Raw genomic sequence first — 121,896 nt, forward strand, 5'->3', positions numbered from 1 at the left:
TTGGAAACTCCGAGCATGCAAGGAGCACGTGAATGTAGCGTAAAATTACGTACTACCATTTGCGGAAGATGCGTTCCAAATTAGATCAACAAAGCACTTGAATTTCCCCGTAGCAACAGCATAAGCGTGCAGAGTTAAAATATTTTTTGTTCTTGTGCTGTGGAAAATTCTATATTGAGTTTCGGTATGTTTAGACCTCAGTGAGTGAAACTTCTGGATCTCTCTGGTTCGCTCTAGGTGCCGCAGGCAGTCAGCGGGCGTCATCGTTTTTCTGTTGTTGTGGCGGCGCAAACTGGGGAAGCGACCAATGAGTCAGCAGCTGATAGGGGTTAATTTTACCTAACGAACCTATATATATATCGATAACAGCTCTGGTGAAAAGAACTGCAAGGGACATTTGCTCGATTTTGACGACGGTTTTCAGAGGTAACAATGGCAGTTCCGGTAGCTGCATTACAACTGAGTACATCATCTAACGTCGGTCTGCTGGAGCACAACATTCACATCAGCGATAGAGATTTGGAAAGGATTTCAAACGACAATGAAGTCGACACTCTGCCTTTACATTCTCCGTGGACTTTCTGGCTTGATAGGTAGGACCCTGTTTAGTTAATTTTCCCTCCATGGTTATGTCATCAATCCTTCCTAGCACCAAGTGAGTGAACTCTTTGTTGCTGACCTTTTTAATGAGAACAAAGAAAGGAGATGACGAACATATGAGGCCTGCTGCAATTTAACCTAGATAACATTATATGTGTTTGTCAGCCTCAAAGGGCATGTATGTCTGAATAAATCACAGCAAAGTAGCACTAAAACAAACACTGCCCGAAGCTTTTCAACCGACTTGTTTTCTCTCTGACCTACATACGCAAGTGCTCTACTTTGTGGGATCTTAAAATAAACAAAAGGGCGCAATTATGACTAGCTGGCTAAACATAATAATACAACGTGATCTCATACAAGGTCACTTTGAGTTCGGTCATATCCTTTTATTTGTGTCTTTTATAAGCACAGGTGTTTTTGTTAAAAACTTGTTGAGTCACTGCTTATGTGTCTGTTGCCATATTGTTCTGTACAGATCTTTGTTTTCTTTTGGATTAATATGCATGTAGCTCATACTTGCCATTTCTATATAAAAAAAGTTCCTCATTTTAAAATTCAGAAATTTTATAAGACTAACATCAGGAATAATGCAAAGCAGGCACGACAGGGTTGAACACAACTGACCATGAGTTATACAAGCCTCATCATCCAGTGTGTACAAATCAGATGGTGCTGTGTTCAAATGGGGTCAGTGCTGTTTACTGTTTACTGGCTTATTTGTCATCTGATCCCCCCTGCCTCCCTTAACCTGTCTGCACAGAGGGCAACTCAGTGGAACATGTCTGAATATTCTAACCCTGACAGATATGCACTTAGGAAATGTCAAGTTAGAAGATCAATACAGAGGTGTATTGTTTTAAAAGGGCAAATAAATTATTTTTTTATTTACATATCTGTGTATTTTCTTGTTAGATCTCTACCTGGAACAACAGCAGCTGAGTGTGAGTCAAACCTGAAGAAAATCTACACTGTGGAGACTGTCCAGGTAAGATGCTTTACAGTCTTGATACGAGGGCACAGCTCCAGGACGCACAGTGTTGATACATGAAGTGAAAACATATTTCAACAGCAAGTTTCCTTGTTTGCAATTAGATAAAGACTATATTCCTAGGTGTTTTCTTACTGGTGTTTTTGTACTTAGCGTGTGCTAAATCATGTTAGTTGATATAAAAACACAATTATATAACATATTAATATTATAGTCATTGTGGCTTGATGATTAAGCGCTCCTGTATGCATCCCTAACAACTGTGCTGTGTTACGAAGTTGTTTTTTAGGTTAAGAGCAATGAGGAAAAGACCTTTAGCAGTGCTGTTCTGTGATGTGACATGTGACATATTAACAAGGTCATCTGTCTGTCTGCACTCGCTGTGCCAGTAAGTGGTTCAATAAAAACACCTATTTCCTCTTCTCACCTTGGCTCTGGAGTAGAACTTCTGGAGGGTTTACAACAACATACCCGGCGTCTCCAGCCTGCCGCTGAGATGTAGCTATCATCTGATGAGGGGAGAAAGAAAACCGTTGTGGTAAGGTAGAATTTAAGATGCATCCATGCATGTGTTCATAGCATTTGAAGCTGTTTATAATGTCATTTTTTTGGCTGGTTTGCACACAGGGAAGAAGAAAGCAATGCTAAAGGTGGTGTTTGGAAAATGAAAGTTCCTAAAGAATGCACTGTAAGTATCAGAATGTTTACACGTATTTACTGTGAACTATTTCTGCCTTATATTACTTTACAATGTAAATGTGTGTTCATATTTCCAGTCTGCTGTTTGGAAGGAGCTGCTGTTGGCTACCATTGGAGAACAGTTCAGCGATTATTGTGCCTCAGGTACATTTCCAGGTTGAGTTATGTGACAAATAGAGTGGATATAGGTCAAGGAAATTAGTATTTGCATTTTATTTTAATAAAGTTAATTTTACCCTTTGTTGCTGTTCTTGCAGATGATGAAGTCGTCGGAGTCAGCGTCAGTGTAAGAGACAGAGAAGATGTCTTTCAGGTGTGGAACGGAAATGCTTCTTGTGCTAATGAGTCAAACATCTTGGGGCGGATCAATGAGCTCCTTCCACAAATACCCTTTAAAGCCGTGTTTTACAAACGTGAGTATTTCCTTGGATTATTAACACTAATATCATAAATTGACAATAAAACTATAAAGAGGTTCTGATTGTTCTTTTTGCTTTATATTTCAGCACATGAGGAGCATCATGCATTTGAAGGCGGCCGAGCAAGACATTAGCAAATCTCGCACTTCTGAACCCTTTAGATAGACGCGTTAATTGCTTATTTTGGATAATGTTTCGGCAAATTTTGATGCAGTTGAGTTCATAGTTGCTTTATGTGTCATCTTAATTACCTCAAAATGTAGCCAATGTATTATGACTCTTAGTCGATGGGATTTCCCGTCTTCTGAGCACTGCTGTCATTCACCATAATATCCAAAATACTTTTATTTTAGTCAAAAACTAAAACCATTTTAGTTTGATTTTATCTATGGCAGTGTTTGTATGTTTTTATACTGAAAGATTTTGCAAAACCAAAAACAGCAGATCGTGTACAGTCAGATTTTTTTAGATGTATTATAGCATATTTTGGGCAGTTTCCTGAGTACACACATAGCTTGGTCCTCAGATCTAAGAGGAGGCTAAGTTCCACAAAGCAAACCTGTATATTGGCGATGCATTACAAGGCTTTTCTAGTTTCTCTGTTTCTATGTTACAGCCAAAACACTGCTGCCTATACTGGAGAACGTAAATGTTTAGTATGCTGTAATGCTATTATTTGAGCAGAAAATTGCACATTAGTTTTTTATTTCTTCTTAGGATCTAAGTGCATTGTGAAAAAAGTTATGTTCAGTTTCAATAGAAAGACCTCAGTGCATAAAAAGAAATCATAGATAGATGCTGAGAAATATATGCAATCGTTTCTATTCTGTAGAATTTGTAGTGTCACTGTTGTCATTTTGTTGAAGCTCTGCCCTAAATCAAGCACTTTGTTTCTTACTGTGTGTGTGCGTGTGTTAGCCAGCAGATAGTCCTGCCAGGATTATATGGAGTTGTCATGATTCCAGTTTGGTGTTGTATCACCTTTTCTGATAAAGTGTTAAGCTGTTTTGTTTCACTTTGGGTTTTCTCTTTCCCCTGCCTTGACAAGTGTAGATGACAAAGTTGGAATTCTATGTTTTTATGTATTCATATGACCTGTGTTAGAATTACATTTGTGTAACCCAACATTTGTTTTAATATTTGCCCCATGAAAACTAATGAGTAATCAAACCCTAACAAAAAGGCTTGTTTTGTATGATTAAAAAAAACATTTTTTGTGAAATTATGGAAGTTGGATAATTATACATCTCACCAGCGGCACTTTTATGGTGTGCATGAGTATGTGCAAAACAGAGCAGATTATTACTAGTACAGTAATACTTTAACATTTGAAGTAACTTTAAACAGCTATGGAGTATGTTTTGACACCCACAGAAAGACTGTTCCTGAAATCGCATATTAACAGGAGAACTTGCCAAACATGCAGATAATTCCCTTTATTCTTCTGTTCTTCATGTAATAATGTTATAAGCACATACTGTACCATTGCACATACACAGTTCACATCACTCACTTCAAAACTCAGACTTTGTAACTGATTGTTGATCTTGGATGGTGCCTTGTGTTCACCAGCAGTTTAGAATGTCATCTGTGTCCAGCATGTTGGACTTGTAAATACTCATGTTTCTCTATTAGTTTTACACATGTTTGAGAAATAAAGACGCCTAAACTTTTACCCTTTGGCATTTTGAATACTTCCTATATGTTTAATGAGAATATCAATGAGAAAAGAAGGCTTGTCAGACTATTCATTGGCAGAGCATCTCTGTAGGTGTGATGTTAGATTGCCATGTGTATAAGAATTTGGAATTTTTCATTTCTACCAGTATCGCTATATGTGTATCTCTATATGTGCCAGTAATTGAAATTTGCAGAAATACTTTTTCACAAAAATACATTTTACCATTTTTAAATGGCTGCAAGTTATTTGATTGCCTTTAGGACAACATTGACTCAAAACTAGGGCACTAAAAGGCCTAATTTCAGAAAGACTTATGATGCACAGACAGTAGGCTCACCTCACCTGAGGAGTGGAGCCACCATTTCATGACTGCCAGACGGAAAAGGTGTCCCTCTTGTGGTTGCATCAAAGCATTGACATAAAAAAACAGTTCGGATGAAGGTAAATTTGGTACGACACAAAGATTAAATTCAGTTTTATTCCTTTTCTCCATTGTAGTGATGGGGCCATTATTTCCATGGTATTTTCAGCGGTGTGAGCAGTTGGCAGAGGATTGGTAGTTGGCAGTGATTTTTATTATTGTTTTGTATCTCAGTAATGAATGTCCTGTCTGTAACTCTGTGTTGTTGCTGCTGTCAAAGGAGGTCTCTCTTGAGAATGAGACCATGTGTCATAATGAGATTACCTGTCTAAATAAAGGCTAAATAAAATCAATAATTAATTAAAAATCAGGTATATGAGAAGATTAAATGTTTTCAAACTCAACATAGCTAAAGCCTGATTAAATTATGACGAATGTTGTTGTTGTTGTTGTTGTTTTTTAATTTATTTAAGGGTCTTTTTCTATTTTTAAATGTCAAACATTTTTTCTTGTTCTAATAAGGGGCCCTACCAAGATCCATGTAAAAATTGTCAATTTCCTCTGGGCCATTATTTGTTATCTGCCCCACAGTGGATATTAGTTAGATATTTTATTTAACAGATGCTCAATTTAATTTCTGTCTCAGTTATATATCTTTAAATCCAAACTTGCTATGTTTGAAGAATATAAAGAATCACTATGTAAGCTATTAATTTAACATTTTCTTCAAATGTGATAACGCTAGCTGCACTTTTGGGGGGCTTTCTTTGGCCCTTCGTCAAAAATTCAAGTTGGTCTGTAACAGTCTCGTGTGTGGACGTGACGTCACCATTGTTTACTTTTACATTAGCCACGCCCCCTGTTAGCAACTTGTGGCTAGCTCGCTACCAAGGAAGGCAGTAGTGCTGCTCCGAGGTTCATTCTCTAGACACCACCCCGAGTCAAAAGACTGTCCGCCCCCGCATATTTCGGTGAGTACACGTTACGTCAACATTTCTCTTACTATCATTGAGTGAATACTGAATTAAACGATACATTCGTTATGATATTATCGGGTGTCAAAACGAAGAGAAGAGAGAAACGTTTCTTACATGCTAGCCGCGTTAGGGCAGCAGGCTAGCTTTTGTTGAAACGTTACAGTTAGAATGCCACCAACAGCGGCTGGTCGAAAACGTAGCGTAGCTAACGTGTTATATACAACATTACGTTGTGTACTTGTCTAAAATACTAACTTTAAACCCTCACATTTGCTCCCGTATTGATACCTACCGTTAGTAAGAGCTGAACTCCTCCACGCGCACCTCAGATCGTCATGGTGCTGTTAACGGATATTGATCACATTCATATTACGTTAACCTAAATTATATTCCTCTAAAAACAGACTACTGCTATCTTATAACGTTCATTCAGTATTTTAAGTATAACGTTTTAGGGGTTGATCGCTGGGGGAAATGGTCGTATGTGCACTGTGTCCTCGAGGTAACTGTAACTAAGGACAATATGAAAGCAGCTTCCTAAATCTGCCACATGTTCATTTCTGAAAAAGATAATAACTTTATACTAATATTATTATGCACATGGGACAAGTCATCCCCAAATGTTGTATGATCGCACTGACGATGATCAGTAGACAGAAAGCACTGCAGACTACATCAAACAACTGAGGGCATCACAAACTAAAATATCGATTAACTATGAAAGCGGTTTGATCCAGACAAGTTGTAGTTGTAGGTAATTGGATAATGGGGAACTGATATAACAGTGGTGATGTTTTGTTGTTTGTGTCTCTGCCTTTTATAAAATACTGATTTGATGTTATTAATTTAATAATGCATAGTCTGCATTACACAAATTCATAAATTAGGGATTATTTAGCATAATCCCTTACAAGTTGTTTAGACATATTTAAGCATCTCTGATTTAAATGTAAATCCCTAAGCTGTTTTTTGAGGAGATTTCTTGATTTAAATTTCTCTGTTTTGTCATTAGTAACCTTAGGCGCGGGTGTATATTGTTTACTCTTTCTTAAGGAAAGGCCTCTTTGCAGTGTTTCCTTTACATTCTTTGAAGAGGGGAGGCCCCCACTGCTGGAGAGTTGCCCCTGTGGTGAGAGTACTTTAAATAAAGTAAAAAAAATCACCATGGGTGTTTTACACAGCCCATCCCAAAAAGGTCGCAATGCAGCACAACTATTGAATTATAATAATTCTGCAGTATCCAGAGTAAATGTGTTTTTAAGATAATGCATAAGAGAGCTAATGGAAACCAGTAGCCGGTCATCCTGGTTCTTTTGACCAAATCACCTCTGACATCTTCAAAAATGTCTACAGGAAACACTGCCCTTTGTCTTCGGAACGAATCCTGATCCTGAAAGCAAAAGTAAACAGAGTGGAAACCTGTTATGATAAGATAGGGTTTAGTTTGGGGTTGCAAGAATTACATCAGTTTTAAACAATCAAGATCTGACTTTGATATGAATGTGTTGCTGCACCTACACACAACTTTCCATCTGTAATCATCTATTAGTCATGTTCCGTAGAAGGAAAAAAAAAGTGTTTTTTTTCTTCTTTTATTAGTTTTTGCCTGAGTGCTGGAACTGTTTTGGTAAAGAGTTTATGTAGATGGATAAAGTCTAATCAGATCATCTTGCAGTTGTTAAATGTTAACTTTGCTTCTCAGCGGTGTCTGATTGATTACAGCGTGTGAATTTCATCTTTGAGTAACCCTAAACATAATTATATTATCCTGGAGGCTATGTGGTCTGTTTCATTTAAAGCTCTCTGTGTAGGTTTCCATCTGCTCACATTATTTGTTTGCCTACTTTTATTTACCTTTGTTTATGCTGCTCAGCTTTTGACTCAAACACTCCCAAGCTGTATACATAAAAGCCTACTTGTGCATTGTACTACCTGCCACAGCCGTTTATCGCACCACCTGGTTAATGGTAAATTGTTCCAGAAGGAAGATATGTTTGCACATAAACACGGACCCAGGGCCCCTGTGTTTACAGTAGTCATGGCAGCACTCGCTTATTCAACAAATAGACCTAGCATGTTCCTCTCTCACTTGTGGAAGAGAATGTTTGTCTTGGAGGGCAGAGCTATTACAGGGTAGTTCTGAACTTTTAGTGCTCTCTCTTTTTACATTAAACACAAGCTTCTTCGACATTATTGAGTCGTTTCAGATACATTTGTATTGTTCCCTTTTTTCTGACAGACTGAAACACTTATAACCTTGTAATTAAAATGCCAAATCATCAAGAAAGTTTCTGTTAGTCTGCTCCTTGTACTTCTTAATGTTGTTGTGCTTTATCAAGTTGTTTTCATTAATACTCATTTCCTTTCTCAGGCCAGTGAAGTCCAGATGCATGAATCTGGGTCAGAACCAACAAGCCACACCATTCCAACAAGTCACACAGAGAACGGGAATAATACTGAAAATGAGAGTCGACTGAGGAGCAGCCAGACTCCTCCTCCAGAGGCACCCAGGGTCAGTCATCCACAGCTGCATCTGTGCAACACATCACCATTAGTTTTTTAAAAAATATTTTACTTTTTACAAATGTTGTAACAATATAAGATTCTTTATTCCAATATATACCACTAATATATTCCAAGTGGTATATATAACAAGACCTGTAGAGCTCAAATGATTTGCTGATTAATTGAAGAAGTTCAACAGAAATCAAGCTACAGCTACATTCATAGCTGAATAGTGGTTTTAGTCCTTTCTAAGCTCAAGCTTTTCAAAAGTTTTGCTGATTTCCTTCTATCTATATGATTGTCTAATAGTGTAGCAAATATTTGGAGAAATGGAAACAAAGGACAACATAGCTTTACACGTTCACAGACAGCTAAATCGGAATTTTTCTGACTATCTTTGATTTTAAATCTTTGACACAAGTTCCATCTCGTCTCATAAAGTGAGCCATTTGAAACGACCAGCTTGCCGTGAGTGAGGATTAGCTGCCTTTCTTGGCTTCATGTGATAGTAAACTGATTATCTTTGGGGTTTGGACTGTTTTTTGAACAAATCAAAAAGGCATGAAGCAAATTATGTTGTTCTCAGAAAAGTTTCGTTTTTTCAGTTGTGTTTTTTTCCAATGCTATAAATATGTGTTGCCACTGATACAGCCACTTCTACTTACTGCAGGTGTGAATCACTATTAGTTATGCTGCATTTGAAGTTTTGTCCAGCTGGTGTGGTAAGCAAACATCATGTCTTCTCTTGTTAGGATTCATACACACAGCAGGGACATGATTATGAGGGACACAGGGCAGACTGCATACTGCTACATGAAAACGTAGGCTGCTTGTGTAACTTCTTTTTAATATGTAAAAGTATCCATGAAGAGCTCACTTTGACTATCTCAGTGCCTCCAAACTGCAGTGTTTTATATTTATGCTGAGGGGGAGCACAGGGATGGGGGAGGTTTGCACTGAGGTTTAGCAGGGAGGGGAGAGCACAGCTCCTGCTGGGCGGAGGGATCAGTGTTATATTGTTAGTTTTGTTTATGCTCACATCATGTAGGTTAGTGAAGCTCAGTTTGACTGTCAGGCAGAAGCTCACTGCTGAGCAGCATTTCCTTTTTTTCAGCAGCCACACAGACTTTCAATGGAGGCTATCAGGTTTGTTTAACTCTATCTGTATTTATTTTGTGAGGTTATAATAGGAGGCTATTTTAAACAAGATTTGAATACTTTGCTGTGCTAAAGTGTGTGTCTGACAATGAAGTGAAGTACATCTCTGCGGTAGTGTAATGTTATATTTTTGGATCTCTTCATATTAAATCTTCACTTGAGTTTATAACCAATTATTTTTGTTTTTCTAAATGTCAGTCTGTCTCGTACCACACCCATCAGGGCACTTTAGAACTAAATCTCATAAAAGAAAACACATTGTGTTTGTTTTTCTGCGAGTTTTCAGCGTTCCTACTCGCTGTCAGTCATCTCAAAGTTCACAAGACCAGTCTTGCGGGAACAGATCTGTGTTTACACTCAGTTTCTCACTGGTATGACTTTCAACAATAACAACAACAGAAGATGTTTGGACTTGCTGGCTGCCATGGCAACGGGGATTAGTCAAAGGCTGTTGTTGTGTTGATGGTGTCCACAGAAAAATAGAGGGGCCAACTGGCTCTGTTTGTGGGATAGACCTGTTTTCATTGCTTTGGTGGCCACCTCTGCAGCATTGAATTTCATAAGAAAGGACAAACTAGGAGGCAGGCGTCTGTTATTGTTAGCCCAAAGCCTGTGTGAAATTCACTGTCAGTTTGTTTACCCGATTCAAAACAGACTCTGCCTCGGAGAGAAATGTTTGTTTGTGGTTCAGACCTTAATTAAAATACGAATCTCAAGTTCTGTTTTCGTAAACAGGCTCTGTATGCTTTTTTTATTCATTATTTATTTCACTCTGAAATTTTGATTACTCTGTTTATGTTTACTGTAAACATCCCTTGAGCTGTGAGGCTTGACAGTGAGGGGGATGGTGCGGTAATTGCTGCATGCCTAGCAGAGGGTGTTGTTGTTGTTGTTGTTGTTTTCGTGGTACTGGTTGTTGTTGTTTTCATGGCGTTCTAATTCCCCTGAGACATCCAACGGTGTTGTTTTTGTTTGGTTCATTTTTAGCTGCAGTGGCAGGAGCACCAAGTTCATCTTGCAGGATTGACCAGTGAGCTGAGAATGATAAATAAGTAGAACTGCAACAAGCTCTGATATATTTGTATTTATTTTTGAGCAAGAGGCTTTGGGTAGTGCTGCAATGATTTGGTGATAGATTTAAAAATAATAACTCTAACTTTATAGCATCTTTTAAAACGATAGATTACAAAGTGCTTTGACTGACAAAGCAAAGCAGCACACTCAGAAGGCATTATAACAACAGAAACTCAAACAGTACGGCCAAACAAAAGCAGAACAAAATTAAGGTACTGCCAGGATTACGTTAAAGCCAGAGGACAAAAGGCACAAATAAACACAGTGGAGGAAAGACAAATGATGAAAGATTTGGACAGTCAAAGAGAAAGAACGTAAAAGCAAATAAGCAAATATTAAAAAAAAGACATAAAAGAAATGAAACGCCGACACAGTGTCGTACATTTGCTTGTTCTGGCTTCTAAAGCGTTCTCATGTCATACATGATGCTTTAAATACTTTTCTGACATTTTTAGACAAAGACATAAGGAGTGACAGATGAATCAATACTGATAATAAATGTTATTTACAGCTGTACATTGGAGAAGGCTAAACATCAGGGTCCACAACAAGTCAATGACCGTGTACAGGGGTCTAAAGTACACTAACTGTATCTACATGAAGGCCATTACAGCACAACATGAAGGGAAGTTGTAAAGTGTAGTGATACTGTTAAGCTCAGTCTCCTTCTTCCTTCTACCAGATTAAACAAGGCTGGAATATTTGACACCAATCCTGAAAGTTTTTTTCTTGAACTTTAGACGTCGCAGTTTAGTGAGACTCTGCGCAGGATTTTTCTGTGTATGTTTGTGTGTTTAATGTCAGAAATAACCTACTGTGCAGCTGTAGGAACATATTTAGACCTGTGTATTTCAGTTTGTAGTTAAACTTTTAGTGGAATTATTTTGGATACAAGGATGCACTTTTATGGGTTCTACAATATGGGTTCTTTTTTATGCTACCTCACTGCTGCTGCTGTCAAAGTGTTCTTGTAAATGTGCTCTTCTTAAAATCACAGGTAGAAAGTCTGTGTAATGTATACATATCAGAGCAAAAAATCAGGTAAATCCAGCAGACTATCTTTTAATCCTTCACACAGATTAAAGAGATACGGATTCTTGTTTACATGAAAACAGTAAAGGGACAAATTGTCTGCACTAGAATGAAATCCAATTTGGTTGAATTTAAGAAGCTTTCACCCAGAGCAGCCTAATGCGGTTTCTTTTTATTCGCTGGATTTTCAACTCTTTAAGTGACAACTTTGGTTTCCTCTTTTTTTGTTGTGGGAATTTTAAATGAAACCTGTTAATTTACAATCAATTTTTTATTTATATAGTGCCAAATCATAGCCAAGGCTATCTCAAGACACGTTACTAAAAGAGCACTGTTCTCTTTGTTATATAATTTAGAGAGAGACCCAACATGAATCCACCATGAGCTCTACTTAGCAACATTTGGCAACAGTGGGAAGGAAAAACCTTTGAACAGGCAGAAACCTCGAGCAGAACCAGGCTCATGTTGAACAGCCGTCTGCTGCGCCCGCGACTGGATGGGATAGAGGGAGATGCAGGATAGAGACAAACAAACAAAGCGACAACAACAACATATGTTTTCCTTGCAGCGACAACAACATATGTTGTCCTTTCAAAAACAACAGCATATGTTCTTGTTGCAACGATAACAACTGATAATACAGACTTATGGTTACAATGCCAATAATGATGTTAAAAATGTGTAACATTAGCAAGAAGATCATTAGAGTAATGATAATAGACTGATGATAATTGTAATAGTTGTAGGCAACAGGTCTATTATTACCTATTGGCAACTTTAATAGTGATAATATGGGGAAGCTGATCATGTTAATTATAGCAGCTAGAGTTGAGCAGCTTAACATTACAATTATTATAATGATAGTAAAAGCAAACTGTCTGTTTTGTTGTTGATGCAGGTTCCAGTGTCGTTGTCCATGATGACCCCACCAGCAGAGGCTCCACAGCAACTACAACAGTCCCCACAGCAGCAGATCCTCAGTCCACAGCAGCTCCAAGCCCTGCTCCAGCAACAGAAAGCACTCATGTTACACCAGGTATTAATCTATCGTTTTTACTTAAAAAGGTAGTTTGATTTTCATTCACCCCATTATTTTGTTTATCTTGATTAAAATTTCATCAACGTTTCTGCAGCAGCAAATCCAAGAGGTCTTCAAGAACCAGCAGGAGCAGCTAAACATGCAGCTGCTGCAGCAGAAGAATGCTGGGATTGTTAGTCAAGAGGTAACTTTTATTCATGTAATCATTACTTTTATCATATCATGAAGATGTCATGAGTTAATATTTGATAATCAATGCAATATTTATTATGCAAAATGGTTAACCAGTTCCCTGATCAGGACAAGTCAGATACAGAAGAGTAAAAACTTATTTGGTTATTTCCAAATGCCAGTTTTTCTGTTGTTCTCTGATGACATCGAGTAACAAGTAACTGGCTCCACATAGTGTCTAAGTAACACAAAAAATAGCACTTGAGGGTGAAGATGTAACATTAACAGCCTTGGATTACACATGAGGTGTTTTTAGCCGTTGAAGGTGCTAATTTGCAATTATTTCCAATTAGTTTGAAGGCTGTTGCGTGCAAATTTTTCCACTTCGAGTTTCTCAAGTTTATCTATTTAAGGTGCATCACATGTTTAGAAGCATGCTGCTCCGTCCCAGGACCCACACTTGTCTCCTGGACTTAGGTGCATGAGTTAAAAAAAAAGGCCTAAACACAGTGCAGTTAAGTCACATATGAGTTGTTTACAAGTATTTATGCTTAACAGCATGACATCATTAATCCTGGCTATCCCAGTGTGTTCAAAACACAAGAAGCAGTTGGCTTAGTTCTCGACGCAATAGGAGTTGGTGTTTGAAATCATTTGCATGATGTTTTTGTCAACTTAGATAATAGCAAAAGTGGGCATCAGACTGGATCACTGCTCAAATGGATGTTTTTCTTCTTCAGATGAATCTTTTAGGAAATATTTTATCTTTTGTAAAGCTCTATTCAGTATAAAAGATAGGAAAGCTATTTACTGACGGATAATATGTTATCTCCTTGTCACAGCTGACAGCCCAGCAGATTGCTATCCAGCAGCAGCTCCTTCAGGTGCAGCAGCAACACCTCCTCAACCTGCAGAGACAAGGCCTGCTGTCTGTGCTCCCTACCAGCCCTGCTACAGCCCCAGGTATGCCGTGTAACAGTCCTTACTGCATTGACGTTTGACGACTTAAAGGTCATATATTTTTAGGTGCAGACGTTTTTTTTCTTTTGCGCTTGACAGTATTTCCCATTTTCAGTAAACACTGGGACACCTCTTTTAAACCTAAACTGAACATCATAACGTTTCTGAATGGAGGTGCTAGGTGTACCGTACATCCTCGCAACAGATTGCATACTCTGGTTTGATCTAATGCTAATTTTGGCTAACATAACATAGAGTGTCATGCAAATACCATGTAACCTCCGTGTACTAAAACAACAATTTACTCATGTTGTCCAGGCTGTGAGAATGGCAGCATCCTGTCTGTGGGTGGAGACACCAGAGAGTCTTCCGGTCAACTATCCAGCACCAACGGTCATCACGCTCTTCTCAAGAGGAAAGAAAGGTGCATTAGCCATTTTTTACTGTTATATCAGAACTTCAGGTCCTAGGCACCCTGTTTTTGCTTTGCATGAGCAGTGCATGAACGTGTTGACTCTAAGATATTTCATTAATGGTTGACTTTTGTACTTGTTGCAGTGGGACACTGGATGAAAGCACACAGAACAGCCATCCTCTGTATGGAAATGGAATGTGCAAATGGCCGGGCTGCGAGACGGTCTTTGGAGACTTTCAGGCATTTCTCAAGTGAGTGGCGAATCTTTGCGTACCTCCAAACCTGTTGTAATGTTTATTCACATGTATCATGATGCACAGATATAGTCCAGACATGTACATCAGGTGTTACATGTTCATCTGAATAATGATTTACTTTTAATAAGCCATCGTGTGCCTATTTTTCCTTTATACAGCCATGTGGTTAAAACTACAAATATTAAATGATCTTAATGTTTTTCAGGTCTAATTATTTTGTATTCTTTGGTCTCCACCACAACTCTCAGCCTGTACAGCACATCGTGTCCCTGAAGCATGTTGTGATTGTGCATTTGTTTGTCTGCAGACATTTGAACAGTGAACACATACTGGATGACAAGAGTACAGCTCAGTGTCGTGTGCAGATGCAGGTGGTTCAGCAGTTGGAACTGCAGGTACACATCTAATTTATTTTCCTATTACTCAGCCTTCATACTTCACTTAAGGAAAAAAACAAAAAGGACAGCGGATTAAATATTACTAAACATAGAATGGTGCAATACTTTAAGAAAAATGTAAAACTCTAAATGTAAGAGATTGTTAAATCTTAGCAGTCGTTGTGTGTTTTAACACCAGACCCAAAAACAGAAGTGATGTCTTTAGAAAATTACACTTTTCAGGATGCCAGAAAAGAAGCGGTTCCAACACCAAATGTCATTTCATCATGTAACACAAGCTGTGAATTCACCCAACTCTCAACTTCTATTTCTGTCCTCTCGTCTAACGCAGCTGAAAAAGGACAAAGAACGACTGCAAGCTATGATGGCTCATCTTAAGTCCTCTGAACCCAAACCCGCAGCTCAGCCTGTAAGTACCTGCTTCGGCTGTTTCCTTCAATTAAAGTAAATATTGTTTTTGCTGGTAGCTGCACTGATATTTTCCTGACTTAAGTGCTTTGTTTTTTTTTTCAGGTGAATCTGGTGTCTAATGTATCCTTCTCCCAGGCAACATTGCCCAAAGGCCCCCCTCCTATGAGCCTCTCTCAGAGTGCCACGGCGCCATCCACACCCCTGACGCCGCTCTCTGAATCCCCTTCAGTCCTCACTCCCAGCAGCATGTTCACTGGCACCCCTGTACGGAGGCGATACAGCCGCTCGGTGAGCCAAGGTAACGGTGAGATGAAGAACCAATTATTAATGAACTTTTTTGCTGATTTCAAGTTGAACATACATATTTACACACATTTCAAAATGACACAGAAAATGGGTTTATTTTCTTATTTATAATTAATTTAGTTTATAATTCATTGTAAAAATGTTCTATCTTTTTGATATTTTCATTCTCTATATGTTTTATTTATGAATATTTTTTTTAACATCTTTCTACAGACATAGTTGATAACAAGGACTTCTACTTGAGCACAGAAGTTAGACCTCCATTTACATACGCTTCTCTCATAAGACAGGTAACGTGACCTTCACCTGTTATACACTGATACTGAAAATATTACAATACTGTTGGAAAAAGAGATTAAATGTGACAATATTGGGCTTCAAAATGAAATCAAGTGCATCAGCGTTGTGTATTTTTTCAATTCCGTCACCTCATACAAGCTCTTGTTATGTTTCAGGCAATATATGAATCACCTCGCAACCAGCTGACGTTAAATGAAATCTACAACTGGTTCACAAGAAACTTTGCATATTTCAGGCGCAATGCAGCTACTTGGAAGGTAAGAAACTCTTTTACATATACATTTTTTGGGGTTATTTTTTTGTTACTAAAGTTTCTATTTATTAAAAGGTATAATCTCAAAGACTTTCATTTAAATAAATGTCTGTTGAATCACCATCTATCGCCGAATGAGGTAACACAATGGTGATTGAGCCTATGGCCCACTGATGAAAGCCTTTGTATTTGCAGTATTACAGACTGGGTGTCTGTGGCGACTTTCGCGGAAAAAAATCACAAGCAGTACCCAGTTAGTGACGTGTTTTCCATCACCCAGCAGTGGTTGGTCTGCCAAAGAGCGTAGGCAGCTGATATCCGGTCTCTGCAAGTGTTGCGAGTAAACAAAGGGACGAAAGGGAAGTGTCCTCCCGCAATAACCGTTTATCGCCCAAGGTGCCTCCAAAAAGAACAAAACTGAAATCTTCAAGATTAGACCTTTAAAGTGGGGATGCACGATATTATCTTCACGTTATTGGTATCTGCAGATCATGGCTTGAAAATAACATATCAGCATCGGCAGATCTGTCACTTTTCTGCTGATATTTTCTGCCGATATTTGCCACCGATAAAATAATGCTTTCATTATGCCTAAATGCTCGATGATTCCCTAAAAAAATAAAAGTAAATGTTACATGCAAATAAATATGGCGTCTTATATTGCCCAGTGAATGTGTGCATTTGGAATTAGGTGGGAAAAAAAACGTTTCAAATATATCCGTACTGAAATCGGCAAAAGGGTTGGAAAATATCGGCATATCAGATATCCAGTATCGTGCATCCCTACTTTAAAGATAAACAAACTGATAGTGTCATAACTTTGCGTCACAAAATGTTCAAAGGCCTGTAATAAATTTGCATGTACAAAACAGCCAAAATAAACAAACATTAAGCAAATACAGCCGTTCAACCACAGCGACCCAGGGATGCTGTGAGTGAGAAAACGGTCCCATGACTTCTTAAAGATCTCCCTTTCATCACTGATTCTAACATCTGTTCATATGATGTTATTTCTAACATAAATTTCATCCATTTTCTACGATCCAGAGAGGAAGTTCTTTTCCGTAATCTGAGGATCACCTGTGTGTGTTATGCGTTTCTGGTTATTTAAATATATGAAACAGGAAAAGTCTCTGGTGACATTTGGTAGCTTCCACTTTTCGTTTTACAGGGTGTGTAATTCCTCTAACTTTACTCTATTCATGTTTCAGAATGCCGTCAGACATAATCTGAGCCTCCACAAATGCTTCGTACGTTTGGAGAACGTGAAGGGGGCCGTGTGGACCGTAGATGAGATTGAGTTTCACAGAAGAAGGCCCCAGAAGACTGCTGGTAATGGGTAAGTGCACCGCCACCTTACATTGAAGAAGCTAGAACCCTGTGTGTTTTCAGATACCACTGGACGACATAATAAGTCTGGCACTTTTGACCTTTCAGCTCCACCTGATAAGTAAACACAATATTTACTGTAAGCAAGTAAAGAGTCTGCGAGGCTGAGTCTACCTGTGTTTATGTGGCCTGTTGACTCAAGCGAATGGAGCGTTTGTGAAAAATTAAAGCACCACATTTTGCGAGTTAAAGCTAGAAATATCACACAACCCTGAAACGCTGCTGTAAACCTGTGGTCAGACGGGCCATGTCATTGTTTCTGTATGTCTTTGTCATGCCCTACCACGATGACTCAAACTTTTAAATTGTGTGTGTTTTATTAAACAAACAGAACAGGAGGTTCTGTTTGTTTAATCTTGGCAGCTCCTTGTGCTAGCATCCGGCTGTTGACTAAGCCCAACCCCCTTTCGTAACTGTTGCTGTGCCAGGCAAATTTCCCATTGTATCTGGGCGCATGCAGTTTATAATGATAATTGTGGCAGATTACTCTCTGGAAATTGTTAGTCATTTTAGAAATAATAGGTCCCAGATTTCAGGCTGAAGTAACAAAAGAAGACTTGTTATTTTAACCTGATGATTTTTCAGCTTAAATTACACTGACAGTTAAGCTAATGTAACCTCCATGAGTTTGTTAAAATACACCACATCGCCCACAATATTTGAATATTAGTTAAATCTGTTTTTTTCCTGATAGATCTCTTCTGAAGAACTCACAGAACCGTCAGAGCCTAGCTGGGTCTGCTCCTCAGGTAAGACTCACCTGATATTTAAGCCCTTTTTTAAAGCTCCTGCAAGGAACTATTGGTTTGTGTGGATTTTGGCGCCCCCTGTCGACAAAGCTTTACCTTTTATCTCTTGGCTGATTTTTGTCCTGTACATGCTTGAGTGGTGGTTTTTAACAAAAAATCTCACTCTGCTTTCTTTAACAGTCACATGTATCACTAGCTTTAAATTTGTGACCTGGAAAATGTAAACAAAGGCAGCGTGCAGTTAATCGCTTCTTCTGACACCTACCCCCCCGCCAGCAGATTCAGGCATTAAAAATGACCACATAGAAATAATCAATCTTGTCACTGATGGTCTGGTTTGCTTTTGTAGCTCATATAAAGTCATCAGAATTAATTTCAGTCTGTTTCATAACCAGATAAAAAAATCCTCTCAGGAGCTTTAAATAAGTTATTTTTTTCATTAAAATGATGAATTTCATGAAGCTGTTGTTGCATCTGTGTTGCTGCATAAAATAACTAAGAATACTAACTTTTGCAGGGTGTTGGATTAGACGGAAACAGCTCTCTGTACAGCCCCGCTTCTATGGGCAGCATCCCGCTGCACTCCCTGCCCCATGTCCTCCAGGAGCAGATGAACGGCGCTCTTGCGAATGGATCTGGATACCAAAGTGACAGCAGTGCAACACAGTCCCCTCCACAAGCTTTGTAAGTGTCCCTGATCTTTTAAAGTCCAGCTCCAGTCATGTTTTAAGACGTATAACATGCTCTGCTTGAAATAATTAATTGTGTCTAATATGTTTTTTTCTGCTTAATGCGTTTAATTACCTTGTTAAAATCCTCCCAAGTCGTCTCCTCCTTCTCCCTCATTAAAAATTCCTGAATTTGCATAGGCCCCGCCCACTGTGCACATTTCCCATCGCCCCCTCCATCGCGACAACAAAACGCATATCTGCCATCGTTTAGTGGCAATTTGTTGCTAGCTTGAAGTTTAGTACTTGGTAGCGGTAACGTTAGTAGTCAGTATTGAGTTTGCAAAAATTATGATGACGGTTACAGTTGGCTCGCACATCGCCAAAGTGGTTGCCATAGGTTACACATAATGATATGCATAGCGTCATTCGTGTCCATTAACAGGATTGGCTCCTTAGGTTTGTGACATCTCAAACCTGCCAATCTGAAAACGTGTTGTTCAGCCTGTCCATTTTAATATATCTGACTCAGCTGTGAGTAAATGTAATTATGTGATCACAAGTCCTTATTGTTTTTTTTTTGTTTTGTTTTATCTAACCAGCATCAAAGAGGAGCAGGAGGACGAGGAGATATGTGAGAATTATCCCTACGAGTCTCCAGAGAGCACGGACGAGCACGGCCACAGCCCAGACATGAACCGGGATGAAGACCACGGCAGCCCGCAGAGGCCCAACCTTCATTTCGACCGCGTGCCTTCTCTCTGACCGTGAGGTCCGAGCTCTCCAATAAAAGGCCGCTTCACTCACAGCCTGTGTGACTTTGTATTCCAAAAAAAAAACAAAAAAACAACTGCTTCATCTACGTAACCAAACACTCTCTTCTTGGGGATTTTTTTTCATTGTATTTATCAGCATTTCTTTTTTTTTTTGTTCTTAATCTAGCTCTAAATTCTTTCTGTACAGTCGAGTGAAATCACAGAAACGTTTGTGAAACTGTATGTTGATGATTTTTTTTTTCTTATTTTATATATCTGTACACAAAAAGGACCACGATGAGCAGAGAAGCCAAAGGAAAGGGAACACTGATAGTTAGCACTTCACAAAGAACAGGCTCCTCCCACTGTGTAGCTACTTTACGCTATGTGGGGGCCACATTAGCTGTTTTTATTTTAGTAGTGAAATTTTAAAAAGAAATGTAGAGGAAGTGAAAAAAAAAATCTTGCTTTAAAATGAAAATGTTCACTGCCAACATGATCTGATATATTTGTATTTAAGCTATAATCATTTGATCAAAAGAATACGTAGTTTCTTTATACATGTTGGTCTTTTTCACCACTTCCACAGACATTGCTGAATTTGCTCCAACTGAGCTTGTAAGAGTAGCTAATATAGATTTACCATTATTGTAAACCAATGCATCTCTACGAATAATAAATTCCTCATGATAAATGTGCGTTCTGTCCGCGTCCTTTCTTATTGTTTCATGAGAGGGCTTTACGACCGGGCGCCGTTTGGACTCTATTTAAAATGGAAGAAAGCAAATGGACTGCGTGGCAAACATCCCACTGTGGTGTTGCGGTATGTCCATTTTATTTCCTCTAAATTCACCTGTGTACCGGCAGAAATTTGTGGTGTAACAAGTAAACCGTTGTGGTGTTCTGATCACTATCTGAGGTGTTGTCTGTCACGCTCTCTCCAGGTGTGTGATAAGTGGCCTGGCTTGACTTTTTTTATCGATAAATCGCCATAATTGAATGAATCTTCCGTGCATTATGCCATCCCAGATTTGTAGTCGTGCTTCCTGAGTGGCGAGTATTGATCCATGTGGAGTGTGCTCACAGTGTGGGTGTGTGCATGATGACGAGAGGTGCTGGAGCTCGAGCTCAGAGGGGTTCACGGCTGCGGATGCAACGGATTAGACTGTTGGATATTTAAAGTACACACAGGTAATCTTTAGAGTAAACTACTTTATAAAGGAGTAACAGTTTTGTTTAGGAACTTGCATGACTCTAACTTAATTATTCTTTAATTAAGTTGTCAATTATTGCTTAACTATGTCTGTTTTATCCACCCTCCTCTGCATAAGATGACCACTCCAGGAAAACCCCCTGTGAATGATGAGGATCCCATCAAGCTGGAAAACATAGAGGACCATGTGTCAGACGGTAGGTTGTTGTTGTTTACCTCACATCAGACGTGGCTAAATGCTGCTTAGACAAAGTTATTGTTAGACACCACAAGAATAGAAGTGAGGAAGATAAAACTGTGGGCTCATTTATAGAAGTGCTGCATGCCAAATGTAAGTGGAGAGTATATTTTCACACAGTATATATTTTCCTCCAGCCAGATTCAATTCAGGAAACTAGATCCAAATAAAAGCTTCCAAATCAATAAACTCTCCTCCATTATACACTCGCCTCGAGTCTCACCTCCCTGACATTCTGCATGTTAATGGTGCTCTGAATAATTAACACTGCCTCACACAGGAGTTACTTGTCTAACACACTGTGCGAATAATCTTCATATCCTTACTAGTGTTTGTGCATCTGAAATCATCTGTTTGCATCATCCCTTTAAAGGAAGCACCCCAACGCCAGTGACAGGCGGTCCGTCCAGAAAGATGAGGAGCAAGTCGGTGAGTGTGCCCCGCCGACTGAGCACCATCTCAGAGCGGGAACCAGACAAGCTGGACACGGATCCCAGCTCCCACGATCCTCTGGGGGGCAGTGAACTGGGTGGATCCAGCTTCTCCACATGCTCTGACAAGTTTAGGAACAGCAGCAGTCATTTTTCCTCTGATGACTCGTACCAGCCCGACACTGCAGGTATTGTTTTACACACCCTAAGTTGAGTTTAGTGATGTAACGAAACTGAGAGGCCCTGAAACTGTGATGTTATTCATTAACAAGTTTATGCAAGTTTTATTGATTTCTGGTCAGATACGACTGGATGGGTGTAATTTGTTTTGGGGTTTTTTTTGTCTCATTGGTGCCATTTTATATTGCCTCTTTGGCTGATGGGTCTCGCTGGTTATTTTGTGGGTTTTTTTGAATGTTTTGTTGCTCTTTCTGGTCATTTTTATTTCTTTGAGGCCATATTGTGTCACCTTGTGGTTGTTTTGTGTCTGTGTTTTTTCAGTCTCCTGATTGTTTTGTCTCTCTGTGGTCATTTTTGTCTTGTTTTGTGTCTTTGTGGTCGTTTTGTATCTGTCTTTCGTTGTTGTGTCTTGTTTTTTGTTGGTTTTTTTGTCTCTTTGTGGTCGTTTGTTTCTTTTTTGATAGTTTGGTTTCTTTGTGGTTATTTTGTGTCTCTTTGTGGTTGTTTTTGTTGTTGTCTGTGTCTGCTTTTGATCATTTTGTCTCTTTGTGGTCGTTTTTTGTCTTCTTGATTGTTTTAAGTCTATTTGTTGTCATTTGGTGTCCCTGTGTGGTTGTTTTGTGTCTTGTTTTTGACCATTTTGTCTCTTTGAATCTTATCGTGGTTGTTTGTGTCTCCTTTTGGTGGTTTCGAGTGACTTTGTGCTCATGTTGTGTCTCTATTGGGTCTTTTGTGTTTATCTAAGCTATTTTTTTGTGTCTCTATCACACCTTTTAGTTTCTCTTTGTGGTTGTTTTTGGTGTCTTTGTAGTCAGATAGAGTTCCTTTGATTGCTCTATTGATTTCCCAACAAGAAATGTTTAGAGTCACTTAACTTGTCCTCAGTGAACTGCTCAGTAATCTGTCTTCACTCTGGATAAGTTGGAAAAGCGTTTTTATCTTCTCTTCTTGTCCCTGCCATCAGATGACTGTGCAGCACTTCTTCTCGCCTGTCTGCATTGTCGTTTCCACGAGTTAATAACAGTCCTGTTACCGGATACATGCGAGAGGGCGGTGAGCCGCTGTTTCCCCTCATACAAATACATCAAGGCGTCCAGCGAGCGAGACCAGCAGGAGAGTGATTGCTGCACTTGCAAGCTGGAAGTGGACTGTAACTTCTGTGGCTGCTGTCAGGACGCAGGAGAACTCATAGAGCTTGCCATGGAGATATCAGAGGTGTGCTATCGCTGACACACACCTGCTCTGTCTCACAATGAGTTCACTTGAAAACAACACTATAAATGTTTAAGACTTGAATGCTCAACAAACAGCATTACTTTTTCATCTTATTCACATGTGTGTAATACATTTCCTGCATTACAAAGGTTTTTTATGAAGGCCTGTTGAAATTCACATGATCTTTAGCGTGTGCTATTAAAGCAGATTAACTTCTGCCACCCTTTGAAACAGTGTAGAGCCGGTTATTATTATGTGTCAGGGTACTAAATTGTTGTTACAGACACATTTTCAGCAGCCCCAACAGGAAAATGGGTTTAGATAAGGCAGGAGTGCAGAGTGGGGATGCTTATGTATGTCGACTGATGACCACTTTTTCTTTGTTTGCATCCGTTATTCTGGAGGTCACGTTATGCTACTTGATAGACAACATTAAAGAGAGTCTGCAAGCATGTTTTCAAATAACAAACTGAGTTCAGACTGAAAGGAAACAGAGCTGTGCTTGCTGACAGAGAGAACATTATCCATACTAAAATACAAAAAAAGACTGGATAAGGAGGGACACCTTGTATTCAAGATTCTTAGTAATTAGAAGTTATCCTGTTGTATTAAATATCTATGGGTCAGTGTGTTCAATTCCATTATAAGAGATGTTATTGGGCTGTTACACAAATTATAATACCATGTCCAGCTGCATAATGTCATGCTCAGAGTGTTGCAAGCCTTGCCTCATGGGGAGTTGTCCATCATAGCTGTATGTTGTCCACCAGAGGGGGCTGTTGAGACGTTTCCCCACTGGAATTGGGAGAGCAGCTGTAAAAGACCAGTCAATAAAACTTGTCTGTCAACAATCTTTTTGCCCATTCCAGCTATGTTAATACAATTAAAGCACATTTTTTCTGATAAATCAGATGTGTTCATTAACATTTTTCTGATTTTTTTCCCTGGCCAGACTATTAAGCAAAATCACACTTGAGGTCGTGATGTTGTACTGAATATCATCAAGGCTGTGATTCGGTTGTAGGTACAAGGTCGCAGGACAAGTGCCGCAGATCATCACAGCCATTGCTTTTATACAGCAGTTATACAAGCGGCAAATAGTAGTAGTAGATCAACTATCAACTCAACTAACCCAAAAATTCTCCTGCATTCTGTGTCTACAGGTTAGCACAGATCAGCTGTTTTTTTATCATGTTTGATTTAATTTATCATCAATCAGTGAAATAAGCGTCTGCTGTGTGATTCAGAGGTTAATGTAGACATACACGGTCTGCTGTAATGTTGATTAACAGTATTCAGAACACCTGGCTGAGGCGGAGTGATACACAGAGTAAAGAGCCCCATTGATGTTGTTCTCTATATCAGCACTCATGGAATGCGTCTTGTCCAATCAGATTACTTGGTCGGAACAAACTGTTGTATAATAGCTTATATCCTTTGCACGACAGAAATTGACAAAGAGCTCTTCCGAGAACAAATAAAAACATCAACTTAAAATACTTTTGATTTTAAGTCCCCTTTAAAGCATTTACAAGTGATAAATGATCCATAACACAATTTAATGTTGTAATAATCAAGTATAAGGGTTTGGTAATGTGTTTGTTAACAGATAAATCTCCTTAAGTGGGCATCCATTAGTGGAAGCTTGGACATGGACAGATAATCAATGATAATGTAGTAAAAAACTAATGTAAAATATAGTTTACACTTGTCTTCATAGGAGAAATTTCATTCCATCCACGTCTGATTTACAATGTGTTGTAAACCATTCATTAACTATTTGTATAGTGATTGTAAATGCTTAATAGGTTGACTTAAAGCAAAGCGTTTCCTCACTTCTAAATAATGGGATCATTAAAAACAAACAGCAGTTTTAGATTTTATATTAAATCCTTCGAATTAAGAATTTGAGTTAGAAAAAAAAAACCACAATCTCTGCAAACATTCAAATAAAACTTTTAATATTTCTCACATGACAGTTCCACATCGAGTACCATTGAGAGTTTGAGCTCACTAATCTGAAACCAGTGCGTACAGTAACTATTGCTACATTCATGTCACACAAACTGTAACAATAAAAAGTGTAGCAACATCAGCAGAGGACGATGTCTGTATGAACCACAGGAGAGAGAGTGAGCAGAAGAGTCCGTTCTTCATTAGTGGTTTACCCATAATGTGATGCTGATGTTTGTATTAATCTGTCACATTTTAAGGTTTAGATGATGTATGATCTGGGTTCAGTCAAAGGGCAGTGTTAGAGGCTGGTGTGTATTGCTCTATTAAGGCTCAGTATGTGGGATTGGTGTCACTATAAGGGCCATTCTGCAGGCAACTGAAGCTGTAGTTCACGTCAGAAATGACTCAACTTAAGGCCAATTTACAAGCTTGTTTCGAGCTTTTAACCACATCTAATGGTCTTCATGCCACACAATTTATCTCAACCTGTTAAATGTAGTTAAAAGCACTGGATAAGGGCCCGATCAGACAGGACGCGTTTCAGCAGCTGGGGGCGGATTATTTGTCATTGTTTTCAATGAGAGGGACGCTTTTTGCGCGCTGCTTTTGCTTTGCAGAGCGCCTCGCTTTTTTTCCGCTCTGTGCGCCTCGCGTTTTTGAGGAAACGCTCCGAGCGCCTCGAGTTGAAAAAAGTTCAACTCAAAGCAGAACTGCGCCCGACGTCCAATCGGATGAAAGGAGAGGCGAGCCTTCTGTCAGTTTACAATGTAACGGTTAGGTTAATGACAGAGGATTCGGTGGTTGCCTTAACAACAGTAGGGGAAAAAAAGCCGCCCCCAGCTGCTAAAACGCGCTCTGTCTGATCGGGTGTTTACTTTCACAAAAAGGCAGTGCGGTGCGCCTCGCGTTTTACGCCTGCAAAACGCGTCCTGTCTGATCGGGCCCTTAAGCTGTTATTAAGCAGATCTTTAGTATATTCATTTCATACAGGTTCAACTTTCACATTAAACATCACCTGTTTGTAGTTTTTCTGGCCTGATTGCGTCACGTTTTTAGGTATCGCTTGTAACTATAGAGGAGTAGCACCGCTACAAAGGTGCATTAGCTAAGTTAAAAAACGACTATTCAAGTTGTAACATAAACTAAGTGTGTCTGATTTTGGCAACAGCACGTTTTGGCAGTCGTCACTTTGAGCTACATTCACGCTAGTCTAAAGAGAATGCGAAATATTCAGTACAACTTTGGAAACACTGCCTTTATAACAACAACAATAAAAACACACAAAATACACAGCCATCCCAAAGTGTTCAATATCAAATGAATAAAAAAAAGACAGTGTAAAATAAATAATCATGATTACACGGGTATAACAAGAGTGTTACTATGAATTATTAAATAACATTTAATCAAGCTTTTTTGTCAAAATTCATTGGTTTCTTAATATAGTTTACTCTATTTACTTCTAAGATTAGTTATTAAATAGCTTCTTATTTAATACTGAACACTTTGGGGTTTAATAATAACAGATCCTTTGTTGTGGCGCGAGTCAGAGAGGCGTAATGTGTTATCTTGTTCATACAAAAGGCCCTTTCCTTCTATCTTCTAATGTACCTCGGCACTCTTTAGTGTAACCATGAAGCACCAAACACCGGTATAAACATCAACAAAATGTTGCATCATTGTCTAAAACTCCTCCTTCACCAACATGTTAGCAGAACAAACGACTGTAAGGCACTTAAATCAATCAAAAAGAGAATTACTCTGACACCGTTTGAGACTCGTTCAGAAGGAGATCACATTGTCTTTAACTGTTGCATAGTTTAAAAAAAATGGAGGCTGTGCTTCAACAGGGCTCTCGATGTATGGCAGGTAGGTTTTAACAAAGGCATACATATGCAATGTGCTACAACAGCTGAAAACAAACCGCACACTGAAAGAAACTACAATCTCATACAATACTCTGTATGCACTCAAAGAGCCAAGTACAATAGTTAGTTAATGCTTAGATAAAAAAGGCGTACAAACCACGTTTACAGAGGTCATTCCAGTGTTTGACAATGTCATGCATTTCATACAAAAGCAGTCTCCTTATACTCCTTGGCAATACAAATGTTCACATAATGAAAAAAAAAGCATACTGAGTGTGAAATGTCACCACAGTGTTGTAAAAAAAAACCCAATAATTTAGGAAATGGATGGACGAGTATAAAAACCGAGCACTTGCGCGGACACAAGTGTTACACTGTGTGTGGCAGTTCCGTTCAGTCCGATCACTGCAGACGACAATACAATAAAAACCAAAGTGATTCATCTTTCTCGCATTAATCCGATTATTATAAGATTTATAAGGATTACGTAACAATCAGATCCAAGTGGAATCAGCTTTGTGTGCATGTGTCAGGGCTACAACCGGCTTTCTCGTGTTGATCGAGCCAAGATTGTAATAGTTTGGAGGCTTAATTATATACACAAGAATCTTTTATTTAATCTTTGTTAAATTAAAGTACTTTGCAGAGAGGAATGTATAATGATTATATGTTTGCACTGGATGGTTAAAAGATGCATCCATGTGCTGAAACGTCCTCTCTTGTTGTGCTTCACTCTGACGCTGAATAAAAGACTCAAGTCGGTGTCGACTTCGCTCAATCAAACTTTGAAGAGAAAGTTTAGCTTCATATTTTTAATGTGCTTTCATTCAATATGTCAAGGCTCTTTGAAACACCTTGTTATAAATTAATCTTTTATAAGGGGAATGTGTACATAAAGTCCTGTTTACATAGATACATAAATAAGATCAAATCTACAAATGATTAATATTTTTCAAGGAGGAAAATTTCAACTGGAAGACTGACAGAGACGCAGCTAACAGCCAAAACGTGTGCATAGCAGAACGACATGGATGTACACACATCTTAATAAGGCATCGACACATTCAAGTTCAATCTAAGACACAGGGAGTGTAAAGCACTATAGTAATAAATAGATTTTTTTTTCTTCTTCTATTATTGCTAGTGATTTAAAAAGCAGTGTTCATCTCACCATTAAATATCTACATTTCTGACCATGATTTATAACTTCCCTAGATTCTTTGGAATCAATAGAAATAAACATAATCTAGCCTCTATCCAAAGATAAATGCGTATTTTTTTAAATATAAAAACTTCTATTTTTGTAACTCATTGTCATCAAAGTATTGATTAAAGCAGAATTACTTCATAATCAGTCCTTGAAATCAAGGTTGAGGGCTTGAAAAGACAAAGATATTATAAAAAACTAACAAAAAAAACACACAAGTGGAAAAAGATTCAATACATGTAAACACGGGTGGGGGGAGAAAACAAAAAATAAACAACAACAAAAAGGACACGAAGCCTCTCCAGCAGCTAGGAGTGTTAGCTACCGACAGGAACAGCAGGATGGAGGGGTTGCAGGTGCAGGTAAGGTGTCTTCCAGTAGGGGGTGCTAACAGCCCTGGTCGTTCTCATCCATGCTTACGCTGCTCTTGCGACTGCTGTCCTTTGAGGCGTCCGGGGAGACGGACGAGAGCAAAGGGTCCCCCCCTCTCACCGGGGATAAGGTGTCTTCCATGAGGATGTCGTTGAGTTTGGAGCCCGGCTTGCCGTGGACGCTGTAGTGGCCCTCGGGGTAGTTAGAGTGGCCCTCGTTTAGCTCCAGGGTGGTGGGCGGCTCTGGAGTGCAGGCGGGGTGGTGTTGGTGATGGGGGTGGAGTGTGTACAGGTCTTGGTGGCAGTCCTCCAGAGCGGTCTCCTGCTTGATGGTCCGGGCCCCGAGTTCAGCTGAGCAGAGTGCGGAGGACGCGATGGCCAGACCGTGAGCCCGCGCCTGCATCTCTAACTCCTGCAACCAAAGAGACACACGTGGGTCAGTCTCTGATCCCTGCTCTGATTCACTTGCACTTCGAGGGGGGTCAAAGGTTAACTCAACCAGAGTCTCAAATAAATTAGTCATTGACTTTTTCATTTTAAATCCTTATCTAACAGCCACTGACTGAACTGTTTACCTTAAATTATCCCACAACTAAAAGCTCAGGAGGTTTTTCCCCCTGATAGTTCTGCTTTACATAACAACCGTTAAGCTAACACACAATGTGATCGATCAATCAATGTCAGCTGAGCAGAATCACACAGATCCTGACGCTTCTTGTCTTGTGATCAATTACCCACAAGATAATGGTGTTCACAGCTGCTTCCCGTGTCGCACATGTGGTCTTTAAACATGTAGTAATTTCTTCTGAGGTCAGTGGAGGCATGCTAACCCTGCATGCATGCGGTGTCGGAACAATTTGTTTCTTAGTGGAAAAAATATCCGGCCAACGCCTCCCCAGTAGCAGCAACAACTCAGTACAGGACCCTCTAAGTTGACTGACTTGATGACATGTTATGCAGAAACACAGCAGGCTAAAGTAAACGTTGGCTTGATGGTCAAACACTGTATTTAAAATAATCATTTTAAATTTGTAATTTGATGTAGGGTTTCACTGCTGTTGCTTTCTAAAGTGAGCCGGACTTATTCTGATCATTAAAACACAGCACGTGTTCTTTGAAGCGCCCGTTTTCTAGCACCATCCGAGGAGCACAGAAATGCACGGAGCGTTCAGGCAGCGCAGGGTAAAACACTTCACACACTCTGTAGTTTTTCTTTAGTTATTCGTAGTCAATGATAATAAAGCAAACAACTTTGTGACTCCAACTTCAAATCACTAGACTTCATCAAAGTGTGTTTACCTGTATCCTCAACATCAGGTGTCGATTGGCGTGCTCCAGCTTCTTCTGGCGGGTCTCCAGCTCCTTGGTCCTCAGCTGCTCCCGCTGCAGCTTCCTGATGTAGTCCACTGATGCCTTCAGGATGGTGCCTTTGTTCCAGCGCATGTCCCTGAAAATCAATTATAAAAATCATTATTCAAACATCCCACTATCTCTTTGATACTATTTTTATGTGAGACACACACAGGCTCTTCTAAGAAGAATCAGAATGTAGTTGTTCATATGAATCCAGCAGCTGTAACAGACGGCTCATGTGCCTCTTTCCAGTTAAAAAAACAACAAGAGACAGAGGAGAGATAAGGAGGTCACTGAGGTGAGCAGCACTTTGAAGTCTGAGCTATTTGCCAAACTGAATGCTGACATGACATCTATGAAAGGGCAGATTACAAGCAGTCATAAGGATGACCTCGAACTTCCTGAAGATTTAAAGGTCGCAGTGGAAGTTTGCAGGGATATAATCGATCGTAAATAGTCTAAATGTTACAGAACCAAAGTCTTTATTGTCTCTTGCTTACAAGGGTTATAGTTTAATAGTCTGAAGAGGTCAAAAGCCTCAGGGACAGTGCTGTTTAAGGACTGTATGAATGCTTTTAATTCAAATGAATAAATTCTACTTTTTAAAGGGCCAGTTCACCAATTTTCAACCTCAGTCCCATCATGCTATTATGGGGAGCTAACGCCATTATGGTAGGGAGAAAAAAAGGACGCTATCTGCTTCTCCAATGGGTCCTGGAAAACCTCGATGTCAACCTCAACATCATCTGGCGGAGGCCAGGGAGCTTACTAAACTACACTGCCTCAATCTAGGACGCCCGCCTCCGATGTCATGTCTCGTTCAAAATGGTCAGGTTTGAAATGTAGACTGCAGACCTGAAGATTTTTTAGACGATCCACCGGTATATTCTCGTCGTATTTCGGATTCTGTACCGCTCTGAGCCGTTGCCTGCAGCGATCAATGTCCTTGACTGGAAAACGGTCGTATTTCTCTCCAGCGTCTCTCGCTGGGCCGTTCCTTTCAGAGGGAGGGGCGCAATGCGCGCTAGGTGTTGTAAGGATGTAGAATGGGCGAAACCCCGAGCTGTTTGTACGACTTTCTCCACAGCTATGGCGCCAATTTCAAATATTGTTGCTTCTATCGATTAAAGAGAACATCAGCTTTGACTGACAGGGGCTTTTTCCAGGGGAGGATTGCTCCTTTAAGGCTAACAAGCACATGTGAAGCCAAGCCAGGTGTGTTTGAAATAGCAGGCCTCTCTGAGCTTGTGTGCATGTAGGCGTAGGGGTGGGTGGAGCACCCAGCTGGGGTTTATCAAAACAACCACAGGTGGGTCGACACAACAAAAAGGGGGCTGCAGGGAGCTTCTCAGAACCACAGACAGAGTCAAAGGTCGGGGATTGATTTTAAATAGAGCTTTTAATCTTAATGTTTTAGAACACGGAAAATATGATGAATCAAAATCTGACCTGATTAGATTATCGTCATTTTGTTGGTGATCTATCGTCATATTTTTAATGTGAATCAGAGTATAAACTTTTAACATTCGTGTGATTGATTTCCCTTAAATTATAATTAAATAAAAATCCCTTAAAATCAATTAAAGAAAAAGTTCAAAGCTCACATGTCAGAGGCGGGCGGCCAAAGTGTATTCTAAGATCATCTGGAGCTAATGCGAGGATTTAACATGAGTCGACATTCCCTCTGTGTTTCGCGCACAGTGATTCCTTCATCAGCGGCAGCACACAGATAGTAACACAAAGAAGGGTTCTGTACTAAAAAAGACTTGAGCTTTGAAAGATGTTGACTTGATTTGACTTTATCAGACTGCTGAAACCTCATATTAGCTTCAGCTGAACTTTAGAACATATCTTACACAGAGCTGGTTCTGTGTATTAGATATAAATCTCATTAGAGAGGGAACTCCTTGCAGCCATGCATTTAGACTTTATTATTCTGCAATTTCTGCAAAAAGTTACTTACGGGTCGTTGGATTTTGGGATTAAAGTTCCCAACTCCTTGATTCGATCATTGATGTTAAACCGTCGTCTTCTCTCAACTGCAGGACAAAATCAGAAGAGAGAAATCTTTATATTTAATTCCTTCAATCTTAGAAGTGTAACAAAGTATGGCAGCCATTACCACATCTTTTTTTTAAATTAACGTCTACAGAGTTAAATTAAACTCACTCAGGTTGTGGTTATCCTTCTTCTGCCGCTCCTTTGCCATTGCTCTTACCTCTGCTTCTAGAACACACCATTGAGATCAGTACACCAAGAAAATAAAACAATGCAAGTATTAAAAAATGTGCGCCACATTAACCACACGCACCCACGGGGAATCCTTCAGGCCTCTGATAGTTGTCAAATTTGCCACAGGATCCAGACTTGTCCAGCATATGCATGATGGCCGGGGACTGTGACACTGTGTGACCAAAAGAAAATTGTTAAAAAAGGGAGAATGGATAGAAATACACTGGAAAATACATGTAAGTCATGCACAGTCAACATCCCTAAACAGAGGAGGATTACAAGAGGTGCACTATTAATATAATGATACAGTATGGGCTGCATGGAGGTCTTTGAAGGTGAAAGAATCTGAATGGATGTTATCTTTACGACAGAAGTTGAAGTGTTCATGTGTGTCTTGCTCACCGGAGTATTCCCTTTTGATGTTGGGCAGGTTGGCGGGGCAGGAGTTGCTGATGGGCAGACCTTGCTGGGACATACCCTGGTTACCATACATGTCCATGAGGTTAGCAGGAACGGCGATCTGAGGACACACAGCACTGACATTTAGCGAGGAAAACACCATAACAGTAAAACTGTGACTGTAAAATCATATACTAATAGATTAGATTTCACTGTTTAAGGAAAAGGTCAACATATTGGGGAAATTAGATTCGTTGCTAGGAGTACAATACAAAGATTGATCTCTGCTGGTTGGCTGGCAAACTAGCAATGATGAGAACACTCCAGGAAGTGTTTCCTTTAAATATCAAAATAATTCTTCAACCTTGGCAACAAGCTGGAGACTGTTTCACCGCATGAAAGCGCAGCAGAGCAAGCTTTCACAGCAGCCCTCTTAGCTTGCAGCTAAATTAGTTTTTTTTCAATAGCATCATTCAGAATTTTTCTCTCTTAACACATCTAAGAACACACCCTTGTGTGGTGACCTTTAAACAGTGAAGTGCTTTGTCTGTTTACAGGCTCAGTGTTGAGGATGAATTCACATTAACACACACACATACCGTGTTAGCCATCTGAAGTCCTGGGTCCATCAGGCCGAGGATGTCATCACTGTAACTGGACTCCAGACTAATAATGTCATCAATGACATCATCCATCTAAAGGAAGAGGGCGTAGAATTGAACAACAGGTTAGAATGATTACATGAGTGAAAGATAACATAAATTAAACCCTGTGTGTTTAGTCAGAATGACACCTCACCTCTTTCTCGCAGTTAGAGTTCAGGGTCAGTAAGGCCATAGGGCTGTTGGGGGCGCTGTTGCCCGGCCCTGGCGGCATGCCCCCGTGGTCAGAGGACTGGTTGGGGCAGGGCAAGCTCAATGCCTGAGAGCCAAGCTTCCCCAGGTACCTCTTCACCTGCTGCTGCTGGGAGCGCTGGATGTGGTACTTGGTCGGGTTCTCCAGGTGAGTCTGGACCTTCGGGTGCAGAATAAGGGAAAGAGGGAAGGGAAAAAGAAGATGTGTATTAGAGAAATGTTGCTTGATTGGAGAAAAAGCCACTGAAAAGTCTGTTTGTTAGTTTGAATAAACCACTTTAAAGTGCAGCTGCAATATTCTTGTAGTCACATTTTAGGAGTTTTTGGGCTTTGTAGTCTTTTATTAGATTAAAAGACTCTAAATATACCTCAAAGTCTTGCCTGTCTCCAGTATTGCAAAGTTGTGACTTTAATATTAAAATAAACTCGGCACGGATTTCAAAGCCTTCGATGCATTATGCATTTTGTTTTTGAGACGCTGTCAAGTGCTGTTATGTCAAAGAGGCTCAGTGGAAATACATTTCAACTTTCTGTTTCCAACATAAAACGTCCACATATTTTGGAAGTAAAGAAATTACATTCACACCCCTATCTTTGCTCTGTCCCCGGGTATGGATACATTTGATTGCGTTGGATCATTAATCCCTCACACAACACTAATGATCCAGAAAAGCTTCTGCAGGCAGATAAACTTCAGAGACACTGTTTGTCAGGCTGAAACACATCGAAAATGGAGCAGTGCTGCTGCGTTCAGGAGTCTATATTTAAACCTTACAGACTATTGACTGCATTTCTGGTGCCATGACTCACAGATAACAGCGGTGCATCGCAAAATGTACACAGATAATGCCGCATTAATCTCACATTTGGCTTAAAAAAAGTCAATTATGTCCATTTAGTCGCATGCTGTTACATACTTTTCCATGTATAATTCAAAATAATTCCCCATCTCCAGAAACTTTGATTAAAACATACCTCATAATGGTGGTATCCGAGCATCTCAAGCATCTTTACAGTGAAACTAATCCTTCCAGTTTAAAAGAAATGAAAGGAAACTTCTGTGTCTAACTCCTGTCTGAACTAAGAAGCGCTGTGGCTGCTTCCCTCTTGGTTGCACCAGGAGACTGAGCCTGCTAGTATGAGGACAGACACATCCAGGCTCATCTTTTAAAAGGCAAGAAAAGTAATTAGTTCTGCATGTCAGGGAATCTCAGCAAAGCACAATGAGCTTCTTCAAATTTGTGTTGTTTTATGTAAAATCTGAATTTATTCCTTTATGGTGCATCACTTGATGTCAGGATGTGGGGCTAACACTAAGTGCCTTTGTTTAGCAAGGCCACCCCTTTTACTGAAACTTGCCCGAGGCTATCACTTAGCCGCATCCACTTTTTTAACCCTGTGGATGCTCAGCGTGTGTTCCCAGTTCAACAGAGCACATTGAGGAGCGATAACACTTTGGAAAAATAACTTCATGCCAATAGAGCCCTTTAAAACGGACAGAATGAAGTCTGTTACATCCTATTTCCCCCCCTACAGGTTGTGTCTCTAAATGTTATTTCTAATCGTCAACAACAAGCACTCTGCGTCTCAAAGTCAATGAATAACTTCATTTTTTAACTTGATGTATTTGTTCTGCTTAAGCCCAGAGGATTTAGCTTCATTAGCAGAGCTGAGGAGGTCACAGGCTGCAGACCAACTCTAAGCTACCTCGAAATTTCCTCTGCTTCTGTGAAAAGTGCTTTAGTCTGCGCACTGCGCTAGACAGTGGAAAGGACACGGTTATTAGACGGACACATAAGACATTTCCTGACTCCCGAGAGCAGCTCATTTCACAGCATGTAGAACTAAAGAATAAAATGCTTGTATCATTGCCAAGCATGGTTATTCAATATTTATGCTAACTGATTGCTAATAAAACATAGATATTATCAAACTGTGTGCATGTTTCTAATCATGCTATAGCTTTTGAACTATTTCTATGGAGTTTTTACTCGTCTCTGTGTTTATATTTTACATGAATATTAAAGCTGCCATGAGGAACATTCGGTTTGTGTTGTTTTTGGCGCCCCCTGTGGACAAAGCTGTACCTCTTATCTCTTTGCTGGTGTTAAAAAAATCTCCCTCTGCTTTCTTTAACAGTCATATGTATCATTCACTTTAAATTCTTGCCCTGTAAAATGTAAAGTTAATCGCTTCGTCTGACACCTGCCCCCTTGCAGCAGTTTCAGCCATTAAAAATGACTATATAGAAATAATCAATCTTGTCACTGATGGTCTGGTTTGCTTTTCCAGGTCATGACCAGTGAAAAACTCCTCACAGGAGCTTCAAACTAACCCAGACGTCATTCTGTGACGTCTTCAAATGTTCCCTCTTCTCAGCAGAACAGAAACTCTTTCTCCTCCGTTCTCAGAGACAGAATCATTGTTCTGCAGGAGATACTCATGTGAGCGCAGCATTAACATACATCCCTCAGGTATGACTGAGATCACCTGGGGCCATAAATCGCTGTTAAAGGGTCATAAAGCTGACCCCACTGAGGGGGGCATACACACATACACAGCACGTCAGTGACGCTGTGGGCTACAGTGCAGAACAATGATTCATTAGTGTCGGTCACTAACTGAAACATTTAGTCTTCACTTTGTGCTCATACTGGTGCTGAACTGGTGTAGTGCATTATAATAACCAATGATATCTTCAGGATCATTTTCCGTTATAAAATCATCAAACCCCACAAGCACACAGGCAGAACTTTATGAAGAAAAAGCTTTACACGTAAGAAACCGCAGTGACGCTGGTCCTGAAAATAGACTGAATGCGTGTAAAGGGCAGCAGAGTATTTAGGAACCTAATCCACAAGGATATACTTGAGCCACAAATAAGCGATCCAATTATTATGTTGTGATTGTGTTGAAATGGGTAAACAACCGTGAATGCTTCTTAACTGTTTCATTCATCAACTCCACTGTTGATGAATCGAGTCGAAGGCGGCACAAAACTCGACAGTCTGTAGTCAGAGTCGAATAAATCTCCTTTAAGAGCTTCATTAATCATCTCAACGTGGTCCATTAAATGTTTGTTTGTTTTATAACCTAAACCAAAAGAGATCACAGAGCACATTTTTAGCATTTAAGATTGAAAAAAAATGACCTTCAAAATAAAAGCTGATAATCTTATGATGATTCATTAATTGTTTCTTTAATAAATGACCAGTGTCAACAACATTCAGGTAGTCAATTAAGTCCATTTTACTTGTTGTTTATTACCTGTTGTGTTTATGCTCATTATAAAGAAAATATATTAAATTATCTAATAATAATAATAAGTAACTAATAAATAAGAGACATATCATTAAGTGCAATCAAAAAATGTATATGTTGCTGCACTTCAAGCGTAAATGTAATGTAAATGTGCATGTTAAAGTGTTTGAATTTAGAGTTTGACTGCTGCTTTTTCCTTCAATTGAATTCATGCACGCTCGTTTGAAACTGTACATAAAACATTTAATCGTGTCATCGACGTGTTTCCTGCCGTCGTCCCCGCTGACCTCGGGGGGTTACGGAGTGTGTTGTCCTCCTCTGAGTGGGAACTATCTTCGTTTTTTAACGCTGGTTTTGAGAAAAGTGTGAGCAGAGCTGATTTATCAACTGTAACTTGTGTTAATGAGCCTGAAGGTCAGGGTCACAAAACATGCAGAAACACTGTGTTAGTCTAATACAGTATCTATATTAAAGGATGCTTTGGTGTCAGTTTGTCAGTCTGGTTTCCTGCCTATTTTTATGGAGGCTTTTTATTCATCACAGAGCAAGTGTGTTTGTTTTTGGTTCAATCTACTACTTAGAGGTTCTCCTACTGCTTCCTGTTTGTGTGCTGGGATAATTGGTGCAAGTTAAATGATGAATTCATAACAATCAAAACAAGTGATAACACAGGTTATGGTTTGCCGTTAAGTCGATTACTGGTAGATTTTCTGCGGAGGCCACTGACTGAAATATGAGCTATTCATGAATTCAGAGACATAGATGAAGACCCGGGGAGTAATAAACTATTATATAGTAGCATCACTCCTAAATAGCGGATCGCTGGCGCCAATTATCGATATTTTAATTTTTTTTTAAATTCAGCGCTTTAAACAGATGTCAATTTGAGTCACCGCATCATGTATTTATCTCAATTTGTGACACCCAATTGCAGTGAATAAATACATTAATCCTGCACTTCACCTTGTTAGGAGCATTTTGTATTCTTCAGTTAATCAGATATCGTGATGTATCGTTATATGATTGTCTTGCAATATATCAATTATCGCAGAATCGCTGTATCGTGATATTATCGTTATCGTGGGTCACGTTTCGTATCGTGAGTTACCCTGCGATTCCCACCCCTACTCCTAAAAATGTTCATTATATTAATTTGTGATGTATTTCTGGGCTCTGGACTGCACATGCATGTGTGCCAGTGGTTCCTGAAATCATGTCTTCTTGTGCACTTGTAAACAGGTAAGAAAAAAAAAGAGAATTCACCATTTTTAATCTCAGAAAATTTGCAAAATGTTCCTGCGAGGAACTTTTGGTTTGTGTTGATTTTGGCGCCCCCTGTGGACAAAGCCGTACCTCTTATCTCTTTGCTGATTTTGTCCTGTACATGCTAAAGTGGTGGTTCTTAAAAAATCTCATCCAGGTTTCTTTAACAGTCACATGTATCACTTTAAATTTCTATTAACGATTTACTAATTTTTTTAAATTTCAAAATAATCAATCTTGTCGCTGATGGTCTGGTTTGCTTTTGTAGGTCATATAGAGTAATCAGAATTCATTCATGACCATCAAAAACTCACAGGAGCTTTAAAAATCGACATCAAGGTGAAATTTGAATTGTAGAAATATGTCTTTCTCCTACTTTGTCCCATCCTAACGATCATCTCACGACCCTTCAGATGTATTTTGTGACCCCTTGTTGGTTCCAGACCACCAGGCCGGAAGCCATTGCTGTATGCACACACGTACAGCAATAAACCCACTGACTCAGCCTCTCTTTGTGTGGGTTGTTTTCTCTTGTACATTCACACATCAGGAGAACTGACGGCTGTCACTGTCTAAAAATAGAAAGAAAGGATTACTGCAGGAGCCCCATACCACTGTCTCTCTCCCCCCCCTCTCTCTCTCGCACTTAGAATAGAAACAAAGAGGTCGTTAAGGACGTTTTGTGCATAAGACAAAAAAGTCCCCATTAAAAAAAGTATTACAGAAGGTGCAACAGTTGGATTTTAGTCTCTAAAAGTCTTGAGTCTTTGCAGAGAAAATCTCGTCTACAGCTCAAAGGATTATTTGATCAACAGACGAGTCTATTTACAGAAAAATTAAATAGTCAACTGAATATCTTTGTATGTTGGTCAGAAAAAAACTGGCCTTTAGCAGAGGTCGGGCTGTGCTCCAGGAAATCATTCATCACAATTTTACAGAATTTTTCAGACTGGGCGATTAATTGATTAATCAAGGAAACATTCAGCAGAATAATTCGATGATGGAAATTTCTGGTTACGGACATGAATTGATGAATCATTAAAAGATGTCGTCTTGTTTGCTGGTTTCTGCTGGTGAAAAGTGACTCATGTGTTATTTAAGTAAAATACTTTTGGACTGATTGGCCCTGAATGCATCACCTTTGTGTTCTTGAACATTCTTTACTGTTTGTGGCTTTTTACGGACAAATCAATTAATTAAATAGTTTAGAAAATAAAAGTCAGATTGATTAATTATGTATTTATAAATAATAATTAGTTTAAAATTAGTCGTTACGTTTTTTAGACGTAAAAGATCTTTTATTTATCTAACCAGCTGATTCCGTTTTATCTTAACATTAAAACGAGCATCAGCGATTTGTCGAGCTCGTTTTCGTCCTCAGGGATTTCCTAAATTATCACTTATAATGAGATGATCTTACCGCTCTGAGTTCATTAAAGGCCCCCGGGGGCCACAGACATCGAGCAGGAATGTCTCGGCCTTGTCAGTATAGACTGCAGCTTTTGTTAAGATGAACTGGTCTGAGGGTAAAAAAAAAAACGATGTGTTTTTAAAGAGCCGGGACCGTGAAACAGATTCCTTTTCATGGTGTGTACACAGAGTGGACACACTGACAGAGACTGCACGCAGACAGGATCTTTGTCTCTGTCTAAAACGCATGTTTCAGAAGCATAAGGTGCATTGAGTCCTCTGTAGTACATCTCTTACAGAAAAGACACAACAGTGGATTATAGAAAGGTCTCTGACTTGACCTTTACTTTACCCGACTGCACTTAATGTACTCTTTCTTAAATACGCTGTTTGCAAATGTGACATCAACTGCGAGCTCACAGCATCTGCACCCACAGCGAACAAGACAGCTTGTTGTTTATCAGCTGTTTTTTTTAGCCATCGACAGCCCCGCGGGCATGAGCAACATAACCCCCAAACAGTCTGAAACCACACAAAGCGTCCCGCTGTACTCTCAGAGGACACTCGTTGGTATTTTTGTTGTTTTACTTGCGTGCTTTGGGCATTCCATGATGATCCTACCAGGATACATTAACAAGAATGCCCTCATTTGCAACCGGGCTAGAAGAATAGGCCACTTTGTCTCACAGTTAAGCTGCTAACGTGCTTCTGTGGAGCCTGCAGACGACAACTGTGATGCTAATGTCAGCAGCTACTTCAGAGCAACCTGCGGGTCTTCTCCACCTCCAGGTCTTTGTCATGCCATTATGCAAAAAGGTCGGCAAATTACCTACGAAATACAAACCATGTGTCCTTAAATGATCAGTGTTGAGCTGTAAATGTGCAGCTGTATAAATCAGAAAGCTAATAAAGCTACTGTAGCTAAATGCTGTAATATTACGCAGCAATACAATAAACAATAGGGAGCAATGCACTTAAGGTTATGTAAATGGAAACACTGCATTACGTACATGAAATAAAATATGAACAAATATTTAGTTAAGACTGTAGAAATGTGAGTTTTTATCTTGTTATATTAATCGACATATCTTTGCATACTTCCTGATGCATACACGTCACGAGCTGCACTCATTGTATAATCCAAAAGAACTGTACAATTCGTACTTTGGGGTTGACGAGTACTTTGTTCTTTTCACGGCAGCATAAATCCTTTGAAAAAAAACTTTCTACAAATCATTTTTTAACCCTTTTAGGAAGTTATCCTACACAAATTTCAAAGCCGTGTTTTTTTTGCTCTTAAATATGCCGTGGAATGAAAGCAGTGGGAGCTAATTACGAGCATTCTTCACTGAATTAGCGTTCGGTGTGTGGTAAGGCTGTGCTCGCCTTTGTCTTGATCCCTAAACTGATCCCTTACTTATTCCCCAGAAGGTCAGAGGTCACTTGGTTAATTAAGGGTCCAATCAGTCTTTAGATAAACTCATCTGAGCTTAATGTTTGCACTTTTTGAGGTCCAGCAGCTCTGCCTGGTACCCCTGAGCTGTGTGCGGACTGTGCTAATCTACCCACAGACAGGGGAGCAGGTTAACCCAGCTCAACAGCGCCAAGCTGGAACGGCCTTTTCATTTTGAGGGCTTCAGTCAATGAAGAATGTCTGTAAGCTCCGGCCAAAGCAGAGAAATTACTCTAACTTGATGTATTGTACGCAAAAGGGCGAGGGTTTGGGGGGCGGGGGGCGGGGGGCGTCCTAAACCTCTCAAAGAGCTGCAGATTATGGGGAGTAAGTAATGTTTATGCTGCATGAGGAGGGAAGTGTATTCAATGGATATACTGTATTTGTGCTGCGCTGCTGGGCCATGCCACACACATCCAGGGTGATGAAAGTGAGGCTGAGCAAGCAGGCATGAAATCTCTGAATGTATTGTTGATGGATTCGGTCAAACAAATATTATCCAACAGCTCAAAGACATCATTACTTTATAGTGTTGTAACATTAGACGATTAAAACTGTGATGTATCCTTATGGGAAGCTTTACATTCTATACAATGATCTACAGTACACATAAAGCCTGAATAGCAGCATTATTATCACTCTGAATACAATATTTTTTAACAACAGTGTTTCTCATTTACCCACATAAAAGCCACTATTATGTGATTCATAAATATTTTAGTATAAAAGTCTGATTTTTGTGGCACCAAAGTATTTTAAACTTTAACATATTATCATCTGGGAAACTCAAATGCACAAACATGATTGTATATTCGAACAAAGCTGCCCTAAAGAGTCACACATTCAACAAAAAAACTACCAAGAAACGCAACGCCAAAAGCACCTCCGAGAAAATCTCAATACTTATTCACAGCAAACACGAGTGCACATGTGCCCCCTTCACAAACTCCACAAGCATTTCCCTCGTCTCAGCAATAATGTGAAAATCAAGAACTTAAAAAAAAAAGTTTTTTTTATCCATAAACAAGACAGTAAAAAACTATTAAATTGTGCAAACCTCTATATCACACAAGTCACAATTACAAACCGACTCTTTGATGCCATTAAAGACTAAAATAGACGAACGTGTACTCGAAGAAACAGAACATGTGACAACAAAAGTTCTGAATAACAGCTGCACATGTTCACCACTGCACAAAACATTTCTTATCTGTGTATCATGGAAATTGATTAAATGAAAACTCTCAAAAATAAACCGCATGCAGAAGACAAACAGGAAAACTCACCAAAGCGCCTGGTCAAAAACGTGCCCTCACGCACACACGGTCTCTCTACTCGTACAGAAAAATCTCAACAGTCTCCTGTCCCTCGGACTGCCAGCGAATCAAAGCTATGAAAAGATGTGAATCTAGCTGAGCAAATAGGATTAAAGATGGCTAAATCCAAATGGCTGGAAGCACAGCATGCATTAAAGAGGAATTCTCTCAGGAAAGATAATCCCCATATACGCATTTTAACACACTTCACTCACCCCCCTGTTTTTTTTTTCTTTTTTTACACACAGTTGTAGTAAAACCACAATTGCTCGACAGTCCGCACACACACACATGGGTCAATAACTCTATAAATACAGCTCTGCATGGGCCGTTCAGACTGCAGCAGTGACACATGCAGCTTCTAATTCAAGAGGTGGAAACTTTTTACTGTAAAAACTTTGACTAATCAGACGTTGCACACACACGCTCCCCCGTCACACACGAGCTAGAACCGCAGGGTTTTACCTTCAGCACCTCCATTGGCACCTGTGCAGCAGGGGATGGCACGCTGACGTTGATGGCAGGGGTCTGGGCTGCAGTGGTTTGTGGGTACCGGGAGGCCTGCAGTCTCTGCTGCTCCCGCCGCTCCTGCTCCTGAAGCTGCTCCCGCATCAGCTGTTGGCGCAGGAGGATGCGTGATGTCATGGCCGAGGAGCTCAGCGGGGGCTTGGAGGAGCCGTGCTGGTCCGACGGGCTGCTGCTGCTGGAGGGGAGAGAGGAGGGGGGCAGATAAAAGATATCAGAAAAGTGAGCGGGGACGTGAGGATAGCGAGGGAAAGCAAAGTGGAGGGTGATAGCGGAGAGAGGGTAGGGGAAGGTCAGGGGAGGAAGGAGAGGTCAAGCAAGAGAGACGAGAGAGGAGGGAGATTAGGAGGAGAGGCGGATGGAAGAAAAGGTTAACATGAAAGTGAGTGAAGGGCGAAGATCAAACGGAAAACCTGAACTTTGGAGATGCAATGATTAGCCGATTAATTGATTGAATTGAATTAATCCACAACTATTTAGATTATCTGAAGTTTTTAATGCTAAAATGTCAAACATTTGCAGGCCACAGCGTCCCGAATAGAAAGACAGATAGATAGAGATGTTCCATTACTGTTTCCTCCATTCAGGATACCTTGACCTGAGTATTGGCCAACACTGAGTACCCCTCCTTTTCCAGCGCCAATATAAAAATATACAGCTCCGGAAAAAATGAAGAGACCCCTGGAAAAAATATATTTTTCTCTGGTTCTACTATTTATATGTTTTCGTAAAATACACTTTTGTTTTATTGTAAACAACAATTCCACATAAGATATTCTCATTGAGGTCTTTTATTTGCAGAAAATGACGACTGGTTTATAAAGCAAACAAGATGTTTTTCAGAGCTCGAATAATGCAAAGAATAGTTAATGTGCTGGCAGCACACTGATGGTGTCTGTTATCATCACATAATAATTTGCATGAAACGAGTAGATTTATTTGGGGAGGTCAATAAATTATGTTATCGCTTCAATAGATTGAGTGGCGACACTGCATTTTAGGCCGTATCAGAGGCCAATACCAATACCGATATTGGAAAATCTTTAACAGATGGATGCACTTCATTGATCCCAAACTGGGAAATGATGGCGTTACAGCAGCAGAAGTTTATCCATAAAAAAAGCAGGGATTTGTTGTTTTTTTCATCAGTAATGAAAGGAAATCAAATGTCTTTTGCTTGTGAACAAATAAAGCACTTTAAAGACTTCCCTCTGGGAAAGCTTCAAACATTTCTTGGAAATTGTGAAGAGAAGAAAGTTTCTACCTGATCAGTAGAAAAACTATGAATGAAAGTCATTGTTAGTGGCAGCCTTGCTTCTCTGGAAGTTATTTATTTCTTAGTAAGATAAAGTCTACAAATCAAACCCCCTTCAGTGTATCAATAAAACAGCAATTTCACAAAGCCGAAGTGGTTTGGATGATTTCGGAGGGCTGCACTCACAGAGCTGTTTTGTGACATTAGAGAGAATTGAACAGAAAGAGGAACAGTTTGCACAAAAGGTTGCTTCAGTTTTCCCACTCTCTTAAATTTAGACAGCTGCTCCCCAGACAGAGTCCTGCCGTCCTAAAATAGAGCCTCTGCTGAAGCAGAAGTGGTGGGTAAGAAGCCCTCATCGAGTGAGTGATCCCTTTGACAAAACTCAGGAAAACGTCTGGCCAATCCAGCTGTGCAGTAATCGCACTAATTAGCCGGCCGAGTCAAACACAGCTTCAGTCTACAGCGTATTGGGTGGGTGTTGAGCCCCCAACATACCATAATTCTCCCCCCAGCGCTGCATATAATCTCATTGTCTGATACCACACCCGCTGAACCCTGCACAAATATGCTACAATATGAAATAAAACCACATTTTCGGACCATTATATAAAGTGAAATGAGATAACAAGCAGCACTTTCATTTTTTAAGATGAATATAAACGGTCCCATTCATTCCCCAGGACAATGCTGATCCCATTAAACTGATTATTGATCCTGGTTAAATCAATAGTAGATTAAACCAGTGAATTGTAGTCAAACAAAGAGCGCAGCTTGTTCTCTGAAAGTACTACAGCGGTTTGGGACCCTCAATCCGACAGCTCCTTTTTTTTTTGTTCCTTTGTACTTACTCCAATACATAGAATCAGATTTAGTGTTCGTATGCATAATGCCTTTGTCTCTGTGACTTTAGGCGATTGTGTGTTTCCTTTCATCCTGTAAGTTTCAAACAAAAGTCACTGGAGCTAATGTTGAAACTTTTTTCTGTTCAATTCCACAGAGCTGAATCCTTTGATTTCTTTCTCTTTCTTTAATCTGCTTCGGTTCAATTTTGAATTTCCAGACAATAAATAGTCGTTTCATTTTATTACCCCTCTGGTTTCCAGTTGGAATAAATTGAAAAATTGAATTTACAATAAAAATACAGCCGACACTACCAGCTTTTTGATCTTGACCACTTGACCAAATGCAACAATGTTGTAAAAATGTTTTTTAAACTGAATATACTGTGAAAAAAATACTGGAAACTTTACTACCACTGTGACACACACACCCCCACACTTACACATTCACACACTGTACACTAAGCAGTCACAGTGGTAGAAAGCAGGGGTGGGAATTGCAGGGTAACTCACGATATGATACGATACGATACGATACGATACAGTATGATATGATACAATAGGATACAGTATGATACGATACGATATGATGCGACACGACACGATACGACACAATACAATACATTATTATACGATACGATACAGTATGATACGATATGATACGATACGATACAATACGATACGATACGATACAGTATGATACGATATGATACGATACAGTATGATACGATACGATACAATACGATACGATACGATACAGTATGATACGATATGATACGATACAGTATGATACGATACGATACAATACGATACGATACGATACAGTATGATACGATATGATACGATACAGTATGATACGATATGATACGATACGATACAATACGATATGATACGATACAGTATGATACGATATGATACGATACGATACAATACGATACGATACAGTATGATATGATACGATACAGTTTTATACGATACAGTATGATATGATACGATACGATACAGTACGATACGATACAATACAATACGATACGATACGATACGATACAGTATGATATGATACGATACAGTATGATACGATACAGTATGATACGATACAGTATGATACGATACAATACGATACGATACGATACGATACAGTATGATATGATACGATACAGTATGATACGATACAGTATGATACGATACAATACGATACGATACGATACGATACAGTATGATATGATACGATACAGTATGATACGATACAGTTTTATACGATACAATACGATACGATACAATACTATACGATACAATATGATACGATACAATACTATACGATACAGTATGATACAATACAATACGATACGATACAGTATGATACGATACGATACGATACGATACAGTATGATACGATACGATACAGTATGATACGATACGATACGATACAGTATGATATGATACGATACGATATGATACAATACGATACAGTATGATACGATACGATACGATACAGTATGATACGATACGATACGATATGATACGATACGATACATTATGATACGATACGATACGATACAGTATGATACGATACGATACGATACGATACAGTATGATACGATACGATACAGTATGATACCATACAATACGATACGATACGATACAGTATGATACGATACGATACGATACAATACAGTATGATACGATACGATACGATACAATACAGTATGATACGATACAATACGATACGATACGATACAGTATGATACGATACGATACGATACGATACGATACGATACAGTATGATACGATACGATACGATACAATACAGTATGATACGATACAATACGATACGATACGATACAGTATGATACGATACGATACGATACAATACAGTATGATACGATACAATACGATACGATACGATACAGTATGATACGATACGATACGATACGATACAGTATGATACGATACGATACGATACAATACAGTATGATACGATACAATACGATACGATACGATACAGTATGATACGATACAATACAGTATGATACGATACGATACGATACAGTATGATACGATACAATACGATACAATACGATACGATATGATACAGTATGATACGCTACAGTATGATACGATACGATACGATACAATACAGTATGATACGATACAATACGATACGATATGATACAGTATGATACGCTACAGTATGATACGATACAATACGATACAATACGATACGATACAGTATGATACGATTCACAATTTATCGTATCATATCGTGATTTACCCTGCAATTCCCACCCCTGCTTTCTACCACTGTGACTCACATTTATTTCTTACTAAAAAAGTAAAGCTGAACTTAGCTATTTAATTTGAACACTAAGAGACAGCAGACTGTAAATTATTTCTGTACAGGAAGCTTCCTTAAGTACTGGATTTTGGTATCACAAGTATTATGGTGTCAGTTTGTAGGGCGAGTAGTATTGGCCAATCACGTATCAGCAGGCTTTGGTTGCATGCAGGAAAAACAGTCCTTGTAGCGAGCAAAAGCAGCAGGAAGCAAACCGCCGTAATACCATCCTGGATCCAATCGCCGTTCATCTGACGACGATTAATCTCTATCTAAGACATCTGCGTAGCTAACAATCCGTTATTAGATGTCGTATCTCAACTACTACATTCTGGCTTCTCACGTTGCTAGTTAAACTGTAATCAATGCAACGCACGGGAAAGGAAGTCCTGGCTGCAAGTCCTTTATTGCTTACTGCTGGCTACACCGGACGGTGGAAAAGTTGGCCATCGCTCCAAGAGACTACGCGTCTTTAGACGGTAGCCAGTGGGCTCCAAGATTGACTTTTCATTAACCAAAATGATTGTGAATAAAAAGTGTAACAATCTATGTGATAGTTGTTCTGATAGCTCTGACATTTTTTTTAACACAATCAGCGACCATAAATTTTATTATTTTGCTAAAAACAGTGAGCGCGGTGTGCCGACTTAGCTCAGTTGGTAGAGCAGGCACCTCATATACAGAGGCTACAGTCCTTGACGCACTGATTGCAGGCTCGACTCCCAGTCTGCTGATCATTTGGCGCACGTCATCCCCCACTCTCTCCTCCCCACATGTCCTGTCTCCCTTCAGCTATTCTATCCAATAAAGGCAGAAGCCGTAAAAAAAATCTGTGACAGTTAGAATACAAACTGTCTCCAGCGCTCTCTGGTGGACAAAAGTTACTTTACAGCAAAGTTAATTGTAATACAGGCGTAGCATATCCACATTACTATGTACATTTCAAGAGTAAACTTTTAATGTGTTTTCCTCCCCAAACTTTGACCCTTTCACAGAGTGATTAATTAATTAAAATCACAGTTAACGTTAATTAGGTGCACCTTGCTAACTGAGCTAGCCAGCTAGCATCAGCGTTGGCTGATAACTAGTTTTTTCTTCTGACTCCACCGTGGCTACTCCTACTTATTTAATAGTCTGCGGGGCTACACAAGAAATCTATGGGGAGTTGTAGCATCTCGTGATTTCTTTCATACATTTTTGATAATCAGATTGGCTCGTGTGTGTGTGTGTGTGTGTGTGTGTGCGTGCGTTCATAAAATACCACATCTCTCCCTCCCTCCCTCTCTGTCTGTTTCTTCCTCTCCACTGTATGGTGGCTTCTTGCCAAACACACCACTGAAACACATAAAAAGCTCTTTTGTCCTGTTTAACTTTTTTCACTCGTGTGTGTGTGCGTGTGTGCATGTGTGTGTGCGCACCTCCTCGTGTGTTTGTGTGTATCTCAAAGTAGGAAAAAAAAAAAGCACACAAAAAACAATGGATGTTCAGTGTTGAGGAGCCCCACCCACCCAACTCATGATTCCTCTGATTCTGCTCCCTGTGCTACTCCATCAAAGTCATTATTGGTGCAACAATCAGAGCTGGATGCTGGTTTTAATGTCAGACACGAGGACAGCAATCAGACAGAGAGATGAAGACATCCAGAGACGTCTGATCAGAGTGAAAACACTGAGCTGGTAATGGAAACAGACACATCTGCAACACCAACACTGCTGCTGTTAATTAACTGAAGGTAAGAGCTCTGCCTAATGGACAATAATGGTATAACAACAACCTCACTTTAAAACAAATGCCATTAAATTAACATTATTTTCCTCTTACAAACGTCTACAAACTATCTCTGTGTTTATCTATTACAAAAGGTGAGTGTAGTTTATCAAAGTGGCACAAAATCTTTGAATTTTATTACTTTTCCGCTAAAAAATCAATAACCAATTCCAGCCAAGTCAAAGCGTATTTAACAAACAATTAATAATGATTCCTTTGCTCAACTAGAAGCAGAACTATTCAACACAAAACTCTCCACACGAGGAGAAATCTGCTGTATTTACTTCCTGTGCACGCTGTCCTTCACGCTAAAAAGTAGTGTTAACCTTCAACAATCTGCTTTAACACCAGCCAACAATGTCGCCGCTGCTGACGCTCAATACTCACAGAGTGTCAAATGAGCAGGGTCTGTACACTTGCACTCCTACGGCCTCCATATTTGTTTGTTTTCTCCTGAAGGTGCACTACCCGCCCTTGGAGAGCAGTGAAAGTCATGCCGCTGGTGCAGCGCTGAAAGTGTGTCAGAGGGGGGAGGCTCCGGGGCCCGGCCTGGAATCTCCAATCGCCGCTCAGAGTCCCAGGCGGAGGACCGGCCCCGTCCAGTGAAACGGCAGAGCAGAGGAGAGGAGAGGAGAGGGCGTGCGGGCCCACTGGAAACACACTGTCCATCAACACGCTGTTTTAAAACCACACAGATACTGTTTCACTTACATGTGTTGCTGCTGTTCTGTGGGCGGCCTGAAACAAATATTGTCGGCTCTTCATGAGCTCAGAAGCAGCTCTGTTTTTCTGACAATGCATGTTTCAGATCATCTGTGTTTTAGTTTTACGTCCATATTCTTTCTCTTGGATGTTTGAACTTGAATGTGCAGGAACAAACTCATACACACCTATAAAATCCTTCACCATTCACCCACCAGGGGCTGCTCTTTCTCTGAGCTCTCAGATAAGTCTGCTTTATTATTGGGGGGGGAAGTGTTAATATAGATTGACCTATAATACTCACATTACTATAATAGTAGACCAATGTAAGAGTAGTCAAAAGGGACAAACTACAGAGATCGTATGTGGAGCAGAAGCAAAGAAACAGCACCAGGAAAATCTCTCTCCACCAGACTGCAGGTGTCTTCTTCACAGAGCACATCAAGCCCCCCTGAAAGACTACACAACCTCTCAGCTGGAACACAGCTCAATAACTGTGACCCGACATGACACTCTGACTCCCCTGTTGATCACAACACCCCGGCGCGCTGCAGCTGGCATCTCCGCACGAGACGGATACTAGAAAGCAAATCAGCGAGCTTTATGCAAGCGGTGAATCTAGAACGTGATCTATGTAGGTTTTGCACCAATTGGGTCGCAGATTCAAACGTGATTAAAATAGATTTTTGTTATTAAGACGTGAGAAAGAAAGAGGCAGAGAGGGGAAAACAACTACTAAACTAAGTAAATAGTTCAACCATGTAAACAAGTCAGGGAAGACACGGTGTATTTACATTGGTGTGACTGCTTAAATAAACAGCTGATGCACATTACATACTATAGGTGCTTTTGAAAAGCAGTCAACATCTGAGCCTCACTAAACAACATAGGAGGAAGTCAACTTCTATTATTAAGCTGTATGCCTCAATGTGTGGAAGAGTCTGGGGAATCTCTCATACGTGAAGCAACACAAACGCTGCTATTCATAAGCTGAGACTTTTTGCAGTAACAGGCGTGTTATACCTCCAAACAGCTGACGCTTCAGCTCCCTGGGTAGGACAGCTGCCTCCTTCTTCCTTGTACACGCATGTAGACGTTCAACTACAATTAAAATCTTAGCCCAGTATTGGCCAGTCACTATCGGATACCTCGCAATCCAATAAAATATCGATACATAAAAGGGACAATTCAAATCGATGAGATGAAGAGATTAATGGCACTGCTCCTCTTTAAACTGCTTCTGGCTTCTCTTGTTTAACGTCTCTTGCGTCTGTAGCTGAGTAGAGGTGTAAAAAAATGGCGGCAGCAGGTGAAGACTTTGAGGTTGAATAATTGAGATGACGATTATTGGAAACGATTACTCATCGACTTTGGAACAACAAACATTCATTTAACTTTTTTCTTTAACAAAAAAAAAGGGGTTTTCACAGTGTATTTTCTTGAACTAAAAACATCATTCAACTGATAAACTTGTAAAATAATAAATAAATAAATAATAAAATAAATTATATAATATATAAATGAACATTAAAATAAAGTCATGGGCAACTCGGTGATTGAATTTTAGGTGATTAAACGAATCGGGCTTGTTCCTTTGTGGTGCAGACACCACTGTGTAACAAATCTTGCACAGAATTTGTTGCTGCTCCTCGTCAGAGTCTTTGAAACCAATGTGTTTCCAGTCAACGGACTTGCTTTTACCTTTCTTGTTGACCATGGCTCTCTCTCTGTCATCTTGGCTTGGACTGAACTACAAGCTACAGCCTGGCGAGTGAGTGTGGGCGGGGGCAAGGTCATTTCCCCGCTTTGTTGTGCGTTTAAAACATCCTTACAGGGATGAACTTGAAAGCCTTATGGACTGCACTGAAGGGAAGTGTGTGAAATCCTCTTCCTGACTGTCCTTGGTGTCTCGAGCACTCGATGCAGCTCGAGACACCAAATAATTTGACTTCAATCTTATGTCTTTATAAAAATGTGAAAAATCGTGAGTAAACCGCATCAGGAACCGAGTATCGTGATTCATATCGAATCGTGAGTTTAGTGTAGCGCTACATCCCTACTACCGGGCAGATATCTGACATGCGTATCGGTGCATCCCTTGCAAAGACAATTAGTCGACCTACCTTCACTTAATGACAGAAAATACATTGGCGGATATTTGTATAATTCTTTAAATATAAGTATAATTTTGGGGAAAAACACCAACCGCTTGAGGCAGTTACAAATTGAGTTCAATATAAATAGACAGATAAGTGAGAATTTACAAAACCCTTTTACCACATTTAAATGTCCATATCTGTCTTATATAATTTGTACTGTAATGACACCACACTGCATAAAAGCAGTTGCAGAAATAGGGCAGACGCTTACAATCATCTAATTAGTAATGAACGCTGATTATTTTCTTGGGTACTAAATGTGACAAAAGTTTCATAAATGTTCATCACAGTGCTCTAAAACTCCAGATGGCATCTTCAAGTGTCTTCTTTTCCTCCACAAAGGGCCCAAACATCTCCATGTCTAAATATAGACATGTCCAACTCGGCATGAAATCAGTTGGATGAATTTGAAATTTCATCCTCTAAAGGAAGTAACTGTAAAGCCTGCCCCTGGTGATGGAGCCCGTTCAGTCTGCAAAGCCTGAGGAGCCTCCGAAACAATCACAGTTTTCATATAACCTGTCAAATAAATGTCAAACATGTTTTAAATGCTGCAAACCCTCTAGTAAAAACTGTAAAAGTATCCACTGAGATGCATGTTTTTTCAAGGAAACTGGGACCGGTCGGGATAACATGAACTTGCCAGGTCTTATTTGTTTAATCAGGTTCTCTTCCCTCCAGAATTCCCCTCCCTTATTTTAATGGGGATGGCCTCCTCCTACTCCCTCTCCCTCTCCCGATCCCTCTAGACCATCCAAGGACAGTCAGGAAGAGGATTTCACACACTTGCCTTCAGCGGAGTCCATGAGGCTTTCAAGTTCATCCCTGTAAGGATCTTTTAAACGCACAACAAAGCGGCTCTTACTTCGACTCTTCAGGGCTGATTTGTTCTTGATTTTCTGCGAAGGTGATAAAAAAAAATGTTCTCATGTTGTAAAGTAAACTGTAGAAATGATTCAAAGCTGGTAAAAGATGACTCAGTCCTCGTTTTGCAGATATTAAGCATGATTAAAACTCCACTGACTGAGCTGTTTTGTCTTGACTTTATGTGAAAACTACCAAAGGGTTTTATGGAGCTGCTGACCCTCTTTCACAAGCTTCTGCTGGCCCTTGTTCACACAGAAAGCTGCCAATGAAGTCCCATAAATACATAATATAAGAGATGAGAGAATCAGTTTTATTCATGATTAAAAGATAATCACCGAGCATAATAACAAAACTGAGATACTTTGGGATTCTCTTGGTCAAAACAAGACATTTATTAAGACACATTCGACTTTAAGGGTCATTTTTCACTATTTTTTGACATTTAATAGACAACACAGGCATTATGCAGTCAGTTTATCCACCTACCATATTTAGCATCAGACGTCATTATGAAGCTACCGTTTCTGTTTTTATAGTGTAACATAATCACTGTGTCACTAACAGGTCGCACTGAAGGATCCAAGGCCTGTACTACAAAACGATATCTTTTTGTTATCTTGCTTCACCAGACCAAACAAAAGCAACTGCACTGAGAGTTCACACTAAACCGGTTATAAACTTGTTAAAGACCCCCTCCAGTGAGAATCAAGTGTTTAACCTTGTAAACATCTCATGTGCTACAAGACATATCAGGGACAACATAAGAAGTCATCTCCACGGCTGGGCCTGTCTGCTTTTAAACTGCAGTGTACCAAGGACAGGCTGAACAACGCGTTTTCAGATTGGCAGGTTTGAGACGTCACAAACCTCAGGAGCCGATCCCGTTAATGGACATAATGCATATCATTATGTGCAACCTATGGCAGCCACTTCAGCAATGCGCGAGCCAGCTGTAACCGTCATCAGAATTTTTGCTAACTCACTACTGACCAGTGTTGTGACCAAGTCATCTTTGCTCAAGTCCCAAGTAAGTGTCAAGTCATTTGGTCCAAGTCTCAAGCAAGTCTCGAGTCATTCTTTCTTGGGCAAGTCAAGTCAAGACACAGGTTATGTCGAGTCAAGTCAAGTCGAGTCACTTTTTTTCCACCCAAGATCCAGCACTCTTACCTGTAGTATCCGGTCTTAATAAAGAGCAAAGACAAGGTGTTAGTAGCTCGTCTAATAATGATATTATTGGCCAATTTATATAACCTGTTCAAAAAAGTATGGCAATGAATTGTATCTGTGTTATCTTGGCACAGACGCAGCCATGATGTACGAGTGATGAGGCTTCTCTTTGGGGAAAAAACATCAGGTAGCGTGGGGGCATTGATGTTGCGTGTTGCCATAGCGAGGAGTTGGACTGACAGCTAGCCATCCAATCACGACAATCACATGCCGAGCTTTTTGAGTCGACCATTTATGATTCCCAGTTTGCGCTGCGTACATACTTGATAGTTAGACAGAAACTTGACAACATTGAATTTTGTCATTTTATATTTAACAGCTAACATTCAAACTTATGAACACACGCAAGTCATCAGTCATCATGCCTCGAGTCAAGTTTCAAGTCATTTATTTTTTGTCAAGTCACAAGTCATCAAAACAGCGACTTGAGTCGACTTGAGTCCAAGTCACCAAATCTCAAGTCCACATCTCCGCTATTGACTACTAATGCCTTGGGAGGATTTTGACAAGGTAATTAAATGTATTTTGCAGAAAAAACATATCAGACACTATTATTTCAAGCAGAGAATTTTATGTCTTGAAACATGACTGACGGTGTTGGCAGCATATGACCAATCACAAACAAGGACAAATCTACAGGCACCAGAGCAGTTTATCTTACAAATGTAGAGCAAAGCTTGACATATAATCCAGGGTAAAAGCAACACAGGGCGACTTCCAAATGCAAAGAGAAGCTTGCAAAAAAAGACTGAAGTCTGAATGTGCAAACACACTATAATGTCCCTGCTTCATTAAAAAGGCACCATTAGATCTGACCATAATTACATCTGTGTACTCCATTAAATGACTGTGTTGCTTTGATGTGTTCTTGTGGCGTGTATGACAGTTTCAGCCCTATTTTTTCACCCTTAATAAAAAGTATGGGCTTACTATCATATTTTCTGAGTAGAACAACTCCCCGAGTGCTTCGGTCAGTCTCTGTTGTAGGATGAGAACATAAAAAGCATGATGAATATGTCTCGTGTAAAAATTCCTCCAACAAAGCCAAACTGTTATACCCCGAATTACTGGATAAAGAGAATAGGTTGGTGGCTCTTTTATACGGTTTGTGACCTTAAACATAACCTTCTGCAGAGAAGGTTATGTTACCTCCCTAATCCCAAGTCCTGCCTCATAGTTCAGGCCTCAGAGGATCAGAGGATGTTTCCTGCTGTGTAGGAAGTGCTTTGTTTGAAGTGTTGCTGCAGTCCCTTCTGGCCACCAACAGAGGCTGACAAAGGTCATATATTACGCAAACTGACACACATAAAGTAAAGAAAGTGTTATAAAAAGTCCAAAGTTGGTGAGGATTTTCCAGGGTGGAAGTGTAAAGCACACATGAGCTTCAAAAAAGCCAAAGAGGAAGTGATCGTGAATCCAGAGCGAGTCGTTCTGTCCTTCTTTAACTCGGGCCACAACACCTGTGCGTGTCATTTATCTCCGTCTTAAATCAGAGATGAAACTGTTTGGCCTCTCAGGCATCTCTGTCCGGGATTCCACACAGGAACAGGCCGTTCCAAACACCAACTCTCATAACCTCCAACCCCTGACTCAGCTCACACCCTGACTGCGGTTACCTTTTTTATTTAGAAATATTATTGAATTATTTGAATATGATTCCTAAATGTAATAATATTCTCAATTTCATAAACACAAATCTTGATACAACTTTAAAACATAACTGCACTATAAATACACAAAGCATGTCTTTGATATTGTAGTAAATTGAATGTGTTTTAGAAGTCTGACACCAGGCCATTCTTATTAACATACGACTGAGTATTTAACCTCACCACTCGGTGAATAGTGACAGATGAGTGGCTGTAGCAAACTGTCTGACTGGCATTTTAAGTTGTAACAATGTCTGACCACATTCGTAGACTGGATCTCTACTTAAAGGACCAGTGTGTTGGTTTTAGTAGCATCTAGATTTGAGGTTGCCAGTGGCACCTATCTCCCCTTCAAGCGTGTAGGGCAACATACATGGCCCTCTCTGGAGCTAGAGTTTGGTTTGTCTATTCTGGGCTACCATAGCAACGTGACGGTGCAACATGGTAGACTCCATTGAAGACGAACCAATCGCCTTTTTTAAGGTCAATAAACGCTGATGAAACAACTTTATGAAGATTACATTCAGCCCAAAGCGGACATGTGTACATATGTTTGATTTACCTTACTATTTACAAATGTTTTCACAGAATCTCCACTTATTTCTCATTATCTCAAGATAACAATGAGGCACCACCGTATCTTTGTTTGATAAATTCATCCGTTATCATGGTAAAACCAGCTTTGTTGTCTCAAGATAACATGAAAAATAAGTCGAGATCTTGAGAAAACAACTTTAATTTACTCGTAATCACGTAAAAATTGAGTAAACAAAATGTATGGATGTTTGTCCGCTTAGGGCTTCCGTACATACTGGCCCTTTAAAGTCGAGATGAAACGGCATTTCGAGAGTATCTAGCTTCCGTATCGTGACGTATTTCCGAGTGAAACTGGACATGTAGGCGGGACATATCATTAGAGGGATTTGATTTGATCGTTGAGAAGTGGGCGTAGACATACGTTCTCCACAGCGCAGTAGCTAGCAAACTGACCGAGCGTTCTTGGTGCTCTGCGGCTAAATGTTGCAGATTGATTGACAGGTGGATGTCATGATATTATTGGTTGAAATTGGTTGGTCCTAGCTTACGTGAGCACACGTGATATTTTGTTTTACAGGAAGAAAAAATTATCGAATTTTGATATAAGAATACGAACAAATGGATTTTATGTAATTTTTTTTAGCCTATATTGTCAAATAGATGCACAATATTACCGGGGATGTGATCTAAAAGGATTAAAATTACATTTTTTATTTCACTTTAAACATTTTTTGTTGTTAAACTTTGCATTTTTAATGTCAGAGCTCTTGCATTAGTACTTAATTACACTTGAAAGGTTAACTTGTGTGAAATTAAAGCATTTACGATAGAAGATATTTGTGGTCAACAGATATTTAGTCTGAAAAGTCTCATTTTCCTATACAACAAATGTGTCACCAGTTTAATTTACAAGGAATAAATTTACTCTATTGATTTACATTTCTAAGACATCATCTTAAATTGATTTCTTGCCTGAATATTTGTCAATTATTCGCATGCCAAGCTTGGTGCAAAAACCTCCCCCGATCCTCTAACTCTCAGTTTGGGATTTAACACATCCACTGCTAAATTTGTACATCTTATTTACACTGCATAGACGACTAGCTTCAGCGCCTGTCTCACATCTATATTAGGCACAAGGAGTCTGCCACATCGTCTGCAGCAGTCTGAGCGAGCTGTCGAACTTTTACAAGGACAGCAAAACTAAAGTGACATTTCGTTTGGTCACACTTCTGGTTTCACATTTAGAAATAGAGTAAGGGTTAACATGGCAAGACATCACACAAGTCATCAATCAATCACGGTAATTATAGCCATTTTGCGCAACTATGTCTCATAACGCAGTCCTCGTGACTATTATTATGCTGGGTCATCCTCATGTGATGGGAAGAGGAAGTGGGATACCTTCAAGTGACACAACTGCTCAGACAACTTCACATATTCCAAAGGAAATGCTGTGAAATTAAATAATCTGGGATCATCCAGAACCAGCACCGGGACCGCTGCTCGGCCTGCAACAACCCAACACAGCTCGGATTCAGCCAGTGTGTGTGTAGCAGTGTAATGACATTTACCTAATGGAGAAATTAGCTTAAAAAATGCACCACGGGGTTAAAGGTTCAGGGCTGCACAAGATGTACCGACTGTCTTTCCCCCTTTTCTGAACTTGTGTTTTAGGTGGATTGAGAGAAAAAGAGAGAAACTTAAAATCTGATACAAAATGTCAAGAGCCAGAGGGGGAAGAAATAACAGGAATCCACCGACCGCCTGCAATAAGAGCTCTGTCTGCACACAGTGGTGTACTGTCCTCTGTATGTCTCACCCTGACAATGAAGCTACTGCTAAACAACATTACAGACGTTTAGACACAAAATACAGATAATCAGACACCATCCTGTTAATAGATGTATTGTCGTCATCACCGTCGTCATCCTCACACAGGCAAAGTGGTGAGTTTCACAACTTCACTGTTATATCACAGCTTTAAAGTGTTTTATAATGCATCAAAATCACCCAGAAAAGAGATCTGCGTTGTTGCTGCATAACCTCAAATAAACTTGGTGATTGTAAGAGATCAAAATATTCTGTTACTTGTCTACGTTCTGCGTGCATTGGGTAACTCAAAAAAGCAACAATTATCTCTAAAGATTATTACAGGTCACTAAATTAACACTCTCTTTCTTTTCATCATTTTGGTAAAACTTTAATTTGCTTTCCTTCTGTAAGTTAGCTGAGTAGATTGACACCACTCTCATGGCGGTCCACTGAATATGAAGCTACAGCAAGCAGCTAGTTAGCTTAGCTCAGGGGAACAGCTTGTCTGGCAGCTTAAAGCTCACTCCCTGTATAGTCTTTGTTTTAATTTACAAACAATTAAGTGTAAAAAAGACATGTAGTTTTTATAGAAGTGTTGTCGCATGGTTCATTTTGTAACCTTTGTACAGAGCTAAGCTAGCTGTTTCCCCATTTCCAGTCTCTATGTACAGCTAAGCTAACTGTCTCCTGGCTCTAGCTTCATTTTTAACAGACAGACATGTAATGGGCCATCTTTTCCTCAACCCTGAGCAAGAAAGGGTTTTTCCAAAAATATTAAACTTGCTTCAATCAATTCTGTAGTTCCCTGAACAGATTAATAGCAATGTTACTGCCATGACAGCATCTGAATAAGAAACCATACACAAACACACATAGACAGTACACTGACTGGGCAGTTCCCAGAAAAATTATTAAAGTTCACATCTGACCCATAGACATGACTCAACTAGTTTTTTTATTAAGGCCTCAACCTCCCAAAGCTGAAATTAGCTTTGTTATTAGTCACTGCATTTCTGTTTATGTCCTTAAACATATTACTGTAGAAAGATTGCCACTGATTGCTGCAACATTTAAATCCACTTGTTCCTCTGTTACAGATAAAATTGCACTACCGGGTATCAGGAGGTATGTTAGTCAAAGCATTGATCCAATACCCCCCGAAAAAATGGTTTCAGGTCAATCATCATATTATGATAATAAAACCAATACAAACAACGTTAGCCAAAGCTAGCAAAATGTCAGCAATGCTTTTCCACCAAAATTATGTAAATATATTTATTCGCAAAGGTATCAGAGGGCTACTTGGATGTTGGAGCGACTCAAGTCAAGATATCGGATTCAGTATCAGGAAGGAGAAAATAGTATTGGGACATCTCTAATTTTATTATATGAACAAGTTTTGATTTGTCAGAGTTTGGTGCAATTTCTCTAGAAGGTATCTCAAAAGATGTCTATAACTTGATTTAACAGAATGAGTTTTGTTTCCACTAATAGATCTCTAAATAGCTTTTAATTATGTTAACTGTTTCTTTACAGTATTTTTTACAGTGTATTTCAAAAGCCCTCCACTTCAAGATCCATCTGTATTATTTCCACTATAGATGGTTTTAACCAGAACTTCCTAAACTAAACAGCAACATAATATTATGTGACAAGTCAAACTAACAATTGCATAAGGCAGTGTAACATTTTTCCATGCTCACTGCCACGCAGAGATATTTACAGAGAGCTTTTCAGGAGAATCCATATAAAAACAAACCCGCCCATGAGCTCCATGAGTTACATCAACCATCAAGACAAGTGAGGCAGAGCAGCAGCATCTCAAACTGACCTGTCTGCTCCTCTCAGAGCTAATATTTGAAGTTGATGTTGACAAGACAACACCCAAGTGTTGCATAACTTCATGCCAGCAGGATAACCATAAGGAATGGGTGGCAAGTTGAATCCCACTGCAGAGCTCCAGCTTTAGCAACATGAGTAGAGAAACAACACACATGCACGGACACTGGACACACTGGACACGCTGGACACTCAGAAAGTCTGCAGCTTAATTATCACCTTAACACCAAAACCGCTTCAGCGTGGGAAATAACTGTCCTCAGCTGAACAACTGACCTGTTTTTCAAGGGTTGACTCTTCAGTTCGTAGTACGTTTTAGGCTCCTCTTGAAACTCCTCTCCAACCTCGAAGTCGGGAACTATTCCCGATTCGGACTGCATGCTTGCAGGTGTCAACTTTTAGAAACGTTAAAGCACTTTAAAAAACACGCAGGCAGACGATATTTGTGCCGCCGTACTTCGCTCAGTCAGTACCGACAACCGCTGTCAACGCAAGCCGCCTCTGTCCAGGACCCGGAGCTCTGTAGTTCTCCACAGCCGCGAGCACGGTGCTGCTAACGGGCTACAGGCGGCGCCCGAACTGCAGCTCCCAGAATGCACCTCGGCTGTCAGTGTCAGCGTGGTTTTCATTGGCTGCAACATCCCAGAGTATTTTTACACAGCCTTATTTGCTCCTAAGTGAAACTCATGTGTGATAAAGTTTATTCTCCTTTCATAATGATTATTGATTAAAGCGTACAGCTGTCTATCGTTGTCTTGAGTTATAGAATGGCAGCTGAAAAACGGTGGAATAATTAACTTTATGACCTTTTTTATTTTTATTTATTTATTGTATTTTATCATTGTTTTATTTTAAACCTAGATTGTTTTTTATTTTCCCCTTATTATTATTATTTTTTATTTCATTTATTGAATTTTATATATTTTTTAAATTATTTATTTACACCTGACTGTAGCACAATAATAAATATATATTATCAGGTTAAAAAATATTAGAATTAAAGCTCAACCACATCCCTGTGTTAAACAATAATGCAGGCAACATGACTCTGATATAAGCTAGTTCAGTGTGGAAAAGCACAGTTAGTGTTGCATGAGAGGACAAAATCAATAAATGGTCAATTTTTATAATGATCATGCTCAAGGGGTCAAACTGGATAGCGTGGCTTTCAGAGCTACATGCCCAAGTATGAATCACCTACTGATGATGTCGAGATCAATCATAAAAAAGGATTTCCATCAGGATATGATGCATCACTGTTGCATTCACCTTGCATCTGTACTGTCAATTAAAAAAACAATCATAAAATCACACCTGCGCAGCAGCATTAATCATAATTTATTGCTTAAATCTTGCATTTCTTTCAACGTTTTATTCCGTAAATTTTAAAACTCATGCAGGTGTTCCTGTACACTCTGTAGGCCCTCATGTTTCCCTCTGCTACCTGCACAGAAGAGCCTGACTTTACTCTGCAGCTGCTCTTCTCTTCAGCACCCTCACTCTGCTGCTCTCTGCTCACCAAGTTTGGTCTCCTCATTGAACTCCCTCTATGCACCACTTGGGGGCAGTATAAAGCCAGGAAAGTTAATGTTGTTGGCCCAAGGGGGGCACTTTCTATTACAAAATGGAAATTCAAGTTCAATATTTGCATTCGCCTCATCCTGCTGGACTGGTTTAAGTCTGCTTTTTACAAATGCAAATATCATGCAAGTGTACTTCTGCAGAAAAGTACAGAGTGTAAAGAAATCCATAAAAATAGGGTCTATAATGACATCATGATAACTAAGGACATACACATACAGAGTAGGAAACATAACCAGAATTGTTCCAGTGTTTGTGCACTCAGCTACAGTCAGAGCAGGAGATATTATTCAGGACCTGCAGGGTTTTCACATTCAGTCAAAGAGAAACAGATCCAGACAAACAATAGACCAGACAACACACATTATTCTGGGTGGTGTTGTGGCGTGAATGGTGGCACTGATTACCCAAGGCCTCCAGCTGAGTGAGGCCCCCAGAGTTTGCAGACTACAATGCCCTTTGTAATTCCTTAAGTGGGTGAAATGTAAACATAATTCATACTTTGGTTTAAATTGTTCTGCATGATTTGGTTGCAACCTACGAATATATCACGGTTATTTTCAAACTATAAGAGCATTCAAGAGCTGTATGTGTTATTTCCCGAGTGACAGGAGCAACAAAAATCTATTGTGTGAACTTTCACCTCATGAAGTTTCCAACAACCCCCATGTTTACACATCCAGCTCACTCCTATCACAACATTTGCATGAAGGCTGCAGCTCACAGAAGCAGTGCTGGAGACTGACAGCGAATGTCCAAGGACACACTGGCCGTGTGCCACGAGATAAGACATGGACATAATTACAAAGGCCAATACAGCAACGTTTACACAGTGTTGTGCAGATTTAATAAGCCATGACAGCCAGTGCAAACATTACTGGCAAATAACACAGAGCATGAACTGTAGGTAATGTAGGCCAACAATAGCAGAGGAACGCCTCAGCTCAGGTGTGAACAGACAGCCGCTTTATTGTTTTTACTTTGTTGTCTTTTATTTAAAGACGCCTGTCAGCTGATCAGCAGTGACCTGCAGCCGTTTGAAACACAGCACTTCCTGTTTCAGGAGTCAAAACAAGATCCTGAAATGTGAGACAGAGGTGTCCGGGTGTTGATCACATTAGTGAACTTTTACATTGGCTGTTATCTATCGAGGGCTTTGTCTTGATAAGAAAGAAGAAGACCCAGTTTGCCACTTCCCATAACAAATAGTTACTAGTTACAATTCAAACTGTGGTGTTTCTTTTTCTTTGGAAAGTTAGGCACAATATGCATCTTTTCCCTTGACTTATAATACATATTTTAGCTATATATGTAAGCTACAATAAGGATGCATTAATGTGTTTTCGAGGAATTATTAAGCAATAAGCTGCTTGTAAATCTCAGTGAAAAACTCCAATTTATAAAAGTATTTTTGCATGACAGTTCAGATAAAGACATTTCTGATTAATGTTCGGCTCTTTCAATGTCAGTTGCTGTTATGGGTGTGGGTTCATTTGCATAAAGCATCTGCCATGCTGCATTTGACTATGCTTAAATGGAGACTGTCAAGCAATTGCACACACATTAAATAGGCCTATGCATAAAATACACACGTCTTGCAGAGAACTTTCTGTGTATTCATTTTCTTCTATGTTTGCAATAATATTCTGCAGATTCCAAAGAAATAAAAGCAACACACAGCATGACATTTAAATGCATTCTTTCTAACTTTAAGCTAGTACTGTTGAATGTTTGTTGAACATTTATAAATGTGGTAACAGTTTCTTATGTTATTTATAGCAAAAAAAACCTCTTTCTTTTGTATCCCAGTTCCCTGAATGTATAAAAACTAAAGCCTGCCATTGATGGAGGAATTAAATTCCTAATGAGGGTAACGAGGGTAATGAGGGAATCCCACTCTTTTGTTTATGAGCGCATCTCCCTGTAAGGAGGAGACTCACTGGGCAGATGGTTTTGGGGGATCTTAATGAGATACTTATTCATGTCTGATGTCAGAAATCCAAGAGGCAGAGGAGGGGGGTGGGGAAGCCTCGCTCTGCTGACAGGCTGAAGCATTTACTGTAGACTGTGAGGACATACAGCAGAGCTAATAGAGCTCGTTAATGAATCATTTAATGGTATACTGCAGTTTGTAAGTTTATCCTTTGATTGGGCATCTCATTATTAATGTGTGTAACAGGATTTAATGTATTTTTGGGGGACTTTAAAGAGGCTGGTGTGAGTGTGTCTTTGGAAATGTACCAGCCGAGCAAATGTAAAGATAGTAATGAATATTTCAGGGGCACCGCCACTCGTGAGCAGAAATGAATATCACATGTGAAACACACACCAGTGATCTGGTTCAGGTCCAGCAGTATTGTGTCTTTAAAACTGCACAAGTCAAAGGTGTTCATGTGTAAAGAGACATAAACTTGGACTGGTGGCATAATAATATAACCAGAGCCAACAGGGACAAACATTTTATAGAATAAGTTTTTGCAACTAATGAAAATTTTAACTGTCTTCTGTAAGCTCTTTTAAATGTGGCTTTGGATACAGCTGTTATTATGGTGAAAAAAACCCTCAGACTCAGTTATTGAGTCATTTCTTGCAGCTGTTGATGGTAGTCATATATTGTTTGAACTGGTTTTGTCAGTTGTCTCACATGCTAAATACGTCCTCCTTCTTAGCAGCTTGTGTTTTTTCATCACTTAGATCCTGTCTGTAAAAAATCCTTTGTGTAAATACTGTGCATCCAAGCAGGCCTTAAAATACACCCACAAAAAAAAACTGTTAACTGGCTTGTCGGGAATCCACTACCAACTGAAAAGTCGGTCATGATAAATATTTGCACAAAAGGTGCTAAAATACTACATTAAATCCACAGTAATCAAACAAAGCATTTTAAGATACATTACCTCAACCGAACACAGGTGCACTAAAAAACACAGCCATGCATGTTGTCATATAGTCTGTGTTACTTTGTAGATGGTCCCTGGAAATAGATTACACTGTAAAAACTTTTTAAATCACAGCTTTTTTATAGAGAAAATGAGGTAATAACTTTATTCTAAAGTTGAGTTTAAAATCATTGTTTAAAAAAACAACAACATAATCTATACATCTTTTTTGTAAATATACTGCAGCGAAGGCCCATCGAGCCTTGTTTCCCATCATGCTTTGGACTTGACTGAAAGTGTTTGTTAAGTTTGTTGTTCATGTTTTAAACATGCTAGTGTCATTTATTATTTGTGTTGCTGATGTCAGAATTCGTAGGACGTTGTTTTTACACACTTGGATGTTGTTTTCTGTTAGACTGTAATTTTTTGTTAGTTGTGACCATAACTGAGGAGGCTGTTGCATTTCATGACTGCATCTGCATTTTGCAGACATAAATTTGAGTGAATACGTATAGGAGTGTGTTGTAATACTGGACTAATAATGTGCAGAGTAACTTCCTGTCTCTCTTTCTAAGTAATTTGTTACGATACTGTTGAGAAGAATACAGAAACGTAATCATATATATGCTGTTACTTAAGATATCACCAGTATCTTCTTGCCTTGTACTTACCGTAGGCCACATATGGGTACCAATAAGTATTTTTGTGTACACTATAAAACTACACAGTAACACCTGGGTTGTAATAAAAAAACATTTTAATTTGATTAAAAAAAAAAAAAATCCATCTTCTGTTTGTTTGTTTCAGTTGCTTGTTTTTTGTCATGTAGGCTATTTTTATTTGATCGGGATATTGGTGACTTGTTGATTATACAGTATATTTTTTAATATGGACCACAGGAAGAGTAGTTGCTGTCATGGTAACAACTAATGGGATTCAAAATAGACTAACCAAATAGAATGAACTGGTGTTATATGATACAATAAGGCTTTTATTAATTAAGTATTGAGTACTATGGGCATAATGTGCTGCTTTATTGAGGTTGTAAGAACTTTAGAGATAACACACACATATTGTGAAAATGTCACTATTGATCAGAACAGGGAAGAAATACATTTCCCATCATGCATAAAGCTTTATGTTATATAAAAGTATCTATAGGCTATAATATGATATAAAATCAAATGAAGTCTCATTTTTAGTATAAATGAAAGTGAGGGATGCAGAAATCAGCCTCCAGGCTATCACACCTCATTATAGTTGGGGTTCAGTGTGAAGGAGGCCGGCCGGCAGCTGCTGGATGAGAGAGGGAAGGAGAGGAGGGAGGGAACGAGGGAACGAGGGAGGAAGGGAGGGGATGCGGGGCTTGTTCACATAATAGCCGGCGGGTGAAGGCGTGGTGAGTGTGGCTCGATACGAGGCGGGTGTGTGCGCTACAGTAGGACCGGAGGATGAACACGGACAGCGGCTGCACGGCGGCTCCCCTCCCTGCTGAAAGCAGCCGGAGAGACATGTAGCTGAACGGGGAGGATCGATATGCAGGGGAAGATTTCGCCTTATCGATAACTAAAGCGGGATATCAGGAGCGTAAAGGTAGGAATATGTACGACGTGATGGAGCTGATTCAAGCCGGCTTATGTGAGCTGTGTGGAGACAAAGTAGACCCAGTCATGGTCGCGTGTGATCCGGCGAGAGACAGGGAGCATCAATGAAATTACAGCATGGGTTTGTCTCTGTGTGTGTTTCCTCACTGAAATAAGGAGCTTTTATTTGACACATCAGTGCAGTCGCGGGGCTCAGGTGGAAACCACCCATGTTCAGTACAGTATAGCCCACAGTGGCTCATTCATTGTTCTCCCTGCACTGTGGAAACTGGCCCTGAGGTGGGCTAGTCTCATTATAGGAGACAGTGTGAATAAGAGATGCTATTATAAGCGGTGTGATTAAGTTATAAAAGTAGTTTAGAAGGTTTATGATGGCAGTGATTGGGTGTATTATGAAGAAGCAGGCTGATTTAGGCAGTGTGGCTAGGTAGGGTGAATATTAAAAATGCTGGATGAATCATCATCTTAACCCTTTTGCAGCTCTGTGCATCTGTCCGTCCAAAATATTACTCTACTTTTTGCCATTTTTAAGTTTTTTTGCACATATTTTCCATTTCTTTTAGTGTTTGTAACTGTGTTCGACAATTGTCATGTTTTATAAGGACATTAGTCATCATAGTTTTTGTGCATGTAGGCCCATATCCTCCTTGATTTCCTTCTGTTAAATGTGTTCATCTTGGCAGGTCTCTATTTTTACGCCCAAAAAACAAGGACGAACCCTGCAAAGCTTGGCTTTGACCTGCTGATCAGTTGAAGGAAGTGGCACATGTCTTGGTGTATTTAAAGCATCAGTCATTGTAAACAGGAATTGTTGTGCGTCTGTATGACACACGTGTGCAGTCTGAAACTTTGTCGCTCTTCCTCTAGCGTTTGAAAGGAGGATGTCCTGTGTCATTCATCACACACGTCGACTTTAAGACGGCAACTGTTTTAAAGCGCACTTCTGGTTAAATCCTCCAATTCAATAAAGTCAGAACTCAGCACATGATTTGATATATTTCCGGTGAACATTCACAGTTGTCAGTTTGAGAGTCTAACAAGGCAGAGAGGCAGAGATGCTGCTCTCTGTGTGTTTGATGCTGCTGAGAAATGTCTCAGATGGAAACCTTCCATTTAGAAATCAAAGCCTCTGAGACTTTCTGAGAAATGTGCTAAACACAGACGGAGAGGGAAGGATCTATTTTTGGAAGAGTAATCTTATATTCATACTCTTACCACAGTGGGATTACATCTGATATAATAAGGTGAAAGCTGAGCAGCATCACTGAAGTGGAACAGGTTTGCACGAGAGGATTTGGGGTTAGAATTCATTACTTTGTCATGTGCAGCTGTCCTGAAAAAAAAACCTGACAGAATGCAGCCCCGACATATCAGCTGATGCATGCTTTAATATTAAGGTAAAGACAATGATTGCATCCCTGCAGACACTCTGGTCCTTGATCCACATCACGCAATTTGGTCATGTTCCATTTTCTCCACCCCTTCTCGTCCGTGCCTCGCTGCTTCGTCCCTGAGCTCTGCAGAAAGTCACTGCAGCTCTCTCTAATAAAACTCTGCAGTTTGATATCAGGAGTGCCAGCAGGGACAGCTGAGAAACACGGAGAATGAGGGCAACTGGTGGCAAAGCTGTGAAAATTGAAGGGCTGACTGCTGCGTGTGTTTTGAACCAGCTGTATGCTTGTAAGGTATTCGATTTCTGCAGAGATGCTGCATGTGGTGGTTTTAAGAGAGGGAGTTTCTGTCGACCTGGTCTGATCCAAAAAATTGCCCTAGATCCAGGAACAAATATATAAACATGGACTCCCAATTTTCTACTCTGTATTTCTTTCTGTTGGTTTAGGCTTTGGCCATCCAACCTTCCTCCCACTAAAGAGGCTTCATTCAGTTTCAAGTTCAAGGTGCCTCAATAGATCTCAACAAAGAACAGATCAGATTGTCATGAACCACAGTACATATCTGATTCATGACCTCTGACCTGTTCTCTAGCACTACTATAAGGTCAAATATCCACGTTATACTTCACTACTTTCTGCATGTGTGCTTACAAACCATAAAGGGTGTGTTTTTATTGAGTTATCACATGCCCAGATGATGAACCAACAATGCAAATGTCTCAACTACTATTGGATGGATTGGCTCAAAGATGGCAAATGGACTGTACTTATATAGCATCTTCAGACCGCTCAAGGAGTTTTACACTACATGTCACATTCACACACTTATGGCAAAGGCCTAATCAGGATCTATGGACATTCCTAGGAGCAATTTGGGGTTCAGTGTCTTGCTCAAGGACTCTTCGACGTGTGACCGTAGCAGTACGGGATCGAACTCCCAACCTTCCGATTTAGAGACAACCGACTCTACCACTGAGCCACAGCTGCTAACTGACAAGCTAGCATGCTAACATACTAAACTGAGATGGTGATTATGGTAAACATGATCCCTGCTAAAATAGAGTCTGTTAGCATTGTTGCTGCAAGCATGTTAGCATTATGGTGTTGGCATTTAGCTCAAAGCACTACTGTGTCTATAAGTACAATGTCATGGACTCTAGTTAACATAGCGGCAGACTGTTTGTTGTGTGTCATTAAGAACTTATAAAACACTTTCTTTTAGTGTTTGATGTCTTGAATTAACATGTTGAACTCTTTGTGCTTTTAGAGGTTTGTTTGGATCTCACAGACATTAAGCCGTGTCCCTTTCTTTGATAATGTACTTCTCCTCATTTTAAAAGTCACAATGACTCAAGGTCAGCTCTTGCGACAGCAGCTGAAACGTGAGTTTTTAAGCACTATGCAATTCAGGAGGAATCACATGCTGAGGGGAAACTTTAACTTTAATTAATAAGAAAATATCACCTTAATTACATGTGTTTATTTTGCTTCTCTACCACTAGCATTACAATCCCACAGAGACTGATAGCAGGAGATATGGCCGCTACTTTCACCGTGACCGCTAATGAAGTAGCCCATGATTCTATTTGCAGTTGTAGGACAGCGGTTAGAAAATATATCACAATGTCCTGCTGTCTCTGTCTCTAGACGTCCTTTTCGTGGTGGGAATAGGAACTTGTACTGCATGATGACATCATTCACATGAATCACTCCTCTGTGATGCAGCCTGCTCTTGTTGTATCAAAGAGGTACTGTGTCATAAGGACAAAATTAATATTTCTTCCATATTCTAATTTTTCTGTAATATCCTGAGCTTCATTGTGGTCACGGATTTCCCGGATATCACAAAGAGGCAGTCCGGTTTCTCTTTGGGAGATGATGTGGACAGATACCTTTTGACTGCTGACGGAATGAGTCATGATGAGATGTCGGATGGAGGTCTGAGATAATCCTGTGCTGCAGCCCGCAGACTGTGTAACCACTGCTTCTTTCTCTGTGCTCATAGTGTTAGGATTATTTTTTGCCTTTAGTATTTTATTTATTACTTTTACACTGCCAACACATTAAGTTTGGTTAATTAAGCATCGGTTTAGTGGGCCCTTTTTTAAAATCTAAATCCGGATTAATCTGTCTACATGGACTAATCCAAAAATAAATGAACTGCAATGTTTTCTGATCATTTTACTCAAAATCAAGTCTGTCCATCAAACTTTTTTATAAATTGCATCCTTCTTTTGGTGGATTCAGATGTCGGCCATTAAGCCCACCTCCCATTAAACAGGTGAGTGTGTTTGAAGTGAATGCCGTCTCAACAAAATAATGTCCAGTCTGTCATCATCCATCCATCTATTATCCATAGCGCTTATCCTGTTCAGGGTTGCAGGGGAGGCTGGAGCCTATCCCAGCTGTCATTGGGCGAGAGATGGGGTACACCCTGGATACTGAAGCCCCTTTCCCACTGGTCAAAAAACCTGCTAACACCCGGCCTTTTTGCTTAGTGGGAAAGGTTACAATCAGCATTCAGACGCAGGTCAAATGAGATTCGTAGATTCGGGTAATTATTGCCTCGCCTGTGATCGGCAATGATGGGAACGCAAAACCCGGGTCGAGACGCTAATCTCTGCCCCCTTTCCGGCGTGATGCTACGCAAAGCTACAAATTCCTCCCAAATTTGTTGACGCCGAGTTGACAAATAGACGAGTAATAGAACAAATAAAGACCTAACCACCGTAACATCTTCACTGGCCTCCATGCTGCTTACCAAAGAGTATAATATAAGGTCTATGTGCATACTATTATTTGCTAACCCTGTCTCCCGCGCATTTGTGACGTCAGACGGTGACGCAGCAGAAAAGAGCCCGAAAGGAGGATACTCCACTGGCAGTGGGAAAAGAGACAATCGGAAGGGGTAATAAAGACAGACAACCTTTCACGCTCACACCGACACCTATGGGCGATTTAGAGTCATCGATTAACCTACTGTGGGAATGTGGGAGGAAGCCGATGTGCCCGGATGGAACCCATGCATGCACAGGGAGAAATGCAAACTCCACATCCTCCCCAATGTCCAAACCTGGATTCGAACCAGGAACCTTTTAGCTGTGAGGGGATAGCGCTAACCACTGCACAGCACCTCCCCAGTTTGTCATCAAATGCAGTATAAATATTAATTGACCTTTGACCCTTACTCTCATTAGGACATTTTCAGGAGTGCTAAGACGTTCACAATGTAAGACCAACAAACCTCAAATATTTAACAATCAAATTGAAGTCAAAATTAATTAATATGGCAGGCCTTTGCGTCATCACCAGTCGGGGTCAGGTGTCAAAGGTCAGTTACATCAGCTACCCCTATAGAAAAGCGTTTACTCATTGTACGTTATCTTGACATCACACAGGAGCTGTAAAATCTCATGCCACCTGACTTCAAAGGAAGATCTATTTTGGATATCTTTGAGCTTTTTGTCTTTGTGTTTGTAGTTTATCCTTTTGTCTTCATTCATTTGTACAAGTTTTGTCACTAATGCAATCTAAAAATAGAGTGGTAATGTACAAACTATGATTGTTTCCAGTGTTGTCTAGTGGTAGCAGGTGTCTTCAGGAGAACATGTAAGCACAGGGAGCAGACTCCGACTCGTGTGTGATAGCAGCCTTCATCAATAATGCATGAAAACGGGAAACTGAGATAAGACGAGCGGCCGTCTGGACATGACATTTAACCAGCGTGACGTATTTACACTGACAGCCACTTTACTCAGGAGACACAGACGTCCTCAGCTGATGGTACAAATTTAATATTTTTCACTGTAACGACTACAAAAAAACATCTGCTCATCATAAGAGATTTACATCCCCACATCATTACCAGAGTGGTTGTTCTTTGTTTCTTTGTAAAGGAGGCCACATCTGCACCCTCACCGAGTCTCCACTGGGATGTTTCACTGTAGCTCGCTATAACAAGCTGTCTATATGCTAACCTCAGGCTCCAGACTATAGAGACAAACCTGCACCCTGCGGCGCATTACTCAACCAGCGCCTGTCCAGTCTCTGGAGAGACAAACACAAAGACTGATGGTTCTTTTATCTCTTACCTCTGTGTCTTTTTACATAAAGGTTCAACAGTCGTTTGAACCCCACAGGGTCTGAGGTCGGCCTCTTATTGAGATCATGTTTGTCCGACTAAGCAGCTCTGTCTGCGGCACTGTGAAGAATACAAGTATAATATTAGATGGCAAACACAGATTTTAATTATTGGTAGTTGAGATTCACTGTAAAGTTTTTTTTTCTTGTTTACTTTAGGGTAGCTCCCTCTGTCTCCCTTCAAGCCACAACAGTATCGGCCACATTGTCAATAAACCAAAACCAGATATTTGAGTCATTATCAGAGCGATATCTGATATCAGTATTGACATTATTATCAGTACAGCTCTACCCGGAAGATCTACAATTATACGTTGATGAATCACTCAACAGAAAATGAATCTTGGTTTAGGTCACATTTCATGCAAAAATATCAGATGTTTTGATGTTTTCAGCTCCACAAATGTGAGGATTGGCTGCTTTTCATTGTCTTATGTCTGTCCATCCATTATATATACCTGCTTGTCCTGTTCAGGGTCACGTTGGGGCTGGAGCCTATCCCAGCTGTCATTGGGCGAGAGGCGGAGTTACACCCTGGATTGAGTGACGGTCAATCACAGGGCTGACACACAGGCCCCTTATACACAGGACGGGATTATAACGCCTCTGTTACGTTCCGTCTTCTGCGTAGAGGCGTAATGGTGGGGCGAGTGGTTTCGCCTCTGAGCCGGTATTGGAGGTAGTAACAGAGGCGAAACATTGTCTGTGTAAACAGCAGAGCCAGCAGGGCTGAACAACGCCGTGTGTGTATTTGAAGCACGCGCCCACGCCTGAACGCTATTTAGAAACACACATTGGGGCGGCTTTACGCCGGTGTTGCGTGGTCCAATGTAGAACGACAAAGGTGGCATGAGGACTGAGCTTCGCTACGGCGCTGAGGCGGAACCGCAGTGTAAAAAAGGCTCTTGAGACTGATAACCTTTACCACTCACATTCACACCTACGGGCAATTTAGAGTCACTAATGAACCTAACGTGTCTCTGGACTGTGGAAGGAAGCTGGAGTACGGAGAGACCATGCAAACTCCACACAGAAAGGCCCCCTTCATCCAAACCGGGATTCGAACCAGGAGCCTTCTAGCTGCGCAGCCCCGTCTTATGTCTGTACATAAATTGTCTTTGAGTTTTGGACTGTTGGATTGACAAAGCAAGTTCCCAGCATGTAATAAGCTTTCCTCACTATAAACTAACATTTGATTTGTGCTGAAAATAATCATTATTACTCAACATTGGAAATAACTGACTACCCACTTGTTTTAAATCCTCTCCCGTTCTTGTTTGTGATGTAAACCGTTAGGCTTGTTTGCCTGTTGTGTTTGAGGAGCCTCCTCTGTGTGTTGTGACACAGAAACTGCCGGGTTCATCAGGGTTGCCGGGTTGCTCCGTGAGATATAAATAGCAGCTCATGTAGTGATTACAGCTCTCTGATGATTAATGGTGAAGATTCCTAAAAACCTGGCCTCCTCCTCCTCCCACTCACTTCATCTATATTGCATTAGAGCGAGACATCCCGGCTGAATTGGGACTCTCGTCTGCTGAGCTAATAACTGCTTATGAAAAATTCCTCAAGAGGCCATTTTCTCCGTGTGATCTACTTCTCTCTTTGCACAGAGGAAAAACGCTCCATCTAGTGGCCTTTCGTAAGCACGCCATCTTGTAGTGTTGTCAGGCTTATTACAGTGACATATTGTGTGACCTCACCACGATGCAGTCATAACTAACTCAGGCTCAAATCAATGTAATAATACTCCTGCTGATTGTCACAAGCAGCCACAATCAGGATTAATTGGATTTATTGAATGTGCACTTTTAATTTAGATCATGTAAGAGGATTTACGACAGCAGCGACTAGAAAGACACATTATTCAGAGGCTGTAATTGACAAAGTGCTCGTCTGAACGGTACAGATGGTGTAATTTACAGCAGGAGCCGGGTGCGTCATCCCATTCAGGAAGCAGGGCAATTTGTTTAATCATTTATCAGTGCAACGCGAGAAAGGAATGACTGAGAGGTGTAAGGTAGAGCCTGCGCGAGTTGTTTGAGTCACTTTAATGGGAATCTCTCCTTCTCGAATAACATGACTAAATCTAAATGTACAGCGAAGGAAGTGAGAGAAACCTGATATCCAGAGTCAAACCAAGTCAGCCACAGAGCAGAGCACAAGTGAACTAAGAAAGCAGACAATAAAGAGCGGCTTAACCACCTTATACCGACCACTTCCTGTCTGACCCCAATAGTCTGTATTAAGGCGCAGTAGTGTGGTCAAGAGTCTGACCCAGCCTGATCTCATTCAGCTGTTAATTTTGTCACAAACTGGCTGCACAGTTTAAGCCGCCTCTGCACACACAGCCGAGGCCCGCCTGCTTGCCTGATCGGTCAATAACACGGATGGAGCAAGCAGCCGGTTTAATTTGATCGTCTGTTGCCTATTTCGTGGTCTGGATTCAAGAGGAGGCTCTTATTGTGAAAAGATGGGGTCTGGTCAGGGATGCATCAACACCTGCACTCTCCGCGGAGAGGTCTACCAGGTACTACAGCAGCTGCTCGGTTCAGTCTTGAGCATTAGAAGTGGTGATCAGCCTCATTCTGTCAGATGATGACGCTCGTCTCGGTGTTTTGTTTCAGTTCCTGTGCAGGTATTGATGTGAAACCGTTCAACCTCAATCTGTCATTTCCACTGGCTATACAGAGGATACACTGTCTCTTAGCAGGTCAGCATTGTTGTGAGGGGCAAAGAGATCTCGATCATGACTTCATTCTTATCATGTGGTTATGAGTGCCAGAGAATTGGATTTAATGGATACAGCGTTTAGTCAGAATCTGATACGAGGTTGTGGTTTGCTGCTGTAAACGGTCGCATGCTGGTAGGAACGTGTTGTATAAATGTTTTTTGAACAGGAGAAGATTGGTATGGAGATATCAGCAGGAGTGTAAGACATATTCAGACCTTTTTCTTAAGTAAAAGTAGCATTGCAAATGTATAAGTAATGTTTTTAAACCCCTAAGTATTAGGTAATTTCCAGTCATTTAAAGTGTCTAAAGTAAATGCTTACATCATGCAGGAAATTGAAAGTTGCATGCTATATTTCTATGAGTATGTTCTTATGTGTTACTATCACAGTTGCAGTTGTGTCTGAGCTGCATAATTATACTGAGGCTGGTGGATACTGTGGTACCTTTAACTACTTCATAATATGCCTGGTAGGTAAATTGGTAAAGATGCATAATGTTTAACAAACTGCTCATTTGTTTTGTGTGTAAATTCTGCTGATTGTGATAAATGTAGCTGAAACAGCAGCCTAATTATTTATTAGTTTCATTTGCTCAAAATTAGCCTAAGTCATTGAGTAAATGTGCTTAGTTACATTTCACTGTTGGATATTTCTTAACCCACGTGTTGTAAAGGCTGAGAGACTGAAAGATCAGTGAAAGGTTCAAAATGGAACTTCAAATCCTTTCCTGGGTTGCCACGGCAACAAATCCTTGAGACAATGGTTTTATTGTCATTAACAACGTGAGTGTTTTTTTCTCTCCCTGTGTTTACCCCCAAGGCTTTTGATCAGTTTGGCTCCTGAAAGCAAACACGGTTTTAAGGCTTTGTCTCAAAACCTCTTTATTTGGCAATTTGAAGACAATTTAGTGTTCATGACTTATCGGGCCGTCTGTACAATAAGCTGTCAGTTGTGAAAACATAACACACAGTGTCATTGTGCTGTGTGATGATGAATAGCGCACTATTTTGACACAGGCCTTAAACTTCCTCTTTTGTTCTCCTTTCAGATGACTGAGGGCAGGCTGTGCCAAGTGCAGCTGCTGGATGACAGGAAGCTGGAGCTGCTGGTTCAGGTATGAAGGCTCCCGACTTAAAGAAGCTAGAATCAATATTGTTCATAATTGCAATGTGTGAAATAATTATGTGTTGTGAGAAAGGAGTTGCTGGCCTATAATGAACCGACTAAGAACTATCACCGGTTCCCTTCAGCTTGAATGAGCATCTTCAGCTCGTAGGCAAACCGTTTCACAATGAGTAAAAGACGCTACTTGAAGGGAAATATAAAACGAGGAAGTTAAATACGTGACATTTTACATGAACCTTGTTGAAAGTCCAGGGTTTGTTTGACCCATCGTCAGCACTGACCGCCCACCTGATGCAGACGTTATAGCTTTCAAGTCATCTGACTGACCAAAGGCTTCAGTGTAACCGGCAAAGTCATGCTGACTGACACGAAAATCGTGGGAAACTCACAACCACAGATATATTCTTTGTTGGTTACATTTTGTAACCATTTCAAAAACTGCTGTGAGAGTGGTTCAAGGTTGTTTATGGTTGTTTTCCTCAAGAGTTGGTGGAGACCAAACCTGAGCAACAAGGAGAGAGACTATTGAACCTTAATAATCTAATACTATTGTTGCTCTATACTCGCTGGACACTTATAGCAACTGTTTGGATAAAAGATTATGTCTGTTATTTCACGTGTAAAGACATACAGCAGGACTATTCAACTATATTATTCAGGGGCCGCACTTTCAGAGAGCTAAGGGCCCGGGGGCCAGACATTTCCCTGAGCTATTATTCTCTTTATGCATATACACTTGCACAATGCACTGCCACATTTTCAAAACATATTTTGCTACAGTACATTGTAACAGTAGTATAAACTATAAAAGACAATAAAAGTTTAAGTAATCAGGCCACATGCTTAATTTCATTTTCTTTGCAACAAAAGCTGTGATATAGCCACAGAAGTAAACACATATTTGAAACAAATGTAGGCATTTGGCATCTAATGTGGTCAACTCTCACATTGCTTACCTAGCTACATCACAGCATTTCCTGTATACATCGATAACCATCTATCTTGTTTTCTGTCCACTTCATCTTCAGCTAACTTATTTTAAACAAATAAACATCAGTTAACCTGCACCACATCCTTTCAAACTCTCACAAATCAGAAAACACAGAGAGGCCTAGCCGAGACGACTACTGAGAGAGATTACACATCTTCGATTGGTCGGTCTGCAAACAGTGATGCAAACGCTGGTTTGTCAAGGAGGCACAAGCATTCATTTGTATAGCGTTCATGTGAGAGAAGCTGGATTCTCAGGTGTATGTTGATCCGAACACTGTTAACACGAAAGGCTGGTTGTTTCTGACTGCGCAGGTGCACTGGTTTGCGGCCATTGTGGCTCCGATCGGCAATGATGAGAATACAGAACCTGTGTCCACAGGCCAATCTCCTACCCCTTTCCGCCGCGACTCCTCGTCACCTCAGCTACAAATTCCGTCTCTGTCCAAGCAGTGCTCAAACATCGTCCCAAATTTGTTTGATAAATAGACTGAATGAGTAAATGATAAATAGACTGAATGAGTAATAGATACCAGACCTAACCACCGTAACATCTTCACTGTTTACTAACCCTGTCTCTGGCGCATGTGATGTCAGACAGTGACGCAGCAGAAAACAAACGTGGGTCTGAAAAACCCACGTCAACGCGCTACTTTTGATGGGAAAGTGGTATTACAGTTTGTGGTATGTTCTCAGTGGCAGCAAATTATAGCATTTATTTAGGGCGGTATGTACCCTTAATCAAATCCCCCCAAAATCTATGACTGGACAGCAGCTTGATTTAGTATAATATAACCCCTCAGTATCATCTAGGCTAAGTTTCTATGTATCTGCACTGTTGAAGTATCTTCGAGAACAACACTAAATCCTCGCTCTTGTACTCCACTCTTGTTGACCATTGAACATTTAGAAGAGCAATTGTTTTAATTATTCTACTCCCTAATTGATTCTTCTTGTTATGCAACTGAATCTGACTCCTCTCCCACAGCCTAAGCTCCTGTCGTACGAACTCCTCGACTTGGTTTCCTCCCACTTCAACCTCAAAGAAAAGGAATTCTTTGGACTCGCATTTTTTGATGACAAGTATGTAAATTGTTACGTTTATCGCTTTTTTAGTGCTCTAAATATTCACAGATGTCCGTACATGTGTGTGTCTGTGGATGTGTGCAAAACAGCGTTCTGAGGCCTCAGTCTGGTTGCTTTTGCAGTGGTCAGCGTAAATGGTTGCAGATGGACCGCAGGGTTCTTGAACACGACTTTTCGAAGAAGTCCGGGTCTATTGCTCTGAACTTCCTGGTCAGGTAATAATTCATATTTTCATGTGCAAATCAAAAACTGTCCAGCAGGGAGCACTACTTTGTTGACATGGAGTGTAGTTGTTAGATGTCAAGAATGTGTCCAAGGGTTGTTCTGTGAAACGTGTCCTACTTGACTTGAATGTCTTCGAATGGTGGATGAAAACTCTTTGAATGCGAGGTGGTTTGCAGGCTTTTTTTCCATCATCATAAACTGTCAATCTAATACACACACCTCACACTGCTTTAATAAACATACACGAGAGAAATGTGCAAATTGAGGATTTCCAGCAGGCAGATTAACCCTTGAATTGTTTTGCGCATCTGCTTTTATCCTTCAGGTTTTACGTAGAAAACATAACACAGCTTAAGGACATCATAACGGTGGAGTTATTCTTCCTGAACGCTAAATCTGCAGTCTACAATGTAAGTGTTTTTCTCTTTTGTTCCTGTGGTTTCAAGCAATAAATAATGTTTCTGCCAGTCGTGTTTTTTTTCTCTCTCTCAGCAGCTCGCTGATGATTCACTGTCTCTGGACCCTTGTAGCACCTCAGCTCAGCAGACAGTGGCTGCAGGGCACAGTTTTCTCACTCTGCTGGCTGGAATGTAAAGTAGACAGTCTAAGAAAGAAGGAAAAAAAACAAGGGTTCATTTTGAGCATAAGCAGAGGTTATTAAAGGGCAACATGGAAAAGATTCTATGTTTGGGTGTCGAAAGCTTTCTGCACACATTTTCTGCATCCTGATTATTTTCCCTGCTGGTCTCTTGTGTCTCTCAGGAGGTTATAGAAGTGGAAAGCGATAACGTCTTCAAATTAGCTGCAAATGCCTTGCAGGTTAGTGCTTTAAATAAACTCATTTACATACATTAATAGCAGCCGTTAAAATATTTACAGCATGTAATCTGATAAGATGTATTTTTTTTATCACTAGGAGGCGAAGGGAGACTACACAAGGTAAGTGCACACGATCAGCTGGATAAGAAGTATTTAACAGCAGCAGGACAAGTTAATAGTGAGCTTTAAGCGAAGACATTCAATAGGTCACTTGTTTCTTCAGAGTGCAGACAACAAAAATCAATAGCAGTGTTATGTGAGGCTTACCACAGAGTGCAGAGAAGCTTGCACCAGGCAACTAATGAATCTCATAGTGGCGATAGAAGCCGAGTAGTGCAGAGCAGAGGCCTCTGTGCATTGCAGAGAGCGACTATTATCTGTTTAACACAGCTGCCTATTGATGTTATACATGTAGTGTTCAGAGGGAATGCTGCAGGAATACACCTGGCTTTGACCAGCTGGCTGATGAAGCAAGATGGTTTAGGCTTTAAACTGGACCAATACAAATTCAAATAAAGGATTAGAGTTGAAAGCCTTAAAGACAAGAGCTCAGTGATTTACATACAACATCTCGAGATTGTCCGCTCAACGTCTAACTGTTTTTCTTCTGTTTCAGTGATGAAAACACTCGAGCTGACTTGAAGAAACTACCAACTCTTCCCACCAAAGTACTCAAGGAACACCCATCACTTGCCTACTGGTATGCTTACAGGAAGTACTTATTTGAAACCTTACTTACCCTAATGTCTTATAAGTCATGTAAGCCTGTAGACTTGGCCTTCCAATTTAATTTATGTTTACTTGTAGCAGCACTATACACATACAGAGCCCTGAAATACTATAATTATGTGGTAAAAAAGTGATAGAATACGTGAACAAAAAAGAAATGTGTTGGTACAAAAATTAAAAATGGACTGTAAAACAAACAAATAAAAACAAGCAAATTCTATTTTCTAGCTGGTCATGGCAAACGCTAATCATTTATCCCATTCCTTAAGCAGCATTTGTTTTAGCTAGCTAACCCTAATTCAGCGTTTTTCCTTTTGATTTTTTGACAACTAAACTTAAATAACACATCAAGGCCAACCAATTGTCGAGGATTGCAAAATAAGTTCTAGGACTCGCTAAAAACAGTATGAACTTCTAGATAAAGAATGTTCAAGAGTTTGAAGTTGCCAAAGTAATGTTAGCTAGCTAAGATTGTTAGCATTATCTTACTAGCTAAAATGTTTAAGCTGCCTTAAAATAGTTTGTACAGCGCAACAAAAGCAAGCAGCAGCGCAGTATATGGATGATTAACATTACATGCAGTGGCTTGTGTAGTGTTTTGTGTAGTTTAGCTTCAACTAGGTAGCTAGCATGTTGCTAAGTATGTTTTTGCTACCAGTGTTCTCACTTCAGTTAGCTAGCTTAACAGCTTTCACCATAATTTTAGACCACTGATGCCGAAAAATACAAAAATGACGGAGTTGAAAGTTGTTTACAAGTAAAGAAATGTAAGTTTTTAATTTAGCATATAGTTACGCTTTTCTCAATTGAGTTGTGATGAAAAAAAATGCTAAAAAAGCTTTTATGTTTTGTTTAAAACAGACTGGAGATTAATAGCAGGCGTATAGCTTTTTATCTTTTCACACTCCACGTTATTTATTCAACCAAAAATATTTTATCAATATATTTAGCAATATTTTTGAATGTGGTCTTTTATGGAGACTACATACAAATACGCCTACAACACATGGCTTGATCTACATCTATTTTAAGTGTGTTAAGTGTTTTAAGTGTGTTTTAGGTGTCTTCTCTATGTGTCATTGCAGTGAGGATCGAGTTATTGAATATTATAAACAGCTGAAGGGAGTCTCCCGAGGACAAGCCATTGTGAAGTGAGTATGAAACCAACTATTTGCTGTAAAAGGTTCAACACGAGTAATTAGACAATGAGTGATATTAAGCCTTAGATCCATTAATCTTCCTCTCACCTCTATTACCCCTCCCTTCTCTCACTCTCTCTCTGGCACGCCTTTTCTCATCATCTGATAGAAATCAATATCTCGTCTTCAGTTTCAGTCCGGTGAATCACGCCGATCAAATTCCCAGCTCTCTCTTTTTCATGTTTCCAAGACAAACCACATGCAGATGTTTGAACAGCAGCTGGAGGTTTTAATAAAAAACTGTTTTTCTTCTAGGTATTTGACGTTAGTGGAATCGTTGCCCACGTATGGCGTGCATTATTATGAAGTCAAGGTAGGTCCTCTGCTGTGATTTATGGGAAATGACAGCTGTTGTACCTGAAACTGAGTCAACCATCGTGCTGTGTTCTTGCATCACAGGATAAACAAGGGATCCCGTGGTGGCTTGGGCTCAGCTATAAGGGCATCGGCCAGTATGACCTGCAGGACAAATTAAAACCCAGAAAGGTAAACATTTCCTGCTGCTCTGCCTCTAAAATGGCTGCTATTTCTCTGCCTCACTAACCTGGCTGTGGATACTATAGCACAGAGCCCGGGTGAGGATTACTGCCGCTGCACATAGCTTGGTGATTCACCAGCTCATAGTCATGCATCATCCATTTCACCTCGACAAAGGCTGGGCTTCAGCTGCTGCAGACGAGGCCAGACTTGAAAAATTGAAGCAAAAATCAGTCCGGAGAGCTCTGACAGTTTGTCTCAATTAGCCTAACAACTTTTGTCCTTGAGAATACATACTGTACACTTTAAACCTGCTTTTCTTGTTCCATTGATGTTGTTTTAGCTCGTGAGTTGATAGAAGAAACACCCATATGAGTGATCTGTCAGCTATGTTGTCCAGTGTGTGACACCGGTGTGTGTCTCTGCAAGCTGGGTGCAGACCTGCAGTGCATTGCTCTTATAGCTGAGGTGGAAAGTTCAGAACAATGCACATTAATTTACTGGCACAGTCACACTGTTCAAGCCTGGTAATCGCTCGACATGGTGCAATCCGTCTTTGTCTTCGGCGTTCCAAAAATTGTGCAAGCAAGCAAGCAGCTGGTTGTGTGCAAGCAGCGGTGTGTTATGCAGAGGAGAAGAGGGAGGGATCTGGTGATGTCAAAGGGAAAAGGGGCAGGATTTGGGGTGTTATCATGCGTGTTCTGAGAATACCTGAGGAGACAAGTCAGGAGCTGACAGGGGAAGGAACAAAGTATGTTTGTGGTGGCAGCAAAGCCAGGGAGGATTTAAACTTAAGAAACGGGACTTGTGAAGATTCATTATACTGGTAAGACTGGATACAATACTTCTTTGTGTGGCTGACTTTGAAAGAAATACTGCAAGTTTTAGGAAGCTTTGGTTCTTCAGAAAAGTTTTAGCAATTTCCATGTTTATCACACTGTAAAATCATATTTTTTTTAAAGTAAAAGTAGGCGGATATTTGCTTCTTTGTACTTGTTACTGAATGTTAACCCTTTACGAGCATTGTGAAACAGCAGAGTCCTCAAAGCATCCACGTTATATCGTTTTTATGTGTCTGTTCGAGCAGATGTATCATACAGATCGCGTCCAGACACACAGTGAGTCACTGACCCAAATAGACTGTTCATATCTGGCTGCTGTCAGTGAGCACCTGGCTGATATGTGCATAGACGTGATGAGCCATGGAAAAGTGTTATACGCTGCGATGAGTCTTTGTGTAATGTCCCCTTGTGGTGTTTCTTCATTTTCTAACACCTGCATTATTGCAGACTTGGCGTGCCCGGCTGCTTAGACTGTAATGACAGTTCATGTTACAGTCTGGCTGTGTGTTTAATGACTGCGGTTAAATCAGGCAAGCCAAAGCACCTGCAGTAATCATTGTATTTCCTGATAGGTCACGATGGACATCTTTATAGATTTACAGTCAGAAATTGATGCTTTTTAAAGCTCTTATTCCTGTCTTTACACTCATCCTTCCTTATTGTAAGTTGTGAGGTACAGAGCGTAATGTCTGTTTCCACTGTTCTTGTTTTTACCCCCAGCTTTACCAGTGGAAGCAGCTTGAAAACTTGTACTTTCGGGAGAAAAAATTTGCAGTAGAAGTTAATGATCCACACAGGTGAGCAGCAGGGGAGTTACTTCCTCGAACTTCTATAACTTACAAAGTGGTTGTTTGCTTTGTTCTGTCTTAAGCATTAATCTAAAGAGAGCATTCACATTGCTGTTTTATTTGAATTCTCATAAAAAAACCTCAACGTTTGATTTCTTTTCTGGTGCGTTTCCTGCTTCAGGAGAGCAGTAACCAAGCGCACATTTGGGCAGACGGGCCTACTCATCCACACGTGGTATGCCAGCCATTCTTTGATCAAAACCATTTGGGTCATGGCCATCAGCCAGCATCAGTTCTACTTGGACAGAAAGCAAAGCAAAGTAAGGCCGCTATCAGTCGCTCCGACATCACTATTAACACGGAGTTCTCCATCCACTTTTTTAACGCTTTCTTTGTGGGTTTTTTTCAGGCTAAATTAGGAACAGCAAGAAGTGTGGAGGAAATAGCCATGGATCTCACAGAGCACGGAGGAGCAAAAATAAACAGACTGGGAGACGCAGGACTGAAGAACAACTTGATTACAGCCAGCAATGGGAGCCTGGTGTCTACAGGTTGGTTATAACTTTTTATGTTGATAATTTTAGATCATATTTCGGCTCTGACAAAGCTTTGATTGATAAACATTAAGCTGCTTGTGAATTGAAAAGTAAAGTTGACATGATATGAAATACAGTTTAGTGACTAGGATGTCATTTTTAGACATGAGGGCGTCGTCTTGCTGGCAAAAATAGTTTGAATGTTGTTCTCACAGGTTCTGCAGACTCTGAAATGAGTGAAGAACAGAAGAAAGAGAAACTCTCCGAGCTGAGGAAAAAGGAGCAGGAGATCCAAGATATTTTGGCAAAGAAAACAAAAGAACTGAAGAAGATTTGCCTGAGAGAGGCGGTAAGGAATCCTTTGTACACTTCTTCTGCACTGGTACTATATTTTGCAGGTCTTTCCTCATGAGGCACATTTAAACTCCCATTATTATGCCGTGTTTCTGTACGGCAGGTAGATTGATGGTTTCTGCTGTGATGTTCACTTTGTCTGAGGGGCCCTGTTGTTTTTGTGTTTTCAGGAGCTCACTGGCAAGCTGCCAAAAGAGTATCCCCTCTCCTCAGGTGAGAGACCGCCACAGGTCAGGCGGAGAGTTGGCACGGCTTTCAAGTTGGACGACCTTTTCCCCTACAATGAGGTCTGTATTCAACTGCTGCTCTTTAATCAAACCCCGCCGTGTCTTTTTGTGTGCGACACCGTTTGTTACAGTTGATATAACTGGCTTTATTGTGTAGAGCAGAGTTGTATTGTGTACAAATACCACAAAAGGATTACAGCCAACAATGAATTAATCCTTCTAACAAGCATTGTCAGTACATTCAAAGCGTGATGCATCTTATTCCTCTGTGCGATCGGGCTCAGCTGTCGCTCGAAAGCTATTAAAAATGACAACTCTTGCACTGTGTGACATGTTACTTCCTCAGCATAAACATTGGCATTGTAGTTTATTATTTCTCAGTACAACATGCACAGCTTTGGTGCAGCACAGTACGTGCTAGAGCACCATATCCGCAGCCGAAAAAAGGTCACAAACCGATGCACCAGCCTCTCCCATCTGAACGGCTTTAGATATTTGACACATCATTTAAGATTTACGACTTCAGCAGGAACCAAATGGCTGTAGGCCGAGTTTCACACAGTTGGAAAGTCGTAAAGTATCGAGGGACAAAATTATCTAAACTGGTTTTGGTCTGTTCAAGGAATGTGTTGACGATTACAGAAATATAGAAAAGTGGAAGCCTAGATTACAGCACATAAAAGTATATAAGTTATTATCAGATTAAACTCTGTGCTGCTGTCTTGTCACTTACTGTATTGTCGTATGGGATGTGCTTGCTTGTGTTTGGTGCAGGATCCTTTCCTGAGGAACCTGGAGAGCAGGTTTGCCCTGCAGCAAAAGATTGTGGAGGCGGCGAAGAAGCTCGCGAATGAGCCAGAACTGTGCAAAACAGTGAAGAAGAAGAGGAGGAGAAACTGTCTGGATGCCATGCACAAACTCCAGCAGATAGAGGATGAGATGAACCAGTACAGAATCAAGAAGGGAAAGAAGCCAACACAGCGCGCCTCAGTGCTTATTGCAGGTACGCTGCAGGTTGATGTGTGTTGCTTGATTTTCATTTAGCTAAATTTACAGTCAGTAAACGGGGTGTTATTTTCATCTTCTCCAGATGAACTCATCCGCTCAGACTGTAGCTCTCTGTCTAGTCTCCCGCTGGATGATGGTGAGTCAGACAAACACAATCTGGCGCTATTAAATCAGTTGACCTGCTATAAAAATCATTACTATAACTACTTTTTTTTAAAGAGCAAGATTCGGTATTGTGACTGTGGGTTGCCTTTGTATTCAGATGACTCAGACAGTGCCAGTCAGAGGCCGCGGTCACGGTCTGTGCAAGGTTCCCCTCAGCTCAGTCCGATGCGATCGCTGGGAGCAGAATATGACGGTGAAAGGCAGGGATGCCCGAGGGAAAACCACCATCACAAGAACCACAGCAGGTTGGTAACAGATTTCTGCCCGCTAATTTGGTTGGCCTCTTGTGTAACCTGTTTCACAACTTTATTTTATTAAGTAATGATATCACGTTTTGGCCATAATATTTGCCGTGTCATGTTTGCAGCCTCATTCCTTTCCTCAAATCCCAACCCTTATTTTTTTCTTTTTGTTTCATCCTCAACCACACCCTTTTAGATTAGCTTTTGAAGGCCAGGAGGCTTCTCACTACCACCAGAATCCAAGAGAGGTTTCCTCCACCCACAGTAGTCCCTATAAAACACTTCCCAGACCTCCTAGAGATCCACGCAGCATGCCTCCCACCCCGGCTATGACCCGCAATGCCTACAGCAGCAGCCAGCTCAGGTGTGATCCCTGCTTCCCTGTGTTGTCAACCCTTTTCTTTTCTTCCCCTGCTTCTCTCCAACCCACTAACCTCTTTCATACACTTCCCTTACTAATAAATCCAGAAATATTACCACATGACTGATCTTGTTCCTCGAGGAGACCGTTAAAAGTTGTTTCCCCTTCTCCAGGTCTGAGGGGTCTCCTCATTGCTTTAGACACCGCAGTGGAAGTCTGGAGTCGCAGCCCCACGTAAGGAAAGACCCAGACTCAGAGAAGCCCGTCTTCATCTTGTCCCCAGCACACCGCAGCAACAGCACCGAGGTGTTAGAGGACTGCTCGTCCTACACCAGCCAGTCTAGTCTGGACTACTGCGGGGCGGCCAACTCCCACTACAGTACACTGGACTCACGAAACTCAACAATGCATCGTCTCCACAGGAAGGTGGAGGTCTATGGAAATACTGGGAGTATGCCTAACTTGGTCCCACACCATTCTGGATGTAGTTACTCCTGTGAGACCCCCGCTCACTATGCACCCAGTGCCTACTACATCTCCGGGTACCCATCCCCGGACATGGAGCCTTACGCTAACGGTGCCTACGTGTATGAGAATGACGTAGAAGGCCACTACAACGTCAACCCTTCCTACCAAATAAATGGCTATCACGGACACGACAGATTCAGGCATTACAGCAGTGACCGGGCAGATGGTCTCTCCCAGAACCCCTACGCAACAGTGAGGCCGCCGCGGAACAGGGAGGGACCCAGGAATGAGCTTCTGGCCAAAAACATGCAGAAGGCCCTGGTGGCGGAGCATCTGAAAGGCTGGTACCACAGAAGCAAGGGCCACAGGGAGGGAGGGAGGGGGATGCTGGCTGGGTATGACTTTGATAACGGGTCTCAGCTCAGCTTGGGCTACCAGACCATGCCGGCAGGCTTCAGCCACTCCAGCAGGACCACCTCTTTTTCATCAGGTGAGATAAAGTCTTTGAGTAGTCCTTGGAAGGGATGGGATGTCTTCTAAATATAGGTATATTTACATACATATTTTCTGTATGTTAATTAGATAGTAGTTATCAGCTAGTTGCTGTGATGTGTGAAGATCTCCATCATGTCTTAATGGGCTGCTAACCCACCCATTAGAATTTAACTGTGTGGGTTTGGGTGGAGATTTCAGTGCAGAAGAGACTGCAAAGAATATTAGTCTGGGAGAGTTTGTGCCTCTGATGTATCACTACTGGATTCACATTGTAAAGCATCTCTCTTTTCTAATTACAACAATTACTGCTGAGTTACACTCCAACACTAACCGACTTGTTTTGCTTTTGTCTCGTCTGCAGTGTCCTCGGTGGAAAGCTCAGGAAACTGGCGCAACCAGCTGGCAGTCGGCCTGACAGAATACGATTCACCCGACACACCTCACTACCCACACCCTGGAGCTCCTTACAACCGCAGTCCCACGCACAGGTGAGTGCAGCAGTTCACTTGATCTCCACGCCGAGTTGTGGATGCAAGAGGAAGTGAGTCAATAACAGACGCTTCTTTTTCTTTCACTCCAACTCTGTAGAAGAAAAATGCTGATTTCTGACCTAAAATTCTAACCATGAGGATCTTCTTTTTCTCTTCCTGCCTTTCCTCCTTCCTGTCTGGACTTATGCTTAATGTTCGCGTGTTCAGAAGTTCTCCAGAAAACAAAGTGTCTGACAAAATGCCTAAAAAATCTGAGTCAGTTGAGGTGGTTGGTTCTGAGGCCACTAGTACAGATGAACCATCAGACAACCATTCTAGCACTTAAGGGTGAGACCACAGCGGGTTCTTTGTGTCGTGTTGCTAGTCATCTCCATTTCGACACTCCATTTTTCCATTTGTGTGTTTCGTCTTAATATGTGATTTTCCAATCCACCCACACTTTCATTTTGTGGTTTGCCAGTTTATCTTTCCTCAGGCACAAAATTGTCACTCATTATCTTACTGATCTTGCACCTCATACAGCAAGGACATGTCTAAGAGATGTTTATCATGATTAGAAAGACAGTTAGGAACATGAAAGTTACAAGACTCAGACAGGCTAGCAGTGTGAGGCTGTACTTGAGCTAAATGCTTAAAGGGGGGGCATTATGCTAATTTCTAGCTTCATATTTCACTCTGTGATACCTGTGGAGTAGCTTAGCATAATTTACAGTTAAAAAAAAACATTTTTCTCACACTGGTGCTCTGTGCAGGCCCTCATACAGCCTCTGCCTGAAACGCCTCAGTCAGCTCTGTCCCTTTAAGAAACCCCGCCCCTACAAGCCCACTTTCTTCTGATTGGCCAGCTCTCCGTGACGTCACAAAGTGCAGCATGTAGAAAAAACTGTGTGAAACCTGGCGTTCACAGAAGCCTGCAGACTGAGCTGAGAAGCCTGGGGATTACTCCAACATAATTTTACCTACAGATTTGAAACTTCACCCACGTTTAGTCTGAACATCCAACATTGTAACATTATATGTAAGTCTTAAAATGTGAAACAGCATAAGACCCCATCTTTAAATAAGTATGCCAACATGCTGAGAATTACCATGTTAAAATGCTGATGCTTTGCAAGTATACAGTTTACAATGATCACTAGCTTAGCTTAGCATGTTAGCATGCTAACACTGACTAACTAAAAAAATTAAGTAGTTGACGCTGATGGGAGTGACATTAGTTCTGGTTATAGAACAATCGGAGTTGGTAAGATGAAAAGTCAGGGAAAAACTAATGTTACTAAGAAATCAAACCGAGGGGAACATGAATGTCCAAATATTGTAGTAATCTGTCTCATAGCTGTCAAGAGACTTCACTCAAAACAAAACAATTCAGCCTGATGGTGGAACTAGAATAAAATTCAAGGCATCATCAAAGTCAAATGCCTCCAGCTTCCATTGAAAGTGATTTGGATGGTATGAAGGAATAGGTAAGGCTATCTGGAAACACAAATGTCATGGCCATACATCCTGTAGCTATATATAAGTAGATAATTCAGTCTGAAGTAAAGTGGTGGATTGACAAACCGACATCGCCATCTTGATAGCTCGGATTTTCCATTTCCTCCCAGAAGCAGAAATCATATTGTATGCCTTCACAACGTAATGTGGACTTTTTGTTGGATTGCACTTCCATTTCCATTCCTCAGTTTTTCTCACGAGGTTCACTCTTGCATCTGTTGTTTTCAAACATTTGAGCTGCAGTAGATTTGACATATTCTTCTCTCACTTCCTGATGCAGATTTCACCTGGATGGAAGCTACATGAGCATCCACTGAGGAGGACCAAACCAAACTTTGGCGCAGATGAAAAAGCCATGGCCAGCAGCACATGAAGGGGATTAAGTTGAAACGTGGGCAGAACACAAACTTTTCCTCTGTTGGATTCTGACAGAGTTTCTGTGTACGCTGTCCTCATGTTGAAGAAACCTCTGAACACAGTGATGACACTCTTGAATGACTTTTTCCATGTGCCTTGGATTGGATGAATTGTACAGGCAGATGAGAATGTGTCAAGAAACTTTAAGGTGTTGCACAACCACACTGGGTTCAAACCCTGTTGTGTTTTAAAGATGAAAAAGAGGCAACATGTGTTTTTACTGAAATCCAACTCCATGTATTTTAACAGGAACTAGCTACTGCCTTATACGAAACAGTAGGTTATAGAATACAAATGTTTTTCACCACTTTCATCTTTCATCAGTGTGATAAAAATAACTTAAACAGAACATCAGAAGTGAAAACGAAGCTTGAAAAAGACCTGAACTGATCATTCATTAGAGCAGACTGTGTATTTTAAATTTCCATTTTCTTCCTTTCTTTAAACTTTAATCAGAACGTACTCTGTCCACATTGTTTATAGAACCATTTGTCTTTGTTGGTGCCGTAATGTGTTTTTAAAAATGCATGGTAAGAATTTTGATTTTTTGATAAGAACTTCTTTTTATAACAGAAAAAAAAACAGAAGACCACTGCCGTAAGAAGCATATTCACATCTCGCCGTTTGTTTCCTCATGCATTTGTACAGTCAGTGTGTAGTTATATGTTAGATGTTGTCATAAAATATTTTCCACTGGGAACAAGGATGTGAATAAATACATGTGTGACGCATTAACGGCTGTGGTCCCGGTCTTTGAGGAGCTTGGTAAACAACTGGCTGTGTTATTGAGTCAGGGAGTACGTCTTAAAGAAGTAGCTCACGGTTTTTGGAAATCTGGTCACAGGTTTTCCAGGTGAGAGTTAGATGTGACGATTGACACTGCTCTCATAACTGTCGATTAAATATGAAGCTACAGCGAGCAGCCAGCAGAGGTAGCATAAGTGCAACCACTTCTCAAGTCGAAGCACAGCTGCTTTAGTTTAAAGAATTTCTTCCAATGTGGAAATCCGCTCGATGGGGAATGTCTTACAGTGCATCTTGTTACATCTGTAGTGTGTGATAAGCAACGATGGATGCACCAAGGAATCTTCCATTGTCTCACTCGTTTATGTGAAATCAGTCTTGATCTTGGGAAGGCAACACACAATGATGTAATGTAAAAAATAATTGCTATTTCTCCTCGAATGCGTTAAACCCAAGTGAGAAGCCAATTCTGGTTTCAAAATGTGAGGAGTAGAAAGTGCAGATATTCGTCTTGAAATTGGGGGGTAATTAAAAGCAAAAATAAATACTCAAGTAAAGAACCGATACCTGACTCGATTACTTCCCACATTTGGCAGTCATTTAGCTTAGCTTAGCATAAAGACATGAAAATAGCCTAACACCTTGCCTGGCTCTTCCCAAAGGTAAGCAAATACGACTGTGTACCAAACTGTTCCTGTGAGATCTTATTTCTTATGTAAATAAAACATGAATAATCACGGGAGCAAGAAAATCCTGCTAGCCATGTTTAAAACTGACTAATAAAATAAAAGTCACACACAGAACTGGTGGTATCGCTTCTCCTGAGGGCATTTTACCTCTTCTGGCTTGATGTAATGTTTATCGTTGTTGTGTAACACCTATGTCTTCCGGAAGGCTCTGGCAGACTGGGAGGAGCTCAATGTGCAGTACAGATCTTTACTCCACCCCCCACCATCCCTGTGAACACGGTCCACCTGCTGCTGTCAGTCCTACCCTTTCCTTTGCCTGAAGCAACTGTCATCCCAAAGGATCCTGACAGCCATGCCAGCTGGGAGCAGGGGCTGAAAGAAGAATGCTAGCATCTCCTGCTAGCCCCCTAAAATATCTTCCATGCAGTTCACAGGGTTTAAATTTAGACTCCACATGAGGCAGCAGCAAACAGTGTGTAGCTGAAGTCAAAGCAAGAGGCTCCCCAGTTCGCTCTGTCAGGAGTCGTAGACTGGACAGAAGTCTTTTTTCCTTTTGATATCAGAAGAAGGAAAAAGCCAAACAGCAAATATGTCGGATGATAGAGACCTTGAGGATCTCAATGAGGAGGACATTGATGAGGATGAAATCCTTGCTATGCTTTCACCTGAGGAGCTGCAAGAGCTCCAGAGTGAGATGGATGTTATTATCGCCCCAGATGAGAGAGTACCGGTCGGACAGAGACAGAAGGACCAGACGGAGAAGCCTCCCACGGGGTCGTTCGACCACAGATCGCTGGTTGATTACCTCTACTGGGAGAAAGAGTCCAAACGTATGCTTGAAGAGGAGAGAGTGCCTGTTACTCTGCTGCCCAGCGAGGTAAGAGATCTATAAAGATTAATCACCGATCAATTTAGAGCATTTAACCGTTGAAACTACAAACCCTAAATTGTTAAATGTCAAAGGCTGGGAAAAATAAATAAAACAATGGTTGGACTGGCACACTTCTAACCTCGGTTTGATTTGTTGATTTCATCAGAAAACTTTGAGGGAGGAAGCTGAAAACAAAGAAAAAGAAGAAAAGACAGACGATGGGGAGTATGAAGTGTATGAAGTGATAGAGGAAGTCATTGAGGAAGAAGCCGCAGATGGGGCAGACGGAGAGGAAATTATAGAGGAGATCATTGAGGAAATTGTTGAAGAGGTTGAAGAGAGCGCTGATAACGACGAAACGCTGGATGAGAAAGACGAAAAGTCACCAGCAAACAAAGACGAACATGAAAACAAAGACAAACAAGTAGATCCTCCAGACGACAACACAGAAAAAGTACCAGAAAACAAAACAGATAATGATGAGGCTCTCGCAGACACAAAGGAAAGTGCGAGCTTAGCTCCAGAACAAAACACATCACAGGTTAAACAGGAAGAGGAAATTAAAACTACAGACTCTTTGGCTCCCAAAGAGGCTCACGAGGAGCCAGAGACAAATGAAACCAACGATAAGCTCCCGCAGAAAGAAGAGAGAAAGATTAACAAATTAAATATTCCAAAGCTCGCCTTCAATAACATAAAAATGACATCAAGACCTTCAGGAAACGAGACGAACCTGGACTCGACGCTTGACAAAATTCGCAAGAACAACCCCTCAGTCACCGAGGTAAACCTCAACAACATCGAAAACATTCCCAAAGAGATGCTCTTAGACTACGTCAACGGCTTGAAGAAGAACAAGCACGTGAAAACCTTCAGCATAGCCAACACTGGCGTTGACGAAAACATAGCTTTCAACGTGGCCAACATGTTGCGAGAGAACCGCAGCATCACCACTTTGAATATCGAGTCCAACTTCATCACCGGAAAGGGAATCGTCGCCATCATCCGCTGCCTCCAATTCAACGAGACGCTGACAGAGCTGCGCTTTCACAACCAGAGGCACATGCTGGGTCATCACTCGGAGATGGAGATCTCAAGACTTCTCAAGGCCAACAACACGCTCCTGAAGATGGGCTACCACTTTGAGCTGCCGGGGCCCAGGATGGTGGTGACCAACATTCTAACCAGGAATCTGGACCGCCAGAGGCAGCTGAGGAAGGAGGATCAGAAGCAGCAGCAGGTGAAGGAGCAGAGGGAGATGATGCAGATGTATGAGAACAGTCTGAACCTGCCACCTGGTTTGCTCGAGATGCTTGGTTACATACCTCCTCTAGAAGTCTTGCAGCAGCATGGACTCGTCCCACCATCAACAGACCTAAGCGCTCTTCCTCAAACACACAACCAAACAGAACAACCAGAGCCGAAGAAGAAGCAGCTCAAGCACAAAAGCACGCCAGAACAACGCAGTGCTGAACCAGCAAACCCATTAAGGGACGTCCAGCTGAAGAGGACACCCAAGAAACGCGACCCTTTTCTGGACCTGGACCCGAGAGATAACTCGAGACCGGAGAGGGCAAGTTTCAAACTGAGGAAGACTCCCAAAGTGAAGGATGAGGGCAGTGGAGAGATGGCGGACGAAAGGGCAAACCTGACTGACGTGATTAAGACTTTGAAGCCCGTCCCTCGCAGACGACAGCCACCAAAGGTCGACCTCACACCCAGGGATCAGCTCCTAAGTGAGATCAAGAAGAGCAACGTGGCTTATCTCAAATCAGTGAGTATCCAACAACTGGTCCTGGGGGATCAAACAAATTGTGGTCCTGTTCTTGGGAGTAGGATTTTTCATTCAATACAAACTGATTACATATGAATGTATTCTCATACAGTCACTATAAGTCATCCTCGATTCTCTCCTTTGTCTCTGCCTGCAGGTGCCGCTCCCTAAAGTCCTGGAATCAAGTGAAACGAGTCTCCTCTGAGGGCTTCAACTTTAGCTATTTGATTTCGTCATCATAGTGTATGTTTGTTTTACACAGATGTAGTTTTAGTCACTCCGAAATGATTTAAATGCACTGTGCATAATAAGAGTGAACTATACTGTCCTTACACATTAAAATATTGGCTGGTTGTTCTTCCACTCCACAGATGTGTTTTATTGCACGTTAGATTAATGCTTTTAGAGCAAACTACTTCCATACGATCAGTGTCAAACTTAATGAACCCAAACTAAATCATTACAGTTACTCCCTGTTACTTCTAGATATGATTCTTGAAAGATCAAATATTTTTTTAATTAGGTGAGGTCATTTAAAGCTCATGTGAGGAACTTCCTGTTTGTGTTGATTTTGGCGCCCCCTGTTGACAAAGCTGTACCTCTTATCTCTTTGCTGATTTTGTCCTCTACATTCTTAAGTTGTGGTTTTTAAACAACTCATCCTGCTTTCTTTAACAGTCACATGTATCACTCACTTTACATTTTTTTAACCCTGGAAAATGTAAACAAAGGCAGCGTGCAGTTAATCGCCTCGTCTGACACCTATCCCCCCGCCAGCAGTTTCAGGCATTGAAAATTACCATATAGAAATAATCAATCTTGTCACTGATGGTCTGGTTTGCTTTTGTAGCTCATATACAGGTATCAGAATTAATTTCAGTCTGTTTCATAACCAGTGAAAAACTCCTCACAGGAGCTTTAAAAAGGAGATATGATTCACAATCCTGTTAAGTTGATGCCTTGTTGATAGTTAGTCAGATAGATAGACAGTCAAATAACTGTGTGTACGATATCCATTACAACAGTAAGCAGTGTTCTAAGTAAGCCGTTTCAGTACTTCTTTGTTTCCACAGGAGTATTTGACCCAAATACGACAAAAACAACTTAAATTGTATGAAAATTAAAAACATCTATATATTGACACCAAGACTTGTAAACACTGGAACATAAATCAGGTTATGTTTATTTCTATGCAGCCATGTTTTACTTCAAGTTCTGTATTCAATCATCACTTTTCAAGAATGGAAAGTCACACGCAACATAGGTGATATAATATATAGCATCCATATAACACAATCTTGCTGCCATTTACGAAGGTAGCCTGCACAAACTGCAGTCAATGTGCATGTGTGAAAATCAAACACAAACAGCTGCTTTTACAGTCAGGATGAGCAACTTTAGATTTCATGAAGATTCTTAATTAAGATCCCAGTAGAGATTGTGAAAATAGGATGGGAAACACCTGGCTCTAGTCGCGTACATTTAAATGAAGAGGTAACAATGAGGAATCAAAGTTGATTAATTTATTAATAATTTTGTCTCATGGCCAAAATGATTTACTGCAGATATTTCATACATTTCTGCATGCTATATTATTAAAATAACAACACACCAAAAACAACAACAAGCATGTACATACCATGACATAATATCCAAACAATAAAGCTGCACTTGCCATTCATTTTTCTATTTTGCATAGCTGTGATCAGAGGGGGTACACTCAGGCCAGCCTGTATGGTCAGGAGCTGTACGCGCAAATCTTTTGAGAATAGGAATATTTATACTCCGGTAATATCAGGCAGGCCACGTAACAATGTTCCCACAATGTGAAAAATGCTCTCAGATCAGTATCTCCTACAGCTCCTGGAGTGACACAATGGAGTTATTGCTGTTTTATAAGCAGTTCACTGGGTGTTGGGGTCTCTATCTTAATAATAATGTGTGTTTACTCCATGAGAACAAAATCAAGCATGCTTGTTTTGAGGTAGCAAACTGAGAGGATCTTATGTCTTTTTAAGAGCAATACAATTGGTATCTCATAACAGCATTTGTGTTTTGGTGAAATACATACTCAGTTTCCATGTGGAACAAAGTGCGTTGTTGACGAGGGAAAAGATTTTTGGATGATTTTTGCACACACAGGAATGCTCAAACCTTTGGTAGACTTAAGTGCCCATTGCCTTTCAACATCCAATCCACTCTGTGATTGTGCAAAACTTATAATTATGTTCTTATCTTTCTGTATACTCTAGACAGTGTAAACTAACACAAAAGAATAAGAGAATAAGGAAACAGAAATGGATAAAAAGAAGGGGAATGCTTACACCAGTAACCTTACATGTGCAGAGGGGATTCAAACTTGACACATGGGATGATGCTATGGCAATTTTAATCCATACTTCATGACACTAATTTCCCTTGGCACACCTTTAGTTAGAGCTTTATTCCTTCAGTTTGCTCTCAATGAAATCCTGAATCTTGTTCATTCTCTCCTCCTGCTGATCCAGGAGGTCCATGATGATGCCCATGGGGGTCTTCTTCAGCCCGACGCCCTCAATCTTGTTCTCCAGTCTGTTCTTCATGTTGCGCAGTCTCAGCGAGGCATGGATCAGAATTACTACAGGGAATACAACAGATAGTTGTTTATATGTTTTTGCAATGGGAATATAAATAAGTACATCTTGGAAAAAAGGAAAACAAAATGTGATACTGCTGGATCGCGGATATAAAGCAGGCGTAAGGATCAGCGTGTCTTTTATTCCCATGACAGGCGGATACTGAATGCATGACATCAGACAGTAAATGTAGTTCTGGCCAAATCAACCACCCATAGCAACCCGTCAACACAGGCAGCAGTGGGCAGGCCTCCTGGGAAGCCATCAAAGTGTCTCATCTATCTGCCATAATGTTAGAGCGGCAACATTTGCTCTAACGATCCCACCCATCAATTATCTAAACCACTCCGCTGACGGTCTGACTCTGAAAGTCTGAAAGTATTTAGAGAGCTCAAAGAAAATCCAAAACAATACTTCTGAGCTACTGTATCGCTCTCTATGCGAGTTTATTTTGCTATCTGTGTCATGAGTGAATACGTTTCAGTAATGCTGTAAAAGCCCTTCAGTGAGTCAGGATGAGAGTGTGCAGGGGAAAAACTTGTTCACCAACAGAAAAACCTCAGTTATGAATTTCTGTGTGACTCACAATGCCCAGTTTTCCCTACTGTCATATTGGCCAACATACTGATGGGAACGTGAGATAAAATTCAAGTCAGAGTACGCAAAACACCAAGCCCCTGAAGGCTAGAATTAAGCTTAAGTAGTTCCTAGAGAGCAAAAATGTGATTGTCACATCGGTTTATTAAAGTGTTGTTAAACAACATTGAAAAAAGCTGATGTAAACTATAGAACCAATTTGTTTTTCCTCATGAAGAAATCTTGTGTAACTTTTTGGAGGAAACAAAAGGAAACCAAAATGACTCAGTAAAATTTTCCCATATTCTATAATGTGATACAGGATACAGGTCATGCTTCTGGAGGAAAGAGTTCAGAGAAACTCATTATTTAAAACGAATAAAGTTAAGCTTGAATCTTCAATAATTCATGGGGTAACAACTAAACCATCTCCATGCAGCAGATGCAAACTCTACCCTTTAGTAAAAGGCAACAGCTGCTTCTGAAATTCCCAACCGACCTGCTATTTCGTAGGTTAGATTATTTATAGATTTAGAATTAGTCTGTAACCAAACATACGAGACTTACACAGCAAAGGGAAGGTGATTCCAAAGATGAAGACCATGACGCCGCCGCACAGCGACAGCAGAAAGTAACTGGTGACCATGACCCCGATGACAAACAGAGTGGGGTTCCTCTTTTTGAAGTTCTTGACAAAGGCTTTGTTCTCTCCTGCCCACACTGAACCCATGAAGACCAGAGTCACTACAAGGCCTCCCAGAAACATGCCAAATGGGTTCAGGAACCTGAAAAGTAAACATGAAAATTACTTATAAATATATTTATAAAGCCTTAATTGGCAACATGCTGCCATATGTCAACTCCTTATTAAACCGGTCTCACAGTCAATATTCAACATGTTTGGGTAATTGGCTGATGCTCAATGTCCTACAGGCAAACACTGTATTTTGAACAACTGCTTATAGCTTCTCTGCTGCGTTCACACTGCAATATACACTAAAACACATTTGTACCTCTGGGCCAATTTAAAACAATGATAACAAACTACTCTGCCTTTGTGTGTGACTGTTTTTAAATCTGTTGTTGCCATCCTTTTTGTGTTTATTCTATTTGTGCATGTTGATTATGTTTTGTTGTATTCTCTACATCACTGAAAATGAGGGCATGCCCTCAATTATATCTCGAGATTTAAATAAAGGTTGAATGAATGAACATAAATGTACTCAATAAGGTGTATGCATTTTATTTAACAAAAAATAGCACAGCCTGCTGGTGATAAGAACAACTGCTTACATCCTGGCCAGCTGATGTAAACCACTTGAGGGCATGTGCCCACAGTAAGGCCTCATTATTTCCACTACATCATCCTCTATTCAAAGAAAACTATCAAACCAGCTTCATGTATTCAAAATAAAAGCCAACTAGTAGCAGTGATATGTGACTGTATGAGCTACTGATACAATGCAGTATCATTGATTCTAACAAACACACATCTCGATAAGTAACATTTATTTTAAATTAAGAGGACCTGGGGTTAACCGTTTCTGTTTAAACGTGCACACGTTTTAAGCTAGCTACAGCGTTATCTTCCTAACAGTTTCAACTGGTGACGAAGGTATTTGTAAAGCAAATGTGTAACTGCTTTTAGGCCAAGCCAGGCCACGTTAAAGGCTAGAAATAAGTTAACTGTGACGTGCCTTAAAGGTTTGCACAACAATTCTATAAGTTACAGAAATAGCCTGTTTGGTCATGATGGGTGTGGATGAAAGGTATGCAGGCTAATTAAACACAGCGCCAGAGATGCTAGCCTTCCTGCGTTAGCATGCTAACAGGACTTACCCTACAATGAGGAAAACCACCACAGCCACGGCGAAATAATTGGTCTGGTAGTACAGTAAGTTACTGATCACTCTGTTGTTCCACTTTGTCAAATCCCCGAACTCAGGTTTGGCGAACCGGTCCGTTCCGGGGAAGAAATCATCCAACGGTCTGAGGGGTGCGAGCTCCATCTTGGCTGCCATGACTTCAACGTGTACACACAAACACAAACATACCCACCGCACGCGCTGCGTAATATTTTGACAGGTCAGCTGATCGCCGTCAGAACGTGGAGGAGGGGAGTCAAACGAGAAGCTGTAATCTCGCCAAAAATCTCACGAGAGTTTATCCTCGAAGTAGTGCTTGAATTAGACTTGCGTTAGAATACGCAGGAGCATGTGTATATTGAAATTAATACAATAAGATGTAAAACAAAAACATCTACCCACAGAAGAGCATATTAAAAAATTAAAATGATGATATGTAAATACAGTTTAAGTTTGTTTTAAAAACACTTTCATACTATAAGTACTGTGTGAAAAGTACCTTGCAATGTATGAAGCAGTATGTCACACAATGCCCTCCAATGTCTGATTTAAAATTGCTGTCATACAATGCTTAACTGTGTTTCATTTTCATATCAAGTCGATTCACCACCTACAGACAACTTGTACAAAAAAATGCCCGTATTACACCTAGCTTCAAGCCACCCTACACTGGCTGCCTGTTGATTTTAGGAGTGATTTTAAGATTCTTTTAATCAAGTTTAAGACCAGACACGGGCTAGCCCCTCCCTATATTTCTGACCTTTTATCCCCCTCTCAGCCAGTATGCAGTCTGAGATCCTCTGGTAATGCTTTGCTGGCCATTCCAAGGTCTAGGCTGAAAACAAAAAGTGACAGAGCTTTTGTTGTCAGAGACACCAGACTTTGGAACAACCTGCTCCGGGATATCAGACTTGCGCCGTCAGTTTTTTTTTTAAAACATTAATTTTATTTGTCTGTCTGCTTTAATTGTCTGAAGCACTTTGTTACCTGTATTGAAAAGTGCTATACAAATAAAATTATTATTATTACTATTATTATTTATTAGGCTATATAATCTCATTATGACACCTTCAGGTTTTGAACAGATTGCTGGATCTAATTACACAGTAAAATTGTTATACAAAACAATTCTAACATACCGTGTGATTTGGTTAGGGACAATGATATTTTTGAAGGCAGAAAACAACATATTTTGTCTGTTTTGTTCCCATGCGCTGCTGTGCGCAGCTTTGACACCCGGAAACACATCAGTCACAATCGAGGACATGGGACCGTGAAAGTATGGCGGATGCCGAGGAGCCGTAAGTCTAAATGGACGAAAATTCCTAATTTGCCGTAGTAAAGCTCTCGCCTGTTGTTGTAAATCTGGCATGCCTGAACGCCGTTTTATTTTCTTCTTCCAGGGAGAAGAAAAGAAGGCGAATAGAGGACCTGACTGAGAAGTTAGTGACGAATGCTAAATAAAGGTCTCTGACTGGCAGCAGGTTTGCGTTGCACTGTGAGCAGCGACTGCTGGGCCAGGAGACATGAAAATGAACATTTAAGCAACGCAAAGCCTTCATAACCCAGTTAGCTATGTATACAATTCATTATCTACACCAAAGTATCCATTCACAGTGTTAAACACAATAAAAAAGACCCTCCACTGCACCAGTCCTGTATCTTGCAAGATAAATCCAGTCTTAAATGACCAACACGATAGTTGTGTACCTCTTCCAAACGTCATACTTACCTTAAGCAGGTGCTGTAGTTTTAGCAATGCATTCCATTGAGCACGTCATTTAAGAGTATGCTGCCCAGTAATGTCCCACAATGCAGTGCACCAAGTGCAAATGGAGGAGGAACTTGCAGCTGAAAAATATACAAATGATACTGATGAAATAACTCTAGACACAAAGTTGCCTGATGTCTGACAGGGCATGTATTGCACAATTTGCTGTTTGCATGGATGTGGGGTTCAACATATATGTTTAAGTTCCTGACTAAACTGACAGTTACCCACATCTCTTACAGTTCTTCATAGATCTTTCCCCCTGTGACCCATCAATACAAAGCATTTTTATACTGTGGCTAACAAGTGCATGGGTATAAGTTAGTAGATTTTTATTGGAATATTGATTTTCCCCCTTAAAATGTTTCTTCTGGTTATTTTTTAATAAAAGGTGAGAAAAAATATACGTAATAGTCAAAAAAATAACTAAGTAGTAATTTTCAGATTTCTGGGTTACAATAATTTGGTGATCATTAGCATTTTGTAGGCTAGTTTAAATGATATTTTATTTTGCACAGAAGATAACATCCAAAATATGGCCAGCTGCTTCATTTAACTGCCTTCTTCACTCAACTTTCAAGAAGTTTCTCCTTTGGAAAATTAAAAATACATTAAATCAGGGACACATGGCATTGTTATGGTGAGCTTAGTTATTTTACAAGTTCAGTGTATCTTGGTTTGTTGTTTTTCCAGAATGGCTGTAGATGGAGGACACAGGGACGGTGGTTGCGACTGGGACGGCCGGTGGAATCATGTGAGGAAGTTTTTGGAGAGACCGGGCCCGTTTACCCATCCTGACTTTGAGCCAAGCACTGAGGTGACATACAGTATATGCACTTTGCTGGAAACAGAAATAATTATTTTCAGATGAATCAGTGATAAAACTGTAGTTATACTCTCTATATAGTACACTCCTTTTGTTCTATAAATATGGTGGTGTTTCTTTCATCGCAGTCTCTACAGTTCTTGTTGGAAACATGCAAGATTCTGGTTATTGGTGCAGGAGGACTTGGATGTGAACTCCTCAAAGATTTGGTAGGACATGTTTTTAATTGTACACACTCAAATGTAAGCTGACCTAACACAAACTGTCTTTACTGGTTGCATCATTGGCTACATTTTTACAGTCTCGTTATCTTGTTCAGGCCCTGTCTGGGTTTCGCCTTATTCATGTGGTTGACATGGACACAATTGATTTGTCCAACCTCAACAGGCAGTTTCTTTTCAGGTATGTCTCACCGTCTCACAGGTATTTGTACTCCTTTCAAAAGTGGTGTTATATTTCTCAAGTACGGTGTATGGTGAAAAATGTGTGCTGACAGGGTGTGAGATTCTCCCCTACATACTTATGATATTTGATGTACTGTATGATGTAATAGTTTGACAGCCCTCAGTTGAAAATAAATATGGGATAACATAACATTGTGTCTTTGAACACAGGGGCATGAATTTTCATGTAGAAAACTGTGCTATTGCTACAAAAACCAGATTACATTTAGCATCTCATATACGTCCTCATATATCTATTTAGGCCCAAAGATGTTGGACGACCAAAGGCAGAAGTGGCTGCGGACTTTGTCAACAATCGCATCCCTGGATGTAAAGTTGTTCCGTATCCTTTAAACCAATGGCTTTTAAAGATCAAAGTATTGACAGTGGCAGTATTGACAATGATTTGCATTCCTTATTAATACCATGCAGCCACTTCAAAAAGATCCAAGACTTTGATGAGTCTTTTTACAGGCGTAAGTAATTTCCTTGCAAGATTTATGGCTTACCAGGTAAGAAGCTCCGAGGTTAACACTGTCGTGTCTTTCAGAGTTCCACATCATCGTCTGCGGACTGGACTCCATCATTGCCAGACGCTGGATGAACGGGATGCTGGTAGGAAAGAGAAATCGCATTTACTTTTCAGTTTTGACCTTGCCTGATTTTCCTTAGCATCAGGTGTGTGTCAGTGTAATCTGTGCCAAGTTGTGACAGACTTTGTCTTCTCTAGATATCCCTCCTGAGCTATGAAGACGGAGTCCTGGATCCCAGCTCCATCATCCCCCTCATCGATGGAGGCACTGAGGGCTTTAAAGGAAACGCTCGTGTCATTCTGCCCGGCATGACTGCATGCATCGACTGCACATTGGAGCTTTACCCGCCACAGGTGACTTTCCGACAGAAATGTATCTTCCAGTTTCTTTTTAAAGATTTATATAAATAGAGTCAATGCCATTTTTGTTGTGAATAACATAACAGAATGCTAAACCAACAGCTTGACTTTTGCGAAAGCGTTCACATCTGCGGTTAAGCTTTGCTCTCAGTGGGAGAAAGCATCTGTGGTGCACAGGAGGTGGTGCATCACATTTGCGTCTGCAGCAACAGCTGTTTGTTTTGAAAAAAGTTGTGAAAATAGGCAGTGATAAAGAGCCTCGTGGATGTATCACATTCAGAGTTGTTAAGTGCAAATTCAGCACTGCAGTCTATTTGCACGAAAGATCTTTCCAAAACATGCAGAAAGCAGAGCATTAATAAAAAAATTCGTAAAGCTTTGATGATTCCACTTATTCTTAAAAACACTTCATGCCATAATTTATGGTTTTGATATTATAGCTGTCAGTCTTTAACAACTTCAGAGTGCTGAACATAAAATGTCCTTCTCTTCGAGTGCTCTTTAAGTGCATTTATGCTTGACCTTAGTTTTACTATCCACAGATTAATTTCCCTATGTGCACCATTGCGTCAATGCCACGGCTACCAGAGCACTGCATTGAATATGCCAGAATTCTACAGTGGCCCAAAGAAAAGCCATTTGGAGGTAAGCTTAAAATATTCACATCCTTTTTTTTTTGTACTTCCACACTATAAATGCTCACAAGTAGGTCTTCCTCTCGTTAGATACCAGCCTTGACGGAGACAATCCAGAGCACATCCAGTGGGTGTTTGATAGAGCCCAAGACAGAGCTGCAGAGTTTAACATTACAGGAGTGACATACAGACTCACTCAAGGTGAGCCTGTTAATTTAACTCAGTGAAAATGTGGCACATCAGTTAGTTACTCACAATAGTTGATAGCTGTCTCCTTCACAAGTGTTTATGAGAGTGTTCTGATATTAAACCTGGGACTGTTTCTGCACCGCAGGAGTTGTAAAAAGGATCATTCCTGCTGTGGCATCGACAAATGCTGTTATTGCTGGTATGAAACTCTTTTAAAACTGGGTCCTCACTCAGAAAGCAGCAGCAGAAATTAGGATGTTTTTTCAGCACTATACATGAGATTAAATTTTGTCTCTGCTCTCCATAGCTGCCTGTGCCACGGAAGTTTTCAAAATTGCTTCAAGGTAAGGAGCAGGTCTGCGATCTCTCACCCCAATCTTCATCTTATTGTCCAGTGAACATGACATAACAGAGGTTTTCTTTTGCAGTGCATATATTCCTTTAAATAATTACCTGGTGTTTAATGACGTGGATGGACTGTACACCTACACTTTTGAAGCTGAACGAAAGGTTTGTTGTGCCCTTATTGTCACTAACTATAACTGCCATTTGCCATGCACTTTTCCTCATAGAGAATTACCAGTTTTTTATGTATCTACTTTGATTGGCAGGAAAACTGTTCAGCATGCAGCCAGGTGCCTCAGGATCTCCAGTTCCCTCCTTCTGCCAAATTACAGGAGGTCTTGGAATACCTCACAGAGAACGCCTCTCTGTGAGTATTGACAGAAATGGACAATTGACCATTTTGAAATGCTTCTTAAGGAAAAAATTGAAAAACAATGTTAATGTTTTGCAGACAAATGAAATCCCCGGCTATCACCACAACTCTGGAAGGGAAGAATAAGACTCTGTATTTGCAGGTAATTTAACGACTTTAATCTTTGTGAGAACTTAATTGTGCTTCGTCATCCGCCTTTTATTATGCACTTCCATTTAACTGCGGGTACAATTTTATTACAGTCAGTTAAATCCATTGAGGAGCGAACCAGACCAAACCTCTGCAAGACTTTAAAAGGTAAGAGGAAGAGGTTTTCTGATATTTCGAGTCAGTTCAAAGTGACCCGTATCCGTTGTTATTTATGATTACACACTTGTTGCATGTTTTCACCTCTGATTCAGAGCTGGGCCTGTCGGATGGACAGGAACTAGCCGTGGCTGATGTAACCACGCCCCAGACGGTCCTCTTCAAGCTCAATTTCACCCCCTGAATATTCATCACAACACAGCACTGATGTCAGATCGGCTGCGTCTGAATACAAACTGGGTCTTGCATCACAAGGTTATTGTGATGTTGCAGTAGCACATTTGATACGATGATGTAAATAAGATGACTAAGGTCTCACATGTGGGGTAGGATTGGTTGTCATATAAATGTGTATTCATTTAACAACATTGTTTTTCTATTAGTAACATTGTTTACTTCTTTGTGTATTTGTCCCGTGTTAGTTTATGTTGTAGCTATTTCCCTGTCAATCAATTTGAAAATAATGACGTGCACTGTGCTCCAATAAAGTTTTACTATCATGGTTGTAGAGAAAGCATCTTTAATTCTTTGTCATATTTATCAACTCAAAAACAACGGGGCAACTTCAATTTTTAACAATAAGTTTATCAAAAGAATCTGGTTAACACCCACTACATAAATATACACTTTGAAACAGGAGACTTGTTTTATTAGCCTTATTCAGTGTGGATAAAAGTAGTAGAAAGTACAATATTTCCAACTGGAATGAAATAGATTAATACCTTTTCCAAATTTATAATACTTATTAATTTGTCATTTTACTTATTGAAGTACTAAATTAATGTTTTGTGTGACAGTCATGAAAGAAAAGTGCCAACATTTTAGGAAATAGTTGCAATTACTCACCTTGCTCTCAAGCTGAGAGTTAGGCCTACATATCTGTCTGTAAAATAAAAGAGCTACAGCAAGGCCAGTCCACAGCCAGTTAGCGTAGCTTAGCATAAAGACTAGAAGCAGGGGGAAACAGCTAGCCTGGTTCTGTTCAGAAATAATTGTTCGCTTACTAGCACCAGAATATCTTACTGCATATAATTAATAAATAAATTACATGAACTACTTAGCTTCAGGGGTGTTGTTATGAAGATGTTTTAACCTTGAAATATAGTATCTAGTCTTTAAACTAAGCAAAGCTAACTGCTACTGGCTGTTGTAGCCTTGTTCTCTCTTTTTGAGTCTGAATTTCTAAATTAAAGCTCTTGTGAGGAGTTTTTCGCTCGTTATGAATCAGACTGAATTTAAATTGTGATTACTCTATTTGAGCTACAAAAGCAGACGACACCATCAGCGACAAGAGTGATTATTTCTATGTAGTTATTTTTAATGCCTGAAACTGCTGGTGGGGGGTAGGTGTCAGACGAAGTGATTAACTGCACGCTGCCTTTCTTTACATTTTCCACTGCAAAAACTTAAAGTGAGTGATACATATTGCAGGATGAGATTTTCTGTTAAAAACCACCACTTAAGCATGCAGAGGACAAAATCGGCAGAAACAAGAGGTATGGCTTTGTCCACAGATGGCGTCAAAATCAACACAAACTTATGATCCTCACAGGAGCTTTAAAAATAGTTTACTATCCAAATATATTTTATTATAATTGAATATTTAGGTTTCAGTAGTTAATTTTAATTAGTTTGACATGTGAAATTATTTGATAAAAACATACACTTGAGTTTTGCAGCACCTGTGAGGCAAACTAACAGTTGTGAAATCTCACCTTTGCTGTTTGGCAGAGTGACAGCGTAAGTAAAAATGCTGTTTCCAAGTCTGGGCTTTTAGAAAAAACTTGACTAAAATATCTCGTGAGAACAGTAGGCTACAGACCGCAGCACTTGGCCTTTAGAGGCGGTTTATATCCTCCGTGTGACAGGATGTCAATACTCACTTTAAGCTTCTTAGGGCGCTAATGAAAGTGGCCGCATATTGTCCGGGAGACAGATGGTTTCTGTCTTGATTAAGTTTTAATTTTCCTGACGGGGAAAGCTGACAGGCTTTGCTCCCACTGTGTTCACAGACCAACACATCTCTCTGTGAAAGGTACAGTGACTCCTGGGAGAGGAGCTGATGTGTGAAACTGCAGGTTTTCTTTGAGCTGAGGAGTTGGCTGTCATGTCTGTCAGCTTGGCTTGTTATTGAGCAGCACGCGGGCGGTCTCGCGATTTCTTTTTTTTCTCGCTCAGACTTTGAATCGAGGCAGAAAACTTGGAATAACTGCTGGATCAAATCTGCTGCAAACTTTTGCATCCCTCCCTGAAACGGTCGTTGGGCTCTATGGTTTCCATGATGTTAAACCAAACACTGACTGGTGCTTCAGCAACGGCTTATCATGTAAATCAAAGACCTGAGCAGAGGTAAGAGGTCTCATAATTTGTTCTTTCAACTTTTATCGCTGTTGAAAGTCTGTTTCCAACAGTAGTAGTAGTAATTCCACTATATCTTTTATACTGATAAATTGTGTTCGTTTATTCTGTTCTATTTGATTGTTGTTGGTGGACTGCTTTTTGAGTGATGATGTAAACAATAAGCACGTTTGTGTATGCTACTATGAAAAACAATAATAGCGTGCAGCTAGCCATACTAGCCTTGGCACAAACTCAATGAAAAAGGATGCATTAATGGCTGAAAATAGATGTTTAATATGTGTAAAACTTGCCAACTAATCGATTATTCGTCATCTTTTTCTTTTTTTATTAAAGTTTCTTAAATGTCAGATTAGCTTTTTTCCAGTTTTACAATATTGTAAGATATATATTTTGAAGCTTGATTCTTGGAAAAACATGTATATCAGTTGATGATGTGACGAGAGTTAAATGGAAGAAAATGCCTTTAGCAATAGTGAATTAAGCAGTAACTTCATGTCATCTTTGTACTGCATTCGTGTTGTTGTTGACATGAAAGTCCGTGCCCCAGTTTCTCTGTGACTCATGTGTAACACTACTTTAGAGGGAGAGTTTTGTTGCTAATGCAGACAGGTTTAAAGCAAAAGCGGTCATTTGAGTGAACGTCTATTTGCCTTCAAAATGTCCTCTTTTTAGGGTTTTATTATTTGCTTTGGCTTGGCTTTACTTAATGATGTAAAAGTAATTGAGCAAATCCATGCAATCGTCTTATGAACAACTTATCGGCCACATTAAATGACTTTGTGTCCTCTCTGTCTGTGCAGGTAAAATGAAGCTGATCATATTTGCTCGTCCATTACACTGGGGCCTCCTGCTTCTCTGTGTAGCAAGCGTCTGCAGCCAGCTAGTGTCCACAGGCAACCAAAGCTCCCGAGGACAGACAGGTAGGTGTCAGACCCAACCAGACCACTCTCACCCCCTGAGGGACCCGTTATGCCTCCTGGTCAACAGCCTGGTAGAGAATTATGTTAAAGCTACAAGAATATTGAACTCACTTTGCATCTCATTAGAAATATAAATATAGAATATGAAGCTTGAAGATGAAGTAAGACAGATAGCTCTCAGACGCATACATTAATGTTTAGATGCTTTTAAAGAGATTCGCTAATGCACTTAGCATAGCGTTGCAACTCAATTAGTTGAACCTGACTATACCAAGCGTATTGCTACTGTAGATGATAAACTAAACATAAACCTCTGGCATGGCATATGAGAGACAGAGGGAGGGGAAAGGGGGCTTTGTTTAATTACAGAAGTGGTGGAAGAAGTATTAAGACACTTAACTTAAATAAGAGTACCAATAAAACTAGGTAAAGTACTCCATTGTCATGTACATGTACAAGAGGGGAATCAGTAAATTTGACTTCTGGTTCTGCATTTGTACCATTCTCACTTATTTATTATTATATACATTAGGTTGGTTTTGCTACTGAATAAATGCATAAGCAGCAGTTAAAGTACATTTTATATACTCACATCAGCACAATGGGTGCCAGGACCTTCTCCTATGCTGCACCCAAACTCCAAATCTGCTCTTAAAACTCATCTTTTTAGCTAACCTTACTCACTTTAATTCCATCAACTGCATCTCATCGAAATTTTAATTATTACTGAGCTATGCAGGATTGTGCAGATGTTTTATTACTGGTGCTTTGCTGTTTATTGTGTTGTTTGTTATATGTTATTATATGATGTAAGGTGACCTTGAGTGCCATAAAAGGCGCCTTTAAATAAAATGTATTAGTATTATCTTTAGATTGGTTAAACCCGTTTGTTTTTAAATGTTTGTTTGAACCCGTCATTCCCATTCTAGTGGTCAGTCCGAGTCCAAAGAAGTGTCAAAGAAAAACTTAAATTCTTCCACCAAAATGAATTCAGTTGCTTATTTTTGGGTGAGGAGTCACAAGCTTGTAAAAGGTTTGGAAACACTGGTTTAATCCCTCACATCATTTTTTTAATATAAAGTCTACATCTGAATTCTCCTCTACTAAATTTAGTAGAGGAGAAGTGTAATGTAGCATTAAATGGAAACACACGAGTGAGTACAAGTGCTCCTAAATTGTGCATTTTTGATCTTGACGATTTACACTTTAATTATGAATTAACCTTCCAGGCCTGCAGGTGTTCACGCAGCCATGCAGACAACCCAGTTCCAACCCAGCGATACGCATGCATGGGGCTTTTTTTGTCTTTATGTTTTTACTTCTGCTTTGTTGCACCCCTTTCATGTGAAATGGCGCAGAAGCAGATGTGGGACGGATATTTCTGCTCCACTCATGATGGTTTTCATCCACTTGGTGGTGCTGTAGCTTTAGAAACACCTAAATTAAAGCTGAAAAAAAAAGCTTTGCTTATTTTATCATCTAAATGTATGCAAAGAAAAATCTTCTGCTTAGTTTTTATTCAACATCTAATTATGCCAAGAAATCATTACAATTTCTCTGCGAGGCTTCCCTCTGTTATGCCTTAGGCCACTCTTGCTGCCTCTACTTACATGCAAAATAGAGTATAAACATCTCCATTTTCTCTGAATTGTCTTCCACAGGGTCATCGCAGGAGAGGACAGGGACATGTGAAGTGGTTGCAGCTCATCGTTGCTGCAATAAGAACAAGATTGAAGAACGCTCTCAAACAGTGAAGTGCTCCTGCTTTCCAGGACAGGTGGCGGGGACAACAAGGGCTCTGCCCTCTTGTGTTGAAGGTAATATGACTTGGACCCTCTTCTCCCTCTCTTAACGGGGCATATTCTAGTGTGATATGAATTCTAATTGTCAAAGTGGAGTCCGGTGAGTCTCTTTTACCAGAGTCCACTATGCACTATCCACTAATACTGCAGCTTTCAAGGACTAGAGAGTATGACATCTGAATGAGGCTCCCCCCCCCCCCCCCCCAAACAACTATTTTTCTGAGTCCTTTCGTCTAAAAAGTGACCTTCTGCTGTGCTATGTTTTTCTCCAGCCTCCATTGTGCGCCAGAAGTGGTGGTGTAAAATGGAGCCGTGTCTTGAGGGGGAGGAGTGCCGAGTTCTCCCTGACCTCACCGGCTGGTCGTGCATCTCTGGGAACAAAGTGAAGACCACAAAGGTGAGGAGGGGCGCCTGCGTTAGCCTGAGTCACATCAGCACCTGCACTGTACAAAGGACAAAACACAAAATGGGTTTGGATCAAGACATGGTATTTATAGACCTTTAAATGCAGCCGTACAGTAAATCTCCCCTTTTATTGCATTCCTCTTAAGCAAAGCAGGGGCCGACAGACTTGTGAATGCTCATCATAAAGCTTTCTTTTAGTAAGCCCCCCTTTGATGCTGAAGGATTTCACAATCATGTATAATCACTGCTCCCATTGGCCATATCAACCCTCTTGCTCTCCACAAGGCACAGTGGGCTCAGAAAACCTAATTCTATAATCTGTTGAATGATGGGGCCAAGAGGACAAACATGAAATAAGCTGTAAACTAATTCTGAACACTAAAACCCATGTAATTAAATCTGACGGCCGAAGGAGACCCCGCTGCATCGAGAAATGCACTTTCTCATAAGTTGCTGTTTTGTCGAGCTGTTTTTATACGTTTGGTTCCTGAGGGAAACATTTTACAGTTAAACAGGGGCAAGCATGCAGTCAGTGATCAAAAGATACCCAGCAGTCATGTGGTCCATCAGATTATTGAACAGTAGAATTAATCGGAGAGAACAGCTGTGGGAGAAACACTCAGATCTTTTAATCAGAAATAAAAGAAGCGATACCACAGGGTATTGAAGACCTGTAAGAATACGTCATGCATTCTGAATTTCACTTAAGTAAAATGGCTACTGTATCCACATTTACAAAAATAGATTCAAAATAACTTGGCAGAATGGACCATTATACTATAGCATTGTACATTATTGGACTATAATTATCAAAGCATTAATGTGTGGTGCAGCTGGTAAAGAGAGGGCTGTTATTACTGATTTTATAAGCCTCTAAGTAGCATGTGAATTTCTCCTCAAAGAAAACTTCTCATCTTATTTTAACTTGCAATTATAGGCTACATCATTATTAAATTATTCATCGCATTATGTATTTTAAATCACAATCCATAAAGTATTAAATAATGCTATCAAATAAACGTAACAGACTTAAAATTATACAGTATTTGTTGATGTAGATGTGGAGTAGGTATATCCTGGTGGCCAACAGTACTTGAGTAAATAAACTTACAGTTGACCTTTATGCTAAACCTTTTTTTTTTAAGAAACAATAGGTATTTAAATATAGAAGCAGGCTTCTTATGATAATCAAGCTACTGTGGTTGATGTGATATCTGTTGCTAGCATGCTTTACTAACTGTAGCTAGCTTAAGTAAGCTAAGGCTAAAACTCCACAAACATGTTAAAACTTAACAATGTTTTTTGCTGACTCTTTTTAATGAACTCCATAAGACGGTTCCTAAATATATAAATGGTAGCTACATTCATTACAATGCTAAAAAAAAGCTAAGCTACATTTAATTAGAAAAATGTTAGCATGTACTATGTTTAGCTATAGGGCGCATTCACACCTAAAGTCTGATCCAAATGAAAGACCAAATTGTTACAATGTTGCATTTTGCCCCAAGTTTGGTTAATGTTCACACGGCAGCTTTTACAATAAGTTCTGATGCGCAAAGAAACTGCTTTCTGATTGGTCAGAATTTCCACGTGGGAAAACTCCCTGACGTAAACGTAAAGAGAGAGAGAGAGCACACGCCTCAATCACACTCAACACCATCGTGGACTTTAATGTTTTGTTCCACAGTTCGATCAGTTCCATTCTCCTTTAGTTTCTCCCTGAAAAGTTTGAATACCTCTGTGTTCTTGTGCGTTGGTCAGCTCATATTTCTATTTCCTCATTGCTCCTACGTTTGTCGTGTACTCATCTTGCTGCCTGTCTCTGCAAATGTAAGCACCCGTCAACAACCCACAATGTACAGAATCAAACCGGACAGTTGTTCGTTTGAAACAGACTTAGTCCTGTCTTTTCTTGCGGACCATGGTCCGGTTGTTTGGTCCGCACCAGAGTTCGATTCCGGCGTTCACACCAACCTAAACGAACTGCACCGAGGGGACAAACGCTCCAGGGTTCGGTTCAATCAGAATAAACAAAGCTGTTGTGAAAACCGTCCATAGAAGCAGCATTGTTTGTCTACCTCTGGTTTCATGTACTAGAAAATATATTCTAGTTATATTATTGTATATATGGGATATTTTTATTGTAGATAAAGATGTAAATAAATAATAATTGTTTGTTGTACCCATTGATTTATTATTAAGACCTGGATAAGGTGTTGCAACTCACGCTTGCCTTAAATTTTGCCCAGTGGCTGCTGACGGTATTGCAGGGAAAATATTCCCCTGCAGCTAACAGAGCATTTTCCCTCAAGACCACCATTATAAAAGAGACGTCTGTCAAACCGCACACTCTCACACATCTCACACTTAAAAACAAGGTCCACAATGACCCTTTCATAATGAATTTTTGATCCATAGAGAGAGACAAATATTTATTGGACTGAAAGGGCACCATCCTCTAGTCTGGTATCCAGGTCTTAATTTCTGGGATGGATTGGATGTATACTATAGTGGTCAAAAAACATATTGAAATAGTCTTGATGGAAATTAACAGAACCAGAGTTTGTAAATCATGTGCCTTTATATGTTCTTGTTTTCAGGTGGCACGGTAACAAGACACAAGCTCCATCCAATCAGCGCCAGCCCGTCCCGGCCTGCAGCGGTCACCTCAACTAACACAGGACTCTGAGGACAGTGAACGCCCCGTCAGATAGAGCAGAGAACAATATAGATTTAATTAGATATCTCCTGGCTGGGCTTGAAACTTCAGGAACTCATTATTTTAATTTCTTTTGGCTGGAACACGATTTTAGTTGGGGTTAATCCCAGGGAGTGGACAATCTATTAGCAATCGACTTAAGATAAAATGAGGCAGCGCCGTTCTCCCAGTCCAAACAGACAGCTCCTGCAACAGTCTGTATCATTGTCTCAGTGCTTGATATGCTGGGCACATTGTGATGCACTCAATCAAAGTTTGGATGGGCCTGCTGGCAGACACTTAGAAAGAGATTTTGTGGATTTTCAGGAGGCAGAATGAGAATCCAGTCGGTGGCTTGTGACTCTCTGTGCCGATCAAAGCGGAAAACCACAAATACTGAGAAATTTATGATTATGTAGCATTTGTAGACAATGCTGTCCCTTAGACTTACTGTGAGCTTTGTAAAGAGGTCACATCCCTTTGGACTACTCCTTACCGCGAAGAGGCACTCAAACAAACATACCTACACACAAACACACACACACACACGCAGGCTGCTTTTCGGTTGGACAGGCCACCACCTGCAAGGCTGTGACGGCACGCACACAAGCATGAAGCTCTGATGCAAAACAAGGACTGTTTGAAATGCTAATCATGGGGAGAAAGGGGAGAGAGAAGAGAAGAGGCGCTTCTTCACTGTGGAGAGTATTTACATCATGCTTTTGTTTGTCTCTCTAAACTGAGTGCTCCTGTGGAGGGAACTCCGCTCATTGTAATGATGGGAAACATTGGAGATTCTCTGCCTGGAAGCAAATGGTAACCACTAACAGAACCGAATGTTTACTGTCATTACCACTTCATCAGTTGTCCTCTTTATTTGAATAATATTCCTCGTGGACCCCTCCTGTTTGCCTCTCTTTTATCTAAGGAGCTCTGTCTTTTGCATTCTACCTTTGCAGTGAAGAGACGTTTTATAATAATAATACGAATACGGCCACTGAGAATCATCCCATCAGACTTGTATGAATGCCACACGCTGTGCTGGTTGAAAGCAGCTGAATTCTGAGCAGCGCGCTCAACATTGACTTAATGCAATTATGCATCATGATTTTTTTTTTTTTTGGGTAGTGACAAGACTCTTCACTGAGCTGTCACGCGGTCCAAGGCAACTCAGGCATGGCTTTTGCAAACAATCAAGTTCTTATTATAATTTAATGTCAGCAGTGCTGCGAATGTCGTCAAAATGGTAAAATCATGTAATTTCGAGATTCATATAATAATAATTCTAATGAACACAAAAGCATTTCTGTCCTCTAAACAGTGATGTCATCCGATTCTGGAGGATACAGGGATGAAAGGAGCTTATTTTGTAGGCTCACTGAATGCTTTTCACATAAGAAATTGTGATTTGTCGTACACAGCATCTCCCTCACAACTGTGTCATATTATAAATCAGAGGCCTGTGATGCAGCTGACAGCAGTATTATAAACATTATCTGACTGCAGAGTCAGAAGAAGGAAGAAAATACTGTTTACAAACGACCTTATATGGACAATGCTGCTCCCAGTTAAACCACAATTATTCAGTATTATTGTAGAACATTACGGAAGCCCTTAGCGGACATTCATCCATACATTTTATGTACTCAGTTTTCCCGTGATAACGAGTTATTTCTGGTCATTTTCTCGGGATCTCAACTGATTTTTTTTGTCGTTATCTCGTGAAAACAAAGCTCGTTTTCTCGTAAATAACGGGATAATTTTCCAGCGATCTAGAAAACAGGCTGGTCACTGTGATATTAAAGACCAGCCATGCTGCCATTTCCCACACTAATGAGGTAAGTTAAGCCTGTTTCTATGTTTTGTACTTTTACACCGATACGAGTTATGATCATCTGACGTCACGGTGGTGCTGCATCGTTATCTTGTGATTACGTGATAAATAAGTCGAGATCTCGAGAAAACAAACAGAAATAACTTATCGCGGGAAAATTGAGTAAATATAATGTATGGATGCATGTCCGCTAAGGGCTTCTATACAGTATATATATAACTCTATCTCTTACTTTAAGGAGTGTCAATCAGTTAGAAGATGCCATTAAGTGTTCAGACTACCTGTGGAGGATCTTACCACCTTGGAAAATTACAAATCCTACTATAGCAAAGCTTTTTAACATGATGCCCTACTCTGCCTTTGATAGGCTAGTACTCCTTGCCTTTGTTGGTTTGGTTGGCTAGGGTTCGGCATGATGACTGACATTGGATGTTCTCTCCGTGCATGCATAGGTCCCCTCCGGGTACTCCAGCATCCTCCCACAGTCCAAAGACGTGCTCATTAGGTTCACTGTTGATTCTAAATTGCCAGTAGGTGTGAATGTGTGAAAGTTGTCTGTCTCTGTGTGTCAACCCCCGTGATTGATTCAGTCCACTGTGTACCCCACCTCTCGCCCAATGACAGCTGGGATCGGCTCCAGCCCCCCGTGACCTTTAACAGGATAAGCGGTATAGATAATGGATGGATGGATGGTCTGACATTGGTTAGGTTAAAGAGGGGGTATTATGCTGTTTCACATTTTAAGACGGAAATATAATGTTACAATGTTGGATGTCCAGACTCAACGTGTGTGAAGTTTCAAATCTGCAGGTAAAAGTATGTTGGAGTTATCCCCTCAGTTCAGTCTGCAGGCTGCTGTGAACGCCAGGTTTCACACAGGTTTTTCTACACGCTGCACTTTGTGACGTCACAAGGGGGCGGGGCTTCTTAAAGGGACAGAGCTGACTGAGTCGTTTCAGGCAGAGGCTGTATGACGGCCTGCACAGAGCAACTGTAAATTATGCTAAGCTGCTCCACAGCTATCACACAGTGAAATATGAAACTTGAAATTAGCATAATATCCCCCCCAACTTTAAAAGTAAGTAAAATAAGGGAAAGCCAATCAGAGGCAGAGTAGGGCGAGTCGTGCCTTCACCATTGTAAAAAAAAAAAATGTATCCCTACCTGCTAAACCGAAGTTGTAGGGAACAGGTGTTCAGGGCAAGGAGTGGGAAGTCAACCATCTCCCTATTACAAGTCGGAGTACCATCAAAACTTAGGCTAGAAACTCAGGAGCTGGTTGTTTCTCTCTGAAAGTCCAACAGTCTTATCTCCCAGTCTTGTTAATTTATACAGAAATTTAAAGCTCATGAAGGTAAAGGTCCCAAGGTTCCCCGACTGTTCCTAGAATCTGAACATAAAGTTTGGAAAATGTAGGAACCCGTGGAGCTACATTTTCTCACGACTGCAGAAGCTGCAAAAAGAGACAGATCCATGGGGAATTGAGCTGAATAAGTTGATGTGTGACATCCATATTATTATCATCCTTACACTCTCAGGTGTTAACTTTTTCACCAATACACTGACTTTTACATAATGTATTCCTGTGCACTGTACACTGTGTATTGTACTGTTATGGTTGTATATAGTCTGTAACTTAATGCACTGCCACCTTTAAGGCCATGTTATGTCATTTAAGAGATTCTGGTTTTCACATTTTCAAGAAGAACACACTTTCCTGGAATAAAACTTAGAAATAAGGGGAAATCTTTTTACATCCCAGTGGGGTTTATGTCAGTGATGACAGGACGCGTCCTCAAATTTGTGCCTGTATTCCTAAAATATCAGCGGCACTCACAACTTTCTCCCTCTGATTCATATTTCAAAGGAGCTGCTGCTGTGACATTCATTAGGTGACTAATAGATGTGTCTTGGATAAACTCTGTGATTCAGTCAGGCAGGTTCTCGGCAAAGTTTAGGAAATCTGTGCATTGCTGCTTGATTACCTTTTTATCTGTAAAATCACAGTAAAGCCAGCCAGAGCTTCATCTCTGTTCTTCAGTGCAAATTGAGAGGAAACCCTCTGAGTACCTGTCATAATACACGGCTTTGAAAACTTAAAGCATGTTCTCAATTCAAAACGGGAGCAGCCAAAATAAGGTAATTAAAGTAGGAGTTATAGGATGCTCGATCGTATGCAGCGAGTCACAACAGATTAACATAGGATTACATAAATTCATATTTTTCTTCATTTCAGACACAAAATTAGACAGACAAAAAAAAAAGTAATTTAAAGTGCTTATATGGGCATGTATGTCCCAGATACCCAGACGTCTCCGGTTATAACTCTTGATTGTCTTCGCTGACGGTCACTTTCCTTTTTAGACTGTTTGCCTTCACCTGAGCGTCGCATTTGTTTCTTGCAGAGACCGGAAAAGCAGCCGCTTAGCTCCGCCTACCCTCTCTGGCAGACCAACCACTGCTGGCTGATGGAAAACGTGTCACTAACTGGGCGCCGCTTGGGAATTTTTCCGCAAAAGTCGTACCCAACAGCCAGTCTGTAACACTACAAATACAAAGGCTTTCATCAGTGGGCCATAGGCTCAATCACTATTGTGTTACCTCATTCGGTGATAGAGCAGATCAATCTTTGAGATTATCTTTAACAATATTAAAAAAGTTTTAGTTTTGAACACGTGTTTCCACTGAATTCTCATAACTCAAACCAGAGTAACAAACAACACGCTCCTGGCAGCTTATTTGAAATCAGTTTGCAGGTGATATGTTGCAGGAAACCTACCTTCTCTTGAGCCCCTCTACTGGGGACAGTAGTTCATGTTCACTAATAGAAAATACACTGTCCTGGGGCACATGAAAAACATAATGGAAAGGCTGTTCGGTTCCCCTTTAACAAGTTTTTCCTCATCTGGAGTTGACACTTGTAATAAAAAATGTAAACACAATTCTTCTTGTCTCGCTTTCTTTGTGTATACTGCCTGTGTATTGTGTGTGTGTGTGTGTGTGTGTGTGTGAACTAAATTAGCCTCCTTTTACTGCAGGCAACTATATAGGCGATTCAGAGCAATACACTGAAAGCAGTTTGGTTATGGCTGACAAGTTTCCTCTATTTGCTATGTCATTATGCATACATACTTTCTGCACTAGAGATACTTTTTTGCTTAATTAAAACACAGAGCTGAACAGTTTCAATTTAATGAACAAACGTTAATTGGACAATATTAATATCAGCTGTGTGTTATGCATTCTTATGCATTCATGCCTCATGGCTGCATTATACATTCAAGGAGAGAGACATCGCAAGAAAAGCACTGAAAATAACAATGTGTTTCATTTACACGTTTCTTTTCAAAGATAAAGAAGCCTAATGGATCTCACACAGTAATCACTATCTGTAACCCAGGGATTATCAGGTTAAATCTCACTGGTTTTAGTGTGAATTGACACAACTATTTTGGGTTGTATGGCGTGTTATGTTTAGGATTCTTTTTATCCCATCCTGGAGTGTTATTGCTGCAAGGTTGGCAGGCGAACACTGGAATTAAACAAGTGCCGAAAACTGCAGTTCCTAGATTGGCCACTTGAGGCTGACTCCAAAAGCGAGTAGATCCCTATTAGGCCCCGTATAATCTTTATTTACAGATTGTACATAGAGATGTAGAATCTGTAGGCAGGGACGTGGATTTCCGGGACGGTCAGAGTTCTGGGTTTCCGTTTGTAGTCCGAGTAATATTGACCAATCACGTATCAGCAGCCTGCAGTGTATGCAGGAAAAACAGTGCGTGTGGATAGCAAAAGCAGGCGGAACATGACATGCCGTTTCCAGTCAGCGTGATCTGACGACGATTTAGCTTCTTATTAATCTCTATAAACAGACATCTGCAGCAAGTTCAGCTCACAATCCGTTGTAGATCTGAAATTCAACTTGAGATAAATTCCCTAATGCAGTGTCGCGTAAGCTGTTCAGCGTTCAGATTTCCCGACATCCTCGAATGCATCAGAAATGATCGATCCGACCTCCGTTTCTTCTCCTCTTGAGGACAGACCTGACAAAGCTTCATTTTTATTTTTACTAATCTGCATGACGTTGAAATTTCGGCAAAGGTAAGACCCATTAATTAAAGTAAATCACAAGAATAACGCTGGCTACACGCCCGGCATGTTCAGCGTTATCCCCAGAGGCTATATCGTCAGAATATAGCTGATGTTATCTGAAATTGGGCCCCAAATTAAAAGTTAAATGAAGAGTTAAACATGTTTTCATGACAACGGTGGGGGTTGGCTAGGAGGTTAAAATGTAATATAACTCACCCATTTCAATTACACCAAAGCTTCGGTGTATGCATGACAATGGGTGTGGCTGCTTGGAGTGACAGGTCGGTGCTGCTCACTGTCTGCTAGCTCAGCTAATTCAGTCACTGAATTTAGCTCCTCAGCTGTGTTTTTGGTGTTGGTACCTTATGGAGAATTTGTCAAGTGAATATTGGACATATGGCTTTCTATGTTGTTAATTGTACTAACAGACCTTCCAAGAAGGCTTTTAGGTGAGTGAAGATTTAGTTTATTTTTATATGCTAGCACTAATTAACAGGTATGGGTGTCTGCGCTAACCTTACCTGCCGTGTTAGCTAGCAGCTGGCTGTAGTGATGAGGTTATTTTTAGTAGTTTCAGTGAGTATGCTGCAAGTGAGCAACGTTCCACAGGCTCCTTTAATTCCAATCATCAAAAAACTCTATCACAAGGAGCATCTTATTTAGTGGGACACACTGTAGTTAACTAGCTAAAGCCAGCTAATGAATTAGCCTTGGGCACAGACTGTATTGCTCTGATAATAAACCTATATTTGCTCATCACATGCTCCAAGCTACCATCTCCTCCTCCAGTCTATATGCTAAGCTAAGATAACCATCTGCTGACTCCATCTTCAGGCTTAACATACAGTCAAAGTGGTATCATGTTCTTATCTATTTCCCAGTAAAAAGGTGCACATACAGCATGTATTTCCTGAAATGTCAAACATTTCCTTTAAAGATTAAGACTCAATTAGGACCAGGGGGCATCAATAGTTTTATCATGTTTGATATATTGGTCCTGACATTTACACCTCTCGTTTAAAGAGTTTTTGATGACATTTAGTTTTATATTTTGCAGTTTTTGTATTTTTTAATAAGATTACATTCTTTCTTTAAAGCTTTAAAACGAATCCTGGACAAAGGAATAAATTGAGAACCTTCCCCGCTCAACCTTTTACTTTCACGTGACGAGCCCTCACAAACACTCTCTACCGTTGGCCGTGTGCTCATGTGTTCAACCCTCAAATTGGGCTAGCCTAATTTCCTCAACTATTTTTAAAGTGTCTTATATGGGTAATTGTGATTTACTGTCAGTCTCTATTTCAGTCAAACGTAAGGGTAAGGCAGAGAGTGGCGAGGAAGAAAATAACCTACAGCGAGACAGCACAGCGGAGGAGACGGATCGCACACGAGCCGGCCGCTGCTCATTTCATGTCCTGCGCTTCGACAGATGACGCTCACATTAAGTCACTGTCTTTCATGAGACAGACAAACCTCAGACGGATAGTATCTTGGTGATAAACACAGCAGTATGAAGCCACTTCAGTCCCTTCTGAAGGCATAAGTGTTTTATTTTGAAGGCTACCAGCCTGGTTACAGTTGCTAGTACTCATTTATAGGGAAACTTCACCTCATTTTTAGGGTGTCAGTGACAAGATTTCATCCCTCAATTCCAATATACCAATAATACTCAGCCTGGGGCGCCTCCATGTCACAAGAAGCCTGTTCAGCTGCTCCACAACGCTGAACCATTCTACCAAACCTATCTTTGCATACCTGTAGTTATTGTGTGCTATACGGCGCGTTGTTCACAATAGCTCGACAAAAGGCAGAGGGAGCTCATCTTTAATTCAAGGCGGGCGTTCTCACACGGAGATAAATCCTGTTCCCACTTATAAGAGGAAAAAAGCCTCCAAGTATTCATCTCTGTATTCAGCAATTATTTAGTCTACCTGTATCGTCTGCAATTTCAAAAAAAGGGTCCTATTTTATGTTTCCGCGAGGCGTTTAGGTGATGCTTTTAAGGCACACAGACTTGCTTTAACTGATTTTCTTTCCACGATGCGAGCGCTCCAGCCCATGAGATATTGCAGACACACACACGCACACACTTGTCACATTCATTTCCAAACAATCACATCAGGTTCGCAGCAGGTCACGCCTTATTCAAATTACCCCACCTGGAAACTTGAAATTTTGTTGTATTTAGTCTGCGTGATGCTGCGTAATTTGATTCAGGGTAATTAGAAGGACATTTTTAGCCCTCTGATTTAATTTACTCCCTTACATTTGTCAGCATGAATATCTGTAAAAGAGATCGTACAGACACACAAGATGTCAGCTGAGTGCCTCGGCATCGCTCTGACATAACTTGATATAAGCCGGTGCAACAGAAACGGTGCCGGTGTCATTGTAAATCTGTCCGTTTGCTTTGTGCGATCAAGTTGTTATTCCTTTGTGAGGACCTTACGGCATGAAAGGCTCGGTGTTCTCTGCATGAATCATTTAGATGAAAGCCTGAGGAGGAGGGAGAAAGGAGCATGAGGCACCTGATGTCAACTTTAATTAGAATCCAGTTTAGTCCGTGTTACCTTGACTTTGAAATCCTAGAATCCTGCAGGGGCAGTGGAGACAGATCTCTGTTACAGGATGTGATTAGACTGAGTAATCTTGCCGATTGCATGATACCACAGAAAACAACTGCAATGAGCATTTAAGAACTTTTTACCCTGTTCAGTGCTTTGTGTTTACTGTATATGCTGCATAACTTGCAGCTTCTTTCACTGCAGATATACAGTGGTATTGTCAAGAGCCAGGCAGTTAATATAATACATTACTAATAAAAAAAAAGGCTCCTCGAGCATTGATCTTCTCTCAAGCAGGTAATTATTGGTGTGTGGGGATTTTTTTCCTGACAGGAGTTATTTTACGCTTTACACCTTATCATCCCATCCAGTTGCTTTAACTTGCACCTTGATATTCATGGAAACACAGCAGCGACTTCCAAGTGCAGAGAATCGAGCATGACTAGACTGTGTGAGTGTTTTGAATGAAAAGTGTCTCAAAAATAAACCCAAGGGAGCCTCAATTCCCAGGACGTCCCTGGTGCATCATAAAAAGAAGTCAGGGCGCATCATCATCACTTGCGTCTTATTTCTCACTGTTCTGAAGCTTGATGTGAGACATCAGAGCCTACAGCAGCAGCCCAGAGAGCCACTCCAAACACTGACAGAAAATGGGACGCTGCTTGCTACCATCGTGCACATATTATGCCCACTTAGCAATCCCATGTTGGACAGGAACCATCTTTCAAATGCTAGTTCAAATTGCGATAGCCTGAAGCAAATAAACCAAGACCTAAACAGCAGGTTTGTGTATTCATACAGCCATGTATAACAGTCACTGCTGCTCCGACAAATAGTGTAATTTCAGTACAATGGACGGTGGGCAGTGTGGTGTAATTTGGCATCTGTGTTTATGCTGCACGATCCAAGGCGCAGATGGAGCAAACAGACAACATGTGCAAGGGCAGAATACCAGCAGGGAAACACTGGAAACATGCCATTCAGATGCTCATTAATTCACGATTGATCGCTGACAAAACCACACCTGGATTAACAGTAGGTACAGTGTCCACAGGCCATTACAGCTAAACATGGTTGTCTCTCCTCATTACTGCTCTTAATTGACTCAAATTAACACTCCCTGTGTTAATGAATGGGGGTGTCAACTGCTGGTATGACAAGTCAGTTGACTCTAGTTGCTATGCACATAAGATTAGCATGTTTTTTCCACTGAGAGCTACAGTCTCAATCCACTTCAGGGTTAGCTGCTGTCTCAGTTACATTTGTACTAAAAGGCTGAAGCATACACAGGGTTTGGGCTCTTTATAGCCCTATTTGTAATGTTAGGAGTGATAGGAGGTTATAGCTCTGTCTTTCCTTTTCCTCACTTTGGACTGGTTTTCATTGAGAAACAATGAGGTGGTTGGTTGTGCTATTGATAGGACGTCACGGTGGTGTCCTGAAGTCTCCATCGCACTAGTTGTGAGGTGTGGGCGCAGCGGTCTGCTAATGAGGCTCAGGTGTAAAGGCACACGGGAGAGTCCACATGAGTAGCCAACTATTGAGTTGAGCTACGGGACGACGGGAACTACTCACCTCCTACTCACCTCCTACTCATGAAATTGGACGAAGACCAGCATTGTTACTTTTCTTGTTCTTTTGAGGATCCAACCACCGATCATAAAAACCTGAACTAACGTTAACGTTTGGAGAAACGACGGAGCACGCCGCTCCCGAAGACAAGCCCCGGGAAGGCTTCCGCCAGGAGCTACTAACCACATAGTTGTTTCTCCGCTCAGTTGGAACCCCGGTCCAGCTTCTTCACCTTTTTCCTCTTTTCTTCTTGCACACTCCAGGTTAGGGTTGAGTCACACACTCAACCGTAGACGTGAATAGTCTGTAACAGTTATAAGCCTTCAATACGTCACTCTTTGACTCTGACACATACAAAAGTGTACCCTGTGCTAACAATAGACGTGGACAAAGCCACCGTGACCTCACCCATTGGTTAATTCACCACTATTTTGTGGTATTTTGGCCATCGCCATCTTTTTTGGAACCAGAAGAATCCATACTTAGACGACAGGTTGTATTCGCATTGCTAAGTCTCTGTCTTGGTTGGCGATACTATGGTAGCAACTTGTAACACA

The 121,896-nt window shown here is 40.5% G+C and overlaps 9 protein-coding genes across 18 annotated transcripts; 7 read left to right on the plus strand and 2 right to left on the minus strand.

The window, feature by feature from the left end:
* Positions 1–67: 67 nt before the first annotated feature.
* Positions 68–4,384, plus strand: LOC138589666 (eukaryotic translation initiation factor 4E type 3-like). The gene is made up of 7 exons (XM_069660062.1): positions 68–593; positions 1,516–1,588; positions 2,035–2,129; positions 2,219–2,279; positions 2,368–2,434; positions 2,548–2,703; positions 2,797–4,384. Exons 1-7 carry the CDS (start codon positions 433–435, stop codon positions 2,841–2,843), a joined length of 660 nt encoding a protein of 219 aa, XP_069516163.1. The 5' UTR covers positions 68–432; the 3' UTR covers positions 2,844–4,384.
* Positions 4,385–5,645: 1,261 nt separating this feature from the next.
* On the plus strand, positions 5,646–20,262 carry LOC138589622 (forkhead box protein P1-B-like). Of its 3 annotated transcripts, none has more exons than XM_069660004.1 (16): positions 5,646–5,722; positions 8,100–8,240; positions 12,396–12,533; positions 12,631–12,720; positions 13,550–13,670; positions 13,986–14,091; positions 14,226–14,333; positions 14,647–14,734; positions 15,069–15,146; positions 15,251–15,452; positions 15,668–15,744; positions 15,910–16,011; positions 17,219–17,346; positions 18,091–18,145; positions 18,663–18,829; positions 19,416–20,262. In XM_069660004.1, exons 2-16 carry the CDS (start codon positions 8,115–8,117, stop codon positions 19,576–19,578), a joined length of 1,749 nt encoding a protein of 582 aa, XP_069516105.1. In that variant the 5' UTR covers positions 5,646–5,722; positions 8,100–8,114; the 3' UTR covers positions 19,579–20,262. The 3 variants fall into 3 exon arrangements, with proteins under 3 accessions (XP_069516105.1, XP_069516107.1, XP_069516106.1); XM_069660006.1 differs by having other exon boundaries at positions 15,251–15,446; XM_069660005.1 differs by having other exon boundaries at positions 12,634–12,720.
* Positions 20,263–20,899: 637 nt separating this feature from the next.
* On the plus strand, positions 20,900–22,860 carry LOC138589273 (myoD family inhibitor domain-containing protein 2-like). Its single transcript, XM_069659484.1, has 3 exons — positions 20,900–20,978; positions 21,393–21,638; positions 22,595–22,860. Exons 1-3 carry the CDS (start codon positions 20,900–20,902, stop codon positions 22,858–22,860), a joined length of 591 nt encoding a protein of 196 aa, XP_069515585.1.
* A 5,363-nt stretch (positions 22,861–28,223) lies between these two features.
* On the minus strand, positions 28,224–59,734 carry LOC138589271 (microphthalmia-associated transcription factor-like). Of its 4 annotated transcripts, XM_069659480.1 has the most exons (10): positions 59,584–59,734; positions 42,254–42,488; positions 33,030–33,245; positions 32,831–32,926; positions 32,235–32,352; positions 31,912–32,004; positions 31,770–31,820; positions 31,564–31,639; positions 29,547–29,694; positions 28,224–28,659 (listed from the first exon to the last, which is right to left on the minus strand). In XM_069659480.1, the coding sequence occupies exons 1-10, from the start codon at positions 59,685–59,687 to the stop codon at positions 28,264–28,266; spliced, it is 1,533 nt and encodes a 510-aa protein (XP_069515581.1). In that variant the 5' UTR covers positions 59,688–59,734; the 3' UTR covers positions 28,224–28,263. The 4 variants fall into 4 exon arrangements, with proteins under 4 accessions (XP_069515581.1, XP_069515582.1, XP_069515583.1 ...); XM_069659481.1 differs by lacking the exons at positions 42,254–42,488; positions 59,584–59,734 and adding an exon at positions 34,061–34,093 and having other exon boundaries at positions 31,770–31,823; XM_069659482.1 differs by lacking the exons at positions 42,254–42,488; positions 59,584–59,734 and adding an exon at positions 34,061–34,093 and having other exon boundaries at positions 31,770–31,826.
* A 5,445-nt stretch (positions 59,735–65,179) lies between these two features.
* On the plus strand, positions 65,180–88,908 carry frmd4bb (FERM domain containing 4Bb). 3 transcript variants are annotated; one of them, XM_069659757.1, is made up of 24 exons: positions 65,182–65,360; positions 74,685–74,750; positions 76,740–76,834; positions 76,960–77,052; positions 77,388–77,472; positions 77,825–77,881; positions 77,979–78,001; positions 78,498–78,581; positions 79,696–79,761; positions 80,065–80,122; positions 80,209–80,295; positions 81,849–81,925; positions 82,098–82,236; positions 82,326–82,467; positions 82,668–82,801; positions 82,977–83,093; positions 83,808–84,036; positions 84,124–84,177; positions 84,304–84,451; positions 84,645–84,812; positions 84,983–85,767; positions 86,134–86,260; positions 86,471–86,590; positions 88,041–88,908. In XM_069659757.1, exons 2-23 carry the CDS (start codon positions 74,685–74,687, stop codon positions 86,586–86,588), a joined length of 2,952 nt encoding a protein of 983 aa, XP_069515858.1. In that variant the 5' UTR covers positions 65,182–65,360; the 3' UTR covers positions 86,589–86,590; positions 88,041–88,908. The 3 variants fall into 3 exon arrangements, with proteins under 3 accessions (XP_069515860.1, XP_069515859.1, XP_069515858.1); XM_069659759.1 differs by lacking the exon at positions 84,645–84,812 and having other exon boundaries at positions 65,180–65,360; XM_069659758.1 differs by lacking the exon at positions 86,471–86,590 and having other exon boundaries at positions 65,181–65,360.
* Positions 88,909–90,095: 1,187 nt separating this feature from the next.
* lmod3 (leiomodin 3 (fetal)) lies at positions 90,096–92,722 on the plus strand. Its single transcript, XM_069659760.1, has 3 exons — positions 90,096–90,487; positions 90,648–92,255; positions 92,413–92,722. The coding sequence occupies exons 1-3, from the start codon at positions 90,200–90,202 to the stop codon at positions 92,458–92,460; spliced, it is 1,944 nt and encodes a 647-aa protein (XP_069515861.1). The 5' UTR covers positions 90,096–90,199; the 3' UTR covers positions 92,461–92,722.
* A 698-nt stretch (positions 92,723–93,420) lies between these two features.
* Positions 93,421–97,504, minus strand: LOC138590323 (PRA1 family protein 3-like). Its single transcript, XM_069660938.1, has 3 exons — positions 97,286–97,504; positions 96,014–96,231; positions 93,421–94,872 (listed from the first exon to the last, which is right to left on the minus strand). Exons 1-3 carry the CDS (start codon positions 97,465–97,467, stop codon positions 94,697–94,699), a joined length of 576 nt encoding a protein of 191 aa, XP_069517039.1. The 5' UTR covers positions 97,468–97,504; the 3' UTR covers positions 93,421–94,696.
* A 1,071-nt stretch (positions 97,505–98,575) lies between these two features.
* Positions 98,576–103,593, plus strand: LOC138589546 (NEDD8-activating enzyme E1 catalytic subunit-like). 3 transcript variants are annotated; one of them, XM_069659885.1, is made up of 18 exons: positions 98,579–98,612; positions 98,715–98,753; positions 99,776–99,899; positions 100,037–100,117; positions 100,228–100,310; positions 100,614–100,694; positions 100,784–100,827; positions 100,902–100,966; positions 101,082–101,237; positions 101,786–101,888; positions 101,969–102,079; positions 102,213–102,266; positions 102,375–102,411; positions 102,496–102,577; positions 102,679–102,779; positions 102,864–102,927; positions 103,028–103,082; positions 103,187–103,593. In XM_069659885.1, exons 1-18 carry the CDS (start codon positions 98,593–98,595, stop codon positions 103,273–103,275), a joined length of 1,389 nt encoding a protein of 462 aa, XP_069515986.1. In that variant the 5' UTR covers positions 98,579–98,592; the 3' UTR covers positions 103,276–103,593. The 3 variants fall into 3 exon arrangements, with proteins under 3 accessions (XP_069515987.1, XP_069515986.1, XP_069515988.1); XM_069659887.1 differs by having other exon boundaries at positions 98,590–98,612; positions 98,715–98,777; XM_069659886.1 differs by lacking the exon at positions 98,715–98,753 and having other exon boundaries at positions 98,576–98,612.
* Positions 103,594–106,257: 2,664 nt separating this feature from the next.
* On the plus strand, positions 106,258–111,191 carry LOC138589384 (chemokine-like protein TAFA-4). Its single transcript, XM_069659647.1, has 4 exons — positions 106,258–106,372; positions 108,034–108,189; positions 108,447–108,619; positions 111,180–111,191. The coding sequence occupies exons 1-4, from the start codon at positions 106,258–106,260 to the stop codon at positions 111,189–111,191; spliced, it is 456 nt and encodes a 151-aa protein (XP_069515748.1).
* The last annotated feature ends 10,705 nt before the right edge of the window (positions 111,192–121,896 follow it).

Source organism: Semicossyphus pulcher, unplaced genomic scaffold, assembly GCF_022749685.1.
Source record: "Semicossyphus pulcher isolate SPU_LCO1_2020_fin unplaced genomic scaffold, fSemPul1.0.p SCAF_13, whole genome shotgun sequence".
Taxonomy (NCBI): domain Eukaryota; kingdom Metazoa; phylum Chordata; class Actinopteri; order Labriformes; family Labridae; genus Semicossyphus; species Semicossyphus pulcher.

Coding starts and splice junctions, on each gene's coding strand:
- lmod3 (XM_069659760.1), top strand. CDS start 90,200: ATGTCGGATGATAGAGACCTTGAGGATCTCAATGAGGAGGACATTGAT. Junction 90,488..90,647: donor TTACTCTGCTGCCCAGCGAG/GTAAGAGATCTA, acceptor TGATTTCATCAG/AAAACTTTGAGGGAGGAAGC. Junction 92,256..92,412: donor ACGTGGCTTATCTCAAATCA/GTGAGTATCCAA, acceptor CTCTGCCTGCAG/GTGCCGCTCCCTAAAGTCCT.
- LOC138589666 (XM_069660062.1), top strand. CDS start 433: ATGGCAGTTCCGGTAGCTGCATTACAACTGAGTACATCATCTAACGTC. Junction 2,130..2,218: donor GGAGAAAGAAAACCGTTGTG/GTAAGGTAGAAT, acceptor GTTTGCACACAG/GGAAGAAGAAAGCAATGCTA. Junction 2,704..2,796: donor TAAAGCCGTGTTTTACAAAC/GTGAGTATTTCC, acceptor TTTATATTTCAG/CACATGAGGAGCATCATGCA.
- LOC138589273 (XM_069659484.1), top strand. CDS start 20,900: ATGACCACTCCAGGAAAACCCCCTGTGAATGATGAGGATCCCATCAAG. Junction 20,979..21,392: donor AGAGGACCATGTGTCAGACG/GTAGGTTGTTGT, acceptor ATCCCTTTAAAG/GAAGCACCCCAACGCCAGTG. Junction 21,639..22,594: donor GTACCAGCCCGACACTGCAG/GTATTGTTTTAC, acceptor CCCTGCCATCAG/ATGACTGTGCAGCACTTCTT.
- LOC138589546 (XM_069659885.1), top strand. CDS start 98,593: ATGGCGGATGCCGAGGAGCC. Junction 99,900..100,036: donor ACTTTGAGCCAAGCACTGAG/GTGACATACAGT, acceptor CTTTCATCGCAG/TCTCTACAGTTCTTGTTGGA. Junction 102,780..102,863: donor CTCACAGAGAACGCCTCTCT/GTGAGTATTGAC, acceptor AATGTTTTGCAG/ACAAATGAAATCCCCGGCTA.
- LOC138589622 (XM_069660004.1), top strand. CDS start 8,115: ATGCATGAATCTGGGTCAGAACCAACAAGCCACACCATTCCAACAAGT. Junction 17,347..18,090: donor CAGAAGACTGCTGGTAATGG/GTAAGTGCACCG, acceptor TTTTCCTGATAG/ATCTCTTCTGAAGAACTCAC. Junction 18,830..19,415: donor CAGTCCCCTCCACAAGCTTT/GTAAGTGTCCCT, acceptor TTATCTAACCAG/CATCAAAGAGGAGCAGGAGG.
- LOC138590323 (XM_069660938.1), bottom strand. CDS start 97,467: ATGGCAGCCAAGATGGAGCTCGCACCCCTCAGACCGTTGGATGATTTC. Junction 96,232..97,285: donor GTGGTTTTCCTCATTGTAGG/GTAAGTCCTGTT, acceptor TTTACTTTTCAG/GTTCCTGAACCCATTTGGCA. Junction 94,873..96,013: donor AATCACCTTCCCTTTGCTGT/GTAAGTCTCGTA, acceptor TATTCCCTGTAG/TAATTCTGATCCATGCCTCG.
- LOC138589271 (XM_069659480.1), bottom strand. CDS start 59,687: ATGCAGTCCGAATCGGGAATAGTTCCCGACTTCGAGGTTGGAGAGGAG. Junction 32,927..33,029: donor ACTCTAACTGCGAGAAAGAG/GTGAGGTGTCAT, acceptor CTCTTCCTTTAG/ATGGATGATGTCATTGATGA. Junction 29,695..31,563: donor ATCCCAAAATCCAACGACCC/GTAAGTAACTTT, acceptor ATTGATTTTCAG/GGACATGCGCTGGAACAAAG.
- frmd4bb (XM_069659757.1), top strand. CDS start 74,685: ATGACTGAGGGCAGGCTGTGCCAAGTGCAGCTGCTGGATGACAGGAAG. Junction 78,582..79,695: donor CACCCATCACTTGCCTACTG/GTATGCTTACAG, acceptor GTGTCATTGCAG/TGAGGATCGAGTTATTGAAT. Junction 84,037..84,123: donor CGCCTCAGTGCTTATTGCAG/GTACGCTGCAGG, acceptor CATCTTCTCCAG/ATGAACTCATCCGCTCAGAC.
- LOC138589384 (XM_069659647.1), top strand. CDS start 106,258: ATGAAGCTGATCATATTTGCTCGTCCATTACACTGGGGCCTCCTGCTT. Junction 106,373..108,033: donor AAGCTCCCGAGGACAGACAG/GTAGGTGTCAGA, acceptor TGTCTTCCACAG/GGTCATCGCAGGAGAGGACA. Junction 108,190..108,446: donor TCTGCCCTCTTGTGTTGAAG/GTAATATGACTT, acceptor GTTTTTCTCCAG/CCTCCATTGTGCGCCAGAAG.